Below are 144179 nucleotides of genomic sequence, written 5' to 3'. Positions count from 1 at the left end.
AGCCGCCACCGTGGATGGAAGCCCACCCAGACCCTCCCCTAGACTGTGTATGGTGCGCCCGGAGTTCGCGCCTCAAGGGGGGGGTTATGTCACGCCCTGGCCTTATTATTCTTTGTTTTCTTGATTATTTTAGTTAGGTCAGGGTGTGACATGGGGAATGTTTATGTTTTGTTGGTTTTGGGTGTTTATTTGGTAAAGGGGTTATGGGGTGTAGTAGATGGTTTTGTGTTGAGTGTATATGTCTAGCGTTGTCTATGTTAAACGTTTGTAGCCTGTTGTGTGCACATCGTTTATTTAGCTTCACGATCGTTTATTGTTTTGATTAGTTCGTAAGTGTGTTTGTTTCGTTTTGCCTTCTTCATCTAATAAAGGAGATGGCTTATTTTCCAACTGCTGCGTTTTGGTCCGTCAATCCGCCACACGATCGTGACAATACCACCCAAGCCTACTTTTGATCAGAGTCCTATGGGTCGTGGTTAAAAGTAGTGTACTACATAGAGAATAAGGTGCCATTTGGGACACAACCAGTGTCTCACCAGAGCGCCAACCATCCACCCTCACTTCCCCTGCCTAAAATAGACTGCAGAGATGAAACGCCACTCACCCTACATACAGCAGGGTAGGGTGACTGGGATGTCCTTCACATGGCCTCTATGTCAGGGCAACGCCTGGTTAGGCTGAGCATTTATAGCTTTTTTGGTACTTCCTCTTTTCACAGCAACAAGGAGAGGGAACAACTATTCCCATCGGTGTCAATGTGTGTGTGTACCTTCCTGCCCTTTGCCCTTTCCGTGGGAGGATATACACACACTATAAGGAATTACACATCAGAGGGCACAAGATGCACACACACTGACACACTGGTGTACACATTCTCTCTCACACACATCATCCAGAGGGGAGAATGTGTGAGTGACAGTTAATCTGCTTACCTACTCCTGGACCACCGGATTGTGTGCCTGATTGACTGCCTGATTGACAGCCTGGCTGGTTGACTGCCTGACTGACTGACTGCTTGACAGGTTTACTGAAGGCAAGGCAGACTGGACTAAAAACAGAGGCGCTAATCAATGTCAACGTGTAAAGACAAAACCTAAAAAACTCAGCCAAAAGACAGCTATTTTGGGTTTCTAAACAGACCAGAAATAATTTAGCAAACTCCTAGCAGCTCTGCTGTGAATCAGACAGTACATGGTGCGTGGTCAGATAGGGGTGTAGACAAGTCTCATGTGGCGTAGCCTCGGCTATCAGCAGTGGTGTGTCAATGAGCTCTATAGGCCTAACCTTGGTAGCAAGTAAGTCTAGAGGACACTGCTATGGATTCAGCAGTGTCACCAGCACAGCTGCACACAGTCCTTGGCCCTGCTCTCTGTCTCTCAGCGCACACACACACACACACACACACACACACACACACACACACACACACACACACACACACACACACACACACACACACACACACACACACACACACACACACACACACACACACACACACACACACACACACACACACACACACACACACACCTGTTTATCCCATTGAGTGTGTGTAGGCCTGGGAGCGAGGGGTGGAGGACTGTGTCTTTGGCATTCAGTCTCTTTATTGTGTTTCTACTGAAGCCATTTTACCTTGGCAAGTAATTCAATTCCTTACACCTAATGGTGTTAGTGTAAATCACTGAACATTTTAATTGTGTTAGGTTTTATCTCCTTGCTCATTAAAGCCCAGTGTTTTCTTTCTGGAAGCCATCTTTCACTGTGTGATGGAACACAGATTCCACTCAGCCATTTCTGAGGGCAGGTGGCTCGGTCAGTTTTATGTGCGTTTGTTAGAGTCTGTCCTATTGGCTGTTCCTCTGCTGTGAGAGTGTAAGATTTCAGACCAGTCGCTGGCATCTTGCGTGACTTGTGACCTGCCCTGTCCAGCTCATGTAAACGGGTAGGCTTACAGTTTAAAGTTAGCAACAGCATCCAATAAAAGTTCAATTTATTAAATAGGCATTTTATTGCTAAGGCGAACCCTCCCATATGGCCTCTGGTCAACCATGGGTTAAGAGAATGTGCCCTCAGTCAAGGGAGGAACTGAGCCCATTTCTAAGGGACAGTTTTATAGAGGCATCAGATAGGAGACTTCATAATGGATTCACTTAAATAATCAATAACACGCTGCTACAAATACCTCCTTCATATCTCTGGGGTTATGTCCCAAATGGCACCCAATTTTGTACCTAGTGCACTACTTCTGCCCAGAACCCTATGGGCCCTGGTAAAAAGTAGTGCACCATAAAGGGAATAGGGTGCCATTAGAGACGCAGCGTGGAGCTGGCTGAAGTAATAGTATCTCCATCCATCCAAGTCTGACCCTGGGAGAATATTAAACACCAGCCCTTCACTTCCCTCATTCAGCCCTCTATTCTAGATTTTTTTCTTACACACCTCCAAGGTTACCTTCAAGACCCCCATCCCATAGTAGCAGTAACATTATACACCACACTGGGGGAGACTCCTCATGTCCAATAACACTTATGAACATGAGAGGCTGGTAGAAACCAAAAACATTTCCACTGAGGGGCTGGAGAGAGTGAGAGAAAAGGAGGGAGAGATAGAGAGCGAGAAGGAGGGTGAATGTGTAGGTGTGGGTATTTGTGGTACCGTGTTGTGTTATGTGGGTGTAGAATAGATGAAGAGAGGTATGCAGGGTAGTATATGGAATATGTCTGGGACTAGTGCCCAATGGGGAGATTGGATGTGTGTGTGTGTGTGTGTGTGTGTGTGTGTGTGTGTGTGTGTGTGTGTGTGTGTGTGTGTGTGTGTGTGTGTGTGTGTGTGTGTGTGTGTGTGTGTGTGTGTGTGTGTGTGTGTGTGTGTGTGTGTGTGTGTGTGTGTGTGTGTGTGTGTCAGGGACACTAGTGTATCATGTGACACAGGGATTCCTTAGTACTGTGATGTGAGACACCTTGGGCTCCAACTCACTGAAGGGGTAAGAGAGGTGGAGGGGGAGGAGAGGGAGGGTGGCGGGGAACAGAAACAGCCAATCGTGAGTCATGACGCTGCAGGGTGCTGCTGTCTGTCTGTCGCTGTGGACCTCCAATCAGAACACCTCGTGTAACATCCTGTACCACTGTGGGGGAGTGGGCATCTCTCATCAGACTAAAACCATTCCCACCCACTACTAGATAGATAGCCATTCCACAAGCCACTGCCAATCTGAAACATGCTTGATGAAGTCCCTTGAATTCAAAAGGCACCCTTTAAAAAAATTCTAATTCAAGCATGGCACCACCACTCTCCCCTTTTTAGTGGTACATAATTGCTTGCCTTTCAGATGTACCTTGGTTTTGAGGTTGAGGATGGTGCATCCCATCTAATTGTAAGGGCAGGGCGGGGGGGAGTGTATGACGTTATGGAAGAGCAGTTAGCCACGGCTGTGGCCAGAGGTTATGGTGGGGCGCTGTGTGAACATGACACCCGGTGCCACGCCACTCTCTGCTTTTGAGAGAAGTAGGCTCCACTATCAATAATGGATGAAAGACCCCTGGGCCTCCCCCTCGGGATACTGTGTGTGTATAGGAGGGGACAGGGAGGAATGTGCTGAATGCTTTAAACACACGTGACAGAGAGAGGAGGAGAGGAGAGCTAACAGAACATAGCTAACTGTGTCTGTCCTTGAAGCAGTACAAAGGAAACACGGCTAGCTGGCTGTCTCTCCCAGTCACTGCTCTGCCCTGACCTAGGCCATTTATAGTCATTGGGCCAAATGAAGGAGAGGTGCCTTGACAATGACATGTGAATATATGCAAAACTAGTGCAGTGAGAGAGAATAGCTGACCACTGTGACTGACACAAAATGAAGGAAAGCTTTGACTATGTACAGACTCAGTGAGCATAGCCTTGCTTTTGAGAGAGGCCACCGTAGGCAGATCTGTCTCTCAAGAGAAGACAAGCTATGTGCACACTGCCCACAAAATGAGGTGGAAACTGAGCTGCACTTCCTAACCTCCTGCCAATGTATGACCATATTAGAGACACATATTTCCCTCAGATTACATAGATCCACAAACAATTCGAAAACAAATCCAATTTTGATAAACTCCCATATCTATTGGGTGAAATACCACAGTGTGCCATCACAGCAGCAAGATTTGTGACCTGTTGCCACAAGAAAAGGGCAACCAGTTGAGAACAAACACCATTGTAAATACAACCCATATTTATGTTTATTTATTTTCCCTTTTGTACTTTAACTATTTGCACATCGTTACAACACTGTATATAGCCGTAATATAACATTTGAAATGTCTCTATTCCTTTGGAACTTAGAGTGTAATGTTTACTGTTTATTTTTTTATTGTTTCAGAGAGAGAGAGAGAGTAAGAGTAGTGGGAGAGAGATGGAGGAGGGAGAAAAGAAGAAAGGAAAAGAAAACCAAAATGAATGAGATTAGATGAGTCTACGAATGAGTGCAGAGTGGGTTTACTGAGGAGTTCATGAAGTATGGTGGTAATCAGTGCCTAAAACTAACTTATTTTTTTTAATCTACCAGCCCTTCAGACTTTTTTACCAGCCCAAATATTTTTGGTGCCACAATTACACACAAAAAACACATGAGCATGCTTAATAATGTTTCTAAAACAATAAATATACAGTATAATACTAGTAAGAAGTAATGTGGTATATTGCTTAATTTAATATTCTGTGACCCCAAAAATGTTCAGCTGCCCCTGTAAGGTTACCTTGGTAACAGGGCCGCTCGAGTCCTCACCTGTGCCTGTGAGAATCTCACTAGTAGAGGCCGACGATGTCTATTTTTGCTTGCAGTGGAAGCAAACTCAAACATCAAAAAGAAACCTAGCTTGTGAAAAAAACTATCTATAACATTTGGAATTGTTTTAAGATGGTCATACCAGGTATAATTTAGCTATTTGATTTTGAATTTTAGGACCCCTGTAGGTATAAAAAAAGATTTAAAACAATGATTTGATAAAATATTGAATTTGGCCTTTACTACTATAGCCCATAGAAACGCATTGAATAACATTCATAAATGTAAAAAAAGACAGTAAAAAATGAATCATAAGGAATAAGGTTTTGAAGTGCCTGTCCTATATCTAGGAGATATAAGAAAGCTCAGGAAATAGATTCTAGGCAAAACCGTTTGTACGCTACAGACGTTTTTGTGAGAAGATCAATTTTCGAGATGTCTGACAAACACCTCTGTAGCTCAGGCATCTTCCACCGCAGATGCGGAAGGCCGCCATAGGCGGATGCGGTGGCTTGAGAAACAGCCCATCCAAAATAACTCTAGCTTAAACTGTTTTTGATGGGGATTTTTTTACCTAAACTGACACATGGGTGCATCAATAGACTCTCTTAATTTTAGGCTCTTGTGGTAATGTTCAACTGAAAGTCCATTACATCAACACAATCACCTGGAAACCAAACAGTGCTACTAGTGTGCCGGCTCTAGATCTTAATAGAAGTTGTCCCTAGACACAGGTTTAGGAGCAGTTTCCCTTCCCCCAATCATAATCTTAACCAATATGAAGATGAACACAAAACCAGTGCTTGACTTGGGATGAAAGAAGTGCAGGAGCTGTCTTTGTCACAGTCGGTCCATTAGACTAAGTTCACCAAAATTCACAAATTACATTATGCTATAGAGACCTCTGATTATTCATTGTTAAGGGTTCATACACCTATTCCAGGACTTTTAACCACATGTTCATGACTATTATTATAGCCAACATGAAAAAGGTAAGCTTTATTGACCCTGGAAGGCTGCTGTGTCTGATCCCATGTAGGCCTTCCATCTCCTGCCATTGTGCCCTTCATCAAGGCAAACTTGTCAACATGTGGTCAACCCTCCATCTGGAGCTGTTGGATGTGCAGGCTTCACTTTTGCTCCGGGCCTGAAACACTTCTTATCAGGGTTCTGTTGAGCAGCTGATGTTAATGCTACAATGTGGTTAGACCAGGACTTGAAGAAAAGCCTGCACACCCAGTAGCTATCCTGGAGGATGGTTGCCACACTTCATGTAAAACATTGCAACATTAGGCCTACAACCAAATACTTTTTGTCTTTATAAAATGATTCCCTCATTAATTGAATCAGGGATCAAATGGATAATGTAGGCTACTTCAAAGCAAGGTATGTAACTAGACATGTTTATATATAAGGCTCAAATATTCATGTTTAAATTAAAGGAAAATATATGCACAGCAAGTTACTTGTCAATTAGGCTATTCTTAGGGCCTCCCGGGTGGCGCAGTGGTCTAGAGCACTGCATCGCAGTGCTATGCTGCGCCACCAGAGTCTGGGTTCGCGCCCAGGCTCTGTCGCAGCCGGCCGCGACCGGGAGGTCCGTGGGGCGACGCACAATTGGCTTAGCGTCGTCCGGGTTAGGGAGGGTTTGGCCGGTAGGGATATCCTTGTCTCATCGCGCTCCAGCGACTCCTGTGGCGGGCCGGGCGCAGTGCGCGCTAACCGAGGGGGCGGGTGCACGGTGTTTCCTCCGACACATTGGTGCGGCTGGCTTCCGGGTTGGAGGCGCGCTGTGTTAAGAAGCAGTGCGGCTAGGTTGGGTTGTGCTTCGGAGGACGCATGACTTTCGACCTTCGTCTCTCCCGAGCCCGTACGGGAGTTGTAGCGATGAGACAAGATAGTAATTACTAGCGATTGGATACCACGAAAAATTGGGGAGAAAAGGGGATAAAATTTTAAAAAAAAAAAAAAAAAAAATAAATAAATAAATAAATAAATAAATAAATTTGGCTATTCTTAGCAATTACATGGCTGCTGTTTAATAGAAGGGAATCCCTACTTCCCAACGATGCATACTTATTTAGGCTATCTACAGAACCGGTGGAAACGTGACAACAATATTAATGCTTAGCTAGCTCCAGCCCAAGTCAAGCACCTCAAAAAACGGACCTTGGATCAGTCCTGTTCTGAGAGGAAACTGTGTTTCTCTGTGTTTCAGACCTAACCTGAGGGAGGTATGGAGGGAGGAGGAGGAGAGTGTGTCCTGCCCTTAGTTAGCCTCAGCGAGCCAAATTCATCACCACAACTCAAGAGGGAGAAGAGACACATTTGTTATAGAAGATACGCCAGATGTTTGGTCATTGTCTCTCTCTCTCCTCCTCTTCTCTTTCCTCTTCTTTTCTCCGCTCTTTCTCTCTCAATAGAGTCCAGAGCCTGTTCATGTGTTCCCTCCCTTCCTCCCTCCCGGCAGGGTGGAGGTGAGGCCTGGACAGCTCTTGGCCCTCTCCCTCCTTCATACCGAGGATAAATATGTTTTGGCTTCTTCCAGCCAAGCCTTTGGCTCTGGCTCCATACCTCCCTCATCCCTCCATACTTCCCTTCATACCTCCCTCCATACCTCCCTCCTCCTCCCTCCATACCTCCCTCCTCCTCCTCCCTCCATAACTCCCTCCTCCTCCTCCTCCTCCTCCCTCCATACCTCCCTCCTCCTCCTCCCTCCATAACTCCCTCCTCCTCCTCCCTCCCTCCATAACTCCCTCCTCTTCCTCCTCCCTCCATAACTCCCTCCTCCTCCTCCCTCCCTCCATAACTCCCTCCTCCATACCGCCCTCCATACCTCCCTCCCAGTATCTGAGCATTAAATCAGAACTGTCCCGTCTGTTTCTCCCCACCTCTCGAACCCACTGTTTCTGGTTTAGTTCCAGGGATGTTAAAGGAAACAGAACTCAGAAACACCACAATTCCACAGCCATTTCCGTCCAGGCGCAAACCACTCACCAGAGAGGGGTGTCTCCAATCAGTCTCTATCCGACTAGCAGGCAGCCATTTTCCTCATTCATTCAATAATATGTTATTGTTACAGCTCAAATCACCACCGTCAGGTCAGGTTACCCCGTCTCCCTTCATCCTCCCTCCCATAGCTCACTGAGCGCTTAGCAACTAGCGTTTATCGAGAGAGCACACACTAGCTTCTCTGCACAAACACTATCCTACAACAAAGAGCCAGAGGGAGAGAGGGAGAGATAAAGAGAGAGAGAGAGAAAGACTGATGGAGAGCTGACAAGCCCCAAAGGAGAGAGATTGTAAGACCTCAGGCAGGACTAGTGTGTGTGTGTGTGCAAGTGTGTGCAAGTGTGTGTGTATGAGAGTGTGTGTGTGTGCGCGTGTGTGTTTACACATGTGTAGAAGAGCTGCTGAGGAGTTGCTTTGATAGGGGAAATAAGGTCTATAAAGCATCCTATAGAGAAGGTTGGTTCACAGCATGTTCATTCCATTGATTCATATTATGACCACAGGCTTATCGATACACACCCACCATAGAACCATGTCTCTCCTCTCCTGCTGGGTGAAGAAAAGACTGTGCAAAGGAGGGTTCAGGACTTCCCAGAAACATGTATCTTAATCTACATCCCTACTGTCTGTCAACACTGACCATGTACATTTAGCAGACGCTCTTATCCAGATATATATTTTCGGACTGCTCCCCCCGTGGGAATCGACCCCACAACCCTGGCGTTGCAAGCGCCATGCTCTAATAACTGAGCCACAAGGGACAGGCACCAGGGCTAACACCATTAAAGTACACTGAACTTATTTCCTACCTCCACCCTGAGCTTGTATAGAAAGAGTGTCCACTACACATACAGTATCCACTACACATACAGTGTCCACTACACATACAGTGTCCACTACACATACAGAGTGTCCACTACACATACAGAGTGTCCACTACACATACAGAGTGTCCACTACACATACAGAGTGTCCACTACACATACAGAGTGTCCACTACACATACAGAGTGTCCACTACACATACAGTGCATTCGGAAAGTATTCTGACACTCCCTTTTTCCACATGATTACGTTACAGCATTCTTCTAAAATGGATTAAATACTTTTCCCCCCCTTATCAATCTACACACACAATATCCCATAATGACAAAGCAAAAACAGGTTTTTAGAAATGCTTACAAAATGTATAAAAAAAATAAAAAAAAGAAATACCTTATTTACATAAGTATTCAGACCCTTTGCTAATGAGACTCGAAATTGAGCTCAGGTGCATCCTGTTTCCATTGGTCATCCTTGAGCTGTTTCTACAACTTGATTGGAGGCCACCTGTGGTAAAGTCAATTGATTGGATATGATTTGGAAAGGCAAACACCTGTCTATATAAGGTCCCATAGTTGACAGTGCATGTCAAAAACCAAGCCATGAAGTCGAAGGAATTGTCCGTAGATCTCAGAGAAAGGATTGTGTCGAGGCAGAGATCTGGGGAAGGGTAGCAACATTTCTATATCATTGAAGGTCCCCATGAACACAGTGGCCTCCATCATTCCTAAATAGAAAAATTTGGAACCAAGACTCTTCCTAGAGTTGGCCGCCCAGCCAAACTGAGCAATCGGGGGAGAAGGGCCTTGGTCAGGGAGGTGAGCAAGAACCCGATGGTCACTCTGACAGAGCTCCAGAGTTCCTCTGTGGAGATGGGAGAACCTTCCAGGAGGACAACAATCTCTGCAGCACTCCACCAATCAGGCCTTTATGGTAGAGTGGCCAGACGGAAGCCACTCCTCAGTAAAAGGCACATGACAGCCCGCTTGGAGTTTGCCAAAAGGCACCTAAAGACTCTGAGACCATGACAAATAAGATTATATGGTCTGATTAAACCAAGATTAAACTCTTTGGCCTGAATGCCAAGCGTCACATCTGGAGGAAACCTGACACCATCCCTACGGTGAAGCATGGTGGTGGCAGCATCATGCTGTGGGGATGTTTTTCAGCGGCAGGTACTGGGAGACAAATCAGGATTGAGGGAAAGATGAACAGAGCAAAGTACAGAGAGATCTTTGATGAAAACCTGCTCCAGAGCGCTCAGGACCTCAGATAGGGGTGAAAGTTCACCATCCATCAGGACAACGACCCTAAAGCACACAGCCAAGACAACGCAGAAGTGGCTTCGGGACAAGTCTCTGAATATTCCTTGAGCGGCCCAGCCAGAGGCCGGACTTGAATCCGATCGAACATCTCTGGAGAGACCTGAAAATAGCTGTGCAGCAACGCTCCCCATCCAACCTGACAGAGCTTGAGAGGATCTGCAGAGAAGAACGGGAGAAACTCCCCAAATACAGGTGTGCCAAGCTTGTAGCGTCTTACCCAAGAAGACTTGATGCTTTAATCGCTGCCAAAGGTCCTTCAACAAAGTACTGAGTAAAGAGTCTGAATACTTATGTAAATGTGATATCATTTATTTTTTTTATTTTTATAAATTAGCAACAATTTCTACAAACCTGTTTTTGCTTTGTCATTATGGGGTATTGTGTGTAGATTGATGAGGGGGGAAAACTATTTAATCCATTTTAGAATAAGGCTGTAATGTAACAAAATGTGGAAAAAGTCAAGGGGTCTGAATACTTTCTGAATGCACTGTACACAGCTGGCAAATGCTGACTGCACTGACAGTCAAAGGGAGGGACACTGAGAGAAGAGAAGAGAGAGAAATACCAGACAGCGGTGGCTTGCAGGCATTGCTGACATTTGGTATTGATTCCCCAGGTTTTTTATTGCCACTCCACTCTTAAAGCCTATTGGACAACTACAGGGAGAACCCCATTGGGTCCTGAGGGTCCGCCCAGGACTTTGATCTCTCCTGGTTTTCCCCTTGCTCCGTGGAAAACAGGGAGAAGCTTCGGAAAGGTGCAGATGCTCTAATTGGCTACGAGCAGACCAAACTCAAAGCAGCTGTCAAGTGAGGGAGAAAGGGAGAAAATCTGACAGAAGAGAGAATGCTTCATTAAAAACAACAAGAAAGTGCAATCTGGATTTTCTTTTAAATAATTTAACACAGCTCGGTGAATTACGTCTGATTTCTCTAACACTGCAAAGTGCAGTCAAGGAGCACCCAATCTGAAGCTGTAATGGTGAACTACACATTCGCTAACTATCAATCACAAAGTGCCTTATTTCAATGTCAGGTAGGTGTAGCTTAATCACTGATCTATGTTCACCTTACTTGTTACTTTTATTTCTTATTGTTATCCGTATTTTTTTAAACTGCATTGTTGGTTAGAGGCTCGTTAGTAAGCATTTCACTGTAAGGTCTACTACACCTGTTGTATTCGGCCCATGTGACTAATAAAATTTGATTTCATTTGATTTGAGTTTGATGGAACCAGATCATGATCATGTCCATCAAGTTTAAATATACACAACTGGCCCCAGACCATCCTCCACCTCCCCCCATACTATCACTGTCTAGTTCTGCATGTCTGATTCTCTAACCATAAGCCCACTGTAATATATAGGAAAACATGCATTAGTACCATAATGAGAGCACTGAGGCGAGGTCAGATGAGGAACCAAATGATAATGTGATTGTTACGTTTTAATTCAGGGACTGAAGGGGGGTTAGCAATTATGTGGAGGGTTTGCAAGGGCCTTTAATCCAGAAAGTAGAACCAGACTATATAGGCTAGTGTCCTATCTCTACCGCCACCAAACCCATTAGCTAGGCATTGTAGCAAACCAGCAAGATGCACCATGTTTCAAGCAGACCACCATAGTCCCTGTGCCCAAGGAAGCGAAGGTAACCTGCCTAAATGATTACCACCCCATGGCACTCACGTCGGTAGCCATGAAGTGCTTTGATAGGGTGGTCATGGCTCACAACAGCATCCTCCTGGACACCTTAGACCCACTCCAATTCGCATACCGCCCCAACAGATCCCCTCCTGTACTCCCTGTTCACCCACAACTGCGTGGCCAAACACGACTCGAACACCATCCTTAAGTTTGCTGACAACACAACAGTGTTAGGCCTGATCACCGACAACGATGAGACGGCCTACAGGGAGGAGGTCAGAGAACTGGCAGTGTGGTGCCAGGACAACAACCTCTCCCTCAATGTGAGCAAGACAAAGGAGCTGATCGTGCACTACAGGAAAAGGCAGGCCGAACAGGCCCCCATTAACATCGACGAGGCTGTAGTGGAGCGGGTCGAGAGTTTCAAGTTCCTTGGTGTCCACATGACCAACGAACTATCATGGTCCAAACACACCAAGATAGTTGTGAAGAGGTCAAGAAAAAAACGTTTCTCCCTCAAGAGACTGGAAAGATCCTCAAAAGGTTATACAGCTGCACCATCGAGAGCATCCTGACCGGTTGCATCACCACCTGGTATGGCAACTGCTCGGTATCTGACCGTAAGGCGCTACAGAGGGTAGTGCGAACGGCCCAGTACATCACTGGGGCTAAGCTTCCTGCCATCCAGGACATATATAATAGGCGGTGTCAGAGGAAAGCCCAGAAAATTGTCAGTGACTCCAGTCACCCAAGTTATAGACTGTTATCACTGCTACCGCACGGCAAGCTGTAGCGGAGCGCCAAGTCTAGGACCAAAAGGCTCCTCAACAGCTTCTACCCCCAACCCATTAGGCTGCTAAACAATTCATAAACATCGCCACCGGACAATTTACATTGACCCCCCCCTCTCTTGTACACTGGTGCTACTCGCTGTTTGTTTGTTATCTGTGCATAGTCACTTCGCCCCCACCTACATGTACAGATTACCTCAAGTAGCCTGTACCCCCCACACTGACTCGGTACCGGTGCCCCCTGTATATAGCCTCGTTATTGTTATTGTTATTGTGTTACTTTTTATTATTACCTTTTATTTTAGTCTACTTGGTAAATATTTGCTTATTCTTGAACTGCACTGTTGGTTAAGGGCTTGTAATTAAGTATTTCACGGTAAAGTCTACACTTGTTATATTCGGCACATGTGGAAAATAAAGTTGAATTTGGAAGCAGTTACACCACTACAAGACCAATGGCCTGTGGAGACTGCTGAGCATGTAGTGATGGATGCAAACACAGATTTGTTGTTGCAGCCTGCGACTGGGGCTTTGTCCCGACAGAGATCGCCAATATGGACGCTTTCCAAAAGGGCAGGCAGGGACATGTGATGAAAAAAATGTATGAGAGGGATTTTCCAGTTTTTTTTCTTACAAGAGCTGTCTGTCACCAAAGCTGCAACTGAGGGAAGTTTGTGGTTGGAGATTTGGCATAGAGGGTGACTACCCCTGGCACCCTGTGTGTGTGTGTGTGTGTGTGTGTGTGTGTGTGTGTGTGTGTGTGTGTGTGTGTGTGTGTGTGTGTGTGTGTGTGTGTGTGTGTGTGTGTGTGTGTGTGTGTGTGTGTGTGTGTGTGTGTGTGTGTGTGTGTGTGTGTGTGTGTGTGTGTGTGTGTTAGAGCCCTGCACACGCATGCATTTTGAGCCCTAGCCATGCCCGCGAAGTTCAGGCAGTACCCTACCCAGGCCCAATTGCTTCTGCCAAATTTAAGGCCCGACCCGGCCCTGCCCGAAACCAGAAATAACTTCCTCCGTTAGTAAATCCATTAGCTGCTCCTCTGCTCCTCGTCTGTCACTCGCTCTGCATGCGCTCTGCTCATGGTGGTTCTGAGTCTGAGTATCCATAGCAATGGCTCTGCTTGGCTCAATGTCGAGACATGAGACAGCAGTTAGCTGTTAGCTACTTTTCGTCACTCGGACAAAACTCAAGAAACATTATTATGTTCTGTGAAATAATCTCTCCTGTCTTATATTTCACGAGGTTGAAACCCTTCTGAAACCATGTTATGATCTCAGATATGATTGTACTGCGCAGCAGAGCATGAGAAAATGGCTCAGCTTCAAAATGTTAACGATCCATTTAGTGATACCCTGCCAGTACCCTAGTTATTGATGAAAAGATTGGCCCTACCTGGCCTTAACCTGAGGTATAATGTTGGGGCCCATCGGGCTCGGGTCGGGTAGCAGAAATCTAGTGTGTGTGCTGTTGGGCTGTGCCGTCTGTTCAGGGCGGGAGCAGTTCCGTCTGCTGTTCTTCCCCATGGTGGGGGTCATTGTCCAATCTGCCCCAGGCCTAGATAAAATGCCCAGCCCAGAACAACAGCAGACTCTCACTGGAGGTCTGACCGCAGCCTGGAGACACCCCACCCATCTGCCCTGATCACGCCCACACCCAGCCAGCCAGGCCGTCTACAATATGGCTATATCCTACAGCACAAGACAAACCAACCATCTACTCCTACAAACAGGCTGCAAACCATGTCTGACAGAACACAAGCAACTCACCAAGTGATATTCTGAACAAAAAACTACTAATCCTGTCTAGCACCGTGCTCCAAGTCATGTAGAACAAAGGGACCATTTTCCTGTAGTATTGGTCCCAGGGCTCACCAGGGGGGATTCTTCCCTCGTTCCCTGTACTGTAGAGGGAGAAAGAGCAGCCTCCTCACCAGCTGGCTCTGTGAAGAGATCCACTCCCCCATTCCTCCTCTCATCCATCCCTCCATCCACCCCCTCCTCCACTCTGAGCCTTTTGGTTTCACTCCAGCCCGTTTGCCTTCTGTGGTTTCACGGGCTTCCGATGCCACAATCACTCAACAGTGGAGGCTGAACAAGGCATTTAAGAGTCCCTGGCAGTAACACAACCCCCCCCCCCCCCCCCCCACACACACACACACTAATCCAGTGTGAAAAAGGGGTCATTGTGCCACACAGTAGTACTAGTAAATGTGGGGTTGGCTGGAGGTAATGCTGACTGCTTTACTGTTTTTAAATGCCTGTTAAACCAATCATTCCTCTCCATCGTCCGCCCACACACGCAGTCACCTACCTCCTGGCAGCCCACTCACATGCACCACACACGCAGTCACACACACACACACACACGCAGTCACCTACCTCCTGGCAGCCCACTCACATGCACCACACACGCAGTCACACACACACACACGCAGTCACCTACCTCCTGGCAGCCCACTCACATGCACCACACACGCAGTCACACACACACACACACACGCAGTCACCTACCTCCTGGCAGCCCACTCACATGCACCACACACGCAGTCACACACACACACACGCAGTCACCTACCTCCTAGCAGCCCACTCACATGCACCACACACGCAGTCACACACACACACACACACACACACACACACACACACACACACACACACACACACACACACACACGCAGTCACACACACACACGCAGTCACACACACACACGCAGTCACACACACACACACCTCCCCCTGGCAGCCCACTCACATTCACACAGACACTGCTGCTGTGACCATGCTACAGTTCCCTGTCATGTCAGCTGATGGCTGAATCATACAGAATTTACATTGGGAGTGAAACTCCCCTGACACACACCACTACACGGCTCATATCTCACAGTTCTCACAAGCCTGGGTATTGTAAGCGTGTGTTTCAAGTCAGTGTGTCTGATGCCTGTGTACACGCACGCACACAAACACGCACAGACACACACGCACAGACACTCACCCACATACACACACTGTGTCAGTGATGAAATTGTCCCGATTGAATCAGAGGTCAGGGACACCAAGCCCCTTTATATGTCACCACACCACAGCCTGGCTTCATGGCTCCCTGGACTGACACACTACTACCAACATCACATCTCAACTACTAACATATTTAATCTATGACACACAGAGAAAGCGTGGGGACGGGGGGTAGTCCAACAGCCACATAGGGCCAGAGGCTGTGTTCAATCCAAGACACAGGAAAGATCTCTGGGGGTGGCCAAGGATTGTGACTGTCTAAAATAAGGCCCTAGCAGGAGCCGGCCATGGAGGGATGGTGGGCTGGACAAAGTGTCCCTTTAGGCTAAACTTAGGTCAGGTCTGCCGTTTTTGGTACAACGACAACCAGCCTCAAAGAATAAAATAAAAAACAGGTCCAGCATTTCCCTCCCCAAACCTTCCAATGAATCATTGTAGTATAAATAATACATGTTCCCCTGGTTTACACATTTCTATGACAAAGTCAAACAGGAGACCTATTGAATCTGGGGGGGTGCTGTACCCACCTCTTTCTCATTCCAACACATGCTCAGCTATACTGGCTAGGCTACATCAACTCTCTCTCAAGGTCTCTAGACAGGACCAAGGCAAATCAACATGTCAAAGCCTAACCTGACAAATAAGGCTCACATAGGCTAAAATGTCAATTAGATGGTTAATATGACGGTAAGGAAAATGTTAAATAATGAGAGATTGCATAAACGACGGCCTCAGATTTCAGAAGTATAATCAGGTAATTTGCATGTTTCATACATCCTCCAACCTCTACCCCTCTGTGTAGGTGATCCGTGTCATAGTTGCAGGGGCCGTGTGTGTACGTTTAGGGTAAGTGTATCTATTAAACCCACCAAAATCTAAGTTTAGACATTTCTAACATACTGTATACTGCCTTAATTTCTGTAAGCAAAGTGGAGAAAAAATGAAATATTAAATGTGAAGTTATGATTTTACAAGACAAAAATATTTGATCAAATATGCCCAGAGTGGGTTTAATGGGTGTTCCAAATAAGCCCACTTCTTAAATAATCTATTTTCATTTCCAATTGTTCCAAATGTACATTTCTTATGTAAAATTTGATTATTTTTAATAATTGTAGGGGAGATTAATATAAACTGATCATTACTATTCATCAAGAAAGTAGCACTCATAACAGGGTCTAATGGTATACACAGAGATCAATGTGGACTTCAGGTCTTGTCAAACAGTACGCACCTGATTCAACTAATCAACTAATCATAGACATCAATCAAGACATGACTGGTTGAATCACGTGTGTTATTGCTTGGTTATAAACAACATGTACCCCCACTGGCCCACTGTGGATAAGAAGCCATGCACAAAGACTAGAACACACACAACTTTCAATGAATTATCTGAAAGCTGATTCACATTTGCTGTACTGCTATTCTTGTTGCTTCGTTCAACTAGTCTTCCTAAAGCCTGTCTGAAGACTGTTTCAAATCTCCCTCTCTACTGTTGTATTACAAAGGTACAGGTGGTGGACCAAAAAAACGAATCACCTGGATGAATGAAGGACAACAATATGACAATGCCCCCCACCCAAAAGTGCATGAGTAGTCGCCCAATAGACATATTTTTGTCCACCATTCGTTTGCCTTTTTGTCCACCACTTGTAGGTCTTCTACTGCATCTCAGATATGCCTGAAACCTGCTCTTATTCTTCTCACTCTGCGTCAACGACTACCTGTCCACTCCAAACGTTTTGGAGAGAGCACAGAGGTTTCTAATTGATCATCATCTTGGTAAAGACACCAGGGCTAGATGCAGAACATGCAGAACTGTAGTTTGTGTGTTTTAATCAACTTCAATCTAAAGAAAAAAACGATTTATTCTCATGTTCATTGAATATTAGGAATATCAACACACTATCCCCATGTGTTTCAGTGCAAACCAGGCTTAATAGGAGCACACTGGGCTTAATAGGAGCACACTGGGCTTAATAGGAGCACACTGGGATTAATTGGAGCACACTGGGCTTAATAGGAGCACACTGGGATTAATTGGAGCACACTGGGATTAATTGGAGCACACTGGGTTTAATAGGAGCACACTGGGATTAATTGGAGCACACTGGGATTAATTGGAACAACAGTAATTTATGGGGAAAAATAGAGAATAGCAAAGTCTACTCATAAAATATTTGGAAACCAATGGTTTAGGGTATAAATATACACTATTGACTACAATATTATGCACAGTTAGTATTAATCATATCGAACAATATGTATTTATTGCAATTCACATTCTGCATAGAGGGAGTGCTGTTTTTGCTACTGTACCTTTTAAGCCCACCTGAGATAAATGTCACATTTACAAAAATGTAATCTATGTATACAATGGAAGGTTAATTTAACAGTAAAATAAGACAAAATGCATTTAAAAATGTATGCTGTGAATGCCTGAAATCTATTATCTTGTTGTAGTTGCAAGTTATGTTGCTTTTGTGTGACTGTGACATGCAGGCATGAAAAACCCATATATTCAATTGGCAAGAAATAGTCATTACTGCCCAAGAAATATGCTATCATGTGCATACATCAGTACATTAATCTCTTAATATTACATAAAGTATGATCACTCTTTTTTTTCAGCTTTGAAATTGGCCACTAGTGGGAACTGTTTATTTAGTCGAAACAAACACTAAATAGCAGAAATGTAAAAAAGAAAGTCTTCTTTATTTGAATCCAAAGATGGAAGTGAGTTTAACGGGTGTGTGGGCTTAATAGGTACACTTACCCTAGATGTGTGTCTAATTCCACCCAATCTGTAGGTTTAACTAGTTTACCCCCTACCCAATCTGTAGGTTTAACTAGTTTACCCCCTACCCAATCTGTAGGTTTAACTAGTTTACCCCCTACCCAATCTGTAGGTTTAACTAGTTTACCCCCTACCCAATCTGTAGGTTTAACTAGTTTACCCCCTACCCAATCTGTAGGTTTAACTAGTTTACCCCCTACCCAATCTGTAGGTTTAACTAGTTTACCCCCTACCCAATCTGTAGGTTTAACTAGTTTACCCCCTATCCAATCTGTAGGTTTAACTAGTTTACCCCCTACCCAATCTGTAGGTTTAACTAGTTTACCCCCTACCCAATCTGTAGGTTTAACTAGTTTACCCCCTACCCAATCTGTAGGTTTAACTAGTTTACCCCCTACCCAATCTGTAGGTTTAACTAGTTTACCCCCTACCCAATCTGTAGGTTTAACTAGTTTACCCCCTATCCAATCTGTAGGTTTAACTAGTTTACCCCCTACCCAATCTGTAGGTTTAACTAGTTTACCCCCTACCCAATCTGTAGGTTTAACTAGTTTACCCCCTACCCAATCTGTAGGTTTAACTAGTTTACCCCCTACCCAATCTGTAGGTTTAACTAGTTTACCCCCTACCCAATCTGTAGGTTTAACTAGTTTACCCCCTACCCAATCTGTAGGTTTAACTAGTTTACCCCCTACCCAATCTGTAGGTTTAACTAGTTTACCCCCTACCCAATCTGTAGGTTTAACTAGTTTACCCCCTACCCAATCTGTAGGTTTAACTAGTTTACCCCCTACCCAATCTGTAGGTTTAACTAGTTTACCCCCTACCCAATCTGTAGGTTTAACTAGTTTACCCCCTACCTAATCTGTAGGTTTAACTAGTTTACCCCCTACCCAATCTGTAGGTTTAACTAGTTTACCCCCTACCCAATCTGTAGGTTTAACTAGTTTACCCCCTACCCAATCTGTAGGTTTAACTAGTTTACCCCCTACCCAATCTGTAGGTTTAACTAGTTTACCCCGTACCCAATCTGTAGGTTTAACTAGCCCTACCCAATCTGTAGGTTTAACTAGTTTACCCCCTACCCAATCTGTAGGTTTAACTAGTTTACCCCCTACCCAATCTGTAGGTTTAACTAGTTTACCCCCGACCCAATCTGTAGGTTTAACTAGTTTACCCCCTACCCAATCTGTAGGTTTAACTAGTTTACCCCCTACCCAATCTGTAGGTTTAACTAGTTTACCCCCTACCCAATCTGTAGGTTTAACTAGTTTACCCCCTACCCAATCTGTAGGTTTAACTAGTTTACCCCCTACCCAATCTGTAGGTTTAACTAGTTTACCCCCTACCCAATCTGTAGGTTTAACTAGTTTACCCCCTACCCAATCTGTAGGTTTAACTAGTTTACCCCCTACCCAATCTGTAGGTTTAACTAGTTTACCCCCTACCCAATCTGTAGGTTTAACTAGTTTACCCCCTACCCAATCTGTAGGTTTAACTAGTTTACCCCCTACCCAATCTGTAGGTTTAACTAGTTTACCCCCTACCCAATCTGTAGGTTTAACTAGTTTACCCCCTACCCAATCTGTAGGTTTAACTAGTTTACCCCCTACCCAATCTGTAGGTTTAACTAGTTTACCCCCTCCCCAATCTGTAGGTTTAACTAGTTTACCCCCTACCCAATCTGTAGGTTTAACTAGTTTACCCCCTACCCAATCTGTAGGTTTAACTAGTTTACCCCCTACCCAATCTGTAGGTTTAACTAGTTTACCCCCTACCCAATCTGTAGGTTTAACTAGTTTACCCCCTACCCAATCTGTAGGTTTAACTAGTTTACCCCCTACCCAATCTGTAGGTTTAACTAGTTTACCCCCTACCCAATCTGTAGGTTTAACTAGTTTACCCCCTACCCAATCTGTAGGTTTAACTAGTTTACCCCCTACCCAATCTGTAGGTTTAACTAGTTTACCCCCTACCCAATCTGTAGGTTTAACTAGTTTACCCCCTACCTAATCTGTAGGTTTAACTAGTTTACCCCCTACCCAATCTGTAGGTTTAACTAGTTTACCCCCTACCCAATCTGTAGGTTTAACTAGTTTACCCCCTACCCAATCTGTAGGTTTAACTAGTTTACCCCCTACCCAATCTGTAGGTTTAACTAGTTTACCCCGTACCCAATCTGTAGGTTTAACTAGCCCTACCCAATCTGTAGGTTTAACTAGTTTACCCCCTACCCAATCTGTAGGTTTAACTAGTTTACCCCCTACCCAATCTGTAGGTTTAACTAGTTTACCCCCTACCCAATCTGTAGGTTTAACTAGTTTACCCCCGACCCAATCTGTAGGTTTAACTAGTTTACCCCCTACCCAATCTGTAGGTTTAACTAGTTTACCCCCTACCCAATCTGTAGGTTTAACTAGTTTACCCCCTACCCAATCTGTAGGTTTAACTAGTTTACCCCCTACCCAATCTGTAGGTTTAACTAGTTTACCCCCTACCCAATCTGTAGGTTTAACTAGTTTACCCCCTACCCAATCTGTAGGTTTAACTAGTTTACCCCCTACCCAATCTGTAGGTTTAACTAGTTTACCCCCTACCCAATCTGTAGGTTTAACTAGTTTACCCCCTACCCAATCTGTAGGTTTAACTAGTTTACCCCCTACCCAATCTGTAGGTTTAACTAGTTTACCCCCTACCCAATCTGTAGGTTTAACTAGTTTACCCCCTACCCAATCTGTAGGTTTAACTAGTTTACCCCCTACCCAATCTGTAGGTTTAACTAGTTTACCCCCTACCCAATCTGTAGGTTTAACTAGTTTACCCCCTCCCCAATCTGTAGGTTTAACTAGTTTACCCCCTACCCAATCTGTAGGTTTAACTAGTTTACCCCCTACCCAATCTGTAGGTTTAACTAGTTTACCCCCTACCCAATCTGTAGGTTTAACTAGTTTACCCCCTACCCAATCTGTAGGTTTAACTAGTTTACCCCCTACCCAATCTGTAGGTTTAACTAGTTTACCCCCTACCCAATCTGTAGGTTTAACTAGTTTACCCCCTCCCCAATCTGTAGGTTTAACTAGTTTACCCCCTACCCATGTGAAGTAGGTCATAGAGATAATGATATGAAGCTTATGAGGCCATCGGTAAACCAAAGAGGATAAATAGAATTGGACAAACCCAACATAGGCTGCCTCAAATAATCCCTACATTTGAGGAGCCCTCTTTCACTCCCTTTAAAACCCACCTATTTATAGACAAGATTATGAGCTTCTCTATCTCACCTGAACTCTTTCATCCACTTTCAGTTTGAACTTCTTCCCTCAGTCTTACATTTCCATGTGACTATTTCTGTCCCCTCTCTTTTGATAGTGTTTAAGTGAGTGTGTCCCAATTTTCATATTCTATATTTCATAAATTGAAGTCTTTCCTTGGAATGTGAATCGCTACAACTAGCTGTGTAAGAAAATCTCCTTCCCTTGTCCTGCTGGTGAGAAGGTCTATTTCAGGCTATGCATGAGGAAGAGGGTCCGGTCCGTCAGAAAGCTTACTGAACGTAAATGATGAAATCATCTGGTCAGTTGTACTGCTTTCCTGACGCTACAATGATAAAGCTAGCTATCTGTGCCTTTGTTTAGAATCCTACACATTTTTGGAACATTTTGTCAGCCCAAGCTTCTCCTGGTTTCTTCTCAATTGAATGACGCTTGTATGTGAGCACTGAGAAGGAGAGGTTGTCTTCCCTCACTCGCTCTAATTCCATTTTACACGCTCCTTCTCTCTCTCAATCTAAAGATTAGCCATTTTAGATTGACCACCATGAATACAGTTAATCCTGAAAAACACCCACTTCAACAGGCCAAAGGGACATGATGGAACAATTAGTTTGGTGTTTACACCAAGGCCATCTACCATGGGGAGAGAGATAGACCATGGAGTAGAGAACAGGAAGAAGAGAGTGAGTAGAGGACGAGGAAAGAAGTCCTAGCTAGCAGATGGCCCGAATCGTCCACAGAGACAGTATTCTCGCTCTCTCCAGAGTCAGGGCAGCCATTAGGAGAAAAGCCTTCTGCTAGAGGAACATTTCACTGTGAACACTCACTCCAGCATAGGGAGGAGGAATCCAACAGCCCAGCTAGCTATAGAACGAACAAACAGCCTCCAGCACCTGGTCATGACACATGCATACACTCACATGTACGCTTGGGCACACACACACTCACGCAAACAAACACTCGCGCAAACACACACTCGCACGCACACACAAACCCACTGCTTACAGCCCCAAGATGTGTGTGAGTTTGTTTGTGTGTGTGTGTGTGTATTCTGTTACGCAACGGGAGAGCTCTTCCCATCTGTGCCTCTACAGCCCCCGCATCCCTGACCAGTGAAGCAAGAAACCATACATCAGCCTTGCACTCTGCCTCGGCTTTATCATCTTCACCCTCTTCCTCCCCATCATCATCCTCAAAATGATCCCTGATCCTCAACCTCTTCCTCCTCACCATCATCCTCACTCAGCCAACCACTATCAGAAAACATATCCTATTCTCCATCCCAGGAGCGTCATCTAACAGATTCCATACATTTCAAAATCCAGATTATCCCCCAAATACATGAGTGCAAAATCTCCCCCATCGTCTGTGGCATTGTAACTGACCCCGCTCTGCCTATTGTTGTGTGAAATGTACTAAAACAAAGAGACCAGACAAGAGTGAGATAATCCCACAGATCGCAGCTGGGAAGGAGTAAGAGCGTTAGCCACATGCTAGGCCTCTTACTGTGCAGCCTGCCTGCCTGCAGCCCCAGCCAGACAGCCTAGCATAGAGCAAGGCCAGAGAAAGGTAGAGGTGGACACTGTCTATGGAGGGATTTTCAATAAGAGGGTGGCTATGTGCTATTCATCACTTTCAATCTTTACACTGTGTGAGCGCATGTCACTGGAAGCAAAGCAGGTATATCCTACAGGCCTGAATTCAACAGTCATGAATGATGTCCCTATAGATGAAAATGAGTCAACAGTAATGAAGACTCTGAAATGATGAAGAATACAATGAGATATTTTTGACTCGCACAATACAGATCATTCCCAATCAAAGAGAACATCAACAGTGCTGGAGCGAGAGAGAGTATGTTTCCTGTCACACCCTCAGTACAGGGGTTACTGTGCAGCTGCCACCCCTCTCCTCTTCACCCCCCCACCACCAGAGCAGACAGTCTTATCTGCCTCTCTGCACACACACAGGGCTCATCCTGGCACAGGAACGGGTGCCTGCTGCCAACGACCCACAGCTTGATCAACGACCCACAGCTCGGTCTGCTCTAATAGGGTGCCAGGGCTGCTGCGGGAGGGCGGGCTCTAAAACGCCACTCACCTTGTCAGCAGAAAGCCCAGGGAAACCAGGTCAGAAGGAGCCACGTCACATGACACCACTGCAGCTAGCGCATTTGAACCCAACCGCCCAAGCCTCTAGCTCCGAGCTAACAACTCTGTTAGCTCGAGCTGTAACTGGGCCTCGAGGCTACGAACAGGTTAAAGATATTACTGAAGATGCTTGTTTGGGGAGAGAGAGAGAGAGAGGGGAAGAGATAGCTTTCTTTTGTCCAGGACTACAGTAAAAGCTTTTTAGAAAAAAGCTGGTTGGGTTTCAGAAATAGTCGTGGACTGAGTCAGAAGCCTCTCTCAGCCGGCGTCCCAAATGGCATTCTTTCCCACATATAGTACACTACTTTTGTAGTGCACTACACAGGGGACATGGGATGCATTTGGGACACATCCTCTGTCTCCCATGGTTGGCTGGCTGCGGCTCACAGACACCTGTGGTTGGAATTCCACGCACGGAACCCTGGGAGCCAAGCGTCTGTCTGAGGAAGACCTCCCCGTCTCAACTCGGACTGACTGCATTTGTTATTCACTCAACTGAACTCACATTCCAGGAAGATAGAGGTAACTCTCCTACACAAGGCCACTCAGAAGACACAGTCAGGTATACACAGAAACACACACACACTCTGAGTGACACACACACTTTGAGGCTCATGTATCCCTCTATACCCTTCACAAAGAGCGTGCCTGCTCAGAGACAAGGGGGAGAAGACAAGACCGTCAAAATGCACTGAGAGAAGAGTGAATGAGGAGGAGAAAGCTGCTTACACAGACAAAAGAAAACAATGCTCACAATTCATTGTTCAGCGATCTTTAGGAAGAGCCCCATGTCTCACAAGGTTATGTGGAACTATGACCGTGTAATGAACAGGCAGTGAAGAGATCACCGAGTAGGCAGGTTTCTATGGTTTGTCTCAGTCAAACGGTCAAACCTGACATTTCAGCCAAGGAACATGTAAAATACCAGAAACTACACACAATAATCAAGTGCACCAATTCCAGGACCAGCAGTTGTGAGATTAAAATTGAAACATTAGATTTCACCAGCTTAGATGCTCTAGTCTAAATCCTACCAGTGTGTATGATGAGACTATCAACATTCCCCCTCCCTCCATACATGGCAGTCAGTCAGTCAGTCAGTCAGTCAACCCTGCCAGGCAGCGGTCAGCGTGCAACAGCCTCTTAAATCTCCAGACATGAACGGAGCAGCGACTAGAGCTAAGATTAGAGGGCAGCCGCCACTCACCCAGGTCTCCATGGAAACTGTTGTCATGGGAAGCTCTGCTGGCCGGTGTGGAGTTCGGATCGAGTGGGGGCCAGATCTGGCCAGTCTTGCGGACGCTCACAATGGTGGCTTCGGACATGACCACGTGGCCCTGCTGGCGGTGGCGCTTCTGGGACTGTGGCGTGGGGGGACTGCTGCTGTCAAACGAATGCTGGGAGTTCTGGGAGTTCTGCGAGGGCGAGCGGCTCTTCTCCCTGAAGGGCCGGCGGTAGGCCGTGGTGGGACTGGGTGACACGTGGCTGGACTGGCCAGACGAGAAGTCTTCCTCGCTGGATGTTAGGTTCTCATTGGAACTGCAGTCTGGTGTGTAGCCGCCGCCTCCGCCCCCCACGTCCTCAAAGCTCCCGGGAGAGTAGGAGCGCCGGGGCCAGGTCAGGTGGTGCTCTTCTCCGATGTGGTCCCTCATGATGACGCCCCCTCTTCCATCCCCCCCGCCCTCGCCCATCATCACCCCGCCCACGTAGACACTGGTGTAAGGCTGGAAGTCAGAGGGTTGCCATGGGGGTGGAGGAGGCTGTTTGCTCCCGTTGGCCTTGGGGTGGCGTGGGTTGGGGTCCCCATCCTCGTATTCAGCATCGTACCCACAGGTGCTCTCTGTAGAGCGCCCCCTGTAGACAGGCCGGGTGCGGAGCTCACCTGCCACAGTGGCCAGGTTGCCTGGCAGGGAGTGCAGAGATCTCTTGCGCTCCATCTGCATGGCCTGGCTGCCCAGGGTGCTGATCTTGTCAGAGACGTCTCGGTCATTGACCCTGACCAGGCCCCTGTCATGGTGGAACTCCATGTTGGTGTAGAAGGGCTGCTGCTTCTCCTGGCTCTTCCCTCCATCCCCGGCAGAGTGAGAGTTGGCCCGCTTGATCCTCTCAAAGTTAGACCTCAGCGCTGCCACCCCCAGTCCCATGCCAAGCTTGTCATTGGGGTCAGACGGTAGGTCCTTGTTCGGGGGTGGGTTTTGGCGGCGAGGGGATATACCTCCTTTCTGTTTGGAGGGCGAGAGGCCGTCTGTCTCGCAGGGCTCTACCTGCTGGGGTACCTCGAAGGCAGACTGGAGCTCCAGCCCGTCTCCGTGGGAGGCTGACTTCCGGGCTGGAGGGGGTCTAGGTTTGGACCTAGCCTCCCCCACCGGTTGGAACCGACTCCGCTCCCCCTGTTCCTGCACGTGTGGCTGCTGAGACTCAGCACCCAGCCCTGCCTGGTCCCCTACCTCGTTCACCTGGGCCTTCCTGAAACCCCAGCGCTGGCGGTCATAACTCTTCCTCTCCTTGGCCAGCAGCGTCTGCAGGTAGATCATACGGAAGCGCTCCTTGTTCACCTCCAGCTCTAGCCCCCGGATGGAGGCTTTGCACTTCTCAAGCTCCTGTTCGATGCACCCCACCGACCTGAGCTCCATCTTTGGGGGGTCCGACTCGGGGAACTGCGCTTTCCATGCTTCAATAAATCCCACAGGCTCCACCATTGTTGATATTTACTGTACAGCAGTAGATCTGACTGGGGTGATGTCACCAGTAGCCTACGGGGCTCTTTATTTCTCGTCTATCATACAGTTTCTGACAGGGGAAAAAATCGGAATGTACCTAGAGAAACTACTATAGAAAAATACCATTCATATTAATGGTATGTTAAACCAGTTCAAAAACTGACAATTGAACTGTTGTCACCTCTTTACCGATTCGCAGTCACAATATATTTAATAGTCAACAATAGAAATAGGCTTATCACTCAAACCTGCGAATGTGTCAGACACGAATCATATTTGACGACGGTCTCGTCTCTTCTGCATTATTCCAGAAAAAAATATGAGACACATCTCCTGAGCGGATGATCTTCTGGATATAGAACTCCCGTGTGATGAGAAAGTGATAACGGCTCTCCAACTACTTACTTTCCATTGTCTTATTCAAGTCAAGCTTTTTCCATATATTCCATAAACGATCAACTTCGTTTACTCAGATGACAACATCCCTGTTCCATTATCACCGGCTCCAGCTGTTCCTAGATCTTTATACCAGCTCAGCGTCCAAGGAGAATGGCATAAAATGAGAGAAAAGAAAGAATGATGGTTTTCCCACGACAAATTCATTTTATCTTGTTCCTATTCCGAATCGAGGATAGATTATCATTTGTTTTGCCTTGTTTTCCCATGTTTTCGCGGTTCATTGTTAGTGTACAGTTTATCCAGATCTTCACCGTTCATCGCCTGTGGACCCCTGTGGTTGCGTGTTCCAATCTCGTACTGGAGACGGAGGGCTGCAGGAAAGGGAGGGGCCAGACGGAATATGATTGACAGTGGTTGCGCTCGGTTTCCGTTCAATTAAAGAGACAAGGTATAAATGTATTCAACTGTATTCCACATAACAATGATCCGGCAGTAGATCATTTATTGATATTTCAGTAAACCCTACAAGCATAATAATCTAAGCGAAACTCTTGGATGTAGCCTATATTCCATTTATATGTGTCTTTATTTGAGCATTGCAGCTAAGATGGTAGAATGGAGAGTTAAAAATCTATTGTTGTATTATTCTCTTCGTATGGCTTGAGAAAATGCTAATTATATGCTACAGTAATTGAAATCAACCTGCCGTGCAGGTGTGATACTTCTGGGCGAATGGCACTTCCGGAATTCCTAATATGACACCACAATGCCACCTTGTGGGCTGTTCACGTAAAGTGGATACAGTAGGCTTATGATTATTATAAACTGGGTGGTTCGATCCCTGAATGCTAATTGGCTGACAGCCGTGGTATATCACAGGTATGACAAAACAGTTATTTTTACTGCTCTAATTACGTTGGTAAACCGTTTATAATTTTAAAAAGGCACCTCGGGTGTTTGTGATATATAGCCAATATACCACGGCTAAGGGCTGTGTCCAGACACTCCGTGTTGTATCGTGCATAAGAACAGCCCTTAGCCGTGGTATATTGGCCATATACCACACCCCCTTGGGCCTCATTGCTTAAATAAACTCCATTCAAATCGACAAGTCCACAATATAGGAGTACAGTAGTTGTAGTACAATAGTAACTTTCTATCGGTGGTGGAAAAAGTATCCAATTGTCATACTTGAGTAAAAGTAAAGATACCTTTATAGAAAATGAAAGTCACCCAGTAAAATACTACTTGAGAAAAAGTGTAAAAGTATTTGATTTTAAATATACTTAATAAGTATCAAATGTAAATGTAATTTCTAAAAATATACTTAAGTATGGTATGAATAGTTAAAAATTCCTTATATTAAGCAAACCAGATGGAACCATTTATTTTTATTTTTATGGATATCCAGGGGCACACAGACATAATTTACAAATGAAGAATGTGTTTAGTGAGTCCACCAGATCAGAGGCAATAGGGATGACCAGGAATGTTCTCTTGATATGTATTCCAAATGTAACACAAGAAAAGGGCAACCAGTGAAGAACAAACACCATTGTAAATACAACCCATGTTTATTTATTTTCCCTTTTCTACTTTAACTATTTGCACATAAAATTTAATTTGTGATGTCTTTGTTCTTTTGGAACTTTTGTTAATGTTTACTGTACATTTGTATTGTTTATTTCACTTTTGTTTATTATCTAGTTAACTTGCTATGGCAACGTTAACATATGTTTACCATGCCAATAAAGCCCTTAAATTGAATTGAGAGAGAGAGATGGGGAAACGAAGCTTCCTGAAGCATTGAGGCTTTCCAGCCAATTGTGTCAAAAATAGGTAAATTACCAGGTGATTAATTATCTGTTCACAATGCACATTAGTGACATCTGCTGGAGAGCAATAAATAGCAACGTGTGATTATTAGAGTTTTTCTCCACTAATCCGTGGTGCAGCGGTAAATCTTTGGTTTTAATAGCCTACACTCAGTTGGATTTCTAAGTTCACATCATACTTCCGATGTTTTTGTCTTCAAATGTACTATTTTTCCAAAATGGAATCTATTTCATTATTTAGGATGCTTCAGACAAAAGCTATTTTCAAAATAGTGTTCCTAAAGCAGAATTCGACGTCATACCCTCACGACCCTGAATGTTCCCATTGTGAACTACCAGTCAGGTGAAAGTCCCTGCACAAATTCCTAAATATATTTAGAAGTACGACTTCCAGTACAGGTGGGTGTTTGAAAGCAGTTTAATTGAAGAAAGCACCGGAAACAAGGCGAAATCAGTGGGATCTCGCATTTTTCAACACATGGTTTTAAAAAGCACATGATCAAACGAAGCTTCGGACATCGTTGATGATGTACACTGTCAAATCATGACGTCAGTGATATTCAGATCAGACAATAGGAGTTTTATAAAGAGGCCCGAGTTCGCGAGTTGGAATTCCGAGTTGGATGGATGACCGTTCAAAACGATTTTTCCCAGTCGAGGCTCGTTTTTTTCCCGACTTCCCAGTTGTCTTGAACGCACTGAAGTCGGAAGTCAGAGATTTACGAGTTTCCTGTTGTTTTGAAAGTTGTTCTGAAAGTGCAGTGGTGTAAAGTACTTAAGTAAAAATACTTCAAAGCACTACTTAAGTAGTTTTTGGGGGTATCTGTACTTTATTCTTTATATTTGACTACTTTTACTTCACTACATTCCTTAAGAAAATATTGTACTTTTTACTCCATACATTTTCCATGACATCCAAAAGTACTCGTTACATTTTGAATGCTGAGCAGAACAGGAAAATAAACTCAGCAAAAAAAGAAACGTCCTCTCACTGTCAACTGCGTTTATTTTCAGCAAACTTAACATGTGTAAATATTTATATGAACATAACAAGATTCAACAACTGAGACATAAACTGAACAAGTTCCACAGACATGTGACTAACAGAAATGGAATAATGTGTCCCTGAACAAAGGGGGGGTCAAAATCAAAAGTAACAGTCAGTGTCTGGTGTGGCCACCAGCTGCATTAAGTACTGCAGTGCATTTGAACTGCACCAGATTTGCCAGTTCCTGCTGTGAGATGTTACCCCACTCTTCCACCAAGGCACCTGCAAGTTCATGGACATTTCTGGGGGAAATGGCCCTAGCCCTCACCCTCCGATCCCAGACGAGCTCAATGGGATTGAGATCCAGGCTCTTCGCTGGCCATGGCAGAACACTGACATTCCTCCGTTGCAGGAAATCACGCACAGAACAAGCAGTATGGCTGGTGGCATTGTCATGCTGGAGTGTCATGTCAGGATGAGCCTGCAGGAAGGGTACCACATGAGGGAGGAGGAGGTCTTCCCTGTAATGCACAGCGTTGAGATTGCCTGCAATGACAACAAGCTCAGTCCGATGATGCTGTGACACACCGCCCCAGACCATGACGGACCCTCCACCTCCAAATCGATCCCGCTCCAGAGTACAGGCCTCGGGTGTATCGCTCATTCCTTCGACGATAAACGTGAATCCGACCATCACCCCTGGTGAGACAAAACCGCGACACGTGAGTGAAGAGCACTTTTAGGCAGTCCTGTCTGGTCCAGCGACGGTGGGTTTGTGCCCATAGGCAACGTTGTTGCCGGTGATGTCTGGTGAGGACCTGCCTTACAACAGGCCTACAAGCCCACAGTCCATCCTCTCTCAGCCTATTGCGGACAGTCTGAGCACTGATGGAGGGATTGTGCGTTCCTGGTGTAACTCGGGCAGTTGTTGTTGCCATCCTGTACCTGTCCCGCAGGTGTGATGTTTGGATGTACCGATCCTGTGCAGGTGTTGTTACACGTGGTCTGCCACTGCGAGGAAGATCAGGTGTCCATCCTGTCTCCCTGTAGCGCCATCTTAGGCGTCTCACAGTACGGACATTGCAATTTATTGCCTTGGCCACATTTGTAGTCATCATGCCTCTTTGCAGCATACCTAAGGCACGTTCACCCAGATAAGCAGGGACCCTGGGCATCTTTCTTTTGGTGTTTTTCAGAGTCAGTAGAAAGGCCTCTTTAGTGTCCTAAGTTTTCATAACTGTGACCTTAATTGCCTACCGTCTGTAAGCTGTTAGTGTCTTAACGACAGTTCCACAGGTGCATGTTCATGAATTGTTTATGGTTCATTGAACAAGCATGGGAAGCAGTGTTTAAAAACTTTACAATGAAGATCTGTGAAGTTTTTTGGATTTTTACGAATTACCTTTGAAAGACATGGTCCTGAAAAAGGGACGTTTCTTTTTTTGCTGAGATTAGTTAAATTCAATCACTTATCAACCGAACATCCCTGGTCATCTGTATTGCCTCTGTTCTGGCGGATTACTAAACACACATACTTCCTTTGTAAATTATGTCTAAATGTTGGTGTGCCCGTGGCTTTCCATAAATAAATAAAAATGGTGCCATCTGGTTTGCTTAAGAACTTCTTGTCAATAGGGGGGCGCTGTTTTCACTTTGGAAAAAATCGTGCCCAAATTAAACTGCCTCGTACTCTATTCTAGATCGTACAATATGCATATTATTATTACTATTGGATAGAAAACACTCAAGTTTCTAAAACTGTTTGAATTATATCTGTGAGTAAAACAGAACTCATTTTGCAGCAAACTTCCATATAGGAAGTGAAAAATCTGAAAACGATGCTCTGTTCCAGGGCCTGCCTATTCAATTGCCTAATATTTATCGATATGCATGCACTTCATACGCCTTCCACTAGATGTCAACAGGCAGTGGAAGGTGGAATGGGGTGTCTAGCTTGATCTGAGGCCGAACCAGAGCTTTTGGAGTGACAGGTCTGGAAATTACGTACGTCGACATTGAGTACGTCGACATTGGCTTCTGAAAAGCGTTCGGTATACACGGCGGATATCTCCGGCTCTGATTTTATTTGATACATGTGATAATAACATCATAAAGTAGTTTTTTTCAACCGAGTTGTATCAGTTTATTCAACGTTTATTGGGACTTTTGGAATTTTCCGTTCTTTGCGTCAAGAGAAGATGGGCATGTTCGCGCCACATGGCTAGCTAAGGTTGCTAATTCGACAGGAGAAAAGGACATTCTAAAACCAAACAACGATTTATTCTGGACCTAGGACTCCTTGTACAAGATTCTGATGGAAGCTCAGCAAAAGTAAGAACAATTTATGATGTTATTTCGTATTTCTGTGGAAAATGTTATTTCTATTCTCTGCCGTTTTGGCGGGCGCTGTCTCGCAATAACGCAAGCTGTTTGTTATGGTAAAGTTATTGTTAAAAATCTAACACGGCGGTTGCATTAAGAACCAGTGTATCTTTCATTTGCCATACAACAAGTATTTTTATGTAAAGTTTATGATGAGTTCTTTGGTCAGATTAGGTGAGTGTCCAAAATAGCTCCGGACATTTTGGTGAATCGATGCTACATATTCACAATGTATAACCACGGTTTGCAGCTCTAAATATGCACATTTTCGAACAAAACATAAGTGTATTGTATAACCTGATGTTATAAGACTGTCATCTGATGAAGTTGGTCAAGGTTAGTGATTAATTTGATATCTTTTGCTGGTTTTTGCGAATGCTATCTATGCGGTGAATAAATGCGGTTGTGTGTTTGGCTATTGTGGTAAGCTAATATAATGCTATATTGTGTTTTCGCTGTAAAACACTTAAAAAATCGGAAATATTGGCTGGATTCACAAGATGTTTATCTTTCATTTGCTGTACACCATGTATTTTTCATAAATGTTTTATGATGAGTATTTAGGTATTTTACGTTGCTCTCTGTAATTATTCTGGCTGCTTTGGTGATATTTTTGATGGTAGCTGCAATGTAAAACTATGATTTATACCTCAAATATGCACATTTTCGAACAAAACATAAATTTATTGTATAACATGTTATAAGACTGTCATCTGATGAAGTTGTTTCTTGGTTAGTGACTAATTCTATCTATATTTGGTCGGTTTTGTGATAGCTACCTATGCGGTAGAAACATGGTGAAAATATGCGGTTGAGTCTTTGGCTATTGTGGTTAGCTAATAGAAATACATAGTGTTTTCGCTGTAAAACATTTTAAAAATCGGAAATGATTGCTGGATTCACAAGATGTTTATCTTTCATTTGCTGTATTGGACTTGTGATTTCATGATATTTATATGCTATTATTTACTTGTGGCGCTATGCTAGGCTATGCTAGTCAGCTTTTACTGATGAGGATGCTCCCGGATCCGGGATGGGTGTTAAGTAAAGGTTAATATAAGGAATTTGAAATTATTTATACTTTTACTTTTGATACTTAAGTATATTTTAAACCAAATACTTTTAGACTTTTACTCAAGTAGAATTTTACTGAGTGACTTTTACTTTTACTTGAGTCATTTTCTATTAAGGTATCTTTACTTGACTCATGTATGACAGTTGGGTACTTTTTCCACCACTGTGAACCAGGCACGTATCCGCACACTGCTTCGCGATTTCGACGCATGCCTCGGAGCGCCAGTATTAAACGTAACATACCCCAGTTCTAATATTTTTCCACCTAATTGGTCTTTTGACCAATCACAACATATATATTTTTTCAGAACTGATCGGATTGGTCAAAAGACCAATTACTGGAAAAAATATCTGAATTGGCTGCGCAGCTAAAAATCACCAGATCTCAACCGAATTGAACACTAAAGGCAGCGAAGCAAGTGTTCCTCATACTAGGTTATGTTTGTACCTAGCATAATTCGGCTAGGCGATGTCAGCTAGGCGAAGCAGACATCTGTGCCACAGACAGAAGGGGTAAACTCAGACACGTCACAGGGGCTATAAAGCTGAAGCATCCGTTAAGAACGTTTTCTCAGAGGAAGTCCAGTCGCGGATAGTGGGAGTGAATGGAACTAAGTGAAACTGAGCAGATGTTCTGCAATGTTCTCAATACATTTTCCTGTCCCCAAAACTAGAATATGTTACGAACACAGTGCACTTAGTTGTAAAAAATTGTGTTTAGGAAGCAAGGTCGAATTGAGTTTGTGCACAAGCGCACTTCACAGAGGAGGCATTCCCTAACTGAAATATGTTACAACGCGCCTACCTTGCTTGTTCTGCCCACTAATGCTTCATTTTCTCCCACTGTAAACGACACAGATTAACTATCTTGGGTTAGCTACACTGAACAAAAATATAAACGCAACATGTAAAAAGTGTTGGTCCAAAATTTCATGAGCTGAAATGAAAGATCCTGCAATAGACTGTGCCAGGGGGCTAGTCTGTCCTATCTGGTGAAATTCTCCTGTCTCATCTGGTGTCCTGTGTGAACTTAAGTATGCTCCCTCCATCTCTCTCGCTCTCTCTGAGGACCTGAGCTCTAGGACCATGCCTCAGGACTACCTGGCCTGAAGACTCCTGGCTGTCCCCAGTACACCTGGTTGTGCTGCTGATCCAGTTTCTGCTGTTTTGCCTGCGGCTATGGAACCCTGACCTGATTACCGGACGTGCTACTGTACCTTGTCCCGGACCTCTTGTTTTCGATCCTCTCTCGCTCTCTACTACACCTGCTATCTCGACCTCTGAAAGCCAACTGACATTTACTCCTGAGGTGCTGACCTGTTACACGCTCTACAAGCACTGTGATTATTATTTGACCCTGCTGGTCATCTACGAATGCTTGAACATCTTGAAGAACAATGTGGCCTATTAGAATCTCCACCCGGCACGGCCAGAAGAGGACTGGCCACCCCTCAGAGCCTGGTTCCTCTCTAGGTGTCTTCCTAGGTTCCTGCCTTTCTAGGGAGTTTTTCCTAGCCACTGAGCTTCTACATCTGCATTTCTTAATGTTTGTGGTTTTAGGCTGCATAAAAACATTTGATTTGATTGATATGCATGCTTGTCATCCTCACCAGGGTCTTGACCTGACTGTAGTTAGGCATCGTAACAGACTTCAGTGTGCAAATGCTCACCTTCGATGGCCACTGGCACGCTGGAGAAGTGTGCTCTTGACGGATGAATCCCGGTTTCAACTGTACCGGGCAGATGGCAGACAATGTGTATGGCATTGTGTTTGTGATTTTGCTGTTAACGTTGTGAACAGAGTGCCGGTTGGTTTATGGTATGTGCAGGCATAAGCTACGGACAACACAATTGCATTTTACCGATGCCAATTTGAATGCAGAGATACCGTGATGAGATCCTGAGGCCCATTGTCGTGCCATCCCCTTATGTTTCAGCATGATAATACACTGCCCCAAGTCGCAAGGATCTGTACACAATTTCTGGAAGCTGAAAATGTCCTAGTTTTTCCATGGACTGCATACTCACCAGACATGTCACCCATTGAGCACTTTCGTCATCCTCTGGATCATCAGCGTGTTCCAGTTCGCACCAATACCAGCAACTTCACACAGCCATTGAGGAGTGGGACAATATTTCATAGGCCACACCCCATTATTATTTTCTTAAGGCATCTGTGACCACAGATGCATATCTGTATTCAGTCATGTGGAATCCATAGATTAGGGCCTAATGGATTTTTTTCAATTGAATGATTCTTATATGAACTGTAAATCAGTAAAATCTTTGAAATTGTTGCGGTTATATTTTTTGTTTAGTGTATTTGCACACTTGCCAACTCCATTGGCAAACAATGAGTTGGTATGACAGCACAGACTGGCACTCTCAGATTACAAGACACAATGATAGACCCAAATAAAGTTTCAATAGTTTATTAAACTGAAACCACAATCTCAGTGATGCATGTTACAATCATTGAGCACAGGTAGTGATCAATCAAATGTACAGATGTTCCCGTTAACTCCCCACCATGTTAACACATCAGTTTAACTGCAGCTTCAATAAGTTACATGATATTGCATGATAAGACAAAAAGATACTTTTTTTCAACAGGTATAGAACACAGTTATATTGCAAGTCACTAATAAATCAAAGCCAGTCTTCTGTCCTGGTTTCTCACAACTAATAGTAGTTGAGTGGTAATATTGTTAAAGTTCAGACTCCACAGATATCAGTGTCTTCTGGCCCAGTACTGTGCAAATTCCCAAACAATAGGAAATGTTTCTGATCAGTGATAAACACTTAATAGTATTAGTGATACTGTAGTATTTATCTATTATCGTGTCAAGCAGTTTTGTACAATATTTTACTATAGAAATCTAGATAAATTGCATGGCTACTCACAGCTGGTGGGCATGCACTACTGTGTATTGTACATGGATATAAAACTATATAGTCAACCTGGTATGAAATACTAAAGGTAGGAAGACGCAGGGAGAAATGTCAGGGACATGGAAGGCTTCCCCTGCATATAAGAATCCAAAACGGCACCATCTCTCCCAAGTCTAACCACGATATAAGTAAGTTAAACCCCCACCCACCAATCCCACATCATCTCATTCCACTTACTATTTGGTCATTTTCCCCATAACATTTGAAAATACTATAAATGCATTGTACCCATGTCTGCAAAGGTCACATATACAGAGGACGCTGGTGGGAAGAGCTATAGGAGGATGGGCCCATTGTAATGGCTGGAAATGATTTCATGGAACAGTCAAACCTGTAGTTTCCATGTTTGATACCATTCCAGCCATTACAATGGGCCCGTCCTCCTATAGCCTCCACTGATATACAGTACGGGTCAAGATATCCGAGGTGTAATGCTACCCAGAACACACATGCTGAACAGGACAGTTAGTCTCTACAGCTATCATATCAGACTAGATGGAATGGCAGGTTTTAGTCATCACCTGTAGAGAAAGGGAAAATATGATGAGTACAAAATATCAAAACAGAAAAACATGTCTAAAATATATATTTTTGCTGCATTGCCAAAAGACTACATCCAGTATATTTCCATGCAACAAAACACCAGATTTGACACCCACACTGATATCTGTGATTGTGTGGGAGCTTAAGCTGCAAGTGTAGGTGTGCAAGAAAATAGGCACTCTGATAAAGTCCATTAGAAGAATAGTGACAAAGAAAAACAGGAATATGATGTAGACATGGCTTCAAATATCCTCAATCCAATATCAACCACAACATAGCCAACTAACTCGGACTTCTATGGCTGCGTTCAGACAGGCAGCCCCATTCTGATATTTTTTCGCTCTGAAAAAGATCTGATGTGAAAAGATCTGATATGATTGGTCAAAAGACCAATAAGTGGAAAAGAGATCAGAATTGGCTGCCTGTCAAAACATTTTACAGAGTCCTGGTTTTAGTGTGCACTGAATACATATATTTTTTTAAAGCCTCTCATCAGTCAAAAGCCCATCCTGAATCGATATAGCCTGTCAGAGACAAGTGAATTAAATCTGATGAGCGGCAGCCCTGGCCGTCATCAAGTTGCAGCAACAGCAGAAAGCTGCCTGAGCACCAGATGGACAACTAGTCCAAAACTGACAAGAACAGCAAAAATGTATTGATCTAATGGTCTCAGCTGGTCAAAGGCAATCATGTAATGCAAAAATATATGCTGATGTCTGTAGTTGATCAAAATGTTATAGCTATGGGTCATCTCTCCATTATACATTTTTGATGTGAAGTGATTGGTGTGTTAAAGAGTGTGGTGGTGGAAGGGAATACTCACTAGTGAAAAGGGAAGCCAGTGGAAGGCATTGAAGGAGAAAGCACACAGTTGTTAAAGAACACAGACACAGTGAAATCAAACCAAGACATCTACCAAAAGACATGCTTCACAGAGGTATGTTTCCATGTTGGATTGCTGAAAAACAGACCTATCTAGTAGACAATAATACTAGTGTGATGGTATGGACTCCTTGGGACTACTATTCTAAAGGTATACTGCACCTTTCACAGACTTGTAAGCCCCCCGGAGAAAAAACAACAACTCTAGATCAGAGTTCTGTATAAACACAACCTGCCAGCCAAGTTGCGCCCAATAAGGATGAAGCATTCAAAGACACTGTACATTATCTATATTCAAGTATGTGCCCATACAAAAACCACACTGTATAGAAATAATCTGGTCACCACATTCGCTCAGTCCTGGTAAAGAAAGACAAAAACACTTTGATTCAAAGGGTTCATGAGTGTATTTTTCTTGAAATATAAAAAACAAAACCTTGGGACTTTTGTGTCGCAAGTTCATGGTTGAGTAGTCAATTGGAAAACCTGTATTTTTAAAGTAAAAAAATATGTCGCCTTTTCTCTCCTTTGAATCAAAATTATGACCCACAAAGACGGCAACATTTACATCCTAAACCCAATCCTGCCAACAAAACAGCAATAAATGTAATAAAAGTCAAGTAAAATAAAAAATACATAGACAAAATACCCTTACTGAGGGAAAATTACTGAGGGAAGGCCAATTAGATTTTTGTTTTCTGCACAAGGAAATAGGGGCACATCAAGTGTCATAACTATATGGACTAAATGTTGAATAAAGACTAAAGCCATGTAGGGGAAATAATCTAGAAATGAGCAAAATGGATTGTATTGAGGTAGCTGTGCTCTGCCTACAGCAGAAAAACTGGCTTTTCAAATATTTTTATTTATTTTGATCCATAAAGGTAATTTTTACATTGATGTGGGGGAGACGACTAAATCATAAATTAAAAACCCAGTACAGTTCATGCTAGGTTAAAGAACATGTAGGTTTCGTTTTCAGCTATGCATACACAATCACTCCACAAACCCTTATCTTACCCACCTCCTGCTATCTAGTGCTTGTCCATTGGCTCTGAAAGAGTTGTAAGTTTCTACTGAAGACAACAGTAGCCACTCCTCCTGCAATCCGTTCCAACAATTTACAAAGTGATGAACAAAAAAAAGTAGCATAAAATAGTGTTACAATCTCTGGTCAATGGACTGCTTTTAAATATCTCATTTGTATACTAATATGAAAAGGGCAGCGCAAAAATACTATTTGTACTGTAGTGAAAGTGATAGTCCCAAATCATAAAAAAAAAATCTAATTTAAAAAGGAAATAGACAACAAAAACTGACAACATTATTTTCTGTTTGAACCAGCAAAAAGTCCACAGCTACATGAGTGACGGTCAAACTGACACTCACAATTTCAAAAAGACTTTTGAATATTATTTTTTAAGTTTGTGTTAAACTAGGTCCTTCTCATGCACGCTCGGCAGGCACACTCCAAGTCTACAAACACACACACAAACACTAACTATGCACACACAGGAGGAAGAGGGTTGTGCTCAAGTCAGTCAGGACCAGAACATGTCTGCCATGTTAGTGTCGGTGCTGTAAATCCACAGCACCAGGGGGAGGGTGAGGGCCACAAAGGGCCAGGAGATGCCCTCCATGCATGCAGACAGAGAGCAGCCTTTGCTGCTGGGCTTCTCCAGCTCTTTACCAGGGTAGTTCTCCATGTAGTTCCTGGCTGCTAACTTTAGGACCTCGTCCAGCAGGAGGACAGGCAGGGAGAGCTTCAGCACCATCAGCCACTGGGTCAGGTTCAGAGGGGTGATCTGGAAGATGATCTGTAGAGGAGAAGGTAGCAACATGGGTGAGGAGGATAACCTCTCCTGCCTTTTCAGTTTCTCCACCTATCCCACTCGTTACACTAGCATTTAATTGTTCTAAAAATCATTTCTGGTAGCCTCAGGTTTATTATTATTGCAGGTAGTCTCACCGGCAGGGGCTCCACGTAGAGGATAAGGAAATGCAGGGACATGGAGAGGCAGATGGCTCCCAGCAGCCACACATTCTCCCAGGGGGGCATACGCAGCAGGGACTGGTTCTCTGACACACTGAGGAAACAGAGAGAACGACTGGGTTAAGTCACTGATTGAAAACCCATTTGGGAGCCATTTGCCCATCATTTGACCATGTGTACCAGATTAATCTCACAACATTATGCTACTAGTGTCAAGCCTAAAGCAACAGTGGAGAACTTCAAAAAGAGAGAGGTAACGCGAAAGATGTAGCGGCATAGTCTGACCTGTTGAGGGCGTTGCACATCTCTATGGTGACAAGCACAGACAGGGCCATGGTCATGGGGTAGGGGGACTCAAACAGCTCACACTTCAAACCATCAAACTCTGGGTTGTCAGGACCACACTGCAGGAAGTGGCTCTGTGGGCAGAGGAGAAAAGCCGCTCAGTAAGTCTATGCGTTTGAGAGTGTGTGTGTGCGTTGTATTGGCATTGTTCTCCTACCAGTTGGTACAAGGTGATCCTGGGTCCGTCCTCAGCAGCGACAAACCACCAGGTAGCAGCACCGACTGTAGCCGCACCCACATAGCCTGAAGAGGCAGAGCACAGGAGTCACACATGGCTATCTGGATACACACAACAGTCTAAACACTTGTTCAACTAAGCCATATTTCACTTTTGTGAAGGTTTTTTCTCCACAGAGGGCAAGTGAACTCACATCCGATGGCGAGGTATCTGAAGAAGAGCCATCCAGAGATGAGGGGCTCGCGGGCGTTGCGGGGGACCTTGTTCATGATGTCCAGGTCGGGGGGGTTGAAGCCCAGGGCAGTGGCAGGGAGGCCGTCCGTCACCAGGTTAACCCACAGCAGCTGGACAGGGATCAGAGCCTCGGGGAAGCCTAGAGCAGCCGTCAGGAAGATGCTATAGGAATGGTAGAATAACATTATTTACGTGAGGATGAAGGCTTGTTAACTTTATGGCTGAAGGGGCAGTATTGAGTAGCTTGGATGAAAGGTGCACAGAGGTGCCCATATTAAACGGCCTGCTCCTCATTCCCAGTTGCTAATATATGCATATTATTATATTGGATAGAAAACACTCTGAAGTTTCTAAAACTGTTTGAATTATGTCTGTGAGTATAACATAACTTACATGGCAGGCAAAAACCTGAGAAGTTCCACTTCCTGTCTGTATTTTTCTGGGGGTGCCAATTTTCAACCAAGCTCTCATTGAAATCACAGAGATATATTGATGAGTTTTCACTTCCTACGGCTTCCACTAGATGTCAACAGTCAATAGAACTTTGTCTGATGAATCTAATGTGAAGGGGGGCTGAAGGAGACAGGAATTAGTGAGCTCTGGCAGGAGGTGATCACGCATTGAACACGCGCGTTCACGTGAGAGTCAGCTCCGTTCCATCGGTCAACTGAAGTCGATGAAATTCTCCGGTTGGAAGGTTATTCAAGATGTATGTTAACAACATTCTAAAGATTGATTCAGTACATCGTTTGACATGTTTCTACTGACTGTAACGGAACTTTTGGACATTGTCACGTTATAGTGGACGCACTTTGGGTTTGGCGTTTGGTAAACATGTCCAAAGTAGCTAATTTGACATAAATAACGGACATTAACGAACTAATCAAGCATTTATTGTGGACCTGGGATTCCTAGGACTGCATTCTGATGAATTCATCAAAGGTAAGGAAACATTTATCATGTATTTTCTGGTTTCTGTTGAGTCCAACATGGCGGCTAATTTGACTATTGTTCTGAGCTCCGTCTCAGATTATTGCATGGTTTATTTTTCCGTAAAGTTATTTTGAAATCTGACACAGCGGTTGCATTAAGGAGAGGTATATCTATAATTCCATGTGTATAACTTTTATGATGAGTATTTCTGTTGAAACGATGTGGCTATGCAAAGTCACTTGATGTTTTTGCAACTAGTGAATCCAACGCGTCAATGTAAACTCTGATTTTTTGATATAAATATGAACTTAATCAAACAAAACATGCATGTATTGTGTAACATGAAGTCCTATGTGTGTCATCTGATGAAAATAATCAAAGGTTAGTGATTAATTTTCTCTATTTCTGGTTTTTGTGAAAGCTATATTTCGCTGGGAAAATGGCTGTGCTTATTGTGGTTTTGTGGTGACCTAACATAATCGTTTGTAGTGCTTTCGCTGAAAAACATATTTGAAATCGGACACTTTGGTGGGATTAACAACAAGATTACCTTTAAAATGATATAAGACAAATCTATGTTTGAGGAATTTTAATTATGAGATTTCTGCTTTTTGAATTTGGCGCCCTGCACTTTCACTCGCTGTAGTCATATCATCCCGGTAGCGGGATGGCAGCCATAAAAGGTTAACCCTGGCACTGACATCCATTTGTTGATTTTCTTACTGAGCGATGTGGGGTTGTGATAAATGACACCCAGTCCCTATATAGTGCACAACTATTGACCAGCGCCCTATCGGGTCAAAAGTAGTGAGCTTTAACTGGAAATAGGGAGCCATTTGGGACAAAGCCGTGATCCTTACCAGACGACCTCTCCCACGTTGGAGGAGATGAGATAACGGATGAACTGCTTCATGTTGTTGTAGATGGCCCTGCCCTCCTCCACAGCCGCCACGATGGTAGAGAAGTTGTCATCAGCCAGGACCATCTCAGAGGCTGACTTAGCTACAGCCGTGCCTGAACCCATGGCGATGCCAATCTCTGCCTTCTTCAGGGCAGGGGCGTCGTTCACACCATCACCAGTCTGGTCATGGGGAAAGGACAGAGCGTGGTTAGCCATCTACTTTTCTACAGGATAGCTTGAAAGCTTTAGACTAATCACATATGTTTTAGAGGTTACATGACATGCTGAGGGCTCATCATGAAAGCCGAACCACAAAGTGTAGTTTCAGTTCAACGCTGCACAGAAACTGATGAGGCAGGTCTCAGGAGGACCTCTTCTCACTCACCATGGCCGTGATCTCGTCCATGGACTGTAGGAACTCCACAATCTTGGACTTGTGAGACGGCTCCACGCGGGCAAAGCAGCGTGCATTGACCACCGCGTCTCGCTGGGCAGCCGGCGACAAGTCGTCAAACTCGCGGCCGGTGAAGGCCATGGAGGAGACATCGTCTTTGTCACTGAAGATGCCGATGCGGCGGCAGATGGCAATGGCTGTGCCTTTGTTGTCGCCGGTGATCATGATGACGCGGATGCCGGCCAGGCGGCACAGCTTGATGGAGGCAGCCACCTCCGCCCTGGGAGGGTCCAGCATGCCCACGCAACCCACGAACGTCAGGTCCGTCTGGGGAGAGAGACAGTCAGACCAGAGTCCTGGATTTGGCTCACTCACAAGGCCTCATCCATATGATTGAAATATTTTGTTTTTGCAATATACACTTATTTTTGCAGCCTCATCATGTTACTTCTATACAGTAAGTTCTATACAGTAATACATAAGTTCTCTGAATAAATGCTCTGCTATTTATGTCAATTTCACTGCATTATGACCCCCACTCCCTCACCTCGTATTCAATGAAGCGGTTTGAGTCTTCCAACACCATGTCCTCTTTGGCAATAGGGTTGTCCTTTGTGGCCAGGGCCAGGCAGCGCAGTGTGTCACGCCCCGTCCCGTACTCCCTGATCACTGACAATACCTTGTCCTTGATGCCCGGGGTCAGGAGCACCTTGTTCCCGCCCACACGGATGTGAGTGCACCTGTCAAGCACTCCTTCTGGGGCTCCCTGAGAGTGAGGGACAGAGACAGGAACTCAAACCAGAGGAAATAAAGCATTATCCTCTGCTCATTTCCTACATACTGTACATTACAACTACAAAATGACACCTGTTCTTAAAGTACACAAACACATGTATCAAAATCCTATCATTTATCATAGTTATTATGAAGCGGCATCTAGAACTGTGTCCAAAATGACACCCTATTCCCTATATAGTGACCTACTGGGCCCTGGTCAAAAGTAGTGCACTATATAAGGAATTTCTCCGGTGTCCATATGGTCTACAATCCGAGAAATACTGTAGATGGATGCTAATAATTACCTTAACAAACATCTTGCCAATGGAGGAGTGGGCCTTGTTGGGTGTGCAGTACACAGACATTGACTTCCTGTCTCTGGAGAACTCCAGGGTGAACTCCTTCTTCATCAGCTGCTTGATCACCTGTACCACACAGTGAAGAAACACACACCAACACATCTTTAACAAGGAGTGGAACAACAACCTGGGGATGTCTGATGGAATTGGACCACACTCGGGCATAAATCCTAAATGGCACCCTATTTCCTTTATAGTGCACTACTTTTGACCACCAGGGCCCATAGGGCTCAGGTCAAACGTAGTGCACTATAAAGGTAATAGGTTGACATTAGACCAACACGCAGTTTTATAATACTTTCACAGGAGAATCATGTTGGGATTAAGAGCGTAGCTGACGGTGGCTTACAGAGTTGCAGGCATTGGCTCTCTCGATCTTGGACAGGCCCTCGACGTCAGTGTCAAACACGTTCATCTTCTCCACCAGGCAGGTGAGGGCAGTCTCTGTAGCCTCGCCAACCTTCTCATACACACCTTTGATCTGAGGAGAAAACACACACACCAGATAGTAGCAATAAACAACTAAAAAACAGTTAACTTGTATATCCACAACATAATGGAGATGACTACTGATATTCAAAACCATAAATGAACCCCTGATAAAGGCTTATGTGACAGGCCTTTTCAACCAGCAGGAACATAACAGTGAAGGTTATAAAGGACATAAACCTCATTGTAATCCAGGGAGGAGTCGTTACATAAGGCACAGATGGAGGCCATCTCAACTAAGCCATCATACTGGGAGGACTTGACTGGTTTACCATCATGGTACCTGGAATAAAAAGACAACAGCCATGAAAAAGGGGGAACAGTGAGCTCAGGTATGTTGTGGTGTATTGATAATATATGACTACACGTGTGTGTTTCATTGTGTGCGCACGCGTGTGTGTTCGTTCTGTATGTGTCTCTACTCACACTTGTCCCTCAGGGGCGTATGTGGAGCCAGTGATTGTGAACTCCTTCAGGGAGCAGCTATCGCCCGCCGCCTGGTCAATAACGAACATCTAGAACACAAATGGGTAGAAAACGTGTCAGGTCACATACACAAATCTGTTTCCTTATGGATGCAAGGCGCTCGCATACTAGGTTCGTTCAGTCGTCTGTGCCTCGCATACTTCCCTAAAATGCCTTCGCTTCATTTTTTTTTTTATAGAGCGAAAAAAGCTGCAATGTTACTGTTGTCCCTCTTAAAACACCATAGCAACATATCCAGTATACTGTAGACTTCCTCAAAATAATTCAAATTCATCTAAGATACATTAAGAAATCGAATTGATGTTTTTTTATGAGGAGGTCTAAGTTACCCAATTTTACATTAACTAAGATGTTTGGTGCAGTATTTCTCAAGTGAAAAAAATTGCATGAATACTAGTCATCTCTCATTGAATTACATTTCATTGGGGCCTCCCGGGTGGCGCAGTGGTCTAGGGCACTGCATCGCAGTGCTAGCTGCGCCACCAGAGTCTCTGGGTTCGCGCCCAGGCTCTGTCGCAGCCGGCCGCGACCGGGAGGTCCATGGGGCGACGCACAATTCGCTTAGCGTCGTCCGGGTTAGGGAGGATTTGGCCGGTAGGGATATCCTTGTCTCATCACGCACCAGCGACTCCTGTGGCGGGCCGGGCGCAGTGCGCGCTAACCAAGGTCGCCAGGTGCACGGTGTTTCCGCCTACACATTGGTGCGGCTGGCTTCCGGGTTGGATGCGCGCTGTGTTAAGAAGCAGTGCGGCTTGGTTGGGTTGTGTTTCGGAGGACGCATGGCTTTCGACCTTCGTCTCTCCTGAGCCTGTACGGGAGTTGTAGCGATGAGACAAGATAGTAACTACTAACAATTGGATACCACGAAATTGGGGAGAAAAAGGGGCTAAAAATTCAAAAAAGAATCCTGTCCAGTAGCCACTTGTGATAGAAAAACGACATACTTACCTGATTTATTTTATATTAATAGTGAACGATTATATATTTAACTAAAAGTAAGACTAAGGCTGAGTTTTTATGGTGTCCAGTCTAGCTTCCTGCAGCTAGTCTGGGCATCGAGGAAATGGGTTTTACTAGAGGGTGATAACTTTACAGTCACATATACCATTCTATGTGGTGCACTGAGGGAGATGTATTCCATGGACAGGATGTGGGGTGGTTGTAACTGGGATAGAGATGGACTGGACAAAGGGTTCCTAGACATCCTGGCATCAGGGAAATTAAGCCAGGGTTGGGGGTTATAACACCATGTGTTGTTAACGACAAGATGAATCCAAAGTGGCTTATGATGCTCTTTAAGCTGCCACTTAATATAATGTTTACATATCCTACATTACTCATCTCATATGTATATGTATAGACTGTACACTATACCATCTACTGCATCTTGCCTATGCCGTTCTGTACCATCACTCATTCATATATCTTTATGTACATATTCTTTATCCCTTTACACTTGTGTATATAAGGTAGTAGTTGTGGAATTGTTAGGTTAGATTACTTGTTGGTTATTACTGCATTGTCGGAACTAGAAGCACAAGCATTTCGCTACACTCGCATTAACATCTGCTAACCATGTGTATGTGACAAATAAAATTTGATTTGAGGGGTGGAACTAAGCATTCTTAGTGTCCTATATAAGATATCTGTTTCTCGTTCTTTGGGAGGCTCTCAGCCTAACAGTCAAGGCTGTTGGGCTGACGGTTTCATTATTGCAATTATGAATCGATATTAAATAAAGATGATTGGTTGAAGAAATGACCAAGTCTCTCTCAGTGCTGAATTTCCACGACACACTGCTATCAGGAGTTCACCAACCACAGCCCCAAAAAAACCCTGCCGAACACCAAAATGGACAAAAACGTCACATTGTTTCGAATGGGAAGCATGCGACAGGCTTTACACAACCGCCAGTTCTCTAGATCCCCTAAATCACCCTAACACCGTAGGCCGATAATTCGGAAAGCGGCCATTTTATGGGCTCCAGATCAATTGTATTTTTGGCAGCCAATCGTAACTTTTCTTTGTAAATAATGTTTCCACCATCATTTCCTATGATCGACAAGAGCTTTTGGACATCAGAACAGTTATCGGCCTTGTCTCAGGATGGTAAGTTTGTGGTTGAAGATATCCCTCTAGTGGTGTGGGGGCTGTGCTTTGGCAAAGTGGGTGGGGTTATATCCTTCCTGTTTGGTCCGAGGGTATTATCGGATGGGGCCACAGTGTCTCCTGACCCCTCCTGTCTCAGCCTCCAGTATTTATGCTGCAGTAGTTTATGTGTCAGGGGGCTAGGGTCAGTTTGTTATATCTGGAGTACTTGTCCTGTCTTATCCGGTGTCCTGTGTGAATTTAAGTATGCTCTCTCTAATTCTCTCTTTCTCTCGTAGGACCTGAGCCCTAGGACCATGCCTCAGGACTACCTGGCATGATGACTCCTTGCTGTCCCCAGTCCACCTGGCCGTGCTGCTGCTCCAGTTTCAACTGTTCTGCCTGCGGCTATGGAACCCTGACCTATTCACCGGACGTGCTACCTGTCCCAGACCTGCTGTTTTCAACTCTCTAGAGACCGCAGGAGCGGTAGAGATACTCTTACTGATCGGCTATGAAAAGCCAACTGACATTTACTCCTGAGGTGCTGACTTGCTGCACCCTCGACAACTACTGTGATTATTATTATTTGACCATGCTGGTCATTTATGAACATTTGAACATCTTGGCCATGTTCTGTTATAATCTCCACCCGGCACAGCCAGAAGAGGACTGGCCACCCCTCATAGCCTGGTTCCTCTCTAGGTTTCTTCCTAGGTTTTAGCCTTTCTAGAGAGTTTTTCCTAGCCACTGTGCTTCTACACCTGCATTGCTTGCTGTTTGGGGTTTTAGGCTGGGTTTCTGTACAGCATTTTGAGATATCAGCTGATGTAAGAAGGGCTATATAAATACATTTGATATCACTAACCTTGATTTGGACGAGGACTTTACTTCAATGAGTCAGAGGCGAAAGACATTGATTATCCCATACCTGACCCAAATTCCCGACACTCATAGAAGGCGAAGACCGTGATATAGAGGCACCTTGATTAGACTACGGCGGTGAGAATAAAATAGTCTCTACCCTTCTATTGGCGAATATACAGTCGCTGGAGAATAAACTGGACGAGCTCTGATCGAGACTATCCTATCAACGGGACATTCAGAACTGGGTGAGACTGTCAACAGCTGGTAAACAATCTCTATTAAGGAAGTCTCAAGGTCCTGCTCGCTTTAGTTAGAATAGCGCATGATAAGCTGTAAAACATACCATACAAACCAATACAACATTTGTTTTGTATTTTTCACAGCTGTCCATTTACCACCAACCACTGAAAACTGATGCTGGCACTAAGACCGCACTCAACGAGCTCTATAGGAGTCATAAGCAAACAAGAAAATGCTTATCCAGAGGCTGCGCTCCTAGTGGCTGGTGATTTTAATGTAGGAAAACTGAAATCTGTTTTACCTCATTTCTACCAGCATGTCACCTAGAGACGTATACAAAGCTCGCCCTCCATTTGGCAAATTTGACCATAACTCTAGCCTTCCGATTCCTGCTTACAAAAAAAAGAGAAAAAAAAACAGGAAGTAGGAATGATGTGGTCAATACGGAAGTGGTCAGATAAAGCAGATGCTACGCTACAGGACTGTTTTGCACAAACTGGAATATGTTCCAGGATTCATCCGATGGCATTGAGGAGTTTACCACATCAGTCACCAGCTTCATTAATAAGTGCATCGACGACATCGTCCTACAGTAACCGTACGTCCATATCACAAATAGAAGCCATGGATTACAGGCAGCATCCACATTGAACTAAAAGCTAGAGTCCTGTCCGTGTGATGCCAGGACAACAACTTCTCCCTCAAGTGGGCAAGAGGGACACTAATCCGAACGCATATAAGAAACAGTCAAACAGGCAAAGTGTCAACACATGACTAAAACCGAATCCTACTACACCGGCTCTGACGCTCATCGGATGTGGCAAGGCTTGCAAACTATCACAGATTAAAAAAGGGAAATCCAGCCATGAGCTGCCCAGTGACGAGAGCAAACAATTTTAATGCCTTTATGCTCGCTTCGAGGCAAGCAACATTGAACCATGCGTGAGTCCACCAGCTGTTCCGGACAACTGTATGATCACGCTCTCCGTGGCCGACGTGAGTATGACCTTTAAACAGGCTAACATTCACAAGGCCACAGGGCCAGATGGATTACCAGGACAGGTACTCAGAGCATGTGCTGATCAGCTGACAAGTATCTTCACTGACATTTTTCAACCTCTTCCTGACCCAGTCTGTAATACCTACAAGTTTAAAGCAAACCACCATGGTACCTGTACTCAAGAACACCAAGTGAACCTGTATAAATGACTACCGCCGCACAGCAGTCACATCTGTAGCCATGAAATGCTTTGAAAGGCTGCTCATGGCTCAAACACCATCATCCCAGAAACCCTGGACCAACTCCAATTCACATACTGCCCTAACAGATCGACAGACGACGCAATCTCTATTGCCCTCTACACTGCCATTTCCCACCTACACAAAGGGAACATCTACGTGAGAAAGCTGTTAAATGACTACAGCTCAGCGTTCAACACCATAGTGCCTTTCAAGCTCATCCCTAAACTAACGACCCTGGGACTGAACACCTCACTCTGCAGCTGGATCCTGGACTTCCTGACAGACTTCTCCTGACAGATCCCCCCCCCCCCCCAGATGGTAAAGGTAGGCAACAACACATCCGCCATGCTGACCCTCAACACGGGGGCCCCTTAGGGGTGTGTGCTCAGTCCCCTCCAATTCACCCACAACTGTGTGGGCGCGCACGTATCCAACACGATCATGAAATTTGCCGACGACACAGCCTATAGGGAAGAGGTCAGAGACCTGGCAGTGTGATGCCATGACAACCGCTCCCTCAACGTGGGCAAGACAAAGTAGCTTATTGTAGGAATGAAACAGAGGGCCGAACACCCCCCCCATTCACATCGACAAGGCTGTAGTGGAGTGAGAGCTTCAAGTTCCTCGGTGTCCACGTCACTAATGACCCATCATGGTCCAAAAACATCACAGTCGTGAAGAGGGTAGGACAACGCCTCTTCTCCCTCAGGAGGCTAAAAAGATTTGGCCCGGGCCCTCAGATCCTCAAAAAGTTCTACAACTGCAACATTGAGAGCATTTTGACTGGTTGCATGACAGGTTGGTATGGCAACTCAAGTGGTACTGGAGCACCAAGTCTGGGACCAAAAGGCTCCTGAACAACTTCTACACCCATGCCATAAGGCTGCTGAACAGTTAGTAAAATAGCTACCCGGACTATTTACACTGACCTCCATTATTACTTATTTATCATAATGCACTGGCTCTATGCACACTTACTTGACTAACCACACACTCACAAAATACACTGACACTTCACATACCCTGCTGCTACTCTGGTTATTATACATCCTGATTGCCTAGTTATTTTTACCCCTAACTACATAAACAGTACCAGTCAAAAATTGACATTTACTCCTTCACGGTTTTTCAATATTTGTACTATTTTCTACATTGTAGAATAGTGAAGACATCAAAACTATGAATTAACACATATGGAATCAATTAGTAACCAAAAAAAGTGATAAACAAAATCAAATGTTTTTTGATTTTTACATAAGCCAATGTCACAAAGTGCTACACAGAAACCCAACCTAAAACCCCAAACAGCAAGCAATACAGATGTAGAAGCACGGTGGCTAGGAACAACTCCCTAGAATATATTTGATATGAGATTCTTCAAAGTAACCACCCTTTGCCTTGACAGCTTTGCACACTCTTGGTATTCTCTCAACCAGCTTCATGAGGTAGTCACATGGAAAGCATTTCAATTAACAGGTGTCCCTTCCTAAAAAGTTAATTTGTGGAATTTTTTTCCTTCTTAATGTGTTTGAACCAATCAGTTGTTGTGACAAGGTAGGGGTGGTATAAAGAAAATAGCCCTGTTTGGTAAAAGACCAGGTCCATATTATGGCAAGAACAGCTCAAATAAGCAAAGAGAAACGACAGTCCATCATTACTTGAAGGTCAGTCAATACAGAACATTTCAAGAACTTTGAAAGTTTCTTCAAGTGCAGTCGCAAAAACCATCAAGGGCTATGATGAAACTGGCTCGCACGAGGACCGCCACAGGAAAGGAAGACAGAGTTACCTCTGCTGCAGAGGATATTATTTATAGTTAACTGCACCTCAGATTGCAGCCTAAATAAATGCTTCAGAGTTCAAGTAACAGACATCTCAACATTAACCGTTCAGAGGAGACGGCGTGAATCAGGCCTTCATGGTCAAATTGCTGCAAAGAAACCACTACTAAAAGGACACCAATAAGAGGACTTGCTTGGGCGAAGAAACACGAGCAATTGACATTAGACCGGTGGAAATATGTTTTTTGGTCTGATGAGTCCAAATTTGAAATGTTTGGTTCCAACCGCCGAGTAGGTGAACGGATGATCTCCGCATGTGTGGTTCCCACCGTGAAGCATGGAGCAGGTGTGATGGTGCTTTGCTGGTGATACTGTCTGTGATTTATTTAGAATTCAAGGCATACTTAACCAGCAGGGCTACCACAGCATTCTGCAACGATACACCAACCCATCTGGATTGCACTTAGTGGGATCATCATTTGTTTTTCCAAAAGGACAATGACCCAACACACCTCTAGGCTGTGTAAGGACTATTTGACTAAGGAGCGTGATGGTGCAGTGTCAGATGACCTGGCCTCAACAATCACCCGACCTCAACCCAATTGAGATGGTTAGGGATGAGTTGGACTGCAGAGTGAAGGAAAAGCAGCCAACAAGTGCTCAGCATGTGGGAACTCCTTCATGACTGTTGGAAAAGCAATCCAGGTGAAGCTGGTTGAGAGAATGTCAAGAGTGCACAAAGCTGTCGTTAAGTATCTAAAATATATTTTGGTTTGTTTAACACTTTTGGTTACTAGATGAATCCTTGTGTTATTTCATAGTTGTCTTCACTATTATTCTACCATGTAGAAAATAGTAAATAAAAACCCTTTTGACTGGTACTGTAAATACTGTATAACATCAATTACCACTACTGTGTACTCCTGCACTTCGTCTCAGTACTGGTACTCCTTGCCTCATTTTTTATTTAACAAGGCAAGTCAGTTAAGAACAAATTCTTATTTACAATGACAGCCTAGGAACAGTGGGTTAACTGCCTTGTTCAGGGGCAAAATGACAGCTCAAGGATTCGATCTATCAACCTTTCGGTTACTGGCCCAACGCTCTAACTACTAGGCTACCTGCCACCCAAAATGTATGTTTTTTATTGTGTTATCTCCTTTTCTATTTAGCAAATATTTCTTAGTTATTAACTGTATTTTTGTGAACGGGCTCATAAGCAAGCATTTCACTGTAAAGTCTATACCGGTTGTATTTGTCACCAATAACATATTTGTGACCAATAACATTTGATTGGAGCCCACTGATCTACATGCAGTAGAAGCACAGCTTACCAAGTAGAGTGCAGCACATCAGACAACTACAATACCAATAGAGCACTGATAAACCATACCAGCTTTACTTAGGCAAATTAATGAAATAATTGCTACTGTACCTGGGAACAAAAACACTAAGGATTAAGCACACTTTACTATTGGTGGCTGTGGGTCTCCAGGAGATGTATTCTAGACAAAGGTACTAATGCATATCCATGCTGGGATGAATGTGTGGATGTAATATGTCTGTAAATTAATGGGAGCCAACACAATGTGACGGAAGAGCGGGAGAATATTAGTTCTCCATAACAAACAAAACACACAAACCTGCAAGACGGCGGGACAGGGATAGGGTTAGAGGAGACAGGAGAGAAAAGGCAGACAGGGATAGGGTTAGAGGAGACCGGAGAGAAAAAGCAGACAGGGATAGGGTTAGAGGAGACCGGAGAGAAAAAGCAGACAGGGATAGGGTTAGAGGAGACCGGAGAGAAAAAGCAGACAGGGATAGGGTTAGAGGAGACCGGAGAGAAAAAGCAGACAGGGATAGGGTTAGAGGAGACCGGAGAGAAAAAGCAGACAGGGATAGGGTTAGAGGAGACCGGAGAGAAAAAGCAGACAGGGATAGGGTTAGAGGAGACCGGAGAGAAAAAGCAGACAGGGATAGGGTTAGAGGAGACCGGAGAGAAAAAGCAGACAGGGATAGGGTTAGAGGAGACCGGAGAGAAAAAGCAGACAGGGATAGGGTTAGAGGAGACCGGAGAGAAAAAGCAGACAGGGATAGGGTTAGAGGAGACCGGAGAGAAAAAGCAGACAGGGATAGGGTTAGAGGAGACCGGAGAGAAAAAGCAGACAGGGATAGGGTTAGAGGAGACCGGAGAGAAAAAGCAGACAGGGATAGGGTTAGAGGAGACAGGAGAGAAAAAGCAGACAGGGATAGGGTTAGAGGAGACAGGAGAGAAAAAGCAGACAGGGATAGGGTTAGAGGAGACAGGAGAGAAAAAGCAGACAGGGATAGGGTTAGAGGAGACAGGAGAGAAAAAGCAGACAGGGATAGGGTTAGAGGAGACAGGAGAGAAAAAGCAGACAGGGATAGGGTTAGAGGAGACAGGAGAGAAAAAGCAGACAGGGATAGGGTTAGAGGAGACAGGAGAGAAAAAGCAGACAGGGATAGGGTTAGAGGAGACAGGAGAGAAAAAGCAGACAGGGATAGGGTTAGAGGAGACAGGAGAGAAAAAGCAGACAGGGATAGGGTTAGAGGAGACAGGAGAGAAAAAGCAGACAGGGAAAGCATGCCTCCTCCACAGACACACAGAGTGAGACGAATCTCCTGGTGCCGGCTCTGCAGAGAAGCAAGGCAAGATGGAGAGAAATATTAAAATAAAAGTATGAACCGGTGTCGTCTTTCCCTTCTCCCCTCCTGGGGCACAGTACAGACTTCAAAGAGCTGTGACGTCAGGGATGCTTCACCAAAAACACAATGAATTAAGAAAAACATTCCTCTACTCAAGCAGGCTAGAGAGCTACGCTTCTTACACAGCAGCCGAATTTCAGATTCTGATATTGCAGTATTGGTACAGGAATAGTTCAGAAGTATATATGCCAGCAAGTTTTGCATTGGAAACCTATTTCTTTGATATCTTTAAACAAGATGCTGCTTCTAATCTCTCCCCTCTATTGCAAGAATTGAACCATGCTGCCATGTTATGCTGTGCTGTTTTGATTATGCTGGGCAGTGTTGTGTGGAGATGTATTATGTAATGTTGTGCGTGCCGTGCGCTGTGTTTGCGTGCAGAGACCCTCTCAGCAGAGGCCCTCAAAAAAACACGAGAAAGAGAGAGATGAGAGGGAGAAGAATGAAGAGAATGAGGGAATGAAATGTGAGAATAGTAGGAGAAGGCAGGAAGAAAGGAAGATAGAAATTATACAGGAGTGATGCAGTGGAAGAGAATAGCAGCGGAAGAGACTATTGGGGAAAGAGACTTGGGAGTGGTAATGCATAATGGTCCATATTTAGGGGGTCAGTAACAGGCAGACCCCCTGTTGCCCATCCCCCTAAATATGGATGACCGCGTGTTTGTCACTCATCACCAATCTGAGGGCAGTGAAGAGGGGGAGGGGAGACGAAAATCACCAGGAACTCCTCTAAACATTTGTTCAGTTTTGGAAGTCTGTTCCAACGGGGGGAAAAGAGAAGTGATCGTGTCTCAATGTAATAAAGGTATGAAATTGTTATTTTCAAATTTGCAGTGCACAAATGATTAGAATTTACGTTCCTGTCTCACGACCATTCGCTCTGACAAACATCGGACCGCGGCTGAATCTAATCTCCTACCCCTGGCATAAAGTGTTCGGTGGATGCATATAATCAATCTTATATGATGCAATTCAATAAATATAGGAACAACAATTTCATATCCATCACTTCCCAATCTAATTTAAACCATGATAGCAAATAAATGAATCATTCATTATACTGCTTTGCCTTTCAACCTCTACAATACCCTGTGGATAAATCCACACTGTCAGTAGACGCTGTCAAGACTGCTTTATTGCCAGGTGGGTTCTGCTGCCAAATCAGTGGCAAAAGTACTCACTGGATTGTTCATGGTTGGCAAGAACATAGCCTTCTCCTTAAGCAGGTATACGGCTACATAAACTAGCAGAGGCTAATAAAGTTGAGCTCAGATAGCATATTTAACCAGGTGGAGTTTTAGGGCTAATGTGGAACAGGCTGCTGTAGGCTCTTTTTGGCTCAGCTGGACCCCGCAGCTGGACTTGACACTTTCCCAGGATGCAGTAGCACACAAACAAAGCTAGAATCATTGATTTAGGTAAGAATATTTTTCACTACAAAGGTCGTGTTAGTTTTAATACCCTGAGCGTTGGACGAAGCCTAATACTAAACATCAGCCATTCCTACTAAATCCCCATGGTGCTCTGGGGATGGGGACTCACCCTGCAGACAGACATCTGGTTGGTGGTGAGGGTGCCGGTCTTATCGGAGCAGATGACAGAGGTGCAGCCCAGGGTCTCCACAGAGGGCAGGCTGCGGACGATGGCGTTCTTCTTGGCCATGCGGCGGGTTCCTAGAGCCAGACAGGTGGTGATGACAGCGGGCAGACCTAGTAAAAAGAGATGGCGATAAGAGGGGGTTAGACATACTAACTATGCTGGAGCCCAATGTATTGCTTCTGTATATTATAGACTGCTTCCCCTCACTCCCACTCGCCTAGTGACTCTTACCCTCTGGGATGGCGGCCACGGCCAGGGCCACAGCAATCTTGAAGTAGTACACGGCGCCACGGATCCAGGAGCCTCCGTGGACGGGGTCACTGAAGTGGCCAATGTTGATGAGCCACACAGCAATGCAGATCAGGGAGATGACCTTGGACAGCTGCTCCCCAAACTCATCCAGCTTCTGCTGCAGAGGCGTACGCTCCTGCTCCGTGGACGCCATCTCGTCCCGGATCTTGCCAATCTCCGTGTTGACACCTGTGGCCATCACAACACCCACTGCCTTACCCGCTGCTATGTTGGTGCCCTGTGGAGGAGAGAGGAGAGGTGATGAGACAACAGGTGTACACTGCTGAGGGCTGTATTAACACTGGGGAAACCTGAAACACACTGGGCATCTGAACAAGTGGGGGAGGACCAGTAAAAAAACTGGAGAAGAAGAGGACAAGGCGTTAAGGATAAGAGGTCTGACATTAAAATCCCAGAGAGGAACATGTAACGGAGATAAGTGGAGAAAAGGAGATTATAATTCTTGGGTTGGCTAAACAGGGAAGAGGATCATGTACTGAAGAGACAATAGAAGATGAAAGGGGAAGAGAGGTCTTTCATGGTTTTCTAGTTACTCACACAGAAGAGCATGTTCTTCTTGTCCTGGTTGACAGCCCGGGGGTCAGGCACCGGGTCAGTGTGCTTGATCACAGAGACAGACTCCCCTGCCGGAGGAGAGAAAGAGACGGATGAGGACGATCAAACAACGCAGCCATTACACAGAGCAATGTGGTGATGGGTTGACATTTTGGGGAAGATGGGTGTGGATTGACTTCACAGCTGACTGAGCAGGGCTGCCAATTACAAAATGCGGCATCCAAGGGGACTTTCACACTCATGAGTCTGCACTGCAGGGGGATGCAAGGCCTAGTGGGTAATCAGCTGATCAAGCTCTGCACTGTTCTGATAGGCTGAGGGACTGTTTTTGACAGATTAGAGCCATGAATGGCAGGAGGGCAAAGCAGCTGAAATACCAAACTCTGCTACCAATTAAGGCAGTGGAGCAAGACAGGGGTTTCAGGACTAGCTTCTCCTTGTAACGCTCTCATCCATATCGCTCTCTCCCTGTCAGTCTCTGCCTCCCTCTTTCAGTCTATCGTTGTTCTCCCTCTCTATACTGTGTTGATTAAGAACGGCTGACTTCTTCTTGAATAAAAGGTTCACGGAGTCATTCAGAAATTCTTGTTCTCACACTGTTTCAGGGTCATTCTCAAGTGGTGACTCAACCCATTCATCAGCCTATATAACCCAACTCAAACACTGGCAACTACATACAAGTTATACACAAAGATAAAGCAAAGCTAAATAAGTTTCATATTGTAAATCTCTGTAACATTGTGTTCTTGCGGTGCTTTTATGGAAGCAGGAGCAATGACAAGTAACACTTAAAACTGCACTATACATACAAAAGTAAGTGGACACTAGAGGTCGACCGATTATTATTTTTCAATTATTGGAGGACCAAAAAAGCCGATACCGATTAATCGGCCGTTTAAAAAAAAAAAATGTATTTGTAAAAATGACAATTACAACAATACTGAATGAACACTTATTTTAACTTAATATAATATATCAATAAAATCAATTTAGCCTCAAATAAATAATGAAACATGTTCAATTTGGTTTAAATAATGCAAAAACAAAGTGTTGGAGAAGAAAGTAAAAGTGCAATATGTGCTATGTAAGAAAGCTTGCTCAGAACATGAGAACATATGAAAGCTGGTGGTTCCTTTTAACATGAGTCTTCAATATTCCCAGGTAAGAAGTGTTAGGTTGTAGTTATAGGACTATTTCCCTCTATACCATTTGTATTTCATTAACCTTTGACTATTAGATGTTCTTATAGGCACTTTAGTATTGCCAGTGTAACAGTATAGCTTCCGTCCCTCTCCTCGCTCCTCCAGCAACACAACGACAACAGCCACCATCGAAGCAGCATTACCCATGCAGAGCAAGGGGAACAACTACTAGAAGGCTCAGAGCGAGTGACGTTTGAAACGCTATTAGCGCGCGCTAACTAGCTAGCCATTTCACTTCGGTTACACCTGCCTCATCTCGGGAGTTGATAGGCTTGAAGTCATAAACAGCGCAATGCTTGACGCACAACGAAGAGCTGCTGGCAAAATGCACGAAAGTGCTGTTTGAATGAATGTTTACACGCCTGCTTCTGCCTACCACCGCTCAGTCAGATACTTAGATACTTGTATGCTCAGTCAGATTATATGTAACGCAGGACACGCTAGATAATATCTAGTAATATCATCAACCATGTGTAGTTAACTAGTGATTATGATTGATTGTTTTTTATAAGATAAGTTTAATGCTAGCTAGCAACTTACCTTGGCTTACTGCATTAACATAACAGGCAGTCTCCTTGTGGAGTGCAACGAGAGAGAGGCAGGTCGTTATTGCGTTGGACTAGTTAACTGTAAGGTTGCAAGATTGGATCCCCCGAGCTGACAAGGTGAAAATCTGTAGTTCTGCCCCTGAGAGGCAGTTAACCCACCGTTCCTAGGCCGTCCTTGAAAATAAGAATGTGTTCTTAACTGACTTGCCTAGTTAAATAAAAGGTATAAAAAATAAATACAATTAAAAATAAAATAATAATTTAAAAATAAAATAAAAGTTTTTTGTTGTTGTTTTTTTCGGCAAATCGGCGCCCAGAAATACCGATTTCCGATTGTTATGAAAACTTGAAAAATCGTCCCTAATTAAATCAGCCATTCCGATTAATTGGACGACCTCTAGTGGACACCCCTTCAAATTAGTGGATTCGGGTATTTCAGCCACACCATTGTTGACAGGTGTATAAAATTGAGCACAGAGCAATCTCCATAGACAAACATTGGCAGTAGAATGGCCTGACTGAAGAGTTGTGACATTCAACGTGGTACCGTCACAACAAAGTGCTGTTATTGTGAAGTGGAAACGTCTAGGAGCAACAACGGCTCAGCCGCGAAGTGGCATGCATAGTGCCAACTGTAAAGTTTGGTGGAGGAAGAATAATGGTCTGGGGCTGTTTTTCATGGTTCGGGCCCCTTAGTTCCAGTGAAGGGAAATCTTAGCGCTACAGCATACAATGACATTCTAGACAATTCTGTGTTTCCAACTTTGTGGCAACAGTTTGGGGAAGGCCTCTCCTGTTTCAGAATGACAATGCCCCTGTGCACAAAGTGAGGTCCATAAAGAAATGGTTTGTTGAAATCAGTATGGAAGAACTTGATTGGCCTGCACAGAGCCCTGACCACAACCCCATATAACACCTTTGGGATGAATTGGAACGCCAACTGCGAGCCGGGCTTAAACGCCCAATATCAGTGCCCGACCTCACTAATGCTCTTGCAGCTGAATGTAAGCAAGTAACTGCAGCAATGTTTCAACATTTAGTGGAAAGCATTCCCAGAAGAGTGGAGGCTGTTATAGCAGCAAAGGGGGACCAATTCCATATTAATGCCCATCATTCTGGAATGAGATGTTCGACAAACAGGTGTCTGTATCATGCATAACATGAGAAATACATAAAGACTGATAAGAAACAAGGCCAAAGCCTAGATCTCACCTGTCAGAATGGACTGGTCCACCCTCAGGGTTGTGGATTTGATGGAGGTGAGTCGAATATCTGCAGGAACTTTGTCGCCAACTGTGGAGAAAAACAAACAAAATGGAGACCATTAAAGGAAAAATCCACCCAAAAACACAAATTTCTTTTAATTTACATTGTTAAATAACACTAATATGTGAAAACGATAACTTCTGTGAACAAATGTTTCTTTTTCACCTTATAATAAAGTTGGTAGCAACATGGAAAATTGTTGTGACATCTGTTGCAACTACAAAATACACAATGCAATGCTCTCTCTATGGACTAGCAAGCAAACGAAGCAACACACAATAATACCAAAGACAATATCAGAATGTAAAGTAGATAGATATAAAATCACCAAAACAAACTGCACTATCAATTTAGGAGTCTACAATCTCACCATGTTCAACCTGCAGATCGATTTGCCCCAAAGAGTGAAGTCTGACATTCGCAACAGCAGATATACCTTTGAGGAGATGGGAAACGTTGCCCATGCTAGTCAAAAGAAATGGTCCGCACAGTGCATTTTGAGCGTCAACAAGTAGTACAACATTGCAACTCTTTTCCAAGGTGTGAGAAAATGTACTTGCTATCTGGATTATTGTATAGCTTTGGAATCCTGACATTACGCACTTTCTAGGAAAACAGGCACGTTTCTCGACATTTACACTGGCTTTGAGAAGGGATTGCCTCAGTGGCATAGCAACCGCTTAGCAACCGCGTGACGCAGAATGACAACGTGAACACGATTGGTCGACAGTCTGCTGGGTGGGGAGTTGTACGTTTCTTCACTCATTGGATTCCTATCTCCTTTCTATAATATCTCTGGCAACTGCAATGCACCCAGGACCAACGAGGCAGACAAATAGGAAAAATGTGCTCGACCCTCCGAGAAATTTGTCATTTAATTTAACGAGGTTAGGAATATCGCAAAAATATGATCAATGGCTCATTCGAGAGAAGACACCCTTCCAAGTTATGACATCCTGCCTGTATTGAAATCTGAGATGTATGACAGACGTTTTGCCATCTAAAAGTCGTATTCCTATTAAACTTTGTGTAGTGACAGCGACTTTATCACAGTGCTACGTCATACTGGCCGGCTTTCTGCCTGCTTGAACGCCAATAACTCAGATACACATTAAACCATGAAATGACCCAGGGAATCGATAGATCACACAGACGCACAAAAACAATATAACATTCAACATGGGTGAACATTTCCTTTAAGTACAACTAGAGCAGGTCTGAGTTGAGTGGATTATACTGAAGGAGGATAACATCAGTAAATGGATTACATTCTAACCTGTAGTTCACAGATTAAGCGCAAAACATCTAAACAAATTAGGCATACGGTGCATGAGGATGGGGCAACTTGACATTTTGAAGGCATAATTGAGTCACGAGATGTTCAAAATGTTGGTGAAATATGCTGTCCAAACCTCTGAAGACAAAACAGCTTTATCAAACTCAATTAGTTCCTTCATGAGCAAGAGGGTCAAAACTAATGTTCACAGGGCATGTCCAACTCTCCAGACACACACACACACACACACACACAAAACCACTGGCTCACTCAAATGTGCAGAATGTAGGCTAGTGACAAATAAAACATTTGCTGGATAACAGCGGAGAGAAAATGATATGTAAAACAATATTAATGTTCCACTGAACTAGTGCGCGGAACAAAAATAAAAGGTAGGTCATTCTTTCCATTCACAGGGCTTCGGTAATTGCCAGTAAAACAAAAGTAAAACTTAAATTCCAAAATACTCGTCACACCACTGAATGGGACAGTCACAAGAGCTCATTAAAGGCTCTTCACATTTATTAGCTATGGCTGAGAGGAGGGTATCACCGTATCCTACTGTCGGCCTGAAAGAACAACACACAGGAATTCCAAATTATATTGATAAATTGCTTCAGGCAGGGTGGTTGATTAAGAAAGCAGAATTTAAAAAGGGCTTGTTCTTTTGCTGTAATTTTACAGTATATAAACTACTTTATATAGACAGACAACAAAAAAGAAGGCCTACTGTACGAACAAGAGCCCCTGACAAATTCCTTCTCCAGAGGACAGAGTTTTGACAGACATGTAAACAGACCCTTGGCCCTCAGTGCTAGGAGGAGGGTGGGGGGAGAAGAGAGACAGGCGAATTGCATGAGACCTGCAAAAGGCATATCCAAAAATGGGAAAACTATTTTGATCAGTTCTACAGTGCAGTAGTAGGGGTTTAGATGTGAACACTGCTGGGCAAGAGTCTCTGCTATGGCCCTCATGGAACAGGGGAGGCCACCTAGCAGGCACTGTCTCTATACACAAGAAACTCACTATGCTCTGCAATAATCATCCTAGCGCCACCACAGGGACAAGAGGCTAGGGAGTACATAAAACACTGGAAGAGCCACTACCTATTTCTAGCTTTATCCCTATAAACATTCTGATAAAACCCCAGCCTTAAATGTGCCAACTTCAGCTGTAAAGTTTTGATTGGAGCGCTATCATCTTCATCCTAGGTGGCTGTCAAAACTTCATTACCACCCGCCAGGCTTCAAACTATACTGACCAAAAATACACAACATGCAGCAACTTCAAAGATTTTACAACGTTACAGTTCATAAGGAAATCATTCAATTGAAAAAGTAATTAGGCCCTAATCTATATATTTGACATGTCTGGGAATACAGATATGCATCTGTTGGTCAAAGATCCCTTAAAAGGAGGTAGGGGTGTGGATCAAACAACCAGTCAGTATCTGGTGTGACCACCATTTGCCTCATGCAGTGCGACATCTCCTTCACGGAGTTGACCAGGCTGTTGATTGTGCCTGTGGAATACCTGATTTGAAACAGCTGTGTAGTGCTAGCACAAAAAACAAAACGTGCACCCTTGGGGTCCCCAGGAGCAAGTTTGGGAAACGCTGTTCTAAAACAACATTGGAGGTAGCTAATTGGTAGAGAAATTAACATTAAATCCTCTAGCAACAGCTCTGGTGGACATTCCTGCAGTCAGCATGCCAATTGCACGCTCAACTTGAGACATTTGTGGCAGTGTGTTGTGTGACAACTGCACATTTTAGTGGCCTTTTGTCCCCAGCACAAAGTGTAACTGTGTAATGATCATGCATTTAATCAGCTTCTTGATATGTCACAGCTGTCGGGGGGATGAATTGTCTTGGCAAGGGGGAAATTCTCACTAACAGGGCTGTAAACAAATATGTGCACAAAATTTGATAGAAATAACTTCTGCGTACGGAACATTTCTGGGATCTTTTATTTCAGCTCAGGAAACAAACACTTTACATGTTGCATTTATATTTTTGTTCAGTGCAGATAAAATCGACGGGAGATTGAAGGATGAATTGGTAGGAGAGAAAGGAGGGAGCGAGATGAGGGTAGATCAAAAGAAAAAATACAATGACAAAAGATTTCCCAAGCCCCCTGTGGACTAATTTATGAAAAGTCAGTCAAAGTGCCCCTAAACAAAACTAGCTAATAGTGAACCACGTTCCCAATACACAAGAGGGTCATGGAGTAGGGTAACGTACTTTTGAAGACAATGAGAGCAGAGCACTTGTAAGAATAGGTCTTCATTCGACAAGTTGATCATCAAGTAGCCTAACAGCATGTCTTTGACAGGATCGTTGCTATCAAATGGTGAATCCAAAAACCAAAGCTCAATGAAAGAAATGAAGGGCATTTATGAATAACTCCATAGATAAAACAGTTCTTGAGGAAAGACACAGCCCTATTCGTGCCATTAGTCTAGGGCTGACCCCAATTAGTCGACTGGTCATTGTTTGGTTATTAGGCTGTTGGTCGACAGATTGTTTTAGTCGAGCAGTAACAGTCAAGTTGGGACACCAACTCATTCAAGGGTTTTTCTTTATTTTTTAGAACTATTTTCTACATTGTAGAGTATTGAAGACATCAAAACTATGAAATAAACACATATGCAATCTAGTAACCAAAAAAGTGTTAAAATAAAAATATTTTATATTTGAGATTCTTCAAAGTAGCCACACTTTGCCTTGATGACAGCTTTGCACACTATTGGCATTCTCTCAACCAGCTTCATGAGGTAGTCACCTGGAATGCATTTCAATTAACAGGTGTGCTTTGTTAAAAGTTATTTTGTGGAATTTCTTTCCTTCTTAATGCGTTTGAGCCAATTAGTTGTTGTGACAAGATATGGGTGGTATACAGAAGATAGCCCTTTTTGGTAAAAGACCGGGTCCATATTATGGCAAAAACAGCTCAAATAAGCAAAGAGAAACGACAGTCCATCATTACTTCAAGACATGAAGGTCATTCAATACAGAACTTGTTAAGGTTGAACATTTCTTCAAGTGCAGTCGCAAAAACCATAAGCGCTTTGGCTCTCATGAGGACAGCCACAAGAAAGGAAGACCCAGAGTTACCTCTGCTGCAGAGGATAAGTTAACTCAAATTAACAGCACCTCAGATGGCAGCCCATAGAAAGGCTTCAGAGTTCAAGTAACAAACACATCAACTGTTCAGAGCAGACTGTGTGAAAATCAGGCTTTCATTGTCAAATTGCTGCAAAGAAACCACTACTAAAAGGACACCAATAATAAGACTTGCTTGGGCCAAGAAACACGAGCAATGAACATTAGACCGGTGGAAATCTGTCCTTTGGTCTGGAGTCCAAATTTGAGATGTTTGGTTCCAAACTCCGTGTCTTTGTGACACAGAGGGGTGTGGGGGTGCTTTGCTTTGCTGGTGACACTGATTTATTTAGAATTCAAGGCACACTTAACCAGCACGGCTACCATAGCATTCGTTTCCCTCCCTCCATACGCCATCCCCATCTAGTTTGCGCTTAGTGGGACTGTTTGTTTTTCCAACAGGACAATGACCCAAAACACACCTCCAGGCTGTGTGAGGGCTATTTGACCAAGAAGGAGAGTGATGAGTGCTGCATCAGATGACCTGGCCTCCACAAATCACCCGACCTCAACCCAATTGAGATGGTTTGGGATGAGTTGGACTGCAGAGTGAAGGAAAAGGAGCCAACAAGTGCTCAGCATGTGTGGCAACTCCTTCAAGACTGTTGGAAAAGCATTCCTCATGAAGCTGGTTGAGAGAATGCCAAGTGTGCAAAGCTGTCATCAAGGCAAAGAGTGGCTGCTTTGAATAATCTATAAAATATTTTGATTAGTTTAATACTTTTGCTTACTACATGATTCCATATGTGTTATTTCATAGTTTTGATGCCTTCACTATTATTCTACAATGTAGAAAATAGTAAAAATAATGAAAAACCCTGGAATGAGAAGGTGTCCAAACTTTTGACTGGTACGATATGTATGCATGCACACCTCAGTGAACTAATCCATTGCGGCGCCCTAGACTAAAAGCCAATTTATGCTTGATCTGAAAATGTGGTTGGAGGCGCCATATGGAGGTTGTGATGCAATTGCGGAGCTTTTCTTCTTCTTTTCTTCTTCACCTCGAACAGCAAGCAAACAAAGTCTGTTTTTAAATCCATTGAGAATTACAATAGTTCATCAATGTATCTGAAAACTCTTTCCAGCTCTCTCCCTTTCGATAACCACTCAGCGTGAAAGGGAAAAATGTCATGCTCTGACCCAGTGGAAACGTCATAAAATAGGCCTACTTGATTCCTTCTTATCAGGGCTTGACTTGGACTGAAGTAGGTAACAGTACTCATTTTGGGTGCTGGTAATGTTTGTATGTAGGTGCAGGAGCTCCACAATACTTTTGAGCTAATATTCTATAAGAGGAACAGGAGCTCAAGCAGTAGAACATTTGAGGTGCCGGTAATAAGCGCCAGTGAGCTTCTGCCCAAGCTTCTTATCCCGTGCGCAAATAGCCTACAGCTGTGTCTGTCCTGAGCTCACTGGTGAGGGAAAGTGAGGGCCCAGAATATTTTATACAATGCTGCAAGTTCACTAGTGCAAGCTTCAGGCCTGACCTAAGTTAATAGTTGATACAATGTTTCAAATTCGATGCAGACAGGCCATGTGTAGCCAATGTGATTTATAGGATATTTTCTACCTGCAGGCTGCAATGTTTTTATTTGTTGGCTTTATGTAGGCTATTTTTACATACTTGGCAAGAGAAGATACAAACCTAAAAAGTATCATTTTCATTTAGATAGAATTATAATTAACCACATGACAACGATTGAGATATGAAGACGTTATAAATTAAATGAAACTGTTTCACGAAAATGTGCATATGAAAACCATAACTGGCATGCAGATCGGTAGAAATGGTAAGATAAATTGCCATTTCACATGAGACAGGTTGCCGACTCCTCGTGTAGCCTATTACCGCCTACTTAAGGAGAGTAGTGGCACTACCACTCGCAAGCCCATGACTCCTCAGTGGCCAGGGAGGTGTGATTTAGCACCTACAGCTCCTTGGCGAGGTTGCACGTAGGCCCGAAGTTTCCAGGTCATTTCAAGCAGTCAAAGTCCCCAGGGAACCACCTGCTGTTCTCATGAATGGAAAGAGAAAGGAGCCATCATCAAACCCAAGGTACATAAAACAGAGCTGGAAATACACAGCATGCTGTGTTAACTTACATCCATGACCTAATAAAATCAGACAGCCCCTTAGTGTCGGTTGTGTAATGAAGAAAGAAAAAAGAGAAAAGGGAGGATGAAGAGAGCCAGATGAGAATGAGAAGAGGGAAAGACAGATTGGGTAGAGTTAAACAGATCGCTTGAGGACAAAAGCCTAAACACATGAAAGGAAATTGCAAGGAAAGTTCGCTAATGAATTATCTGATCAAATCGTGCCCTTTGTAAACGTTAGATCCTGTCTATGCCCCTTGGACTACCTTGCCAGCACTGCCATGGTGGTGGGATGTTGTAGAAGGCAACAAGACCACAAAGCCAGAGCCTGCGGTGGTCCAACTCACACACATAACACAAAAAAAAAATGTATTGGAAGGAGAGGTGGTGAAAGACGAATTACTGCTGCTGTTCCAACGTTTTACAACACAGAATCCCTGTTACTCATAGCCAACTGTGGGTGAATAGAAAAACGAGGGAGGAGAAGGAGGGAATATATCTAGAAAGCAACCTTTTGCAGAGTGCCTGAGAATGACACTGTAAGCAGCAACACTAAGCTAAACCTAGTCTTGACAGCTGCTTAGCCCAGGCTCCCGCTCCCTTTCCTCCTCACGTCTGTCCCGGGTGAATGCATGGTTGCACTCTCCCACTTGAAGGGGGGGGGTTGAAGGCAGGCGGTTAAAGTGAAACCCACAGCTGAGGAGGTGGTGAAGGCACTCTAAGGTTTCTGGCACGCGCCACAGCTCATGTTCAGGTCATTCTCTCCACCTACGTTAACAACATCACTGTGTGTTTTTAGTACCTGAGGGGTCGGTAGCATGCTGTCGCCAACCCATCTCCATAACCCCCCCCCCTTCCACAATCTCAGAGGAAGAGAACCCTGACCCCATGGTTGCAGTCTGGTATGACCCCAAAAGGACACCAATTCCTTTGCTGACAGACATTTTTGGGGGACAAAAACTTGGGGACAGACTATTTTGAGCAACTTACATAAAAACCACTGAGTCATGGAAAACGTGTTAATTATGGTCTAACAGTGGGGAGATACCGGATCATTGATGCAGTCTAAAGGAAGGCAGGTGTAGCGTTTGAGATTTGACAGCACTGATTGGCTTGACTGTTTCCAGATGAGCAGCAAATCAGTGTGTAAGAGATCGACTAAACAGTTCAGTGTATACTGCAAACAAAACTGTGCGTGGTCTTTGACAAGTAAACAAATGAATTCAAATGTACAGTATGTAAGCAAGTGGAAGGTAAGTAGATGGGTATAATCTTGCCGGTAGACTTCCAATGTCACTGGGCTCCAGAAAGGTGGAGACAGCAGCTCCAGCCCAGCCTGTCAGCTCTGACTCACTCTTCAGGGGGGGTTAGGCGGAAGGACCGTACATGGCACGTTGTGCGCTCTGCTTAGATAAAGCCAAAAGGTGGGATATTCACGAGATAACGGTCACCGATGTACACACACTGCAGAACTCTGTTTAAACCTTACTCTTGAAAATACTTAAGATTCCTCTTTGGCAGCTCTAAGGACTCGGGGCCAGGATATAATACTGATGCTACTTAGCGACATCAATTCATGTCATGCATCAACTCCTTTCCTTATTCACCTCACAAACATCCACATATTCTGCCTTACTGGTATGTAGTTACTCGTTACTCTGGAATTGGAGTGTGAGGGGTTAACTAAAGCCCTTCATTTGACTTCCTGAGTGCGGTGGCAGGAGTGGGAAAAGGCAAGAGTCTTAAGTAATAGGCAAACCGCCTCAACCACCTCCAACCTTTCCTTTGAGGCAGAGAGAAAGAAAAGTAATTTTCTAGGAAGCTGGGTGACAGAGAGAACAAGGAGACTAAACGGGGACAGGGCCATGAATTGGTTGAAGCTGAAGGAGAAAAGCCAATCTGAGGAGGCCTGGTCCGGATGACAAGAGGAAGTAAGTCGTGGGAAAGAGTTGTGGATGCCAAGAGCCAGAGGGGACATGGGGTTTTTGAGGCCACAGTATTCTGGTTTCACTGTAACCCTATTCTAATCCAATATGCAATCCCCAGGTCCTAGAAATCACACCCCCCTCCTCACCCACACAGAGACTAATTTCATATGACCCTCAATCCGTTTACAGCTCTCATGGTCTTATGTAACAGGCAACTCCACTCACCTGGTGCCGTTATTGTATTGGTCAGGGAGATGAGCAGTGTTTAGCAGAACGGATGTATGAGTTGGGGGAGAGACTCATCTACATCCCAAACACTGTTGATGAGAACCTGCTATGGCAAATGACTTGGCTTTTTAGCAGAGCCTACTCAATCTATCTCAAGTACCTGTCCCACTGCAGCCAGGTGACTGTACAGGTAGATTTTACAACAGCATGGGTGGAGTTCACATTCAAACAACCTCCTCCAGTGCCATTCCATATGAGAGAGAGGGGCAGACAGAGCGGGCTGAACAGTTGCCAGTTTTACATTGAGAGGATTCGTTGTTGGGGGAGTGTCCACTGAGTCTGACAAGTGTAGAGCATTGCGAGTGATGAAGCAAACAAAAAAAGGGTTCAACTCAGGACTGACATTTCAACTTAATTCCAATGTACAATAGATGGTCCAACTCAATAAAAAGGTATGTCTCATCTACGTTGTCTAAACCAGACTTTGAAACATTCACCAGCCGAGATCAAATAGTGTGTGGGTGCATCAATGGCAGTGAAAGTTTCTGTAAATCAATTAGCAGAGCAAATGCCAGGCGGTGTTCTCTCTGGTTTAGCGTGACAGGGAGACGACTGGGGAGAGCAGAGTTGAGGCGCAACAAAGCTTTGATCGCTGTTCTTACATGAAGGAACATGCATGCGCACAAAAAAAAGGAACACATACATATAAAATACTAAAAACACACCTATAAAAACAGTAGGGATGTAACAATTCACTGATAAACATTTGAATCTGGTACCGATGCATAAGATACAAGTGCACCGGTCCACATTCTTTTGCTGCTTACATTAAATTCTTTCTTCCTTCTGAAAACACCTCTAATCTTTTTTAACTGATGCGTCCTCTCCTTCAGTGTCGAACTGCATGTAACTGGGTTGACAGTCATTGATCTACAAGTAATTTTGTATGCCGAACAACCCCAGGCAATAGCTTAGTGAAACTGCGTAGTGCCCAGCGTCGCACGCTGACCAACGCGAGGTAGTTGGCCTGTTCCTGATCTTGCACAACTGCGCAGCTCCTTCAGCATTCAAATTCTACAACGGCTTACGTGAGATTAGGCTTTATTAGCAGAGTGAACAGGCACCTAAAAGACCCCTAGACCATGAGAAACAAGATTCTTTGGTCTAATGAAACCAATATTGAACTCTTTGGCCTGAATGCCAAGCGTCACATCTGGAGAAAACCTGACACCATCCCTACGGTGAAGCATGGTGGTCACAGCATCATACTGTGGGGATGTTTTTCAGAGGCAGGGACTAGAAGACTAGTCAGGATTGAGGCAAAGATGAACGGAGCAAAGTACAGAGAGATCCTTGATGAAAACCTGCTCCACAGCGCTCAGGACCTCAGACTGGGGCGAAGGTTTACCTTCCAACAGGACAACAACCCTAAGCACACAGCCAAGACAATGCAGGAGTGGCTTCGGGACAAGTCTCTGAATATTCCTTGAGTGGCCCAGCCAGAGCCCGGACTTGAACCTTATCGAACATCTCTGGAGACCTGAAAATAGCTGTGCAACAACGCACCCCATCCAACCTGACAGAGGTTGAGAGGATCTGCAGAGAACGGGAGAAATTCCCAAATACAGGTGTGCCAAGCTTGTAGCATCATACCCAAGAAGACTCGAGGCTGTAATCGCTTGCAAAAGATGCTTCAACAAAGTACTGAGTAAAGGGTCTGAATCCTTACGTAAAATGTGATATTCAGTTTATTTTGAATAAATTAGCAAACATTTCTAAAATTCTGTTTTTGCTTTGTCATTATGGGGTATTGTGTGTAGCTTGATGAGTTAGAGTAAGGCCGTGAAATTACAAAATGTGAAAAAGTCACGGTCTGAATACTTTCCGAAGGCCCTGTATGTCAATTTTTAAGTAGTAAAATTCATAATTGTATAATGTATGACAGTAACACCTTCCTAATAAGGTGTTACCATGTGTTACAAACCCACCCCGTTTGCCCTCAGAACATCCTCAATTTGTCGGCATGGACTCCACAAGGTGTCGAAAGAATTCCACAGGGATGCTTGTGTTGACTCCAATGCTTCCCATAGTTGTGTCAAGATGGCTGGATGCCCTTTGGGTGGTGGAGCATTCTTGATACAAACGGGAAACTGTTGTTAAACTGTGTTAAAAAACCTAGCAGCGTTGCAGTTCTTGACACACTCAAACCATTGCACCTGGCGTTTACTACCATACTCCGTTCAAAGGCAATCTATGTCTCAACTGTCTCCAGGCTTACAACACCAAGAGCTTACAGGTAGGCTGCAACTTAAAAATATGAATGGAGTGGTTATTTACTGTAGGATTCGGAAGAGGAGAATACATAACTTGAACTGTGCGCAGTCTCAATTAGCCTGCTAATGTTAGCTAGCCATCTTAACTAGCTTCTCTTGGATTGATGTAGTCAAGACAGGTATAATGTATTGAGATAAATACCCAGTGGTCAGTTCATTAGGTACACCCATGGTTCCAGGTCAGACGCCCCTTTGCACCCCAAACAGCCTGAATTATTTGGGGCAAGGATTCTACAAGGGGTTGGAAACTTTCAAACGTTGCTCAATTTTGTATCAAGGAACCTAATGTGTGCCAGGATAACATGATGGCAATGATGGCAATATACTCCATAATGTTATGAAGAGTGATCAGATGAATTGCAATTAACTGCAAAGACCCTCTTTGCCATGCATCACTGCCGTCATCATTGCTTTGCACAAAAAGGGCCTCACAGGCAAGGATATTGCTGCCAGTAATATTGCACCTAAATCAACCATTTATCGGATCATCAAGAACGTCAAGGAGAGCAGTTCAATTGTTGTGAAGAAGGCTTCAGGTCACCCAAGAAAGTCCAGCAAGCGCCAGGACCGTCTCCTAAAGTTGATTCAGCTGCGGGATCGGGGCACCACCAGTACAGAGCTTACTCAGGAATGGCAGCCGGCAGGTGTGAGTGCATCTGCACGCACAGTGAGGCGAAGACTTTTGGAGGATGGCCTGGTGTCAAGAAGGGCAGCAAAGAAGCAACTTCTCTCCAGGAAAAACATCAGGGACAGACTGATATTCTGCAAAAGGTACAGGGATTGGACTGCTGAGGAATGGGGTAAAGTCATTTTCTCTGATGAATACACCCTTTCCGATTGTTTGGGGCATCCGGAAAAAAGGTTGTCCGGAGAAGACAAGGTGAGCGCTACCATCAGTCCTGTGTCATGCCAACAGTAAAGCATCCTGAGACCATTCATGTGTGGTGTTGCTTCTCAGCCAAGGGAGTGGGCTCACTCACAATTTTGCCTAAGAACACAGCCATGAATAAAGAATGGTACCAACACATCCTCCGAGAGCAACTTCTCCCAACCATCCAGGAACAGTTTGGTGATGATCAATGCCTTTTCCAGCATGATAGTTATCACTTTTGCCTTATGGCAAGGTGCTCTAAGTGGCTCGGGGAACAAAACATCGATATTTTGGGTCCATGGCCAGGAAACTCCCCAGACCTTAATCCCATTGAGAACGTGTGGTCAATCATCAAGAAGCGGGTGGACAAACAAAAACCCACAAATTCTGACAAACTCCAAGCATTGATTATGCAAGAATTGGCTGCCATCAGTCAGGATGTGGCCTAGAAGTTAATTGACAGCATGCCAGGGAGGATTGCAGAGGTCTTGAAAAAGAAGGGTTAACACTGCAAATATTGACTCTTTGCATCAACTTTATATAATTGTCAATAAAAGCCTTTGACACTTACGAAATGCTTGTAACTATACTTCAGTATTCCATAGTAACATCTGACAAAAATATCTAAAGACACTGAAGCAGCAAACGTTGTGAAAATTAATATTTGTGTCATTCAAAACTTTTGGCTACGACTGTACATACACCATAGACATACATCATTTACACACACAGGTCTCAGAGTAGGGCTGGGCGGTATACCGTATTTTATGATATACCAGTATTGATGCAGGGACCGGTTTGAGTTTTTACTTTAGCTTCTATACCGGTATTTGAATGTTTGGTTTGTTAAATGTGATACGCCGTGTGTAGTCATTCTTTATAGTTCACTTCGCTACTTTGAGTCATCTCTCTCCGTGCCACTTTCTACACAGACCTAGCCACGCCCCCTGTCACTCAGAGTGCATTTGATTTGATGTTCCCTCAACCAGGATGCACTTCACTTCAGACACTTCAGTCTGCATGGTCAATGCAGCACATGCAACAATGTTTATGACAATGCTGTTTTCACTTTGCTTCTTAATATCAATCCACTAGCGTTCTATAATGACACTAAAAGTGTGTTTCTTACATCAGCAAACAGCTAGTTTCTTTTCTTAGAAAGTTGCTATAAAATCTTGTGAGACTAATTGTTAGCCACTAATGCTAATAGCTAGCTAGCTAATAAATGTACTGAGTAAGAGCAAATTTAGCTAGCTAATACAGCCTGATAATACCAGTGATGGTGTGGACCTAAAATCAGCATCATGTTTGTGCAACAGTATCTTCTAAATCAAAGAGGAATATGCAAAGCAAGAATATGTTAGCTACATGAAGTAGCTAAGAGAAAACATGCAATGTAGCCAAAGCGTATAGGGTCCCCTAGGAAACACGTATCAACACTTTAGTTCCTACCCTGTCACAATAACACCTCCCTGGCATTTTAATTCGTTGTCATCTCAAACACTGTATTCAAAGTGCCCGCTATTATATTCTAACTACGGAATTAGAATAGTCATTGTATTTCCATGATTCCAACAGTTGTGCTCTAAATTCGCAAGTCAAATCGCAATTGCAACATTTAGTTAAAAATAAGTCCTAGGTTATTTGCCCATATCGTGCAGCTCTACGTGGCAGTGTGGAAATTCTCTCAATTGAGCAGTGGTGTAAAGAACTTAAGTAGTACTTGAAAGTATTTTTAGTTAAGTCATTTTCTTGGCATCTGTACTTTATTTTTGTTTGACAACATTTACTTCACTACATTCCTAAAGAAAATACTGTACTTTTTACTTCATACATTTCCCCGACACACAAAAGTACTCATTACATTTTGAATGCTTAGCAGGACAGGAAAATGGTCCAATTCACACACTTATCAAGAGAACATCCCTGGTCATCTACTGCCTCTGATCTGGAGGACTCACTAAACACAAATGCTTTGTTCGTAAATTATGTCTGAGTGTTGGAGATGGCCCCGGCTATCAGTTATTTATTTTTATTTATTTTTTATTAAAAAAAAATCAATGTGACCATCCGGATTACTTATTAAATGGAATTTGAAATGAATTATACTTTTACTTTTGATACTTAAGTATATTTAAAACCAAATACTTTTAGACTTTTACTCAATTAGTATTTTACTTACTTGGTGACTTTTACTTGAGTCATTCTTTATTAAAGGTATCTTTACTCGACTCAAGTATGACAGTTGGGTACTTTTTCCACCACTGCAATTGAGTGCAGGAAATGCAGAAATTATAAAAGTGCTGAAATTTGTTTTGGTTAAAGTTGAATTGAACAGTATAAAACAACGAGAATGGAGAAAGACTCATTGAAATCACTTAGAATATATGTGTTATGACCCTTGGATCACTCACTATACATAAAGCAAATGTAGAACATTAATTATTAAAAAACTAAAAATACCGTCTTTCTTTTATTTTTTAAATACCATGATATAATATTTGGCAATAGCCCTAGCTCAGAGGCCACCCAGTTCATGAGCTTAACAGCAGTAGATCTGAATTTAGAAAGGAAAATGAATGTTTATGCAACAAATGTTACTGCATCAAATCGTATCAATTAATACTCTAACCAAACTAAAAACGTATCATCCCTGTATCGTATCCCATGTATCTAGATCCGTATCGAATCGTCTTTAAAGGGAAAGATACACATCCCTAATAAACTGACACCTGCACTCTGAAACAATATTCTGTGATCACACAACACTGGGTCATCAAAGCTAAGCAGACATGCATCACTGGGATGGAGCAGGGGTGGGCAAACGTTTTGGCTCAAGTTTTGTTGTTCAAGTCTGGCCTGGAGTGTTTATTTAACCCTAAAAAATACTACAACACCCTACCTAAATCGGCTGGTGGGCCGGATGCTCAGTGTATTGGAAAGGGGGATACCTAATCAGTTGTACAACTGAATGCCTTCAAATGAAATGTGTCTTCGATTTAACCCAACCCCTCTGAATCAGAGAGGTGCGGGAGGCTGCCTAAATTCGACATCCACGTCTTCGGCGCCCGGGGAACAGTGGGTTAACTGCGTTGCTCAGGGGCAGAACGACAGATTTTTACCTCGTCAGCTCAGGGATTTGAGCCAGCAACCTTCCGGTTACTGGCCCAAAGCTTTAAGCATCTTACCGGCCACCTCCACGATGTCCCCTGGTACAAGGTCCTTGGACTTTATCCTCTGCACACTCTTCCTGTCCTGCCGGTACACCTTTCCCATCTCCGGCTCGTACTCTTTGAGCGCTTCAATGGCATTCTCTGCATTTCGCTCCTGTAAGACAAAAGCAACCAGATTAAAATCAATATTATTCAGATATCAATGTAAGCGTCACATGTTGGTTGACGACCAGATCCCACACAGAGCATTTAGAGATTGTTAAAGAATGAGAACGATCACTTGACCAGTGACCCTCAAGCTGGGAAAGGAAGCAAACCCAACGAGAAGTGTATCCAACAACAAATCATTGGACATTGTAATAGCCAGAAATACCGCCGTTTTTATAACGCTGATCTGTTGATCTCTCATCACACGCCAAAGAAACAACAAACAATAGGATCCAATGAAAATACAGCCATTACACTTAAGGGCTCAATTTCAGATTTAAGGAAACAAAACATTCCTGGCTCAGTCAAACCTAGGAATTCAATGGACTTGTATTTTTAACATCTTGTATGTTTAACGTCACAGTCAGTGTGCCATCAGATATAGCTGAGGACTGGAGCACAATGTACCACAATTAAACCCTCCGTCCCTCCAACCCCCAATCAACTACCAGCGATCTGCTGACCTTTCCCTCCCTGTGGGATTACTCCCAGAGGTACCGTCACAAGCAGCCAGCCTGGCAGCACTCTGGACAGGGCACACCCGCTGGCCTCATTGGATGGGAACACGGACAACATCTCCATTAAAAATACAGGCTGCAGGGAAAGTGTTGTAGGTTGTTAACAGTTGCCATGATAACCGCTGTGGGCATTGATTGGTCCAAGGCGCATGTATTGAAGTAGAGTTTGGACAAAGACAGAGAAGAATTCAAAAGGTATTCTGAACATGTTCATCAACATAACCTCCAACAGCCCCAGAAAAGCTTTGTTTGCTTATATAATGGCAAACAACCTGACAGATAACAGCTCCTCTTACAAACTTCAACAGAGCATAATATGTCCCAACTACCATAAGTGCCGGTCTCCACAACTGCCATCGCTAGCCTAATTTAACTGAATATGGCATGCTAGAGTAAATTAACTTAACGTTAGACATTGCATTTGCTTAGTAGCAGCAGGTTAGCATAAACAAAATAAAGCATTTTCAATACTACACCTAATCAAAAGCCCCCCCGTAGAGGTAACCTCCCTGTGTGCATGTTATAGATCAACAAGGGGGACTATGAGGTGAGGTGTAAATCTTCGGGAGCAGTGAGGTGCAGCAGAAGGCCCGAGAGATGATCGACGAGTTAGGGGCCAAAGACAACAGCCCCAGGGAATTCCGCAAAGGTAAAACACACTTAAACCACAGTGAACCACACTTTGTATTCTCTCAAATTAAAACACGATTACTGTATCACAAAAATAAAGCGCAATATGCGTGTAAAATCAATGTAAACATTGCATAGGCCTATGGTACAATGATTTCTTACAAAGAGAAAAAAATGGCACGTGTGACTTTCATAAAGGGGGCATCAGTAGCATAGTACTTCTCATGTCCCATTCCGGGGTAATGTGATGGGCTATCACTAAGTAGCTCTCTGTAGCACTGGAAGTCCATCCATCTGTAGTAAGCGCAACACACGGTGCATTGGCCAATTCATTGACAACTTCAGATTTAGCTTGCTTATATAGAGCAGAAACTACCCTTTAGCTGAAATGGGTGCAAGAGGGCGAAATATGCAAAGTTGCTCGAGCACTTTCGAGGTGCCGAAACACCCCTTTCTCAACCACCAAGAACGGGCACATATCCGCGGCTATAAACATACCCATCGCTCTCAACTTTTTTGGGCCTGGTCATAATCGAAGAACACAAAACACACACCAACTGATTAAGGGACTGCTGAATGTTTATTTTTTCCCTCTTGCTTTGTTTGCTCTTTTCAATATTATGTCTCTCTCTGATAAGATACCCAGGAAAGTACTGAAAATAGCCCATAAGATTATATGTAGGTTCATGAAATCCATAAACTGCTAACATCGATATATCTGAGACTCACTTAGATAACTAATTTGATGATACAGCAGTAGTGATATAACATGTACAGTGCATTCGGAAAGTATTCAGACAACTTGATTTCACATTGGTACGTTACAGTCTTATTCTAAAATGTATTAAAATGTTTCCTCCCCCACCCATCAATCTACACACAATACCCCATAATGACACAAAGCAAAAACTTTTAGAAATGTTTGCAAACATATACACACATATATATATATATATATATATTATATATTATATATATATATATATATATATATATATATATATAAAAAATATCACATTTACAGTTGAAGTCGGAAGCTTACATACACCTTAGCCAAATACATTTAAACTCAGTTTCACAACTCCTGACATTAAATCCTAGTAAAAAATTCCCTGTTTTAGGTCAGTTAGGATCACCACTTTATTTCAAGAATGTGAAATTTCAGAAAGAGAAAATGTTTCTATTTCAGCTTTTATTTCTTTCATCACATTCCCAGTGGGTCAGAAGTTTACATACGCTCAATTAGTATTTGGTAGCATTGCCTTTAAATTGTTTAACTTGGGTCAAACATTCCGGGTAGCCTTCCACAAGCTTCCCACAATAAGTTGGGTGAATTTTGGCCCATTCCTCCTGACAGAGCTGGTATAACTGAGTCAGGTTTGTAGGCCTCCTTGCTCACACACACTTTTTCAGTTCTGCCCACACATTTTCTATGGGATTGAGGTCAGGGCTTTGTGATGGCCATTCCAATACCTTGACTTTGTTGTCCTTAAGCCATTTTGCCAGAACTTTGGAAGTATGCTTGTGGTCATTGTCCATTTGGAAGACCCATTTGCAACCAAGCTTTAACTTCCTGACTGATGTCTCCAGATGTTGCTTCAATATATCCACATCATTTTCCGCCCTCATGATGCCATCTATTTTGTTAAGTGCAGAAGTCCCTCCGGCAGCAAACACCCCCACAACATGATGCTTCCAACCCCGTGCTTCACGGTTGGGATGGTGTTCTTCGGCTTGCAAGCCTCCCCCTATTTCCTCCAAACATAACGATGGTCATTATGGCCAAAGAGTTCTATTTTTCCCCCATCAGACCAGGGAACATTTCTCCAAAAAGTACAATCTTTGTGCCCAAGTGCAGTTGCAAACCGTACTGGCTTTTTTATGGCGGTTTTGGAGCAGTGGCTTCTTCCTTGCTGAGTGGTCTTTCAGGTTATGTCGATATAGGACTCGTTTTACTGTGGATATAGATACTTTTGTACCTGTTTCCTCCAGCATCTTCACAAGGTCCTTTGCTGTTGTTCTGGGATTGATTTGCACTTTTCGCACCAAAGTACGTTCATCTCTAGGAGACAGAAATCGTCTCCTTACTGAACGGTATGACGGCTGCGTAGTCCCATGGTGTTTATACTTGCGTACTATCGTTTGTACAGATAAACGTGGTACCTTCAGGCATTTGGAAATTGCGCCTAAGGATGAACCAGACTTGTGGAGGTCTACAATTTTTGTTCTGAGGTCTTGGCTGATTTTGATTGTCCCATCATGTCAAGCAAAGAGGCACTGAGTTTGATGGTAGGCCTTGAAATACATCCACAGGTACAACTCCAATTGACGTCAATTAGCCTATCAGAAGCTTCTAAAGCCATGACATACATTTCTGGAATTTTCCAAGCTGTTTAAAAGGCACAGTCAACAAACTTCTGACCCACTGGAATTGTGATACAGTGAATTATAAGTGAAATAAGCTGTCTAACCTAAAATGACTTGTGTCATGCACAAAGAAGATGTCCTAACTGAAATGCCAAAACTATAGTTTGTTAACAAGAAATTTGTTAAGTGGTTGAAAAACGAGTTTTAATGACTCCAACCTAAGTGTATGTAAACTTCCGACTTCAACTGTACATACAGTGGCAAGAAAAAGTATGTGAACCCTCTGGAATTACCTGGATATCTACATAGATTTATATCAGATCAAATTTGATTAATTTAAGTTTGAACAATAGACAAACAGTGTGCTTAAACTAATAACACACAAATTGTATTTTTCTTGTCTATATTGAATACATAATTTAAACATTCACATTGTGAGTTGGAAAAAGTATGTGAACCCCTAGGCTAATGACTTCTCCAAAAGCTAAATTGGAGTCAGCTAACCTGGAGTACAATCAATGAGACAAGATTGGAGATGTTGGTTAGAGCTGCCTTGCCCTATAAAAAAATATTCACAAAATTTGAGTTTGCTATTCACAAGAAGCACTGCCTGATGTGAACCATGCCTCGAACAAAAGAGATATCAGAAGACCTAAGATTAAGAACTGTTGACTTGCATAAAGCTGGAAAGGGTTACAAAAGTATCTCTAAAAGTCAGTTCACGGTAAGACAAATTGTCTGTAAATTGAGACATTTCAGCACTGTTGCTACTGTCCCTAGGAGTGGCCGTCTTGCAAAGATGACCGCAATAACACAGCGCAGAATGCTCAATGAGGCTAAGAAGAATCCTGGAGTGTCAGCTAAAGACTTAAAGAAATCTCTGGAAGATGCTAACATCTCTGTTGACGAGTCTACAATAGGTAAAACACTAAACAAGAATGGTGTCCATTGGAGGACACCATGGAAGAAGCTACTGCTGTTCAAAAAAAACATTGCTGCACATCAGAAGTTTACATAAGTGCACCTGGATGTTCCACAGCACTACTGGCAAAATATTATGTGGACAGATGAAACTAAAGTTGAGTTGTTTGGAAGGAACACACAATACTAAGTGTGGAGAAAAAAAGCACAGCACAGCAACATCAAAACCTCATCCCAACTGTAAAGTATGGTGGATGGAGCATCATGGTTTGGTGCCGCTTTGCTGCCTCAGGGCCTGGACAGCTTGCTATCATTGACGGAAAAATGAATTCCCATGTTATCAGGACATTTTGCAGGAGAACGTAAGGCTGTCTGCCAATTGAAGCTCAACAGAAATTGGGTGATGCAACAGGACAACGACCCAAAACACAGAAGTAAAACAGAATGGCTTCAACAGAAGAAAAAATGCTTTCTGGAGTGGCCCAGTCAGTCTTGACTCCAACCAGATTGAGATGCTGTGACATGACCTCAAGAGAGCAGTTCACACCAGACATCCCAAGAATATTGCTGAACTGAAACTGTTTTGTAAAGAGTAATGGTCCAAAATTCCTCCTGACCGTTGTGCAGGCCTGATCCACAACTACAGAAAAAAATTGGTTAAGGTTATTGCTGCCAAAGTAGGGTCAACCTGTTATTAAATCCAAGGGTTCACATACTTTTCCCACCCTGCACTGTGAATGTTTACACTGTGTTCAATAAAGACATGAAAATAGTTTGTGTTTTATTAGTTTAAGCAGACTGTCTTGTTGTGACCTAGATGAAGATCAGATCAAATTTTATGACCAATTTATGCAGAGATCCATGAAATTCCAAAGGGTCCACATACTTTTTCATGCCACCGTAGGTATTCAGACCCTTACCTCAGTACTTTGTTGAAGCACCTTTGGCAGTTATTACAGCGTCGAATCTTCTTGGGTATGACACCACAAGCTTGGCACACCTGTATTTGAGGAGTTTCTCCCATTTTTCTCTACAGATCCGCTCAAGCTCGGTCAGGATGGATGGGGAGAATTGCTGCACAGCTATTTTCAGGTCTCTCCAGAGATGTTCGATCGGGTTCAAGTCCGGGCTCTGGCTGGGCCACTCAAGGAATATTCAGAGACTTGTCCCGAAGCCACTCCTGCATTGTCTTGGCGGTGTGCTTAGGGTTGTTGTCCGGTTGGAAGGTGAACCTTCGCCCCCAGTCTGAGGTCCATTAGCGCTCTGGAGCAGGTTTTCATCAAGAATCTCTCTGTACTTAGCTCTGTTCATCTTTGCCTTGACCCTGACTAGTCTCCCAGTCCCTGCCTCTGAAAAACATCCCCACAGCATGATGCTGCCACCACCATGCTTCGCCGTAGGGATGGTGCCAGGTTTCCTCCAGAAGTGAAACTTGAGATTCAGGCCAAAGAGTTTAGTCTTGTTTCATCAGACGAGAATATTATTTCTTGCGGTCAGAGTCCTTTAGATGCCTTTTGGCAAACTCCAAGCGGGCTGTCAAGTGCCTTTTACTGAGGAGTGGCTTCCGCCTGGCCACTACCATACAGGCCTGATTGATGGAGTGCTGCAGAGATGGTTGTCCTTCTGGAAGGTTCTCCCATTACCATAGAGGAACTCTAAAGCTCTATCAGAGTGACTATCGGGTTCTTGGCCACCTCCCTCACCAAGGCCCTTCTCCCCCGATTGCTCAGTTTGGCTTGGTGGTTTCAAACTTCTTCCATTTAAGAATGATGGAGTTCACTGTGTTTAGGGACCTTCAGTGCTGCAGAAATGTTTTCGTAGCCTTCTGCAAATCTAACTCGAGACAATCCTATGTCCTGGTTTTTCTCTGACATGCACTGTCAACTGTGGGACCTTATATAGACAGGTATGTGCCTTTCCAAATCATGTCTAATCAATTGAATTTACCACAAGTGGACTCCAATCAAGTTGTTGATACATCAAGGATGATCAATGGAAACAGGATACGCCTGAGCTCAATTTTGAGTCTCCTAGCAAAGGGTCTGAATACTTATGTAAATAAGGTATTTCTTTTTTTCCCCAATACATTTGCAAAAAATTCTAAACCTGTTTTCACTTTGCCATTATGGGGTTTTGTGTGTAGTTAAAAGTCAGCATTTTACAATCAGGCTGTAATGTAAAAATGTGGAAAATGCCAAGGGGTCTTTATATTTCCTGAATGCACAAATACTAATTTAAAGCCCTAGTCATTACGTTTATAAGTTAGTCAGTCGGTTGAATCATGGCTGTGTAAATGGTGTTGTCAGCTAAGTACATTAACTTTTGCTCAAGGGAAAATACACAATGTGATTAGCCTATACATCTCTTATACAGTTTGATCAACTTAATTAAAGATTAGTGATCCACAATAACCATTCTTCTTGCCAACTCACTGCTGACTGCATAAAGTGGAAAAGTAATTAACTGCATAGTCCTCCCCTGGAGCACAGTGTGTGCAGTTCTACAGAACATGGTTTTGCTAGATTGAGTCAAGAAAGCTTGACTTCACTCTAGTTATTCTCTACTGCTCATGGGGCTAGCACAATGGTAGAGAAAGGCGAGTCACCCACACATTACTCAGTAGTACAGTGGGATCCTCACATGAAAAGGTATGACATAAACCCAATGAATTCAGCCTTGTCATTCCATCCCTTTTTTGTTACGGGACATTCAGATTAGTTCCTTTACTCTAGCAGGACTATTAGTCATCAATATGTGCAATGCTGGAGTACTCTGACACCTGTGCTGCTGCTGTCTGTCTGTCTCGAAGGGATGAATTAGGTCTAATGAGCTTTGACGCTTTATAACTCACTAACCAAGGTTTTTTAGCCCCAGCTGTTCAAACAAGCTTGTGTCACTTAAATCCAAGTCAGAAAAAGCACTGGAAACCTACAGATGTTTAAGGTACTGCAAGAATTGTGGAACACGTATGATTCCAGTCACTCTAGTCGAGATACAAGATAAATTTTACTTTAGCTCCCAGTGTCAAGAAATCCCTAGATGCAGAGGGGAATGGAGTTGGATAGTAAAACTTTGGTTATGAGAAAAGAGTAGCCTGTATTGAGTTGTCATTGTAAAACTCCAGATCTAACTAGATAACGCCCCATTCAGGCTAAAGATAGCGCAAACATCCCACTGGAGTCCCCAGGCCAGGAGCAGAGAGAAAAGAGGCTATTATCCCTCCCTGCCTTAGTTTCTCACTAATGCAGAAACCCTCATCCCACTTTCTCCTCCTTGGTTTTATTTTAGTCTCCATTCATTACCCTGACTGGCCTGAAACACCATGCCCCCCCTTTTCCACCCACATGCCAAGTTTTTCCTCCTCACGCTTGGGTCCTTTTAGGGGTAAAAAAAAAGCCTCAATGACACAACCTGTATCGTTGTACGGGTATGTCTCTCTACTTGTTGTTTCCCCTAGACTTCTGGCAAAGCCCAAGGCGGTCAAGTGGCCAGTCATGGACAGGATGGATTATTGATTTGGCTATGTGCACCTTGGAAGCAGGAGCAGGCTTGGAGGCACACAACCTAATTACCTTTCTGCTTTCTTTTTCAATCCGAGTCGGCGCAGAGGCAAGAGCGGATCGCTGCTCGATGGGCACAGGGACTCCTAGCACCCGCCGTGCGCATGGCAACAAGATTTAGAGGTGATAAGATGACTAGAAAGAGTGTCCTGTTGAGCAAATGTGCACCCACAGCTGGAAGGAATCCCATTAAAGCAGGTCCATACAGTATGTCTGTTAAGCTAGTTATATATTTTTGGTCAATGGTGTCATTGACTAATGGAGTTTAGTACAGAAGTCTTTCTTGCCATATGGCTTTTGCATCCTGCCAAACTGTGGATTTCTAATATATTCCTCAACCAAGAGAATGAAATCTGTCTCTAGCCATAGAACCCTGTGGTGAGTCATTCAATTCAGAATACACCCTGGATACTGTGGTTAGGACAAACCTCTAATTGAGAGCCAAGTATTTTTCTTAATGTGCAGGATGTAAATGAGATTACCCACATTTCAAAAAGACTCATTGTAATTCACACCAAGCCCCTTCTCGGCTCTCATTTGAGAACAATCGGCTGCACAGTTCACACTGCCACTGAACACACCTCTGCCGCTCAGTACAGTGAACATGCACCTGTGGAACGGTCGTTAAGACACTAACAGCTTACAGACAGTGGCAATTAAGGTCACAGTTATGAAAACTTAGGACACTAAAGCGGCCTTTCTCCTGACTCTGAAAAACACCAAAAGAAAGATGCACAGGGTCCCTGCTCATCTGCGTGAACGTGCCTTAGGCATGCTGCAAGAAGGCATGAGGACTATAGGTGTGGCCAGGAAAATACATTGCAATGTCCGTACTGCGAGACGCTTAAGACAGCGCTACAGGGAGACAGGACAGACAGCTGATCGTCCTCGCAGTGGCAGATCACGTGTAACAACACCTGCACAGGATCGGTACATCCAAACATCACACCTGCGGGACAGGTACAGGTTGGCAACAACAACTGCCCGAGTTACACCAGGAACGCACAATCCCTCCATCAGTGCTCAGACTGTCCGCAATAGGCTGAGAGAGGCTGGACTGAGGGCTTGTAGGCCTGTTGTAAGGCAGGTCCTCACCGGCAACAACGTCACCTATGGGCACAAACCCACCGTCGCTGGACCAGACAGGACTGGCTAAAAGTGCTCTTCACTGACGAGTTGCGGTTTTGTCTCACCAGGGGTGATGGTGGGATTTCCGTTTATCGTCGAAGGAATGAGCGTTACACCGAGGCCTGTACTCTGGAGCAGGATCGATTTGGAGGTGGAGGGTCCGTCATGGTCTGGGTTGGTGTGTCACAGCATCATCAGACTGCCTGCAATGACAACAAGCTCAATCTCAACGCTGTGAGTTACAGGGAAGACCTCCTCCTCCCTCATGTGGTACCCTTCCTGCAGGTTCATCCTGACATGACACTCCAGCATAACAATGCCACCTCATCCTGACATGACACTCCAGCATGACAATGCCACCAGCCATACTGCTCGTTCTGTGCGTGATTTCCTGCAACAGAGGAATGTCAGTGTTCTGCCATGGCCAGCGAAAAGCCTGGATCTCAATCCCATTGAGCACGTCTGGGACCTGTTGGATCGGAGGGTGAGGGCTAGGGCCATTCCCCCTAGAAATGTCCATGAACTTGCAGGTGCCTTGATGGAAGAGTGGGGTAACATCTCACAGCTGGAACTGGCAAATCTGGTACAGTCCATGAGGAGGAGATTCACTGCAGTACTTAATGCAGCTGGTGGCCACACCAGATACTGACTAACTTTTGATTTTGACTCCCCCCCCCTTTGTTCAGGGACACATTATTCCATTTCTGTTAGTCACATGTCTGTGGAACTTGTTCAGTGTATGTCTCAGTTGTTTAATCTTATGTTCATACAAATATTTACACATGTTAAGTTTGCTGAAAATAAGTGCAGTTGACAGTGAGAAGACGTTTCTATTTTTGCTGAGTTTGATTATATATATATATTTTTTTTACCACCGATCATAGAAACGTGCTGTATTCACACACACTACATGACCAAAAGTATGTGGACACCTGCTCGTCGAACATCTCATTCAAAAATCATGGGCATTAATATGGAATTAGACTCCAAGTTGAAGATCAAGGATGATCAATGGAAACAGGATACACCTGAGCTCAATTTCGAGTCTCATACAGTAGCAACGGGTCTGAATACATATGTAAATAAGGAGTCTTTATTTTAATACATTTGCTAAAATGTCTAAATCTATTTTTGGCTTTGTCATCATGGGATATTGTGTGTTGATTGATGCATACAGTGCATTCAGAAATTATTCAGACCCCTTCCCTTTTCCACATTGTAAATACAAAAAAAATCCTCAGCAATCTACACAAAATACCCCATTATGACAAAGTAAAAACAGTTTAGAATTTTTGCAAATGTATTAAAAGTAAAAAACAGATGCCTTAATTTCGTAAGTATTCAAACCCTTTGCTATTAGAAATTGAGCACAGGTGCATCCTGTTTCCATGGATCCTCCTTGATGTTTCTACAACTTGGGAGTCCACCTGTGCTAAATTCAATTGATTGGACATGATTTGAAAGGCACACACCTGTCTATATAAAGGGCCCACAGTTGACAGTGGATGTCAGGGCAAAAACCATGCCATGAGGTCGAAGGAATTGTCCGTAGAGCTCCGAGACAGGATTGTGTCATGGCACAGATCTGGGGAAGGGTACCAAAAAATGTCTGCAGCATTGAAGGTCCCCAAGAACACAGTGGCCTCTATCATTCTTAAATGGAAGAAGTTTGGATCATCCAAGACTCTTCCTAGAGTTGGCCGCCCGGCCAAACTGAGCAATTGGGGGAGAAGGGCCTTAGTCAAGGAGGTGACCAAGAACCCGATGGTCACTCTGACAAAGTTCCAGAGTTCCTCTGTGGAGATGGTTGTCCTTCTGGAAGGTTCTCCCATCTCTGCAGCACTCCACAAATCAGGCCTTTATGGTAGAGTGACCAGATGGAAGCCACCACAGCCCGCTTGTAGTTCGCCAAAAGGCACCTAAAGGACTCTTAAACCATGAGAAACAAGATTCTCTGGTCCGATGAAACCAAGGTTGAATTCTTTGGCAGGACTGGGAGACTAGTCAGGATCAAGGGAAAGATGAAAGGTGAAAAGTACAGAGATCCTTGATTAAAACTTGCTCCAGAGTGCTTAGGACCTCAAACTGGGGTGAAGGTTCACCTTCCAACAACCCTAAGCACACAGCCAAGACAACGCATTAGTGGCTTCGGGACAAGTCTCTGAATATTCCTTGAGTGGCCCAGCCAGAGCCCGGACTTGAACCCGATTGAACACCTCTGGAGACCTGAAAATAGCTGTGCAGCAACTCTACCCATCCAAACTGACAGAGCTAGTGAGGATCTGCAGAGACGAAATGGGAGATACTCCACAAATACAGGTGTGCCAAGCTTGTAGCATCATACCCAAGAAGACTTGATGCTGTAACCGCTGCCAATGGTGCTTCAACAAAGTACTGAGTAAATCTGAATACTTATGTAAAATGTACATTTGTTAAAAATAATAATGTTGCCTTGTCATTATGGGGTAGTGTGTAGATTGATGATAAAAAAAAAGTAATACATTTTTGAATAAGGCTGTAACGTAACAAAATGTGGAAAAATTCAAGGGGTCTGAATACTTTCCAAAGGCACTGTATAGGCCTAGCTATATGCCAAGTGTATATGTTCATTCTCCTGTGCCATAAGGGACTGAGAAGAATAGCCTTTGGTTCCGCTCTAAGCTTGGTTCTATTTTTAACTTTTTTTGTTCATGGCATTTTCTCTCCCTGTGGTTTTTTGTACATAATTTCAGCTTCTTCCTCATACACACAATCAATTCCCTCAGTTTATAGTGAGTGATGAAATCAGTTATCTGCAGATATGGCCTGATCCTATCATAAGCTAGGCCTACTACTATTAATTATATTCCTCTTAGGGTGTGACAGTCTATCAAACCAAAAAAATAACTAAGTTGACCATATTAAAAGAAAAAGGTTGTAAAAAAGATCTGCTTACCTGCCAGACACCCACAATGGCATTTGCTATCAGAATCAGCAAAATTACAAAAGGCTCCACGAAGGCTGTGATGGTCTCCTCTCCCTCCTCGAACCAGGCCAGCACCTAAAACAGGAGAAACAGGCAGACAATCAGACAGCAATACATTCATATTATGCCCTGCAGTTGCAGATATCAATGTCTCAGTCATACCAGCTTTAGGGTGTAGCGGAGATGAGGTGAGCCAGAGGCAAGGGTCAAGATAACAGAGCCTGGAGCACTATTGCAAAACCAGAGCAAAGGCAATCGCTTGGTAACAGTAAGTAATTCAATTTGGGTGAAAAGTAGCCGTTGGAGAGTGACAATGCTCGTCAGGGCTGAAAGTGTGATTGTCAGCACAAGCCCATCAAAGACCTAATTGTTATGTCAGCTGCAGAACTTTCAGCTACATCAATCAAATCTAATCTTGAACATGCCATTTCTAATACATGTAGTTCACATTCAAAGCACCACACAACTCTACCCTGTTCAGGCATCCAGTTTCTAGCAAAGCATTTTGTCCTCTCAACAGCGAGTGACTGCTCTTTAAAGTGGTGTTCATTTCCATTAAGTCCTTCTCAGCCACTGAAATAGGATGCATGGGTTTAAACCAGTGGTTTGAATAACCACATTACATAACAGAATATCAGCAATTTCATCTGCTGAGGCCCAACTATTTTACCTCAGAAATGACTTGGAGATAGAGGGAACAACGGTAGAAATTACTGAAAATGTTCCTATAAATCTCAAACTAGGCTACACTTTAAAGGGCTGGAGCAGTAGCTTCCAACACAACAGTGCTCATAAAGACCAAGCTTGAACTTGTATGCTATGGAATGACCACTTTGAATGAAGAGGTTAAAAAAACACATCCTCTTATTTTAATGTCTCCGACAGTCAATCATGAACAGAGAGATAGGCTCTGCTCTCAGGCAGTGGAGTACACCACAGAGGCCTCAGCATCATTAACTCAGAGCCCACCTAATTATCCTTGTCAAGCTCTCTGGCGCTAACAGTCAATAATATGACTCATTTGCGCAATGAATAGAGGATTGAAAGCCTCTCACTACCACGTATTAGTAAACGTGTTCAGCATAATGACAGCATCAGTCCCATATCATAAAATCTTATCCAGTGAAGGGGTCTATTGTTGCTCAAAGACTATTTCAGAACAACAGGTTCAGAAGTAATTTGTCTCCTCAATCAGAATCTAGGCCAGAACTAGAAATGTGTCATATACTAGGATTCTCCTCCTCACCCAGTTAGAGGTAGAGCCTATTGCAACAAATGCCAATGAAAAATTTGAACATCTTGACAGCTCAAGCACGTTTAGGACTCTTGTGTGTGTGTGAGAGACCCGGCCACTGCTGGATGTGATTTACAGGCTAGATTCCTGAACATCACTGTGTGTGACTGTCCCCGCTGCTGGTGATATCTACAGTGATGTGGCATTGAATACAAGCCAACAGGAAGGGAAATGGGGTCACAGAGAGGTGAACTTGGCACTCACCAGGATCACCACTAGTGAGGCCACTTGTGACATAACACAAACATTGTTTATGTCCAGATCAACTGCTTCCCCTGAAGGACTTCAATAGAAGGGATATGATGGGGCCTAAAAGGAGTAAATTAGGCATAATTGGGCAACAGCAGGAAAAGGAGGCTCCAAACAGGTGCTAGAAAATGGCTGATGACCAGTGACTCACTAACAACTAGAAACTCAATCTCCATCAATGATGTTCTCAACATAGCAGACTAGGATGTAATGACATTACAAGTAGGTGCAACAACCAATTATCCCTAAATTATTGGATGAATGCCAGTTTAACGTCACATTTTCACCAGAATAGACAGTCAGATACCATACAAAACCGACATGATGTTGGAGCTATGGGTACAAGGCCTAATGGAGACACAGGGGCTTGCAATTTCTTAAGAAAACCCTCTTCAGTGCCATCTGCCCTAGAGGGGATTTGTGTGTTCCGCAACAATTACACTCATACACTTATTCTGGACATATGAAGCATACCATCATCCTCATTTCAATAAATGGAGAGTAATTATATACTTACAAAGGATATGCAGGCTGCAAGAAGAAGAATCCTCACAAGTAGATCTCCAAACTGTTCAGCTACCAGTTCCCATAAAGACTTTCCTAAGAAAAGAAAATAGAGGGTTTGATTGCATCCAAATAATTGGATACCTAGAAAAAGTAAATTAACAAAAAAAATAGAACGATTTACTTACCCTCCTCAGCAGGCAATTCTGCGATTCATCCAAAGGATACCACACCGGAAATAGGACAACAGTGAGAGAGATAGGTTACAACCGAAAATTAAGTTTCTGATTACAAATAAGAGTTTCAAAGGGGAAAATACATCTAAATTGACGTGGACTGGAGGACAAACATAAGACATACTTAACATCGTTTAGAACAGGCTGACCACTTTAAATGTACAGAATGTTGCTTTAGTTCGTTCACTGAAATTGTTTCAACACACGAGACTGTACATGTTCGTGACGTCAGCAATTCGTTCAAACAAGCCGGTTGCTGAAGAATGCCAGCGGCGTAGCGATAGTTTAGCAGGCTAACTAGCTAACAGGCCGTACACCGTGTGGCCAGGAAAGGGATATCACATTTCAGCAACATGTTACTCACCGTTAGGTCCCCATTTTTCACGCTGCCTCTTCACCTGGTCTAAACCTAGACCTGTGCTTTCGTTCACGTTGAAATGGCTGTAAACTTCCTCCACCGTCTTTGTGTGAGCGTTCTCCATGGTGAGTATCTGCGCGAGGTGACACACTAGCTCGCTAACGTTAGCTGAAACCTCGACAACCCCACTGATTACTCACTTATTGTGTTTTCCCCAAACTCACGCTGCCAAAAATTCATTCGAATATCTTGAAATGTATTTGTTTTCCCAAACACTAAATAACCTAACGTGCAATGAAAATTGTGCCTGTTAGTGCTCACACTTGTTAGGAGACCGATGCCTTCCCCCGTCAAATTCGCCGGTTAGCTACAATGTTCCAGACAACCATGATATACGGATAATTCATACCACCATCAAAACTATTTCATTTTTTGAAGGAGCAATAACAAAAAAAATGCGTCTCTGTAGTTGGATAATGCAAGTGGTTACGCGGTAGGTCTGACAAGTACAGCCTTCGTGGATGTCCGCTGTCTATTTGTTCTTGTGTGCTGCTGCGGATTCACTGCTATCCCCATCAGCACCAATCGCATTTGTTCACTACCCTTTCGCATGCTCTGAATGCTGTGCTCGGTGTCCGCATGTGGAATGCGCTTATTGGTTGGAGAGACTCCGGAAATCCATTTTTCTTCCCGATCTTTCGGTCCTCACTAGTTACCACAGCGTATTTTAAAAATGTATCTGGAAAAAAAATCGGATTTGAACCCTAACCACCCTGCTAACATTATGCCTAACCTTAAATTAAGACACGTTTTGTGATAGCCAATTTCGACCTTGTGGTTGTAGTAACGTCTGACAAACCGATCTTCTTCGGTGGGGTTTATCAGCGGTTGGCATCCAATGTTATTGTGTCTTACCACCACCTACTGTACTGGGGTGTGGGCCAGAGACCAAGAGAAAGTAAATCCTACCTGCCAGCCCCGTTGCTCTTAAAAAAAGATTACATTTGAGACTATATCTAATGACGTTCTACTCAATATACTCTATAAACTACTTTTCTGTATCCCCTTCTCCCTCATACTGGATCTCAGTCTCTCTCGTTCCCTCTGATACTTTAAATAAATGCCTGCCCTTAGTATCTCTACTTCACTGCTCCTGCCATCTCTGCACCATCGCTGTCCATATCAGTCTTTTGCCTCTGCCTTGCTCATTGAAACTACAACATCCCCACTACTAAGTGCTTGTTTAGCTGGTACATCAACTACCTAGTTCCCCTCCACCCCCACATGGGCTGGGACCACAGGAGGTTGGTGGTACCTTAATTGAGGAGGACAGGCTCGTGGTAAATCCTCCATTTGCTCCGTTCCAGCCATTATTATGAGCAGTCTTCACCTCAGGAGCCTCCACTGGCTGGGAACCAAGTAAATCTTATCTGTATACCCATCTGTTTAATACTGCCATGGGTTTGTAGTACATCATAAAGCAGGTCTTGTCTGCTACGTGAGCTAAAGGACTGCAGACTCATCAACACTGCACTTGAATCAGAGCAAATAACTACTCTGTCTGGCTTGACTTACTCCACACACTGCAAGGCCAACAGTATGGCCATCAGCTCTGCCATATATACAACCAGATGATCTGAAATACATTTCCTGACTGCCACCCCACATTCCTGCACTTCAAATGCTGACCCAGTACGTTCTGTTCTTGGATCTTTTGAATGATCTGTGTAAATGGCCACCAAATCCTGATACACAGTATGCATATATCTATTAAACAAATAAGATGGATTAACACTAATCCTATCTTTCTGTAGTCTCTCCAACACTTCTAGATCAACTACTGGAGGTGGGAGTAGCCATGGTGGATTTACAGGAATAGGTACCGTTGGACTAAACTCTCTTGCATACAGTCCCACCTCCCTCGCCTGGGTATTACCCACCCAAAACTCGTGTTCTGTGCTCGCTCATGTTTTCCATCATGCCTGTAAAATCCCTTTTGCAGAATGAAACACCCCATGTCCGTTAAACGGGTGTCCTGACTCTCTGAGGTCATTAAAGATCCCATGGCACTTATCGTAAGAGTAGGGGTGTTAACCCCGGTGTCCTGGCTAAATTCCCAATCTGGCCCTCAACCATCACGGTCACCTAATAATCCCCAGTTTACAATTGGCTCATTCATCCCCCTCCTCTCCCCTGTAACTATTCCCCAGGTCGTTGCTGCAAATGAGAACGTGTTCTCAGTCAATTTACCTGGTAAAATAACGGTAAAAGAAAGAAAAAGAATGTCCCTGTAGGTTGACCCAATAATGAATTGCTGCTGTCTCCTAATCTGCAATGGCAAATCCCCCATCTCCGCCTGTAGTGCAGCCACTGGGGAGGTCCGAAACACCCCACTACATATTCTGAGTCCTTGCCCCTGCATAACATCTAGCCTTTCCAATAAGGTTTGGGCTGCCGAACCATACGCTATGCTACCATAGTCTATTACAGATCGGATCGATGCAACATACATGGTCCTCAAAAAGGAACGCTCACCCCCCCACTCCTTCCCTGTCAGACAGCGCATCACATTTAGCACCGTCTTACACTTACCTTACCTCGAACCTCTTCCCATTTCAACCCTGTCATACTCATATCTCCCAGCCGCTTTCACTATAAGCTGAATCCTCTGTTTTTCTATTTTAGCAGTAAATGTCACCTGCTATGAATGTCACCAGCTTTCTCTTATCTATGTATACCATATCGCCCCCACCTGCCCCCTAATCCCCAGTCTAGATGGTCCTACCCATCTCTCCCTTGAAGCTGTATCTCCCTGGACCACCCTCACTGCCTCAGCATGACACCCTTCTCTCCACTCTCACTTGCTGCACCTCCACTGCCTGCTACATTGCCTCACACCCACCATATGCCACATGAGCACCCACACAGCTGCAGCACTTTGGTTGTACACCATCCCCACACTTGCCATACTCATGTTCCCCCCCACACCTGGCACACCTCTTTTTCTCTTTACAGGCTGTTGCCTAATGCCCAAACCTCTGGCAGTTCTAACATCTTAAAGGCTTCGGTATATGAGCCCTCACATAATTAGGCAACAAGGCCAGAAGGGTTGTGGTATATGGCTAATATACCCAGGCTAAGGGCTGTTCTTAGTCACGACGCAACACGGAATGTCTGGACACAGCCCTTAGCCATGGTATATTGGCCATATATCACAAATCCCAGAGGTGCCTTATTGCTATTATAAACTGCTTACCAATGTAATTAGAGCAGTTAAAAGAAAGGTGTTGTTGTACCCGTGGTATACAGTCTGATATACAACGGATGTCAGCCAATCAACAATCAGGGCTCAAACCACCCAGTTTATAATAACACATATATCCTATGGTTACTTTATTTGGCAGTACCCGGTCCTTGAAGTGTAACAGAATAGAGAGCCTAACTACCCTAACTACATCCCTTGTTGCTTGCCATCTTTGAATATTTACTAGAACGCCTCGTCTCAAGTTGTCACTTGCTAACACTCACAGGCACTCCTGTTATCACCCCTTTAATCCACTGCTTCCCTGCTTGATCACCTCTGCTGCTCGACACCACCCTATTTGCTTCACTCAGAGCTTTTTCCCTCTGCGCCATGTCCTTACGGAACACCAACAAGCTGCCATCTCTTAACACTTTAGCGTTGACAACTTCCCCAATCAACTATTTTATTACAGCCGTCAACCTAACCCCCCAACTTTCCCTTCCTCCCTAAACTTCAGAATCACTTTATACTCCCCTCGCGACCTATCTTGCCCTTCCTCGGCACTCTACCTCCGAACTGCCGTTGGTGTTAGCAACTATGTTGCTCTGCTCAAACTTCCTTTTCTTCTTCATATCTGCCTCCATTGACCTCTCGCACCCCTTCAAACCACCACTCCCTTTCTCTCCAGTTTTCTTTGTATTTTTATATTTTCTACTCCCACCTCTATTTTTCCACTATGCTCCATACTTGCTTCATTTTCTTCTCCATCACTATCTCCTACCATCTCTGACCCAGTCACAGCACAGCCGTGCCGAGTAAAGTTTGACTGTTTGTTTATCAACGATTGATACCGGAGCTCGGGATCAACCCACGTTACGTCTCTACTGTTCCCAGCTCACTTTCCTCAAAGAACTATGCCGCGTTCACGTGCTAGTCGGAACTAGGAAACATGGAAATGTGCGACTTGTGCTAACTGGTTGGTTATTAAGTCGGACATTTTCGAGTCTCCTAGTTCCGACTAGCACATTAATGCAGCGTTACATATATTTTTTTAATATTACAGCCCATTAATATAATTTATCTGGTAATATTTTGAGCATTTTTGTTATAATATTTATATAAAACCAGCTAGTGTAAAAAACCTGCTAGATTAACTGTAAAATAATCTTGGCATATCACTTGAGGGTCAAAACATACAAACATTAGCTAGGATTCCATCCAATTGGCCACATGTTTTCATGCAAATATTCAAAATTCGCATTAAAAACAATAACGCCTTTAAACCGCCAGAGATGTGTTTCCATAAAATTGGCATGTTGCAGATATAGCCCCACAGTGGAGGCATCATAATACCCTCCCAAAACCTAGCAGTCAAACAGGGAAATGGTTCTAATCGTTTTTTCGCCATTCATTTTCTCATTGGGGATTTCTGCAACACTTAAAATAAGGGCTATGTTTCGTGTAGGCTTACCCGGGCGGGATGTTTTGATAATCATGTAAATCTCTCTAGGACAAGGCGACTTCTATCAATATATTCGGCTCTATTTACTCTCAGATTAGAGAACGCTAATTAGTATCAAAGTAGACATCATGCAAGATTGCAAATCCCTGCATGCTCATGCACGTCATTTAGAGAGAGATTTACACGGTTATCAAAAAGTCCCCGTCCCCCCTTAATCATATCACAATCAACTTTTACCAGTTGAATGTAGATACAAATATATTTTTTGCCCGAAATATTGTATTAAAATTAGCAAATGAGTTAATAACTAATGAATTATGTGCATATTTGCATATCCTGTAAAAACATTTTTGGGGACACTTATGCCTTAATCACAAATCAGCCTAATACTTTGGTTTAATTTTGTTAAAGGCCAATTATGCCACTTTTTAACCTTATGTTCATTATCTCCAGCACCAGTCCAGTGTCTAAATATCTGAAAATTGTGAGTTTATATGATCTGTGGTTAAAAAGATAAAAAGAAAGGTCATAAAAAAGCTTGTCTGTAACATCACAGGGTAGGATTAAATGTAAAAAAGGTGATTTTCAAAACCTGCAATGTCCCTCTAAACAGAGGGAGGGTATTTTCTTGCGCCCCACAATACCGCAAATCTCATAGTGTTTCAAATTCACTGTTTTTAAAATGTTTTAACCTTTGGTGATGTCATCGGGTATAACTTTGAAAATGTTATATAATTTTTTACAAAACGTCGAAAAATGTGCAGTTTTCACATGTAGACACTGGTTTAGTACTGGAAATATAATTATGAGGTTGAAAAGTGGCAGAGTTGCTCTTTAAGACACACTTAAGAGCAGATTGGGGATAAATAATTTTTTCATCTTTCTATTTGTAAAATACTAAAGACATGTACATAAAATGCCTTTTTGCAACCTTTTTCTAAAGAAAATGGACAACATAGAATAAAACATGGATAACATATCAACAAGTCTCAAGAATATATCTAAGCATAACCACACAAAATTTGATGAATGTATATGCTTTTGGAGCTGAGTAAAATTAGTTGTCATGTGGGAAGAGTCTTATTTTCGGGAAATGGCTGGCAGTTAAAGACAAGTAGCCTACACTGAATTTAGACTAGCAAACGCAAAATTACCTATTTAGACCCAATCTCCATCTTTTCAAAGTAAGTTACTACATATAGTACATTTTGTTACATTCTCTATGAAATTGTCTTTTAAAATATGTGTAATTCAATGTAGTGAGCTTTGAAATGATGGTTGTATGTCCATTTTAAAGTGGTTAAAAATCATAAAATGTTGCTGGCGGTAGTATGATAAACTAAAGAAAATATACATTTTCATCAAGATTTTGACATCTTTAGGTTTACTTTTGAAAGTACTAATATTAATGGACCAAAATACCAACAAATCTCAAAATTGATAGGCAGATGCAAACATATCATTTCAGCCTGTGATGCCTTGCCTTAACATACAACTGACAGCTAATATTAATCCCAACACAAGTCTGCAAAAGTCAGTAAAAATAAATAGTACTAGAATTACATTCACTCATCCGGTTTGATAAAAGCCCAGTTAAAATCCATGTTGTCTATGTTTTTTCCCTCATTGATTGCAATGGAGAGCAGACCTGGGTTGTGAGGTATGATTCAGAGAGGTCCATTATCTATTGGTTTGCACAGGATGGTTGCATTGGTGGACTGTGATCACCAACATGTCATAGATGGACTGATGGGTTTCTGGAGGTCAATGGCGTCTTCAGTGTTTTCATACAATCTTGGTCCAGATCATTTAGTCTCATTTGTGAGAATCCCACTAAAAACCCTTTGACTCTGCTCATGTGAGTCATTGACCTGTCACTTCCCCCTCACTCACAGTAGTTGTTCTGTCAATCCAGGGAGAGGATATGAGAGGCTGCCTCCTCCACTCAAGGCCACATCAGATGTTTCTATAGCTCCTCAGCATCCCCAGTGTGAGACACTATGTGCTGCCTGGCTCCAACATGTTCAATCAGGCCACCACTAATAAATGGCTTGCATGAAACCCCTACTCCACTGGAAGATGATAGTCAGTGAGTGGAGAACATGCTGTAACAGCTATCTTGCACAAAGTAACTCACATTCAACACAAAGTAAGAAATTGATAATATTTTTGGTTAGTATAGTGCATGTGTATTGGCAGTGTGTGTGCCTGTATGTGGTTATTTTGGTATTTTATTAGGATCCCCATTAGCTGTTGCAAAAGCAGCAGCTACTCTTCCTGGGGTTCACACAAAACATGAAACGTGACATAATACAAAACATTAATAGACAAGAACAGCTCAAGGACAGAACTACATAAAAAATGTTTTAAAGGCACACGTAGCCTACATATCAATACATACACCCAAACTATCTAGGTCAAATAGGGGAGAGACGTTGTGCCGTGAGGTGTTGCTTTATCTGTTTGTTGAAACCAGATTTATTATTTATTTCAGCAATGTGAGATGGAACAGAGTTCAATGTAATAATGGCTCTATATAATACTGTATGCTTTCTTGAATTTGTTCTGGATTTGGGAACTGTGAAAAGACCCCTGGTGGCATGTCTGGTGTGGTAAGTGTGTGTGTCAGAACTGTGTGTAAGTTGACTATGAAAACAATTGGGGATTTTCAACACATTAATGTTTCTTATAAAAAGAAGTGATGCAGTCAGTCTCCCCTCAACTCTTAGCCAAGAGAGACTGGCATGCATAGTATTGATATCAGCCTTCTAATTACAATGAAGAGCAAGATGTGCTGCTCCGTTCTGGGCCAGCTGCAGCTTAACTAGGTCTTTCGTTGCAACACTCGACCACATGACTGGACAATAATCAAAATAAGACAAAACTAGAGCCTGCAGAACTTGCTTTGTGGAGTGTGATGTCAAAAAAGCAGATCATCTCTTTATTATGGACAGACCTCTCCCAATCTTTACAACCATTGAATCTATATGTTTTGACCATGACAGTTTACAATCTAAGGTAACGCCATGTAATTTAGTCTCCTCAACTTGTTCAACAGCCACACCATTCATTACCAGATTCAGCTGAGGTCTAGAACTTAGGGAATGATTTGTACCAAATACAATGCTCTTAGTTTTAGAGATGTTCAGGACCTGTTTATTACTGGCCACCCATTCCAAAATAGACTGCAACTCCTTGTTAAGGGTTTCAGTGACTTCATTAGCTGTGGTTCCTGATGCGGAAAGGGTTGAATCATCAGCATACATGGTCCCACATGCTTTGTGTTTAATGCCAGTGGCAGATCATTGGTAAAAATAGAAAAGAGTAGAGGGCATAGAGAGCTGCCCTGCGGTATACCACACTTTACATGTTTGACATTAGAGAAGCTTCCATTAAAGAAAACCCTTTGAGTTCCGTTAGATAGCTCTGAAACCACAATATGGCAGAGGTTGAAAAGCCACAACACATGTTTTTTCAACAGCAGGTTATGGTCAATAATATCAAAGGCTGCACTGAAATCTAACACTACAGCTCCCACAATCTTCTTATTATCAATTTCTTTCAACCAATTATCAGTCATTTGTGTCAGTGCAGTACATATTGAGTGCCCTTCTCTATAAGAATGCTGAAAGTCTGTTGTTTATTTGTTTACAGAGATATAGCATTGTATTTGGTCAAACACTATTTTTTCCCAACAGTATGCTAAGAGCTGGCAGCAAGGGTATAGGTCTGCTGTTAGAACCAGTAAAGGCCACTCTTGGGTAGTGGAATTACTTTGGCTTCTGTCCAGGCCTGAGGACAAAGACTTTCCTCTCGGCTCAGATTAAAGATATGACAGATAGTAGTCTATAGAGTCAGCTACCATCCTCAGTAGCTTTCCATCTAAGTTGTCAATGCCAGGAGGTTTGTCATTATTGATCGATAACAATAATTTTCCCACCTCTCCCACACTAACTTTACAAAATTCAAACTTGCAATGCTTTTATTCATTATTAGTTTTTTATGCATGAATGTGGTGGCTCACTGTTCGTTGTTGGCATTTCCTGCCTAAGTTTGCCCACTTTGCCAATAAAGTAATCATTTGTCACGCTCGTCGTCCTCCTCGTCTGAGGAGGAGTAGTTGGAAGGATCGGAGGACCAAAATGCAGCGTGGTATATGTTCATCATGAATTTAATAAACAGAGAACACTGAACAAACTATACAAAACAATAAACGAACAAGAAGCTATATAAGAAATGTGCTGACACAAGCAACTAACATAGACAATCACCCACAACCCACAATGACAAAACAGGCTACCTAAATATGGTTCCCAATCAGAGACAATGACTAACACCTGCCTCTGATTGAGAACCATATCAGGCCAAACACAGAAACAGACAAACTAGACATACAACATAGAATGCCCACTCAGATCACACCCTGACCAAACAAAACATATAAACATACAAAGCAAACTATGGTCAGGGCGTGACATCATTAAAATAATTGGCAACATCAAATGGTTTTGTGATGAATAAGCCATCTGATTTGATGTAAGATGGAGTTGAATGTGTCTTTCTGCCCATAATTTAATTTAAAGTACTTCAAAGTTTTTTCCATCATTCTTTATGTTATTGATCTTGGCTTCATAATACAGTTTCTTCTCCTTTTTGTTGAGTTTATTCACATCATTTCTCAATTTGCAGTAAGTCAGGTATGCAGCCAGACTTATTACCCACTCCTTTTGCCCCATCTCTTTTAACCATACAATTTTTTAATTCCTCATCAATCCATGGAGCCTTAACAGTTCTAACAGTCAGTTTCTTAACAGGTGTATGTTTATCAATAATTATTAATCACATCAGACCAACAAATATTGTTAACATCATCCACATAAGAGTCACAGCAAAATATTTAGTTAAATCTCTTTAAAAGTATTTTAGGCCCAGCTTTTGGAACTTTGGCATTCCTGGATATAGCCACTATATTGTGATCACTGCATCCAATGGGTACCGATACAGCTTTAGGTGCCTAGAAGCCTCACTGTCATCACTATCTGTATGCAGAGGATTCCCCCAGATACTGGTATTGTTAGGTCTGTGAGAGATGAGCCATGCTCTGATAGATATGGATGTGGATTCAACACAGGTCACCCCATTACCCAATAGGCTATCTATGGCTATATCAGGGTCTATTAGCATGTGCTGTGGCAGCTAAAAATAATACAATAAATGTTGTTGCAGAGTTCTATAAAGTTCTACTTTATTATTTTTAGGCCTATGTGAGTGTATGATTCACATTTCCTGATATCATACCAACCTGTGTCATTGACACAAGGGTGCAGATTCCTGGACACAGGTTAAGCTTAAGGGTGGCAGGTAGCCTAGTGGTTAGAGCATTGGGCCTGTAACTGAAAGGTTCTTGGATCAAATCCCTGAGCTGACAAGGTAAAGTCTGTCATTCTGCCCCTGAACAAGGCAGTTAACCCACATTTCCCCTGTAGGCTGTCATTGTAAATAAGAATTTGTTCTTAACCGACTTGCCTAGTTAAATGAATAAAAATGTCCTGGAATAAAATGCAGAATTGAACATGCTTTTTGGTCCAGGAAACTGCCCCAAGACGTCGAGTCTGTACAAAATCTTGTGAATGTGAATATCACCTTTGAAAAATGGTCCTGGGTTGTGAGTTATACAGGGAGGTGGATTATAGCAGGAGATGGTTTCTGTCTCTTACAGCTGGCCTGTTGTCTGCCTGAGATTGTGGTTATTTATAGATACTGTGATTAGTGTGTCCTGTCATACATCAACCCAATGACGAAAATAGATAGAGTTTCGTGTAGAACTCTGATGGAAACAATAAAACAAGGGTCTGCAACTTTTCTGCCACGCCAGATAAGATGTAGGAGGGCTGACGTTGTTCAGCTGATGTGGGGTTGTTATGGAGATCTGCTCATCAACTAGTCCCAGAGCTTTTTAAGTGGGCAGTAGATGTTTAATGCACATTACTCCCATACAATATAAAGGTTCAAGTAAAAGCTTAAGGTAAATGGTGTCTTATTGATGTTCAGATGGACTGAAATCCATCATGAACAGTGGGTCCCCAGTATTACCGTTGAGAGACATAGAGATACAGACAGGCTGACTGTTGCAGACTTAACATCACGGTAAAATATCCTGTCATGTCCATTATCTCAGATTTGAAACAAACAATTGCAATATATTATCCCCCCAGGCTCCCACCACCAACACACACACACACACCGTTTCCTACTTATTTTACCAAATGGTTTTACTTGTGTGGAAAGGGAATGTGGTTGCTTGTGTTCTTTTCCCATATTAAGTCTGTTTGACAACTTCCTCTGGGCAGTTTGCCAGATGATCACCTTATAAGGTGCTGTGAAAAATTGGGAGAAATAATCTGGTTTGACATAGAAATAGGGAAAATTCACTCTATTGATTAAGTATGATAATGCTGATTGATGTGTCATTCATGGCGTCTCTACATGTCGTAGACTTGTGACCAGTATCCCACCATTAGACATAGGAGATGGTTGGGGGGGAATTGGGGGAAATGGTAAAAAAAAAAAAAATGTTATTATAACACACTGTCATGACAGGATTTAATCAAAAAGGTTATTTGCTATTATTCAGTGTCTTTGCTTACAAATTACGGATGTGTCTTATTGTGAGATCTGGTCAGAGCTGTGAGGTGAGTATACTTCGCATTATAACATTAATCGAAAACCTTTCTGTGATTGTATTTGACCGAGGGTAGAAATGTACATGTGCAGCTGCAAGTTTGATGGAATTGAGCCCTCAACTCTGACCCTTGCTTTTCATGGGCATACAGCATATCTGTGATGGTCTACTGCACTCTAGTGGGCACAGATAGTGCATGAAAATAGGGAATAATAGGCATCCAAAAAGTGTGTATTTTCAAAAAACATTTAAGGAGCTTATGTTTAGACTGATCATTTGTTTGGCCACAAATGTTGAGGTGATCATACCGGTAGAAAAGTCTTAAAGGTAAGAATAAAAAATAAAAAATCTTTGTCATTAACATTTTACATCCCTTCTACAGAGATAGGAGAAACAATTAAAACAACAAGTATTCACAGTTCAAACAGCCTTGGTTCAGCCTTGAATGTATAAAAGTATGGATAGATCTTAACGTATGGAGGTGCTGTTGGTGTGGAAGATCATAGAAAGATACCTTGTCTTTGTCCAAGTCCAGACAAACCCTGATCCTCTCAGGTTTCTGCTTTATTCATGCCCCCCCTTGGGAATTCTGACCATCCAACTCATCTCTTCTTACAGACAGAAACCGCAAAGCCTGTCAAAAAATACAGTGAGGAAAGGGAGCAGTGAGGCCAGAGGGGAGTTAAATGACTGCTCCCCCCCTCCCCACCCCAGCTCTGACTACTGGAAAAATTTGCTTTCTATGCCTGTGATATGTGGTTGTCCCACCTAGCTATCTTAAGATGAATGTAACTGAATGAACTGTAAGTAGCTCTGGATAAGAGTGTCTAAAAATGACTAACATGTAACTGTGGGTTGTCTTAGTGCAGCAAGACTCCCCCCCAAGTGAGGCCATTTTTGAATTGGGTACACTGCAATCAAATCACATCCTAAGCTAAATGTAATTTTAATAAAAACGTGTCTGTTTCTGGTCTGCTTAAGTTAATGTCCTGCATTAGCTAGCTTGCTAAATCGTCCCTTTCCTAAGCCATGGATGGAGAAGTGGATTTGGACTTGTGGTTTTGACTTAATTCTCTGTACAGGCCAAATAATTATGATGGCTATTCTGATCTAACCATAAATTAATATGTTGTGCTACTGGCCTGAGACGAATGAAGTTCAATGTAGCCTAGAAGGCTCATGTTAACTAGCCAGCTAACTTAGCTGGTTCATTGTTGCCCATGCATGTAAATTAGGCAAGCAAGCGTTTTAGCTAGGTAGCCTATGACAACAAAAACGAAAAGCATACTGTATGACAGAGCCATAGACAGTTTTTTCAACATGAAAGAGAGGAGGATGGCATTGGCGTTCAACTAGTCTACAAGTAAGGTCAGGCAAAAATGTTGTGCGCACACACACACACACACACACACACACACACACACACACACACACACACACACACACACACACACACACACACACACACACACACACACACACACACACACACACACACACACACACACACACACACACACACACACACACACACACACACACACACACACACACACACACACACACACAGAGCGGCAGCATGTAGCCTAGTGGTTAGAGCGTTGTGCCTGTAACCGAAAGGTTGCTAGATCGAATCCCAGAGCTGACAAGTTAAAAATCTGTCATTGTAAATAAGAATGTGTTCTTAACTGACTTGCTTAGTTAAATAAATCAGTATCTTGGAGAGACATTTGATATTTAGCAACATTGATTGGACTAAATTGTTTTTGGTATCTTTAAGTTTGTTTTCAGTGTATTAAACTAAGCATAAACTGTATAGCCTTGTTGATTTGATGATATGTAGATGTTTAAGTTGAAATGGTGCTGGAATAGCAGAGGCAGTGCTACTGTTGTCTTTGTGCTGACTCTGGTTCTAAATCAGAAGTTGTTTAGTAAACTGTCAAAAACATTATTAACTTGCTTGACCATGCTGCAAGTCATATAGCTGTTTGTTTCATGCAGTATACAGTACCAGTCAAAAGTTTGTACACACCTACTCATTCAAGGGTTTTTCTTTATTTTTACTATTTTCAACATTGTAGAATAATAGTGAAGACATCAAAGCTATGGAATAACACAAAGGGAATCATGTAGTAACCAAAAAAGTGTTAAACAAATCCAAATCTATTTTATATTTGAGATTCTTCAAAGTAGCCACCCTTTGCCTTTATGACAGCGTTGCACACTCTTGACATTCTCTCAACCAGCTTCATGAGGTAGTTACCTGGAATGTATTTCAATTATCAGGTGTGCCCTGTTCAAAAACAGTCCCAGTTGTTTTTCCATTTATGTTTTGAGATTGGACATTAGCATGTATGGCACTTTAGCACGTTGGGTGCACCGATTGGTGTCACCTTGTTAGTCAGTATTTGTTCCACCTGTGCTGGTTTGCCATCTCGTTAGTGGGAAGGTATTTCACCTGTGCTGGCCCAGTGCTCCAGTATGTTTTGAGAGAGGTAGAGGGTCAACACCTTCAGTTGGCTCTCCCTTTTAGATTTCTAAAAAAACATTCCCTGTTTTCATTTACTCCACTTTTTGGTTTGCTTCCTGTCTTTAAGTTTGATGTGTTTTTTTGTAATGGGTACCCATGGTGGGTGTATTTTGGGTCCCAGTTGTTGTTGCTAGTGTCTTTTAGAACTGCTTCCAAAACCTCACCTGTTTCGTTTTGGTTGTTGTCTGTGACTTTGTTAGTTCCTTCTGTTTGAGCAACATTTTTGTTCTTCTTGCTGGGGAACGTAACAAAACGATGGCTCATCCGGGATATTGTTTCCTATGAGTATGGTAGTCGCTCTAGTCCCCTACTCTGAAGCTATACTGTGCCCAGATATTTGAGTGTTCAAAATACACTTTTGTTGCAGTTTGTCACTGACATCAACCTTGAAGGGTTATAAGTGTCGCGTCTTTGGCTATGCCGGATTAAGTGATATGACATGCTATTCTATAAAATCATTTCTCTGTAATTAATATTAAGCTAATCATGTAAATGTAATTAACCAGAAAGTCGGGGCACCACGGAATAATGTTTATTGAGCTGTTATCTTCCGAATAAACTCTTAAAGACCTGGTAATCTTTTACATCAATAGCAGTCAATATTTAATCGTCACCTTGTTTCAGTCTCATCTGAAAGTGATAAATTCTTGGTTATCTTCACGAACCGTGGCTAACAAGTTGAATCAGCAATACAACATTTGGTTTAATTATTTATTTACTAAATACCTAAATAATCACACAGAATGGATAATCCGTCCCTGTGGGACGGAGCCGGTATGACGGCTGGTTACACAAAGAGAGGGGGTTGGGCTTGAATGAAAGCTCGGGAGGACTGAAGAACAAAGGGAGAAGCTATGCTATCGTAAATACAGAATCTTATGCATTCTAAATAACCGCCCATTTGGAAAAGGAAAATGCAATAAATATTTACTCTGAGCTGCGCTTCAATAGGTTGGTTGTAGACGGAAGGCCGTGTTGCCCAACAGAGATCTTCCTTGTCCTTTGAAGAGTGTCTCTGGTGGTAAACTGGATACGTTGTAGTATCGTCGTTGTGTGGTAGACTGGTTACGTCGTCTGTCCTTTCCTAGCCCACGTCGTCTGTCCTTTCCTAGCCCACGTTTACAGCGGCCGCTGCTAACTCAACGGCTAGGAGGTATCACTTCTGAAGTGAATAAGAGTTCAAAGTTCATACCAAGTTGCCATACTTTTAGCTCATGCTATATTCTGGCTGGTATATTCGAAATTCATCCTTTCGGCGTGCTGATCGTCATCTTCCCGTTGAAATTTGATGCTAATTTCGTTAGGTTATTATCTGAGCCCTTTCAATGTGGAGACCGTCGTCCTCTCGTCCTCGGAACACAAAGTTACATTTTCATCAAGGGCTTTATATAGGAGGGGAGAGAAGGGTGTGTTTCATAGTTTATAACCAATGTCTGTTCACATGGGCAGGGCCACTGAGTTGAGCATTATTCACTCATGAAACCCCAATTCTCTCATTTGGAAGCTAAAATTAAATTTCATCTTTTCACAAATAGTTTCATATTTAAACATTTAAATTGCACAACGATTCCATGTGAATCTGATAACTAGAATGTGTAGACTTTCCAAGATACAATTTATGTCATCCTATCATTAGTAAGAATGTATCAGACGCCAACTGATCTGTCATCATATTCATTAAGTGCCAACGCATATTTTCAACTGGTTGGATTACCGAAATATGGTTCCTTTCCCCCCACCTTTTGATGTTCCCAGACTCTATATGTTTAACAAAGGCTTTTCAAGAGTCCTTCTGTAGAGTCAAGAGAGAGGAAAGGGGGAAAGGTATTTATGGGGGGGTCATAAACCTCACCTACAGGCCAACGTCATGACAAAGATTGGTGGAATCATTTTGAAAGTCACATAAACACATGCTAATAAAACATTTAAAAAAGGCCATGGATTTTAGTTGGGAGCGTTTGTGGAAAACCCTGCACGGGAGCTGCTAGATAAATGTACAAAGCCGAATCTGCTAATTTCAAAGCATTATGATATCAAGGTGGCATCTAGCGACCCAAAAGCAGTAGTCAGAGTTGATTGGTACTGCTTTGGTCGAGGAGGAAATATTTCCGGAGAGGGAGGTTGATGAAAAGGGTCCTAAGGGTAGTAGGGTGAGTCCTGTAGATGTGCAACTGCGTGAGTTTGAGCTAAAGGCAAAGTTGGAGCAACAGACAGAGCTTGAGCACAAGGAAAGAGAATGTGAGGTGAGATTGGAGCAACAAATGAAAGCTTGAGCACAAGGAAAGGGAACAGGAATGTGAGCATGCCATTCGATTAAGAAGGATAGATCTAGAAGCACTCCGAATCCAGTCAGGCCATCGTGCACCCTCAACAGAGTTTGGTCTTGGTTGGAACAGCCGGCTTGTACCGCCTTTCAATGAAAAAGAGGTGGATGTATATTTTACTCTGTTTGAGCGGATTGCCACATTCCTAAAATGGCCGCTAGACATTTGGTCCCTGCTCCTCCAAAGTGTTCTTGCGGGAAAAGCTCAGAAAGTGTATGGCGCTTTATCTCTTGACCAGAGCTCAAATTATGACACTGTTAAAGCTGCTATCCTTCGGGCTTACGAGTTGGTCCCAGAGGCATACAGACAACAGTTCCGTAAATTACGAAAGACAGAATCACAAAGCCATGTTGAGTTCGCAAGGGAACAAGCATGTCTTTTTGATCGGTGGTGTGGTTCTCAGGAGGTCAAGGACCTTGAGGATTTAAAGACTCTCATACTTTTTGAGCAGTTCAAGAATTACCTTCACGAAAGGGTTGTTACCTACATTTATGAGCACAAGGATCTCACTCTTGAAAAAGCTACAGTTCTTGCAGATGAGTTTATGTTGACACAAAACTACCTTCGCAAAACAAAGCACCCAGTAGTTATCTCTACGCAAAAAGCGATCCAGAGAAGTCACCTACTGCAAGGTTTCAGTCTATTTCTTCAGTGCCCAAAGATAAAGGTAGGCAGAACACTGGTTTTTCGAACCCGCCAGTTTGTCATTACTGCCGTGGGAAAGGACACATTGTCTCTGTGTCCTGAGTTGAAACAAAAAATGAAATAGAGAAAAAGCTGTTTCTTCTTGAGGGAGCACTCCAGCCCATTAAGTCTCTGGTTGGGACTGGTGTATCTCCTAAACAAGATTTTGGATCAGATGTGTATGAACCCTTTGTTTCAGACCGGTTAGTGTCTCTGCAGAATGGCAATAGCAGCCAGTGAAAATACTGCGAGACACTGGCGAAGCCCAGTCCTTCATTTTGGAGGGGGTTTTGCCTTTGTCTGACACTTCAGCAACTGGTTTCAGTGTGTTAGTACAAGATGGGTTGAATGGAAGTTTCTTTGTATGATGTGGAACCCAAGTCTGATTTCATTTCTGGTTCTGTCATTGTTGGAGTTAGGCCTAGCCTAACGATGAAGGATGTCTCATCTATTATGGGAAACGACTTGGCTGGAGGCAAGGTTGAGCCAAATCCTATCGTTTCTGGGTTATCAGAAAAGTACCTTACAGTGTTCCCAGTGTGTGCCGTTACACGTGCTATATCTAAGAAATTCACCTAGTGTTGAGGAGGATGTCAGCGATCCCACCATGGTCGATCTGTCTGAGACGTTTATGGGTGATCCTGATTTTTGCAAACTTCCTGAGTTGACCTCTCCTTCGAGAACCCCAAAGGTGAGTGAGTTTGTAGGACCGCTGAAGGAAGAGAGGGTCCCTACACTTGTCACTTCAATGTTTAGGAAGCAGCTAATTAGTGAACATAGTAATCAGGTTTCCCTCTCCCCTATTTTTGCTGAGATATGTCCAGTTCATGCGGGTTACTTTGACAGAGATGGTGTTCTAATGAGGAAATGGCGCTCTCGCGCCACTTCTGGGCATGACGATTGGCCCATTGTATCTCAAATTGTTTTTCCAGTTACACTTCGACAAGAGATACTGAGATTGGCTCACAATGGTAGTATGGCAGGCCATCTTGGGCTCAACAAGACGTATGACCGTATATTGTGTAACTTCTTCTGGCCAGCTCTGAAAAAGGATGACATGTCTTACTGTAAATCCTGTTATGTTTGCCAGCAGACGGGTAAACCGAAACAAGCATTTTTTACAGGCTCCTAACCAACTGTGCTATTTGTTTGTTTTTTCGCATTGTTTGTAACTGATTTTGTACATAATGTTGCTGCTACTGTCTCTTATGACCGAAAAGAGCTTCTGGACATCAGAACAGCAATTGCTCACCTCGAACTAGAGAAAGATTTTTTTCTTTAACGATTCCGATGCGATGGATATACTGCTTTCTCGAGACCAGGCCCAAATCCCTGTCATTCGCGTGAAGAAAAGATGGAGAAAAAGGGGGCGGAGGTCAGGGTGCCTTGTGAGAAATTGGTAGGCGAGTGAGTAAACCATCCGTACTATTGGCCAACGTGCAATCATTGGAAAATAAACTGGACAATCTATGATTAAGACTATCCTACCAACAGGACATTAAAAACTGCAATATCTTATGTTTCACCGAGTCGTGGCTGAACGACGACACGGATAATATAGAGCTGGCTGGGTTTTCCGTGCATTGGCAGGACAGAGCAGCTACGTCTGGTAAGACAATTGGCGAGGGTGTCTATTTTCCAATAACAGCTGGTGCGCGATGTCTAATATTAATAAAGTCTCGAGGTATTGCTCACCTGAGGTAGAGTACCTCATGATAAGCTGTAGACCCCACTATCTACCAAGAGAGTTCTCATCTACAGTACCAGTCAAAAGTTTGGATACACCTACTCATTCAAGTTATTTTAAAAAAACTATTTTCTACATTGTAGAATAACGGTGAAGACATCAAAACTATGAAATAACACATTGAATCATGTAGTAACCAAAAAAGTGTTAAACAAATATATTTGAGATTCTTCAAAGTAGCCACCTTTTGCCTTGATGACAGCTTTGCACATTCTTGACATTCTCTCAACCGACTTCATGAGATAGTCACTTGGAATGCATTTCAATTAACAGGTGTGCTTTGTTAAAAGTTAATTTGTGAAATGTCTTTCCTTCTTAATGCGTTTGAGCCAGTCAGTTGTGTTGTGACAAGGTACGGGTGGTATGCAGACGATAGCCCTGTTTGGTAAAAGACAAAGTCCATATTATGGCAAGAACAACTCAAATAAGCAAAGAGAAATGACAGTCCATCATTACTTTAACCTTTCTGGGAAGGGAGTTCTGCTAGCGGAACACCTGGCCTACAGCTGGTGAAATTGCAGGGCGCCAAATTCAAACAACAGAAATCTCATAATTAAAATTCCTCAAACATTCAGGTATTATACAACATTTTAAAGATAAACTTCTTGTTAATCCAACCACAGTGTCCGATTTCACAAAAACCATACAGACATTTTCCAGCCAAGGAGAGGTGTCACAAAAGTCAGGAATAGCGTTAAAATGAATCACTAACCTTTGATGATCTTCATCTGGTGCCACTCCCAGGACTCCATGTTACACATAAATGTTTGTTTTGTTCGATAAAGTTAATCTTTATGTCCAAAAACCTCCTTTTTGTTTGCACGTTTAGTTCAGTAAACCATATGCACAAAGCGCGGGCACAACATCCAGATGAAAAGTCAAAAAAGTGCCATTAAAGTTCGTAGAAATATGTCAAACGATGTCTATAATCAATCCTTAGGATCTTTTTATCATAAATATTCAATATTATTTCAACCGGACAACAGCGTTGACAATAGAAAAGAAAGATAACCAACGACGCGCTCACGGCCACGCGCAATAAACAACTCATGGCTTTCAGCTGAGCCACTTACTCTGAGTGGTCTTATTCTCTCCCCTTTCACAATAGAAGCCTAAAACAACTTCTAAGGACTGTTGACATCTACTGGAAGCCTTAGGAAGTGCAATCTGACCCCACAGACACTGGATAGGCATTCACTTGAAAACTACAAACCTCAGAATTCCCACTTCCTGGTTGGATTTTTCTCAGGTTTTCGCCTGCCATATGAATTCTGTTATACTCACAGACATTATTTTAACAGTTATGGAAACTTTAGAGTGTTTTCTATCCAAATCTACTAATTGTATGCATATCCTAGCTTCTGGGCCTGAGTAGCAGGCAGATTACTCTGGGCATGCTTTTCATCCAAACTTCCCAATGCTGCCCCCTATCTCAAACAGGTTTTAAGACATGAAGGTTAGTCAATCTGGAAAATTTCAAGTACTTTGAAAGTTTATTCAAGTGCAGTCGCAAAAACCATCAAGCGCTATGATGAAACTGTCTCTCATGAGGACTGCCACAGGAGAGGAAGACCCAAAGTTACCAGCCTCAGAAATTGCAGCCCAAATAAATACTTCACAGAGTTCAAGTAACAGACACATCTCAACATCAACTGTTCAGAGGAGACTGCGTGAATCAGGCCTTCATGGTCAAATTTCTGCAAAGAAACCACTACTAAAGGACACCAATGATAAGAGACTTGCTTGGGCCAAGAAACACGTGCAATGGACATTAGTGGAAAACTGTCCTTTGGTCTGATGAGTCCAAATTTGAGATTTTTGGTTCCAACCGATGTGTCTTTGTGAGACGCAGAGTAGGTGAATGGATGATCTCTGCATATGTGGTTCCCATGGTGAAGCATGGAGGAGGAGGTGGGATGGTGTGGGGGTGCTTTGCTGGTGGCACTATCTGTGATTTATTTAGAATTCAAGGCACACTTAACCAGCATGGCTACCATAGCATTCTACAGCGATATGCCATCCCATCTGATTTGCGCTTAGTGGGACTATAGTTTGTTTATCAACAGGACAATAACCCCAAACACACCTCCAGGCAGTGTAAGGGCTATTTGACCAAGGAGAGTGATGGAGTGCTGAATCAGATGACCTGGCCTCCACAATCACCCAACCTCAACCCAATTGAGATTTGGGATGAGTTGGACCACAGAGTGAAGGAAAAGCAGCCAACAAGTGCTCAGCATATGTATCCTTCAAGACTGTTGGAAAAGCATTCCTCGTGAAGCTGGTTGAGAGAATGCCAAGAGCTTGCAAAGCTGTCATCAAGGCAAAGGGTGGCTATATTGAAGAATCTCAAATCTAAAACATATTTGGATTTGTTTAACACTTTTTTGGTTACTACATGATTCCATATGTGTTATTTAATAGTTTTGATGTCTTCACTATTATTCTACAATGTAGAAAATAGTAAAAATAAAGAAAACCTTTGACTGGTACTGTATTTTATTCGTTGCCGTCTATTTACCACCACAAACCGATGCTGGCACTAAGACTGCACTCAGCAAGCTATATAAGGCCATTAGCAAACAAGAAAATGCTCATCCAAAAGTGGCGCTCATATTGGCCGGGGACTTTAATGCAGGCAAACATAAATCGGTTTTACCTAATTTCTATCAGCATGTCACATGTTCAACCTGAGGGAAAAAAAACTCTAGACCACCTTTACTTCACACATAGAGACACATACAAAGCTCTCCCTCGCCCTCCATTTGGCAAATCTGACCATACAGGACTGTTTTGCTAGCACAGAATGGAAGATCTATCAAATGTATTTATAAAGCCCTTCTTACATCAGCTGATGTCACAAAGTGCTGTACAGAAACCCAGCCTAAAACCCCAAACAGCAAGCAATGCAGGTGTAGAAGCACGGTGGCTAGGAAAAACTCCCTAGAAACCAAAACCTAGGTAGAAACCTAGAGAGGAATCAGGCTATGAGGGGTGGCCGGTCCTCTTCTGGCTGTGCCGGGTGGAGATTATAACAGAACATGGCCAAGATGTTCAAATGTTCATAGATGACCAGCAGGGTCAAATAATAATAATCACAGTGGTTGTAGAGGGTGCAACAGGTCAGCACCTCAGGAGCAAATGTCAGTTGGCTTTTCATAGCCAATCATTCGGAGTATCTCTACCACTCCTGCTGTCTCTAGAGAGTTGAAAACAGCAGGTCTGGGACAAGGTAGCAAGTCCGGTGAACCGGTCAGTGTTCCATAGCCGCAAGCAGAACAGTTGAAACTGGAGCAGCAGCACAACCAGGTGGATTGGGGACAGCAAGGAGTCTTCAGGCCAGGTAGTCCTGAGGCATGGTCCTAGGGCTCAGGTCCTCCGAGAGAAAGAAAGAAAGAAAGAAAGAAAGAAAGAAAGAAAGAAAGAAAGAAAGAAAGAAAGAAAGAGAAAGAGAGAAAGAAAGAGAAAAAGAAAGAGAGAATTAGAGAGAGCATTCTTAAAGTCATACAGGTTACCGGATAAGACAGGAGAAATACTCCAGATATAACAGACTGACCCTAGCCCCCCGACACATAAGCTATTGCAGCATAAATATTGGAGGCTGAGACAGGAGGGGTCGGGAGACACTGTCTGACGATACCCCCATACAAGGCCAAACAGGCAGGATATAACCCCACCCACTTTGCCAAAGCACAGCCCCCACACCACTAGAGGGATATCTTCAACCACCAACTTACCATCCTGAGACAAGGCCGAGTATAGCCCACGCAGATCTCCCCCACGGCACGAACCCAAGGGGGGCGCCAACCCGGACAGGAAGATCACGTCAGTGACTCAACCCACTCAAGTGACGCACCCCTCCTAGGGATGGCATGGAAGAGCACCAGTAAGCCAGTGACTCAGACCCTGTAATATGGTTTGAGGCAGAGAATCCCAGTGGAGAGAGGGGAACCGACCAGGCAGAGACAGCAAGGGCGGTTCGTTGCTCCAGTGCCTTTCCGTTCACCTTCACACTCCTGGGCCAGACCACTCAATCATAGGACCTACTGAAGAGATGAGTCTTCAATAAAGACTTAAAGGTCGAGACCGAGTCTGCGTCTCTCACATGGATAGGCAGACCATTCCATAAAAATGGAGCTCTATAAGAGAAAGCCCTGCCTCCAGCTGATTGCCTAGAAATTCTATGGACAGTAAGGAGGCCTTTGTCTTGTGACCGTAGCGTACGTGTAGGTATGTACGGCAGGACCAAATCGGAAAGATAGGTAGCAAGCCCATGTAATGCTTTGTAGGTTAGCAGTAAAACCTTGAAATCATCCCTAGCCTTAACAGGAAGCCCATGTAGAGAGGCTAGCACTGGAGTAATATGATCAAATTTTTGGGTTCTAGTCAAGATTCTAGCAGCTGTGTTTAGCACTAACTGAAGTTTATTTAGTGCTTTATCCGGGTAGCCGGAAAGTAGAGCATTGCAGTAGTCTAACCTAGAAGTGACAAAAGCATGGATTAATTTTTCTGCATCATTTTTGGACAGAAAGTTTCTGATTATTGCAATTTTACGTAGATGGACAAAAGCTGTCCTTGAAACAGTCTTGATATGTTCGTCAAAAGAGAGATCAGGGTCCAGAGTAATGCAGAGGTCCTTCAGTTTTTATTTGAGACGACTGTACAGCCATCAAGATTAATTGTCAGATTCAACAGAAGATCTCTTTGTTTCCTGGGACCTAGAACTAGCATCTCTGTTTTGTCCGAGTTTAAAAGTAGAACATTTGACACCATCCACTTCCTTATGTCTGAAACACAGGCTTCCAGGGAGGGCAATTATGGGGCTTCATCGTGTTTCATTAAAATGTAAAGCTGTGTGTCATCCACATAGAAGTGAAAGTTAACATTCCAAATGACATCACCAAGAGGTACAATATTTAGTGAAAACAATAGTGGTCCTAAAACGGAGCCTTGAGGACCACCAAAATGTACAGTTGATTTGTCAGAAGACAAACCATTTACAGAGACAAACTGATATCTTTCCGACAGATAAGATCTAAGCCAGGCCAGAACTTGTCCGTGTAGACCAATTTGGGTTTCCAATCTCTCCAAAAGAATGTGGTGATTGATGGTATCAAAAGCAGCACTAAGGTCTAGGAGCACGAGGACAGATGCAGAGCCTCGGTCTGACGCCATTAAAATGTAATTTACCAGTGCAGTCTCAGTGCTATGTTGGGGTCTAAAACCAGACTGAAGCGTTTTGTATACATTGTTTGTCTTCAGGAAGGCAGTGAGTTGCTGCGCAACAGCCCTTTCGAACATTTTTGAGAGGAATGGGAGATTCGATATAGGCCAATAGTTTTTATATTTTCTGGGACAAGGTTTGGCTTTTTCAAGAGAGGCTTTACTACTGCCACTTTTAGTGAGTTTGGTACACATCTGGTGGATAAAGAGCCGTTTATTATGTTCAACATAGGAGAGCCAAGCACAGGAAGCAGCTTTTTCAGTACTTTAGTTGGAATAGGGTCCAGTATGCAGCTTGAAGGTTTGGAGGCCATGATTATTCTCATCAATGTGTCAAGAGATATAGTATTAAAAAACTTGAGTGTCTCCCTTGATCCTAGGTCCTGGCAGTCTTGTGCAGACTCAGGACAACTGAGCTTTGGAGGAATGCGCAGATTTAAAGAGGAGTCTGTAATTTGCTTTCTAATGATCCTGATCTTTTTGTCAAAGAAGTTTATCACTGCTGAAGTGAAAGCCATCCTCTCTTGGGGAATGCTGCTTTTTAGTTAGCTTTGCAACAGTATCAAAAATATATTTTGGATTGTTCTTATTTTCCTCAATTAAGTTGGAAAAATAGGATGATCGAGCAGCAGTGAGGGCTCTTCGATACTGCACGGTACTGTCTTTCCAAGCTAGTCGGAAGACTTCCAGTTTGGTGTCGCTCCGTTTCCGTTCCAATTTTCTGGAAGCTTGCTTTAGAGCTCGGGTATTTTCTGTACACCAGGGAGCTAGTTTCTTATGAAAAATGTTTTTTGTTTTTAGGGGTGCGACTGTATCTAGGGTATTGCGCAATATTAAATTGAGTTCCTCAGTTAGGTTGTTAACTGTTTTTTGTTCTCTGATGTCCTTGGGTAGGTGGAGGGAGTCTGGAAGGGCATCTATGAATCTTTGGGTTGTCCGAGAATTTATAGCATGGCTTTTGATGATCCTTGGTTGAGGTCTGAGCAGATTATTTGTTGCGATTGCAAACGTAATAAAATGGTGGTCCGATAGTCCAGGATTATGAGGAAAAACATTAAGATCGACAACATTTATTCCTTGGGACAAAACTAGGTCCAGAGTATGACTGTGGCAGTGAGTAGGTCCGGAGACATGTTGGACAAAACCCACTGAGTCGATGATGGCTCCGAAAGCCTTTTGGAGTGGGTCTGTGGAATTTTCCATGTGAATATTAAAGTCACCAAAAATGTGAATATTGTCTGCCATGACTACAAGGTCCTATAGGAATTCAGGGAACTCAGTGAGGAACGCTGTATATGGCCCAGGAGGCCTGTAAACAGTAGCTATAAAAAGTGATTGAGTAGGCTGCATAGATTTCATGACTAGAAGCTCAAAAGACGAAAATGCGGTCGTTTTTTTTTGTAAATTGAAATTTGCTATTGTAAATGTTAGCAACACCTCCGCCTTTGCGGGATGCGCGGGGGATATGGTCACTAGTGTAACCAGGAGGTGAGGCCTCATTTAGCACACTAAATTCATTAGGATTAAGCCATGTTTCAGTCAGGCCAATCACATCAAGATTATGATCAGTGATTAGTTGATTGACTTTAACTGCCTTGGAAGTGAGGGATCTAACATTAAGTAGCCCTATTTTGAGATGTGAGATATCACAATCTTTTTCAATAATGACAGGAATGGAGGAGGTCTTTATTCCAGTGCTCAGGCGAACACATCCATTTTTAGATTTGCCCAACGTAGATTGAGGCACGGACACGGTCTCAATGGGTATAGCTGAGCTGACTACACTGACTGTGCTAGTGGCAGACTCCACTAAGCTGGCAGGCTGGCTCACAGCCTGCTGCCTGGCCTGCACCCTATCTCAAATACCCGAGCTCTGAATATGTTCCGCGATTCATCCAATGGCATTGAGGAGCATACCACCTTAGTCACCGGCTTCATCAATAAGTGCATTGATGACGTCGTCCCCACAGTGACCGTACATACATTTCCCAACCAAAAGCCATGGATTACAGGCAACATTCTCACCTAGCTAAAGGCTAGAGCTGCTGCTTTCAAGGAGCGGGACACTAATCCTGGCGCTTATAAGAAATCCCGCTATGCCCTCAGATGAACCATCAAACAGGCAAAGCATCAATACAGGACTAAGATTGAATCCTACTACACCGGCTCTGACGCTCGTGGCAGGGCTTGCAAACTATTATGGACTACAAAGGGAAACACAGCTGTAAGCTGCCCAGTGGCGTGAGCCTCCCAGACGAGCTAAATGCCTTTTATGCTTGCTTCGAGGCAAGCAACACTGAAGCAAGCAAGCTGTTCCAACTGTGTGATCACGCTTTCCGTAGACGATGTGAGCAAGATCTTTAAACAGGTCAACATTCACAAAGCCGCGGGGGCAGATGGATTACAAGGACGTGTACTCATGCTCGTACCAACTGGCAAGTGTCTTCACTGATATTTTCAACCTCTCCCTGACCGAGTCTGTAATACCTACATGTTTCAAGCAGACCACCGTAGTCACTGTGCCCAAGAAAGCGAAGGCAACCTGTCTAAATGATTACCGGCCCATAGCGCTCACATTTGTAGCCATGAAGTGCTTTGAAAGGCTGGGCATGGCTCACATCAACTCCATCATCCCGGAAACGCTAGACCCACTCCAAATCGCATACCACCCAAACAGATCCACAGATGACGCAATCTCATTCGCACTCCACACTGCCCTTTACCACCTGGACAAAAGGAACACCTACAGTGGGGAGAACAAGTATTTGATACACTGCCGATTTTGCAGGTTTTCCTACTTACAAAGCATGTAGAGGTCTGTAATTTTTATCATAGGTACACTTCAACTATGAGAGACGGAATCTAAAACAAAAATCCAGAAAATCACATTGTATGATTTTTAAGTAATTAATTTGCATTTTATTGCATGACATAAGTATTTGATACATCAGAAAAGCAGAACTTAATATTTGGTACAGAAACCTTTGTTTGCAATTACAGAGATCATACGTTTCCTGTAGTTCTTGACTAGGTTTGCACACACTGCAGCAGGGATTTTGGCCCACTCCTCCCTACAGATCTTCTCCAGATCCTTCAGGTTTCGGGGCTGTCGCTGGGCAATACGGACTTTCAGCTCCCTCCAAAGATTTTCTATTGGGTTCAGGTCTGGAGACTGGCTAGGCCACTCCAGGACCTTGAGATGCTTCTTACGGAGCCACTCCTTAGTTGCCATGGCTGTGTGCTTCGTGTCGTTGTCATGCTGGAAGACCCAGCCACGACCCATCTTCAATGCTCTTACTGAGGGAAGGAGGTTGTTGGCCAAGATCTCGCGATACATGGCCCCATCCATCCTCCCCTCAATACGGTGCAGTCGTCCTGTCCCCTTTGCAGAAAAGCATCCCCAAAGAATGATGTTTCCACCTCCATGCTTCACGGTTGGGATGGTGTTCTTGGGGTTGTACTCATACTTCTTCTTCCTCCAAACACGGCGAGTGGAGTTAAACCAAAAAGCTCTATTTTTGTCTCATCAGACCACATGACCTTCTCCCATTCCTCCTCTGGATCATCCAGATGGTCATTGGCAAACTTCAGACAGGCCTGGACATGCACTGGCTTAAGCAGGGGGACCTTGCGTGCGCTGCAGGATTTTAATCCATGACGGCGTAGTGTGTTACTAATGGTTTTCTTTGAGACTGTGGTCCCAGCTCTCTTCAGGTCATTGACCAGGTCCTGCCGTGTAGTTCTGGGCTGATCCCTCACCTTCCTCATGATCATTGATGCCCCACGAGGTGAAATCTTGCATGGAGCCCCAGACCGAGGGTGATTGACCGTCATCTTGAACTTCTTCCATTTTCTAATAATTGCGCCAACAGTTGTTTCCTTCTCACCAAGCTGCTTGCCTATTGTCCTGTAGCCCATCCCAGCCTTGTGCAGGTCTACAATTTTATCCCTGATGTCCTTACACAGCTCTCTGGTCTTGGCCATTGTGGAGAGGTTGGAATCTGTTTGATTGTGTGTGGACAGGTGTCTTTTATACAGGTAACGAGTTCAAACAGGTGCAGTTAATACAGGTAATGAGTGGAGAACAGGAGGGCTTCTTAAAGAGAAACTAACAGGTCTGTGAGAGCCGGAATTCTTACTGGTTGGTAGGTGATCAAATACTTATGTCATGCAATAAAATGCAAATTAATTACTTAAAAATCATACAATGTGATTTTCTGGATTTTTGTTTTAGATTCCGTCTCTCACAGTTGAAGTGTACCTATGATAAAAATTACAGACCTCTACATGCTTTGTAAGTAGGAAAACCTGCAAAATCGGCAGTGTATCAAATACTTGTTCTCCCCACTGTATGTGAGAATGCTGTTCATTGACTACAGCTCATCACTATGCTAAGGACCCTGGGACTAAACACCTCCCTCTTTAACTGGATCCTGGACTTCCTGACGGGCCACCCCAGGTGGTAACGGTAGGCAACAACACGTCTGCCACGCTGATCCTCAACACTGGAGCCCCTCAGGGGTGCATGCTTAGTCCCCTCCTGTACTCCCTGTTCACCCATGACTGCGTTGCCAAACATGACTCCAACACCATCATTATGTTTGCTGACAACACAACAGTGGTAAACCTGATCACTGACAACGACAAGACAGCCTATAAGGAGGTCAGAGACCTGGCAGTGTGGTGCCAGGACAACAACCTCTCCCTTAATGTGAGCAAGACAAAGGAGGTGATCGTGTTCTACAGGAAAAGGCGGTCCAATCCTGTTGATCTAACAATGGTAAAGAAAAGAAAAGATTGGTTAGTGACATAGGGAAACTGGTTGACAATACATTGGTCAAATTTTTTATGGATTTTCACAGACAGATCCAAGGACCCAGATAGTGGGCGCAGAGGAGCAGGTGTTTACATTCCTGAATTTGATGTGCAGATATGTAGAAGACTAACATGAACTGTCAGTATACTCAGTTTAACTGTTGGCGGTAGTAGTTGCCCTCCAGTAAGTCTAGGACGCTCAACCTGTCAGAATTATAGTCTGCTCTGATTCCCTGTCTGTGTTGAATAGTTTTTCATCTGGAAAATGTAATAGGAGTGACCTACTATTGGAGGCATTAATGTTATTATGGAGAATCGAGAGACTGTGTAGTAGTGATAAACTGCTGGTTCCCATCCCATTTGGGTGAGGAAGGGAATGAAATTGTAGACCAGATAGCCAAAATTGCTTTAAAACGAGATATTATTGACATTCATGTTCCACTGGGTAGAGGTGAGGCCAAGGGTAAGATCAGAGCCATTTTGATACGTGTGGCAGAAGACATGGGACTCTGAGCTCAAGGGCCGGCATTTACAGTGCATTCTTAAAGTATTCAGACCCCTTGACTTTTTAAACATTTTGTTACGTTACAGCCTTATTCTAAAATGGATTAAATTATTTATTCCCCTCATCAAACTACACACAATACCCCATAATGACAAAGCGAAAACAGGTTTTTAGAATTTTTGCAAATGTATTAAAAATAAAACCAAAAGAAAATGTATTTACATAAATATTTAGACCCTTTGCTATGAGACTCGAAATTGTGCTCAGGTTCATCCTGTTTCCATTGATCATCCTTGAGATGTTTCTACAACTTGATTGGAGTTGACCGGTGGTAAATTCAATTGATTGGACATGATTTGGAAAGGCACACACCTGTCTAGATAAGGTACCACAGTTGACAGTGCAAAAACCAAGCCATGAGTTTGAAGGATTTGTCTGTAGACCTCCGAGACAGGATTGTGTTGAGGCACAGATCTGGGGAAGGGTACCAACAAATTTCTGCAGCATTAAAGGTCTCAAAGAACACAGTGGCCTCCATCATTCTTATATAGAAGAAGTTTGGAACCACCAAGACTCTTCCTAGAGCTGGCCACCCGGGCCAAACTGAGCAATCGGGGGAGAAGGGCCTTGGTCAGGGAGGTGACCAAGAATCCGATGGTCACTCTGACAGAGCTCCAGAGTTCCTCTGTGGAGATGGGAGACCCTTCCGGAAGGGCAACCATCTCTGCAGCACTCCACCATTCAGGCCTTTATGGTACAGTGGCCAGACAGAAGCCATTCCTCAGTAAAAGGCACATGACAGCCCACTTGGAGTTTGCCAAAAGGCATCAAAAGGACTCTCAGACCATGAGAAACAAGATTCTCTGGTCTGATGAAACCAAGATTCAACTCTTTGGCATGAATGCCAAGCGTCACATCTGGAGGAAACCTGGCACCATCCCTACGGTGAAGCATGGTGGTGGCAGCATCCTGCTGTGGGGATGTTCTTCAGCAGTAGGGACTGGGAGACTAATCAGGATCGAGGGAAAGATACAGAGAGTACAGAGAGATCCTTGATGAAAACCTGCTCCAGTGCGCTCAGGACCTCAGACTGGGGCGAAGGTTCACCTTCCAACAGTACAACGACCCTAAGCACACAGCCAAGACAATGCAGGAGTGGCTTCGGGACAAGTCTCTGAATGTTCTTGAGTGGCCCAACCAGAGCCCGGACTTGAACCCGATCGAATATCTCGGGAGAGACCTGAAAATAGCTGTGCAGTGACGCTTCCCATCCAACCTGACAGAGCTTGAGAGGATCTGCAGAGAAGAAACTCCCCAAATACATCTGTGCCAAGCTTGTAGCGTCATACCCAAGAAGACTCGAGGGTGTAATCGCTGCCAAAGGTGCTTCAACAAAGTACTGAGTAAAGGGTCTTAGTACTTATGTAAATGTGACATTTCAGTATTTTTTTATATATTTGCAAACATTTCAAAAACCTGTTTTTGCTTTGTCATTGTGGGTATTGTGTGTACATTTATGAGGGGGAAAGAAATAACAATTTATTCAATTTTAGAATAAGGGTGTAACAAAATGTGGAAAAAGTCAAGGGGTCTGTATACTTTTCGAATGCACTGTATTCGAATGCACTGTCCTTAACTAGTCTCATTTCCTTGACATCCATGAATACACGCCACTGCCACCAACCTCCAAAGAAAGGTTGGTGGCAGTGGCGTGTATTCATGGATGTCAAGGAAATGAGACTAGTTAAGGACCATATCACCTCCACCCTACCTGACACCCTAGACCCACTCCAATTTGCTTACCGACCCAATAGGTCCACTGACGACGCAATCGCAACCACACTGCACACTGCCCTAACCCATCTGGACAAGAGGAATACCTATGTGAGAGTGCTGTTCATTGACTACAGCTCAGCATTTAACACCATAGTACCCTCCAAACCCTGGATCTCGACCCCGCCCTGTGCAACTGGGTACTGGACTTCCTGACGGGCCGCCCCCAGGTGGTGAGGGTAGGTAACAACATCTCCACCCCGCTGATCCTCAACACTGGGGCCCCACAAGGGTGCGTTCTGAGCCCTCTCCTGTACTCTCTGTTCACCCACGACTGCGTGGCCATGCACGCCTCCAACTCAATCATCAACTTTGCGGACGACACTACAGTGGTAGGCTTGATTACCAACAACGACGAGACGGCCTACAGGGAGGAGGTGAGGGCCCTCGGAGTGTGGTGTCAGGAAAATAACCTCACACTCAACGTCAACAAAACAAAGGAAATGATTGTGGACTTCAGGAAACAGCAGAGGGAGCACCCCCCTATCCATATCGACGGGACAGTAGTGGAGAGGGTAGTAAGTTTTAAGTTCCTTGGTGTACACATCACGGACAAACTGAATTGGTCCACCCACACAGACAGCGTTGTGAAGAACCTCAGGAGGCTGAAGAAATTCTGCTTGTCACCAAAAGCACTCACAAACTTCTACAGATGCACAATCGAGAGCATCCTGTCGGGCTGTATCACCGCCTGGTATGGCAACTGCTCCGCCCACAACCGTAAGGCTCTCCAGAGGATAGTGAGGTCTGCACAACACATCACCGGGGGCAAACTACCTGCCCTCCAGGACACCTACACCACCCGATGTCACAGGAACGCCATAAAGATCATCAAGGACAACAACCACCCGAGCCACTGCCTGTTCACCCCGCTATCATCCAGAAGGCGAGGTCAGTACAGGTGCATCAAAGCAGGGACCGAGAGACTGAAAAACAGCTTCTATCTCAAGGCCATCAGACTATTAAACAGCCACCACTAACATTTAGTGGCCGCTGCCAACATACTGACTCAACTCCAGCCACTTTAATAATGGGAATTGATGGAAATTTATGTAAAAATGTATCACTAGCCACTTTAAACAATGCCACTTAATATAATGTTTACATACCCTACATTACTCATCTCATATGTATATGTATATACTGTACTCTATCATCTACTGCATCTTGCCATCTTTATGTAATACATGTATCACTAGCCACTTTAAACTATGACACTTTATGTTTATATACCCTACATTACTCATCTCATATGTATATACTGTACTCTATACCATCTACTGCATCTTGCCTATGCCGTTCTGTACCATCACTCATTCATATATCCTTATGTACATATTCTTTATCCCTTTACACTTGTGTGTATAAGGTAGTAGTTGTGAAGTTGTTAGGTTAGATTACTCGTTGGTTATTACTGCATTGTCGGAACTAGAAGCACAAGCATTTCGCTACACTCACATTAACATCTGCTAACCATGTGTATGTGACAAATAAAATTTGATTTGATTTGAATGTATCCTTGGCATCCATGAATACTGTATCTCACAGGACAAAGCATCCGAGCGAGCGAAACAGCGCCCCTCTCTCTCTCTATGTGTAGGCCATCTATCTGATGTTGTCTGGGACCAAACAAGTATGACATTGTTGCTGCCCATAGCATTGAAGGGAAGGGAAGCCAGTGAGCATCTGGCCTCCCTTGACAAAAAAAATATAAATAAATAGCCATCCAGCGTTGAGCTAAACTGAGCGATCTCAACTGTGAATGGTCCTGGTGCACCAAAATAAAGTGTCAAGGGAAGCCAACTTGGATTTGGCATCAGTCATATCAAATCCCATTGAGATCATTCGTCATTAACAGAAAAACTTGTTGTTCTATCTCGTTGTATTGTTGTCCTCTGGTGGTTAGCTAGCCAGCTAGCTAAAATTGGCCCTTTCCTAAATTAGCCATGGATGGAGAAAGGGATTTGGACTTGTGCTTTTACTTTATCCTCTGTACTGGCCAATGATTATAATGCCAATTCTGATCCAACCATTATGTCATACATTGTTGTGCCCCTGGCCTGAGAGGATGGAAGTTCACTTTGTAGCTAGATGTAGAAGGTTAATGTTAACTAGCTAACGTTGCCCATGAATGGAAGTTAGGCTAGCGAGCAAGCATTTTAGCCAGGTCAGCCTAGGACAATAAAAAAGAAATACTTTACTGCATGACAGAGTGATAGACCGTTTTGTCAACTTGAAAGAGAGGAGGTTGGCATTGGTGTTTCTCTATAAGTAGGGTGAGTCAACATGTTTTTCTACTTGCACAAACGCATGTGCACGCACACACATGCGCACTCAAACAGAAATCAGAACCATGGACAGCCACATCATATTTAGCTTATGTTGATTGGAGTAAATTGTTTTTGGTATCTTTTAGTTGTGACTGTATTAGACTAAGCAGAGGTGATTTGTGGATCTTGAAATGTTGAAGTTGAAATGGTCTTAGAATAGTGGAGGCAGCTCCTGTTTTCTATGCGACTTGCGATAACTGTCTGTTGTTCTAAATTAATAGTTGTTTAGTGGTCTGCACATGTCAGATACATTAACTCGCTTGACCATGATGTAGGTCATGTAACGGTCTGTTACTGTACATGCAATATTCTTTGTGTACTTCACTGGACAGAGGTTACTATCCGGTTTTGTGATAGAACGAAGATGTGGTTGAATTTATTCTGCCACTGTGTCTTCTTATTGTCTTGGCCTTTAGGCCTATATATCATGGTCACAAGGCATAGGAATTAACAGGTTATAGAGCAAACAACGCAATTATCACAACACGGGTTGTAATATGCCTTGAAATCATCATCACATCTGGTTGGCAAGCATGTGAATGGTTTGTGTCTGGAGTGTATGGTAGATGAAATGGTGGAACATGTTATATTGTTGTATGTTGAAGAGAGGTGAAAGGCTATGGTTATTGAGTTTGGAAAGGGATTTTAGAAGTTAGTAGGGCTCTTTTTTTTCTCAGAAGTACTGAGTCAGGTAGAAGGATTTAGAAATGTGGAGCTTATGTTGTAAACCGTGATTGACCACACACTCCAGCACAGTAAGTGGCGACATGCACCTTTAACGTTTGTTTGCGTAACCGCCATTATATCATAGAAGAAGAAGGAGAAGGTCAAAGTTGATTTTGCCCATGTGTGTCGCTGTTGCTGCCTGCAGTGATAGCTATCTAGCTTGTAAAGGGTTTCTTGCATTTTTGTTTCAGATTGTACAGCTGTCGTAAATGGATTAACTGCCAAAGTTGTGCTATTAGCAAGACGTGTATTTAACGATTTTTTTTGTGGATCACACGTGAGTCTCCTGCAAAGGATTTTTCCTATTTATTGCTGGTCATGGTAGCTAGTTAGCTGGCTAGGTAGCAAACCATAGGCAATTTGTATTTGTTGTGTGATGAAGCTAGTTTGCCTAGCTGAATCGGTAACGATAGCTAGCTGGCTCCTATTTAGATCTTCAGAACTTAAAACATGATCATATGTCATTAAATGAACACTTGAGAAATGATGAACATTTGTCCACCAGTGTTGCGCATCAGAAGCAACAGTAAACTTAATTTAGAATTTTGAAGAAAGTCAAATTAAGAAAATCCATATTGTTGTGGTGTTCTAATGTTAGTAAACGTTCATGTAATGATGACCATTAGCTCCTCCTCCAGGCAGGTAGTCATGTAGATCTGAAATGATTGGTTATGTTACCTCTAGCGATTCTAGAGTACCTAGGGATAAGGGGCTAGGTATCGATTTCAGCCTTAAGCCCACGGCTGGATTTCATTCCAGAATTTTGTTCCCTCCGTTCTGGTCTCCTTCACTCCCCTTCTCAGATAGGATTTTTTTAGATATGAAGTGATTTATTAGGTGAAAGGAACAGGGTGGAAACTAGCTCTTAACTCACTCCCAATACTATCCCTTTAACTAGCTATCTGTGTTTTCACCAGGTTGGTTTTACAAGTGTGCAGGGATCCGGTGGATGATGAGTGAAGAAGGGTCAGGAAATATGCTGTTCAAGCCACTGAAACGAGTGGAGGAAGGAAATGGAGAGTCGGGTGAGAATGGACACATCAGAAAGAAGCTGAAGTCTGTAGAACTGACTGGCAACGAGAGGAAACACCCCAAAAGAAAAGTGGTCCTGCTTTTGGCATATTCAGGCAAAGGTTACTACGGTATGCAGGTTGGTATTAATCTTAATCTTTTCATAAAGGGATGTTTTAATAAAAATAGCTAGTCCTCCATTTAGGTGCAGCTTTCTAAATATACTGAACAAAAATATAAACTCAACATGTAAAATGTTGGTCCCATGTTTCATGAGCTGAAATAAAAGATCCCAGAAATTTTCCATACGGACAAAAAATGTATTTCTCTCAAATTTTGTGAACAAATTTGTTTACAACCGTATTAGTGAGCATTTCTCTTTTGCCAAGATAATCCATCCACCTGACAGGTGTGGCATATCAAGAAGCTTATTAAACGTATGATCATTACACAGGTGCACCTTGTGCTAGCGACAATAAAAGGCCACTCAAAACTGTGCATTTTTGTCGCACAACACAATGCCACAGATGTCTCAGGTTTTGAGGGATCGTGCAATTAGCATGCTGACTGCAGGAATGTCCACCAGAGCTGTTGCCAGAGAATTTTAATGTTAATTTCGCTACCATTGGCAATGCGTCCAACCGGCCTCACAACCGCACTAGCCCAGGACCTCCACATCTGGCATCTTCACTTGAGGGATTGTCTGAGACCAGCCACCCAGACAGCTGATGAAACAGGAGTATTTCTGTATGTGAATAATGCCCTTCTGTGGGGAAAAACATATTCTGATTGGCTGGGCCTGGCTGGGCCTGGCTCCCCAGTGGGTGGTCCTATGCCCACCCTTGGCTGCGCCCCTGTCGAGTCATGTGAAATCTATAGATTAGGCCCTTATTTCAATTGACTGATTTCCTTATATGAACTGTAACTCAGTAAAATTGTTGAAATTGTTGCATGTTGCGTTTAGATTTTGGTTCGGTATACTTAATCTGCTGTGTTTTGTGTTTCAGAGAAATGCTGGATCCTCCCAGTTCAAAACCATTGAGGATGAGCTGGTCACAGCACTGATTAAGTCTGGGTGCATCCCAGACAACCATGGAGATGACATGAAAAAAATGTCGTTCCAAAGATGTGCGAGAACAGACAAGGTATGGGTGGCAAGCATGGAAAAGGCTTTGTTGCTGTCTACACAAATGCATCCCTTGAGCAAGTATCCTTACATTTGTTTTATACCTGAAGAAATTAAATGCACAGGAAAAGACATACACTTTGTGTGGCCTCAAACACAAATTAATTGTTATTACCTTGCTTTGTGATCAGCTTCATTTGTTTCTGTCAGGGTGTTTCTGCAGCAGGTCAAGTGGTCTCTCTAAAACTGTGGATGATTGAAGACGTAATGGAAAAGATAAACTCCAATCTTCCACCACAGATCAGAGTGCTGGGTGAGATCGCACTGCTTCCTGTCAAATGTGTTGGAGACAAGCCTAAAACCGTCACAAAGCAGCCTATGGTTTTTGTATAAAGACTAGGAAGTCTTGGTGGTCCCTTTTGGGAAGTAATTGATTCAAGGTGTTATGTGAAAATGTGTTGGACATGCGCTGACAATGCAATGTTGTTTGTCCAATGCTGTTTATTCTGCCTATTGGCTTGAACATATAATAAAAACAATTGATATCAAAAAGAAAACTTTAAGGACAAGACCGGTTTAGTTACCAATGTTGTTCTGCATCGTTTGTGATCTTTTGTCTCTATAGGTCTGAAACGAGTGACTGGGGGCTTCAATTCTAAAAACAGCTGTGATGCCCGCACATACTCCTACATGCTTCCCACTGTGGCCTTCTCCCCAAAGGACTATTACACCAAGAATTCCGCTGCATTCCGCCTTGAGCCAGAGACACTGCAGAGAGTAAACCAGCTGTTTGGCAGCTACAAGGGCACCCATAACTTTCACAACTTCACCTCTCAGAAGGCCGCACGGGACCCCAGCGCCCGTCGCTACATCACAGAGATGTCCTGTGGCGAGCCCTTTGTGCGTGGCGGCGCAGAGTTCGCAGAGATTACTGTGCGTGGCCAGAGCTTCATGATGCATCAGATCCGGAAGATGATCGGCCTGGTGATAGCTGTGGTGAAGGGCTATTCGGGGGACGAAGTGTTAAAGCGAAGCTGGGGTGAGGAGAAAGTGGATGTGCCCAAAGCCCCCGGGCTGGGCCTGGTGCTGGAGAAGGTGCACTTTGACAGGTACAACAAGCGGTTTGGTGGGGACGGCCTCCATGAGTGCCTGGAGTGGACTGAAGAGGAGCAGGCCATCTTGGCTTTCAAGGAGGAGCACATCTACCCCAGCATTGTGGAGACAGAGTGCCAGGAAGGGTCCATGGCTAGCTGGATGGCCACACTGCCCATACATGACTTTGAGGCAACTGCAACAGGAGCTCAGGATAAGGATAGGGAGCAGGTGGGTGAATAATACACAATTATATATTTGCCAGTTCAATTATCAGTGGTTCTTTGTTAAAGTCCTACAAAATGTTTAACATTATTAGATGAATCATCAACTATAAGCACTTAACACCCAGACCTCATAAAACCTGCTGTGTTTTTGGGAGGTGCCATCACCCTCGCTTTTTTGAAACTCATAAAACTATTTTCCATTTTCAGGATGATGAGGAGGGTAATAGATCAGATTCTGCACTTTGAAGTCTCTGGCAAGTGGAAAGACACCTTTTGCTTTGCTGTATCTCAAGAATGAGCTTTTGTTTTGCAATGGAAATGCATTGTCAGTAATGCCACTGATTTACTCAATAAAGAAGACATTTTAATAAACATTTTTCTTGTTTTTATACCATTGTGTGAATCCTTTCTAGTAAAATCTTTAGCACATTTTATTTGTAAGGATTTGTTAGTTGGATGTGTTTCATGAAACAAACACAGCTTGATAAGGGATGTAGGTCTAAGACCGGATGCAATGATAGGAATGATGGTATTTTATAAAGCTTTCGATTTGTTTTGCAATGTCACATGTAAATTATGGAAGTACATTTGTTACAGTACTGCTAGAATATTTATTTGAGATATTTGGCCAGGCCCAGCACAGTATACACGCCGACCGCAAGGGGGCGAAATTAGAACGTAAAGGACGTCACTACCCTCATCTGGGGGGAAAATGGCGACTTCGAAGAGGTGCAACGTGAGTTCGGAAAACTTAACCGTAAATGATGTGAAAACACCTAAAATAGACATCAACAGTAAAGTAGATATGATTATTCAGAGCAAAAAACATGCCAACGATGTGTTCGACGTTCTTGAGTATCTTCAGGTATGTAACTCAACAGAAATGTTCTAATGTGTGTGTTCAATGTTAGCTTTGCCTCTTGGTTTTGGAAAGCTAGCTAGCTAGCCCCCCCACATTTTGTCCCCATGGTTCTCTTGGTGATTGACGATCTATATTACATATCAATGCACATTCTCCCCACTTTCATCCTCAGTCAGAGAAAGAGAAGAACGTTGTTTGTGCGATTAATGGATGTACTAAACTGTTCAGCACGTTGTTGGAGAGGGGAGACCTGTATGTTGGGCAACTGCCCAAAGAAGAGTTGTTGATTGGTGGTGAGTATCAGTTTTGCTCTGCAACTCCAGATCTGGCAACCAGAAAAAAGGTATACTAAAAATATATAAACCCAACGATTTTACTGACTTACAGTTCATATAAGGAAATTAGTCAATTGAAATAAATTCATTAGGCCCTAATCTATGGATTTCACATGACTGGGCAGGGGCACAGCCATGGGTGGGAGCCAGGCTCATCCACTGGGGAGCCAGGCCCAGCCAATCAGAAGGGCTTTTTCCTCACAAAAAGGCTTTATTACAGACAAAATACTCCTCGGTTTCATCAGCTGTCTGGGTAGCCGGTCTCAGACTATCCTGCAGGTGAAGAAGCCAGATGTGGAGGTCCTGGGCTGGTATGGTTACACGTGGTCTGTGGTTGTCAGGCCGGTTGGACATACTGCCAAATTCTCCAAAACAACGTTTGAGGTGGCTTATGGTAGAGAAAAGAACATTCAATTATCTGGCTACAGCTCTGGTGCAGTCAACATGCCTGCAGTCAACATGCCAATTGCATGCTCCCTCAAAACTTGAGACAGCTGTGGCGTTGTGACAAAACTGCACATTTCAGTGGCCTTTTATTGTCCCCAGCACAAGGTGCACCTGTATAACGATCATGCTGTTTAATCAGCTTCTTGATATGCCACTCTTGTCAGGTGGATGGATTATCTTGATACAGGAGAAATGCTCACTAACAGGGATGTAAACAAATGTGTAAACACAGTTTGGGAGATTTTGTTTTTGTGTGTGTATGGAACATATCTGGGATCTTTTATTTCAGCTCATGAAACATGGGACCAACACTACATGTTGCGTTTTATATTTTTCTTCAGTATTATTGTGGCATTTCCTCACCAAGTACAAGGACAACATATGTAGTCTAATTTGGAAAAGTAAATAGTTAAGTAACATCTATAGAGTTAGACTTCGCAAATGAATGATATACCTTTAGGTGTCTTGTATCTCTGTTGTTTGGGCTTCAGGCTATGCTGGTGACTGACTTTTTGTGTCCTGGCAGGTGATCGCAGTGCGGATGAGAAGTACTGCATGTTCATGCGCCACCGATACAACGGTTGTTTGGAGCTGCTGCTGGAGCACATCAGCCATGAATCATACCAGATTAAGGCAAGTTACTTTTTTGCCAACACCAAAAGTTCATTGTTAGGGCCAGGAGGGAAGACTCTGGCCTGGTCCCAGATCAGTTTGAACTCTTGCCAACTCCTTATCACTCAATTTCATAAGGAGAATGCGAGAGAGCAGGAACACTGGCAACCAGGCTAAGAAAACTCTGGGTCCTAGTTAGTCCCAATTGTGGCACATAGAGGGGAAAAAAACTAAATGTCCCTTGTCGGTCACGAATGTTGTATAAAATTATATTTGAATATACTCCGCCGATTGGCCATCAGTTTTGTCCTTCAGTGGGTTGAAATTTGACACAAAATATCCACAGGAAAGTATTATTAAAACGACTTCAAAACGCAAGTCTCGGTCTGTGGCAATCAAGAGTTGTTTGCTCTTGACCTAAAGCATGTGCAGAAGACGGAAGTACATGCACTTAATGCATTCATACTAACTGAAGTCTTGCAGGTGTTTACATGGTTTTGCACATGTGCTAGGGGTAGACATTTCAACCGCAGTACTGGCACTCTAAAAAGTCTGGTAAGTAATACTTTCCTGTGGATATTTTGTCAAAAATGTTGACCCACTGAATCAAATCAAATCAAATTTATTAGTCACATACACATGGTTAGCAGATGTTAATGCGAGTGTAGCGAAATGCTTGTTGAAGGACTGAAGGACCAACCGCACAGACAACCGGTCAAGTAAGTTAAAATGTTATTTTATTTAACATTCTGGCTTGTAATTAAACTTTTTGCAGTGCTTTGTTTCAGACTGTATGCCAGTAATTTGTATCTCAGTCTGATTTAGGTCCTAGAATTAAAGGTCAGCTGCTTTGTAAGTTCTGATTTACTAGGGCCTGGTGTTTTTCTGGGGTCTGGTCACACGGTAAAGAAAAACCATTGGTCCTAATCATTAGTGATGTGTGAAATGTACTTTTTTTAAATGAAGGATTTAGTAAAATATAGAGTGTGTTTGTCTATTTATTCCGATGCAGGAGAGTGTCCTGTGTGCACTGATGCAGTTTGCCTCCATGGAAGGGAAGTTCCCCCTCCAGGACATGGACTGGAGTGAACACTACAGCTTCCCAAGAGAACTCATCCAGGTAGGGGTTTCAATTAAATACTGTACTACATGTTAGTTGCCTGGTGCAAATGTTACGCAATTTAAACTGTCATAAGGGTGCATTTGCGCACCAAAGATGCAAGTTTGAAACTGAACCGCCTGTATTTATGCCATTTATGAGCCGCTTTTATTCAAAGCGACTTAGTCATGTGTGCAGACATTGTTAGTATGGGTGGCACCAGCGAGAATCGATCCCACAATCCTTGGTGTTACAAGCGCCATGCTCCACCAACTGACCCACACCTGTTACATTGAGATTTTGTCTGTAACGATCCATTGCTCTGTGAACAGGCAGTGGTGGAGCGGCTGCTCTCTCAGGAGGAGGATATGGCGCTTCTTATCTCCAGATTTCAGGAGTACCTGGATATGGAGGATGTGCGTTACTACGTCATGAGCTCTGTCCGCGCGAACGTGGGCAGGGTGATGGACAAAACCAAAGGGGTAAGCCCCGCCAGGACAGGTGTCTGCGTGTGGAGGTTCTAATTGAGATGGTTTATTGTAACTTGTTTAGGTGTTTGTTCTATAGCAGTTATGTATTTTTAACATTCTTCACTATTTTGTCTTCAATCACCTCAGTTGACTTGTGCTCCATGCCTTAGCTCAAGTGTTGGGCTGTCATATCTGACTGATGTTGTTTGTTTAGAATGGTCTTGTCTTGTCGCTTCAGGCAGTGATGCCCATTTACCAGAACAACGTGTTCACTCTGCTGTCCAATATCAACATGCCTAGCCAGGAGTCAGAACTCACCAACTACCTGGTCAAACAGGAAGGTCGGCCTGCTGTTTTGCTCTTATGCTATATATTAAAATGAAAACAATGCATTTTTAGTAACTTGTATGCAACATGTTCTTAAAATTGTCCATATTATTCAATGGGGAAGGTGCATAAAGATGGAGGCCCTCATGTACTTAGCACAAATGCTTAGTTTGCCATATTGTACATTGGTCAGTTTGTTTTTACAGCATTAGCACAATATACATGATCTGAATTCTAGCTCCAAGACTGGAAATTTGAAAAAACAAAAGTAAATTGTGCTGGTTTACTGGTACATTGAACCATGTCGTGCGCCGTAGTTTAAGAACTCCGTGGGTAGTGTTAAAAACAATGATGTCATATCTGAATTCCTCCATCTTTATGCACCTTCACCATTATTATGCAACGGTTCCATTCATTTATCCGAGTGGCTGAGTTGCCAAATTCTCTGGACGCCTCTTCCTATAGCTAAACACCTGAAGCTTCTGTGTATGCGTGGGATTCTCTACGCACAGATTTGTTTTAGCTGCCGCTTCCCCCTTCCTCTCAGATGATCGGACGTCTTTGTCTGGTGTAGCCGACAACCTTCGGCATGTTGTAGAAAAGATGATTTAACAAACTTTGTCTGTTGTAACAGTAGGCTATTATAAAACATAAGCATAACAGACAGGCAGTCTAAATAGAGATTTCATGTTCTTTTTACATGAGCTATGTAGGCAGCAAATCAAACACAAACAGGACACAGGCAGTCTAAATAGCGATTTAATGTTATTTTTTCATCGTCGTTGCAAACATTGGCGAGGCAGACAGGCAGTCAAAGTTGTAGTGTTTTTGGGGGGGGTTAAGTGAGAAATGTGAAGGGAGGGTGAGCAGCAGCTACGTAGAAAAAAGGTGTGTGTAAAATAACACATACGCAGAACGTGATTCGGTTCTTTAGCTCTGGGGAAGAAGCTTCCAGACTTCCTTCTGTTGCGCAGCCCCAGCCTTAACTTATTGTGTGATTGATTGCCCCTTGGTTCATTTTACAGCTAAACATGAAGACTGGAAAGCAGCCAAACTAAAAGTAAGCAAATCCTCCTATCAACTGGAGAAAACATGCTTTTTGTGTCTCATGATTAGAAGTATTGCTATAAGTGTGAATGTAATGATTATCTCTCCCCATCAGGAACACAAGCGTGCCTTTGAGCGGTTGTGGCTCGGGTTTCTGAAGTATAAGGTATAAGATCCACTTTAACATATAGATCACCTTTGAACTTGTCTTTGTTCCAGTCTAGAGTCCCAGAATGTTCAGTCTCATGTCTTTCATACCCTGTAGTTGCCCAGCAGCATGTACAAGAAGGTGCTGGTGATCCTCCATGACTCCATCCTGCCCCACATAAGCAATCCCACACTGATGATCGACTTCCTGACTGCAGCCTATGATGTTGGTGAGTTGAGTTTCCATAGTTTGTCACCTATAGAACAATCTGACTAGATGCCACACTGTACTGAAAGAAGAGTACTGCGAGAAATATCTTATTTGTGCTGTACTGTAACCATGAGTGGGCATGAGTGTGTTAGAACTTCTGTAATACAGCCATACTGATCACCTACAGTGGCATTCTGTGTACCGGTAGCTTTTTTTTTGTACGACTGGGAAAGTTAATTCCTGGTATATTGTTTTTCTGTGTCTGTACAGGAGGGGCAATCAGTCTGCTGGCTCTCAATGGCCTGTTTGTGCTCATCCATCAGCACAACCTGTGAGTATTCCACACTCTTAGTGCAGAAGGTACTGAACCAGCGAACGTCGTCGTCCTCAGCTTCTGAAGGTTTAGGTTTTTGCATTGGATGCAAACTATTTAAACAGAGGTAGACATTACCCACTATCATAGGAACAAAAAAAACCTGTTCCTAGCTATTGAGTATGTTTAAGTTGGAGTTACTTTCCCTCAACACTAGAGTCAAGTGACTATTCTAGTAATAACTGTCTAAGTGTGTGCCTGTGTGTTTGCAGAGATTATCCCGATTTCTACAAGAAGTTGTACAGCCTGCTAGAGCCCTCTGTTTTCCATGTGAAGTACAGAGCACGCTTCTTCCACTTAGCTAACCTCTTCCTCTCCTCCACGTAAGACCTCTCTGTCATGATCACTCCATTAACTATCGATGACTGGCATTTTATCCTCACACTTGCTGTAAATCAGTTAACAGTTATCAACTATTTGTCCATGGTGTCTTTTCTTTCTCTCTCCAGTCACCTGCCAGTCTACTTGGTGGCAGCGTTTGCCAAGCGTCTGTCCCGCCTGGCCCTCACGGCGCCACCTGCTGCTCTGCTCATGGTACTGCCCTTCATCTGCAACCTGATCCGCCGCCACCCTGCCTGCCGAGTCCTCATTCACCGGCCTAGTGCAGCAGACGGTAAGTGACCCCATACATTCACCTATCTGGAGATGGGAATGAATTCATTTGATTATGATGATAATGTTGATGTGGTGGTTTGACCTATAGGCTAGGTCTTAAAAGGGCTTTCCAATAGATGGGTTGTTTGACATGGCTTGTCATTTCCTGTGTGTTTGGACAGAAGTCTGTGATGACCCCTACCTGATGGAGGAGGAGGACCCCTCCCAGTGCCACGCCCTGGAGAGCAGCCTGTGGGAGCTTCAGGTCTGTAGGGGCATCCAGAGAAACAAACACATGATCCATAGAGATGAACACAGCCAAACTCACTGTGCGCTTCACTTTCCCCTCCTGCTCTCCTGACTGTAGACCCTGCAGAAGCATTACCACCCTGATGTGGCCAAGGCTGCCATGGCGATCAACAAGCCACTGTCACAGCAGGAGGATGACATCAGTGAGCTGCTGGAGCTATCCACCTATGAGGTGAGGTGACATGACCAAACTCTGATTGTCCTTTCGTCCACTTTTTGGTCCTCCTGGTGGTTCACAATCCCAAGTGTTTTTACTTTGTTGGTGAGGATATTAATCTCAATTGTAATGTGTAATGTCTTATCATTTGTTAGCATGTTATGTTTGTCAGTGTATTGGTGTCTGTCACTGTAAATGGTGTGCATACATGTGTATATGCATGGCTTTTATCATGTTGATGGAATGTGGCTCTGTGTCTGTGCACACAGCTGATGGAGCGGGACCTGAAGCATAAGCAGAGCAAGACTGTGCCGCTGGAGTTTGACCCTGCCACCCAGCTGCTGCAGGGCTCTGGGGGAGTGGGGGTGCTGGGCCTGAACTTCTCTCTAGAGTAGAGACAAACAACCCCAGGACACTCGCATACCTAGCTCTCTGGACCTCACTGTCTCTCCCCCATATCCCCTTTTCATTCCACATCCACGATTACATCTTTCTGTTTGGAATTAATTGTATACCAATAAACCTTTCTAGAAAACTGTGAGCTGTGTTTATAATTTAGGCTTATTGTCAGATAAGATTTACAATGTTTTGTAGATGTTGACTCATTGGTATGAATGTCTGCAATCTCTGAGACTGATATAATTTTATACAGAAGTTAAATAAGGTTTGACAGGGAGGGAGTAGCACTTGAAAGATACATTCACAACTCTATGCATGATGTTTATAATGCATTCGAATGGGGGCATTGAGATAGAAAGTAAAGCAACGAAGTTCAAAAAATGGCAGGAATCCACCTTGCTCTCACATTCGAGTATGTTCTACATTGGCCTCCGTAAGATTGCTCGGCATTCATTGGCTGATTGCATGACTTACCGTAAACGTCATTACGTTTTCTTGCGTAGCTGCTTCCTGAAGCCCAACAGCAAAATAGACGATGGTAAGTGAAAATTAAGTAAATATTAGATTTTTTACCTTATTTATTTTTCGTGAACATTGCTTGTATGTGGCTGTATGGACTAATTGCCTTGTGACCGTAAACTCTATCTCTAGATCCCAGCATATAAAGCATGTTGGTCTGCTAGCTAGCCCGAGATGGATGAACGATGATCACATGACAAAAAGTGGTCTAAATAACCAAACGCAGCACTGCTCAAACCAATCACCCTTTCAATCTGCATTGGGTTCTACTTTAAATTTGTCATTGTGAATCTGTGTGATGAGCTTGAGCTTGCTCGAGTAGCTAGCTAACGTTAGCTAATTTCATTCTCCATGTCTTAGCTAGCAGGGGAATTCTTCATTTTCTCTGCTTGTTTAGCTACCACACCATGTCATTTCTCATGCGTACTTATCGAAGCAAGTTACGTATTTAAATTCAGTAATTTTCGTTTTTGTATTTTAGTTTGATTTCAACTCTATGGACCTTTTGACATTTTGTGTCAGTGCACAAAGCTAACGTTAGTGTTTGGTAGGGGCACTACTATAATCGCTCACGCTTTATTTTTTATCTAACTTGCAACCCACTAACAATTAAGGCTATCATCACCTTACTAACAAGTATTTGTTTGGAATGTTTGCTTAATTTTTTATTTAAGTTTTCACTCTTGTCCCACCTGGTTTTATTTTTTCCTTTCCAATCTTCGATCTTGCTCCATGTCAATATCTCCACACACATCCTGCTTCCCACCCTACCCCTGTCTCCAATCATCTTCTGCTCTGTATTCAGGCTGGTCACCGAGTAAGTGCACGCTCTCTGTGTTGACCCTGTCTTCTGCCTGCTCTACCTCTTCTGGAGGCTTGTTTTGCAGACTAATGGAGGGATGCCTGTCATAGTAACACCCCATACCTCGCTAAACTCTAAGGGTTAGCCTTATAAGGATGTCCTGGTAATAAATACATTTTCCATACTAACACACGCATGTTGCCATGCATTCAGGTGAGGTTATTGAGCAATCTGTTTGATACATTTAAAGGCAACTCTAAAAACAAAATGTCTGTTATTTTGGGTACACTGACCCATTGCTGGATGGTTGGTGATGTAGTATGACCTTTCTAATGTGTGATGTGGAAAAATAAATACACTTTAATTATTTATTAGTCGCTGTTCAGACAAACTGATCTATCTGTGGGGATCGAGTATTCTGCGGAATGGGACCAGAAGCTTTAGTCCTTGATCAAATTGGCAAAACACAATCTTCTAATTACCATGGAGTATTGATATACCCTCGAGAACTTATAGTTATCTTCCAACTCAAGGACCAAAGTTGTGGCATTTTTAAAGATGAATTGAAATTCAATACGACAGACTAGTTGAACATTTGCAAGTCACATGTTGAATTTCATTTCCTGAGCTGAAATGGTATCGACTCCAAACTTGATGTCATCCTCCTAATGGACAGCCTACATTTTGTAAGTATGACAGAGCTCCCTCCTGTAACTGTTGCCAACATATCTCATCTCTCCATCCACTGTTTGATGCCAGTTGGTCCTGGTGTTAGGTGACCTGCACATCCCCCACCGATGCAACACCCTACCAGCCAAGTTTAAGAAGCTGTTGGTGCCAGGCAAGATCCAGCACATCCTCTGTACAGGAAACCTCTGCACCAAGGAGAGCTATGACTACCTGAAGACACTGGCTGGGGACGTACACATTGTCAGGGGAGACTTTGATGAGGTTTTTATATCCGCTTCCCTTATGCTTTATTACATGATCCATTATATCAAAATGTATGTGTAATCTTTTAATAGGTAAGGAAAGTGGATGAACTGTGGTGTTTTCTGCCTTCTCTGTCCTACAGAACCTGAACTACCCGGAGCAGAAGGTGGTGACAGTAGGTCAGTTTAAGATCGGCCTGATCCATGGGCACCAGGTGATCCCCTGGGGGGACATGGCAAGCCTGGCTCTGCTGCAGAGGCAGCTCGACGTCGACATCCTCATCTCTGGACACACGCACAAGTTCGAGGCCTTTGAAAACGAGAACAAGTTCTACATCAACCCCGGCTCAGCAACTGGAGCCTACAATGCACTGGAAAGGTAATGGTGGAATTTCTGCAAATTAAGCCGTTGACATATTTATTGGGTCATTTAGCAGATGTTCTTAAAGTGACTTGGTAAGTTGCTAACTGCTAGCATTACACTGGTGTGTAAACATAAGCATTCCTCTCCCCTGTTTGGTTTCTCCCTAGCAACATCATCCCATCCTTTGTATTGATGGACATCCAAGCATCCACAGTGGTGACGTACGTATACCAGCTCATAGGAGATGACGTCAAAGTGGAGAGGATTGAGTACAAGAAATCCTAAACCCAGGGCTGAAAAGGGAGGGGTGAGGCAAGGGGTGCTGTCGTTCAGTGTATCGTTTCATTCCTTTCTACCTGTAGCTCCAACTACATAACCACAGAAAACTGTTTGCTAACTTAACTCTATAAAGAAATGTATAATATCTTTTATGTCATCTGCGTTGGCATGTGTTCCACCCACCATGTGGTGTCTGTAAAAAAATAATTAAAAAAATGCAATTGTCACATGAGTTTGCATAATGTCATTCAAATAAATATTTGGTGCCACTTTTTGAATTTGATCTATTGTCATGTAAAATGTCCTGTAAGTACATGTAGCTCCATGGCCTTTTATTTTCCTGTAGTGAACCTTCTCTTACTAATTTCACCCACAATAAGAATCCCATTTCATTCTCAGCCACCTGTTCATATTAAATTGTAAGACAAAGAAGACACTTTTAGGGATACTTTAGGATTTTGGCATGGAGTATGCTAGCAGATACCAGTAGACTTCCAGTCATTGCGCTAATGCCAGTTAGCATTGGCTCACGAAACTACCTCGAACTTCCTTCATACTGGACACAGAGACAAAATTATATCCACAAGATCATCTGACTCTGGGGAAGTAGATAGCAGGTCTTATTGCCAACATCCCGAAATATCCCTTTAACACTTCTAGAAAATTACACCACATGTAAAAACACTGAAAACAAATGAGTGATGCCGTCATATGATTGAGAATAAGTCATCTTGCTCCCCCATAGACAGTGAGCTCATGCATTGTTACGCACGCCTCTGTGAAGAGGGAACGCAACACCCTGCTACAACTCAACTCCCTGTGAAGTGAAAGAGGTATGGGACTGTAGGTGTGAGAGGATGACAAAAAGGCAGAATTGACCGTTTACTAGGATTTTATTATTTTACACGGTAATATGGGGAAAAGAGGCTGGACGGAACCAAAGCAAAGAAAGTAAATGTCAAAGCCCCCCCCTCTCCTATCTAACCTGCCTACCCACTACTTACCTAACTTAGCACCACCTGGTGCACTAACCAAAATACAGGGGGTGGTCCGCCCAGGTCTTACCTAGTGTGCCTAGACAGTGAATATACTACGGGCCTCTTGCCTAAGCACTCCCAAAGTGCCTTCCCCTTCCCCCCCTGGGAACAAATGAAACAGAATATCAAACAATACTCAAACAAACTAATAAACAAAGGACATCAAATAAGCTCTAGCTGAGCACTCCCATACTAACACAGTACATACTAACACAGTACATACCAACACTATATCACAATCAAATTCTCCAGCAATGATCTCAGCCTAGCAATGATCTCTTTCTCTCTCTGAACAGAACACTGGCTTTTATAGCTTCAGGTGGCAATGGTAATTAGAGACAGCTGTATCTTGACGAGGGGGCGGGGTCAGCTCGCCAATCAATTGGGGCCGACCAATCAGCTGCTTGGGGAGAAATTCCAGGAAGCCATCTCCTGAAACACAGAATAACCAGGTGATGTCCTGTAGAGTTTTTGACATCAGATTCTAAAAAAGTCAACACCATACACCTCATTTTTTGATTGGGGATATTTGGTAGAATGGTTTACCCATATGTCCTTGGGTCCACAATGTGGTTGAGGCGTGGTCTTGCTGCGAATTTTGGAATTATGTTAATTCGTCTCATGACTTAACATGTGTATCCAGAGGTTGGATGAACACCCATCTAGAACTAGGTCCTTCTCCCTTACAGAACCTACAAACAAACATGTGAATCCTATGAGCACTTTTCTTATGCCTCAAACAGGTATGACCACCAATCTTAAACATCATCATCATTGTAGTACATCACTGTCCCCCAACCTCCTTGTAGGATGTGTCCATCATGGGTATAGAGTAACCCTTATGTCCTACCTGTCCTGATGCATCTGTGCAGTACATTTTAGGTAATGTTTCTGGATGAGTTTATGTGCACGCTCTGTAAGCATCAGCAATTGTGTATAGGTAATGCTTCTGTCCTGGTGTCAGCTCCGAATGCTGCAGTAGGAGAGGGACAGAGTATAGTGTTTCATGTCTCGCCCTAAAGATCTAGAATCTGAAGAAACATTTGATATTTACCAGATTTGTCTTTCAAGGTAGCGTCTGATTTGACTAAAACGTGATGGTTTGCAGATGTGTTATTTGCCCCAAATACCTGCAAAAATGGGGCTTCGGCCATAGTCATAAGAATCTGTATGGTTTATAGTATATGCTGCATTTTTGGTGTCTGTCTTGCAGCTGGTGTTCTTTCCTGGATCTTTGGTGTAAACCCTGCAGCTGGTGTTCTCTGGATTCTCAAGGCTTGATCAAGGTTAACACTGACCAACGCTGCACCAAGAAAAGATGAAAACACATTTTAATTTGACTAATAGCCAAATACAGTTTAGCCAAATTATATTCCCCATGTCTTTTTTTCAACTTTCCTCTCATCGTGTGTGTATATGTTATTATGGATCAATGGGTCTATATAGAGACAGGTTGTTTTACAGTGGAGAATTAAGGAGAGTGGATCAGCAAAATAATAGCACGTTTGGTAGCTAACAAAAACAACACCATTACTTCTACTCCTGAAGTAGTCTTATAATTGGTGTGTACTGTAGAAAAAAAAACAGAAATAGAAAGGTTGAAGGGGCTCCCAGACACTGCGCCAGCCATGACTTAATCAGTGTTACAATGCTGACCTCAACCACTGAGTCAAGAAGCAATTTTTCCACCTTTCTAACATTACATTTGAAGGACATTTAAGCATCTTTGCGCATCAGTTGGCACTTGGCAGATAATGGATATGGAGTCCTGCATTCGGTCCTGTCATGCTTTGTTCTAAACTCACCATAGAGATCATACTTGTGTACAGTGAATGGAGAAATTATCAACCATCAACTTGACCACATAGTAGTAATGTCATAAATGAGACTGGACATGTCTTGTTGGCAGCCTTCGGTGACATAATTCACTGTATAGCACTACCATGACAACTTAATTCCATCAATCCAATCAAACATTCTGAACACCATAACTCATCTTTCTAGAGAGTGGTTCATTTTCTCTGAGTTTAGTTATTGTATTTGCGATGGCTTTGTAGTGTACTATTGTTGTTTTGTTGGTGGCTCTTTACATGGTTGCTTTACACCCTGGAATCCCTGATGGACTCCCAAATGGCGAAGTGCTTCAGGACACCCTGTTCCCCCCCATGATCCCTAAGGAGTGGGCCGCCACCTCTAAGCTTCAGACCGATACACTGTTCTGAATATTCTCTACGAACGACACCTGAAAGCTGAACATACCACGACCACCACCAACACTGGACAAACTTCACACCAGACAACCCAAGATGATGCTACGCCCACCTTTGAATCACTACGGACCCGTTTAGCTGAGCTTCGGACTGGGGAGAACGCCAGCGTGTGTGAGATTGTCTGGAGGAGGCTTGTTTAATGAGACTGAAGATAGAAAACTGGAGGCAACAGGTTCTGTCATTTTAGGTCAGTCCTGTGTGTTGGGTGGACTGGGCCTGCTACTGAAAATCAGTTTTAAAGGCCTTCTACAGGTAAAGTGTTTGTATTTATTATGGATCCACATAAGCTTCTCTTAAGGAAGTTATACAATTTTAAAAACATTACAATACATTTCACAACAGATTTCACACCACATTAAGTGTGTGCCCTCAGGTCACTACTGTACTAACACATATCTACAACACAGAATCCATGTGTACATGTGTGTATAAATCAAATCAAACTTTATTTGTCACATGCACCGAATACAACAAGTGTAGACCTTACCGTGAAATGCTTACTTACAAGCCCTTAACCAACAGTGTAGTTCAAAAAGAGTTATAAAATATTTACCAAATGAACTACAGCAAAAATTAAATATATAAAAAAGTAACACAATAACATAACAATAACGAGGCTATGTACAGGGGGTACTGGTACCGAGTCAGTGTGCGGGGGACGACTTGGCGCTCCGGTACTGCTTGCTGTGCTGTAGCAGGGAAAACAGTCTGACTTGGTTGACTGGAGTCTCTGACAATTTTATGGGCTTTCCTCTGACACCGCCTATAATATAGGTCCTGGATGGCAGGAAGCTTGGCCCCAGTGATGTACTGGGCCGTACGCACTACCCTCTGTAGCGCCTTACGGTCAGATGCCGAGCAGTTGCCATACCACGCGGTGATGCAACCGGTCAGGATACTCTCGATGGTGTAGCTGTAGAACTGTTTGAGGATCTGGGGACCCGTGACAAATCTTTTCAGTCTCTTCACGACTGTCTTGGTGTGTTTGGACCATGGTAGTTCGTTGGTGATGTGGACACCAAGGAACTTGAAACTCTCGACCCGCTCCACTACAGCCCGGTCAATGTTAATGGGGGCCTGTTCGGCCCGCCTTTTCCTGTAGTCCACGATCAGCTCCTTTGTCTTGATCATATTGAGGGAGAGGTTGTTGTCCTGGCACCACACTGCCAGTTCTCTGACCTCCTCCCTATAGGCCGTCTCATCGTTGTCGGTGATCAGGCCTACCACTGTTGTGTCGTCAGCAAACTTAAAAATGGCCAATATTTCTCCCATGGGCAAAGAAATTCAAAAGGGGTGATGATATTAATTAACAGTAATTTTGATCCAAATTGTCCAAACAGATCATCAAGGTAGATGGATTATTTTAAATATGTTATTGGACAATAAACAGATATGGCTTATTAACCTATATGGTCCGAATAATGATGATCCAAGCTTCTTTGAAAATATATATAAGAATTGATCAACTCTACAAGCAACACTAGACTATTATTATGGTGGGAGATTTTAATACGGTCTTAAATACCTCTATGGACCGGAAAGGAAATCACACTACAAACTATCACCCTCAGGCACTTAAGGAAATCATGAATGTCATGGATATATTGGAATTAGTGGATATATGGAGGCTTAAATACCCTGACCTAGTGAGATATACATGGCGGAGGCTTAATCAAGCTAGTCGTCTTGATTACTTTCTTATGTCATTCTCTCTGGCACCAAACGTTAAAAAGGTGTTGATAGGGGACAGAATGCATTCGGATCATCACATAATTGGCATATATATTACTCTTACAGAATTTCCACGTGGGTGAGGATATTGGAAATTTAATCAAAGCCTACTGGATGATAAATTGTTTATAACTAGGACAGAAGAATTTATAACTGACTTTTTCAGACATAATATAGGTACAGCAGATCCTCTTATTGTATGGGACACTTTTAAATGTGCCTTTAGAGGCCATGCAATTCAGTACTCATCTATAAAACAAAAGCGATTTTGATCAAAAGAGTCCATATTAACAAAGGAAATTGAAGGACTAACAGTACAGTTAGATAGCAATAAGATAAGGCACAGAATAAGTTAGAGGAAAAACAAAAAGAAACGGAGGAACCTATTCAAGAAAGATCCAGTGTAATATATTATAAAAATAAAGTGAACTGGATGGAATATGTGGAAAAATGCAGCAAATTCTTTTTCAATCTTCAACACAGAAATGCTACCAAAAAAAATGTATTGAAACTTGTTACAAATGATGGAGTCACGCATGATTCACCAAATTATATTTTGAAAGAGGAAGTAAAGTACTTTAAGAATATGTTTTCGTTTCAGTCTCCTCCATCTCCACTAACCGAAGCTAATTAATTGTATGGATTGCTTTCCTATTAATAATGTAAAATTAACATCTGTACAGAAAGACTCATGTGAAGGCCAAATTACAGAATAGGAACTTCTTGATGCAATTAAAGCCTTTAAGGCTGGGAAAACTCCAGGGCTGGATGGCATACCAGTGGAAGTATACCAAACTTTTTTTGATGTACTCAGAGGACCATTATTAGCATGTTTTAACCACTTCTATATCAAATCAAATCAAATTTATTTATATTGCCCTTCTTACATCAGCTGATATTTCAAAGTGCTATACAGAAACCCAGCCTAAAACCCCAAACAGCAAGCAATGCAGGTGTAGAAGCACGGTGGCTAGGAAAAACTCCCTAGAAAGGCCAAAACCTAAGAAGAAACCTAGAGAGGAACCAGGCTATGAGGGGTGTCCTCTTCTGGCTGTGCTGGGTGGAGATTATAACAACATGGCCAAGATGTTCAAATGTTCATAAATGACCAGCATGGTCAAATAATAATAATCACAGTAGTTGTCGAGGGTGCAACAAGTCAGCACCTCAGGAGTAAATGTCAGTTGGCTTTTCATAGCCGATCATTGAGAGTATCTCTACCGCTCCTGCTGTCTCTAGAGAGTTGAAAACAGCAGGTCTGGTACAGGTAGCACATCCGGTGAACAGGTCCGGGTTCCATAGCCGCAAGCAGAACAGTTGAAACTGGAGCAGCAGCACGGCCAGGTGGACTGGGGACAGCAAGGAGTCATCATGCCAGGTAGTCCTGAGGCATGGTCCTAGGGCTCAGGTCCTCCGAGAGAGAGAAAGAAAGAGAATTAGAGAGAGCATACTTAAATTCACACAGGACACCAGATAAGACAGGAGAAGTACTCCAGATATAACAGACTGACCCTAACCCCCCGACACATAAACTACTGCAGCATAAATACTGAAGGCTGAGACAGGAGGGGTCAGGAGACACTGTGGCCCCATCCAATGAGACCCCCGGACAGGGCCAAACAGGCAGGATATAACCCCACCCACTTTACCAAAGCACAGCCCCCACACCACTAGAGGGATATCTTCAACCACCAATTTACCATCCTGAGACAAGGCCGAGTATAGCCCACAAAGATCTCCGCCACGGCACAACCCAAGAGGGGGCGCCAACCCAGACAGGACGATCACATCAGTGACTCAACCTACTCAAGTGACGCACCCCTCCTAGGGACGGCATGGAAGAGCACCAGTAAGCCAGTGACTCAGCCCCTGTAATAGGGTTAAAGGCAGAGAATCCCAGTGGAGAGAATGGTATAAATGGTAGATTATTGGACACGCAACAAGAAGGTCTGATTTCATTATTACTAGAATAGGATCCAAGTGGTATATATAAAGATCCAGTCCATTTAAAAAATTCTAGCAAAATGCTTGGCGCATAGAATTAAAAAGGTATTGTCAGATATTATTCATCCTAATCAGACAGTTTTTTTTACATGGACGATACATTGGAGATAATATAAGACAAGTACTGGAAATAATAGAATACTATGAAATATTGGGGACACCATAGCTGATTTTGAAAAGGCTTTTGATAAAGTATGACTGGAGTTTATATATAAATGCCTAGAATATTTCAATTTTGGAGAATCTCATAAAATAGATTAAAGTTATGTATAGTAACCCTAGGTGTAAAATAGTAAATAATGGCTACATCTCAGAAAGTTTTAAACTGTCAAGAGGAGTGGATTAAAACAAAGGTGCCACGGCTTAAAAACAAAGGTGCCATTGTACGCTGATGATT

At 43.3% G+C, this 144179-nt stretch overlaps 5 protein-coding genes across 8 annotated transcripts in view; 3 read left to right on the top strand and 2 right to left on the bottom strand.

Annotated features, from left to right (window-relative positions):
* The window catches only part of LOC139544042 (breakpoint cluster region protein-like), a 124936-nt gene extending 97854 nt beyond the window's left edge, over positions 1 to 27082 (bottom strand). For both annotated transcript variants that reach the window (XR_011668796.1, XM_071350728.1), the window contains exon 1: positions 24803 to 27082. Coding sequence is in view for 1 of the 2 variants with exons in the window: in XM_071350728.1 (XP_071206829.1) it covers positions 24803 to 26294 (1492 nt within the window). In the remaining variant the exon portion in view is untranslated. The remainder of the gene's footprint in view (positions 1 to 24802) is intronic.
* An 8327-nt stretch (positions 27083 to 35409) lies between these two features.
* LOC139544035 (sarcoplasmic/endoplasmic reticulum calcium ATPase 2) lies at positions 35410 to 89775 on the bottom strand. 3 transcript variants are annotated; one of them, XR_011668793.1, is made up of 22 exons: positions 88901 to 89775; positions 88489 to 88506; positions 88314 to 88396; positions 86224 to 86328; positions 73973 to 74111; positions 58835 to 58915; positions 55855 to 55940; positions 55237 to 55534; positions 54949 to 55115; positions 44400 to 44488; positions 44154 to 44256; positions 43834 to 43965; positions 43431 to 43550; positions 42896 to 43114; positions 42340 to 42675; positions 41914 to 42134; positions 40080 to 40282; positions 39866 to 39951; positions 39649 to 39782; positions 39340 to 39457; positions 37312 to 39187; positions 35410 to 36466 (listed from the first exon to the last, which is right to left on the bottom strand). XR_011668793.1 is itself a non-coding variant. In XM_071350714.1 (22 exons), the coding sequence occupies exons 1-22, from the start codon at positions 89016 to 89018 to the stop codon at positions 36456 to 36458; spliced, it is 2994 nt and encodes a 997-aa protein (XP_071206815.1). In that variant the 5' UTR covers positions 89019 to 89775; the 3' UTR covers positions 35410 to 36455. The 3 variants fall into 3 exon arrangements, 2 of the variants coding, with proteins under 2 accessions (XP_071206815.1, XP_071206814.1); XM_071350714.1 differs by having other exon boundaries at positions 39061 to 39187; XM_071350713.1 differs by having other exon boundaries at positions 35410 to 39187.
* Positions 89776 to 123057: 33282 nt separating this feature from the next.
* On the top strand, positions 123058 to 126844 carry LOC139544033 (pseudouridylate synthase 1 homolog). The gene is made up of 6 exons (XM_071350711.1): positions 123058 to 123276; positions 123917 to 124149; positions 125018 to 125155; positions 125347 to 125449; positions 125762 to 126459; positions 126663 to 126844. Exons 2-6 carry the CDS (start codon positions 123949 to 123951, stop codon positions 126699 to 126701), a joined length of 1179 nt encoding a protein of 392 aa, XP_071206812.1. The 5' UTR covers positions 123058 to 123276; positions 123917 to 123948; the 3' UTR covers positions 126702 to 126844.
* Positions 126845 to 127141: 297 nt separating this feature from the next.
* On the top strand, positions 127142 to 133986 carry noc4l (nucleolar complex associated 4 homolog). The gene is made up of 15 exons (XM_071350710.1): positions 127142 to 127320; positions 127490 to 127610; positions 128626 to 128732; positions 129724 to 129831; positions 130143 to 130292; positions 130519 to 130621; positions 131633 to 131667; positions 131770 to 131820; positions 131920 to 132031; positions 132283 to 132343; positions 132598 to 132708; positions 132835 to 132998; positions 133162 to 133244; positions 133347 to 133460; positions 133715 to 133986. The coding sequence occupies exons 1-15, from the start codon at positions 127168 to 127170 to the stop codon at positions 133838 to 133840; spliced, it is 1599 nt and encodes a 532-aa protein (XP_071206811.1). The 5' UTR covers positions 127142 to 127167; the 3' UTR covers positions 133841 to 133986.
* Positions 133987 to 134248: 262 nt separating this feature from the next.
* LOC139544034 (vacuolar protein sorting-associated protein 29) lies at positions 134249 to 137023 on the top strand. Its single transcript, XM_071350712.1, has 4 exons — positions 134249 to 134382; positions 135925 to 136116; positions 136241 to 136476; positions 136629 to 137023. Exons 1-4 carry the CDS (start codon positions 134380 to 134382, stop codon positions 136744 to 136746), a joined length of 549 nt encoding a protein of 182 aa, XP_071206813.1. The 5' UTR covers positions 134249 to 134379; the 3' UTR covers positions 136747 to 137023.
* The last annotated feature ends 7156 nt before the right edge of the window (positions 137024 to 144179 follow it).

This window comes from Salvelinus alpinus, chromosome 18 (genome assembly GCF_045679555.1).
Source record: "Salvelinus alpinus chromosome 18, SLU_Salpinus.1, whole genome shotgun sequence".
NCBI classification, from domain to species: domain Eukaryota; kingdom Metazoa; phylum Chordata; class Actinopteri; order Salmoniformes; family Salmonidae; genus Salvelinus; species Salvelinus alpinus.
Note: the sequence above shows the minus strand (reverse complement) of the source record. Positions and strands in the feature narration are given on the sequence as shown.

Excerpts from the sequence above, each read along its gene's own strand:
- noc4l (XM_071350710.1), top strand. The coding sequence starts at position 127,168 with ATGGCGACTTCGAAGAGGTGCAACGTGAGTTCGGAAAACTTAACCGTA. Across the intron at positions 131,668-131,769 it reads GGAAAGCAGCCAAACTAAAA|GAACACAAGCGTGCCTTTGA; the intron begins GTAAGCAAATCC and ends TCTCCCCATCAG. Across the intron at positions 133,245-133,346 it reads GCAGCCTGTGGGAGCTTCAG|ACCCTGCAGAAGCATTACCA; the intron begins GTCTGTAGGGGC and ends TCCTGACTGTAG.
- LOC139544034 (XM_071350712.1), top strand. Across the intron at positions 136,117-136,240 it reads TCAGGGGAGACTTTGATGAG|AACCTGAACTACCCGGAGCA; the intron begins GTTTTTATATCC and ends TCTGTCCTACAG. Across the intron at positions 136,477-136,628 it reads GCCTACAATGCACTGGAAAG|CAACATCATCCCATCCTTTG; the intron begins GTAATGGTGGAA and ends GTTTCTCCCTAG.
- LOC139544035 (XM_071350713.1), bottom strand. The coding sequence starts at position 89,018 with ATGGAGAACGCTCACACAAAGACGGTGGAGGAAGTTTACAGCCATTTC. Across the intron at positions 44,257-44,399 it reads TACGCCCCTGAGGGACAAGT|GTACCATGATGGTAAACCAG; the intron begins GTGAGTAGAGAC and ends TTTTTATTCCAG. Across the intron at positions 42,676-42,895 it reads ACCGCTTCATTGAATACGAG|ACGGACCTGACGTTCGTGGG; the intron begins GTGAGGGAGTGG and ends CTCTCTCCCCAG.
- LOC139544033 (XM_071350711.1), top strand. The coding sequence starts at position 123,949 with ATGATGAGTGAAGAAGGGTCAGGAAATATGCTGTTCAAGCCACTGAAA. Across the intron at positions 125,156-125,346 it reads GATGTGCGAGAACAGACAAG|GGTGTTTCTGCAGCAGGTCA; the intron begins GTATGGGTGGCA and ends TGTTTCTGTCAG. Across the intron at positions 125,450-125,761 it reads ACCACAGATCAGAGTGCTGG|GTCTGAAACGAGTGACTGGG; the intron begins GTGAGATCGCAC and ends TTGTCTCTATAG.